This window comes from Polyodon spathula, chromosome 4 (genome assembly GCF_017654505.1).
Source record: "Polyodon spathula isolate WHYD16114869_AA chromosome 4, ASM1765450v1, whole genome shotgun sequence".
Lineage (NCBI taxonomy): Eukaryota > Metazoa > Chordata > Actinopteri > Acipenseriformes > Polyodontidae > Polyodon > Polyodon spathula.
The window spans coordinates 72,220,618-72,345,617 of NC_054537.1; the positions used below are offsets into that span (position 1 = coordinate 72,220,618).

The 125,000-nt window shown below is 36.9% G+C and overlaps 4 protein-coding genes and 1 long non-coding RNA gene across 6 annotated transcripts; 1 reads left to right on the top strand and 4 right to left on the bottom strand.

Annotated features, from left to right (window-relative positions):
• Positions 1-1,915: 1,915 nt before the first annotated feature.
• On the bottom strand, positions 1,916-12,522 carry LOC121314821 (protein FAM8A1-like). The gene is made up of 5 exons (XM_041248521.1): positions 11,984-12,522; positions 11,184-11,304; positions 9,218-9,341; positions 8,628-8,767; positions 1,916-5,641 (listed from the first exon to the last, which is right to left on the bottom strand). Exons 1-5 carry the CDS (start codon positions 12,495-12,497, stop codon positions 5,494-5,496), a joined length of 1,047 nt encoding a protein of 348 aa, XP_041104455.1. The 5' UTR covers positions 12,498-12,522; the 3' UTR covers positions 1,916-5,493.
• A 3,684-nt stretch (positions 12,523-16,206) lies between these two features.
• Positions 16,207-82,506, bottom strand: cap2 (cyclase associated actin cytoskeleton regulatory protein 2). 2 transcript variants are annotated; one of them, XM_041248523.1, is made up of 13 exons: positions 82,276-82,506; positions 75,773-75,876; positions 70,781-70,881; positions 53,970-54,047; positions 33,995-34,138; positions 33,758-33,843; positions 31,339-31,444; positions 22,875-23,049; positions 21,468-21,643; positions 20,367-20,490; positions 19,882-19,964; positions 19,292-19,432; positions 16,207-18,009 (listed from the first exon to the last, which is right to left on the bottom strand). In XM_041248523.1, exons 2-13 carry the CDS (start codon positions 75,864-75,866, stop codon positions 17,926-17,928), a joined length of 1,392 nt encoding a protein of 463 aa, XP_041104457.1. In that variant the 5' UTR covers positions 75,867-75,876; positions 82,276-82,506; the 3' UTR covers positions 16,207-17,925. The 2 variants fall into 2 exon arrangements, with proteins under 2 accessions (XP_041104457.1, XP_041104456.1); XM_041248522.1 differs by having other exon boundaries at positions 75,743-75,876; positions 82,276-82,505.
• A 10,066-nt stretch (positions 82,507-92,572) lies between these two features.
• Positions 92,573-100,482, bottom strand: LOC121314823 (RNA-binding protein 24). The gene is made up of 4 exons (XM_041248524.1): positions 100,080-100,482; positions 99,385-99,508; positions 98,960-99,014; positions 92,573-94,907 (listed from the first exon to the last, which is right to left on the bottom strand). Exons 1-4 carry the CDS (start codon positions 100,245-100,247, stop codon positions 94,562-94,564), a joined length of 693 nt encoding a protein of 230 aa, XP_041104458.1. The 5' UTR covers positions 100,248-100,482; the 3' UTR covers positions 92,573-94,561.
• A 14,796-nt stretch (positions 100,483-115,278) lies between these two features.
• Positions 115,279-119,384, bottom strand: stmnd1 (stathmin domain containing 1). The gene is made up of 5 exons (XM_041248526.1): positions 119,203-119,384; positions 118,523-118,664; positions 117,562-117,695; positions 116,874-117,005; positions 115,279-116,221 (listed from the first exon to the last, which is right to left on the bottom strand). Exons 1-5 carry the CDS (start codon positions 119,281-119,283, stop codon positions 115,862-115,864), a joined length of 849 nt encoding a protein of 282 aa, XP_041104460.1. The 5' UTR covers positions 119,284-119,384; the 3' UTR covers positions 115,279-115,861.
• On the top strand, positions 116,964-122,888 carry LOC121314825. Its single transcript, XR_005950162.1, has 3 exons — positions 116,964-117,049; positions 120,122-120,170; positions 121,784-122,888. It is a non-coding gene; the product is annotated as an uncharacterized LOC121314825 (long non-coding RNA).
• Positions 122,889-125,000: the final 2,112 nt, after the last annotated feature.

Consider the following 125,000-nt stretch of genomic DNA (forward strand, 5'->3'; position numbering starts at 1 on the left):
ACTGACAGTATATGCTACCTTCCAGAAAACATTTTCTGCAAAGGAAATACCCAAGATGTATAATGCACTACAAGAAGCTGAAAGTCACTTTTCCCATGCAACTAATCTGTGGACCAGCAATGGAGAACCCTGTATGCGCCTGACAGTTCATTACATAACAAAATAGAAATTACAAACACCGTCTGGAAACAATTTGCATCCCCCAGGCCCACACTGCTGACACTATTCAAGCTTTTTTTTCCAAGAGCTCCTTTCTGAATGGAACCTGAACATCTGCAATCTTGCTGGCATAACCGCTGACAATGGGGCAAACATGAGCTGACACAGCTGCTTGCATTGTCTGCAGTGGGATTTAATTGATTTGGCCACAATCTGAAACTGGCCATTGGAAAGGCCTTAAAAATAAACTGAGTAGAAACTGAGCTTGTCGACATCGTGTTCAAGACCTTATCTGCAGCTGGAAAAGGAGAAGGGAGCTAGTCAAAAAGCAGGCTGATTTAAATGTCCCTCAAGCACCCTAATCCATGATGTAGTTACCAGCTTATTGTGTGGTGTCTTGGTTCATTGAACAACAGGCTGTGTATGTGCTGCTCTGGCATGTGATAGAAGTACATGGCATTTAATGTCTACAGACACAGATATTGCCACCCTAGAAGTTGTCTATAAAGTTACTACTGTTAAACACATTTACAGATCCTCTAGCTGCTGAAAGCTATGTCACTGCATCAGCACTGCAGCCAGTCCATCATGTTACAAATGACAGCGAGTTGGCCATGCACATGACGGCTTCCATAAAGGATGGCTTGATTGCAAGGTACTCAAGAGACAACATCAAAAAAACTGATTGACACTGCTTGTTTCCTACACCCCAGATTCAAGGACAGCTTCTTTAAAAATATAGAGACCATAACTGTCATTACAGCAAATGAAACAGTAGGCACTGCTGCTACTGTTAAACTGCCCCAGCAAGAAATACAAACAGGAACAGAGAATCCTGCTGAAGATAGCACCTGCCTGTCACTCAGCAGCGAATGCACGCACCCACACAGCAGACGGCTACTCTGTCACAAGCATTCATGCCCTGTATCTTTCTAAACAAGGGATTTAAGGGAGCTCTCTAATAAAAGCTGAATTTTGAAACAATAATTGTGTGAATATATTAATTACTATAGCTGTGTATAATGGTATTTAAAACAGATTTCATTTATCTGACTTTTTACATATCTACCCTTACTCTGGTCCCACCGCAGTCAGATACGCAACGGATTACTGTCTATAGTTTTTTCTTTACATGACAAATAATAAGCTCCACAATGTTAACACGGGTTAACATAATACATTATTTATTTGCATTCTCTAAAAAAAATAGCATCGTGAATTAAGACTTAAGAATTTCTTGGTTTGGGAGGGTTCTATGTTGAAAAAAAAAAAAAAATCAAAAATCAAACACAAACTGCAAACCATGAATACAATCCACGTTTAATGCAACTGTGTTGTATTTGCGTCCTTTTATAACTTGCATGAATCAAACTGTGATATAGGGTTACCGTGGTATTTATTTTTAAGGTTATCAAACCGTGGAAATGTTATACCGTCCCATCCCTAGTTGTTGCTTCAATGGTTTCTTCAAACGTATTTTCTCCAAATATGAAAGTTTGTTTGTGGTATGGGCATTTAGCATGACATTTCTTTTATAATATCTTGGTTTAATTATACTTCACATTCTGTTCCGGGGACCCGATGTGTTAGCAGATGTTCCTGTATAGCATATTGTTCCATGTAAGGTTCCCCAAATAGAATTGTACCTACAAGAAGCTACCCTTCTCAGGTGAGTTCAGAATCACATACACAAACAAAAGTTAAACTTTGAACGGCTAGCACTTTTTAACTGAAACACAGAAAAGCTGAGTAAGGGTTGTGGATTTAAATTCAACTTTAATTGCAATAAATATTAACATAAGTTTCAAACTTTTAATTGTTGTAATCTCCAACTAATTGAGTGCCAGTAAATAAAAAAAGGCAGTCACAGTGTTAACATATGCTTTAATATTTCATAAAATACCACAAATTGAATTTAAATTTAAAACATAGTAATACTGTAAGTAATACTGTATTTTCTGACAGGATTCAAAAACACATTTGTTAATTTTTCATGATACAGATTATTGCAATGCATGCAGTTTGAATATCATCATACTGTATTAGGCTGTCCAATATAAACATTGTGCTGCTGGTCTGAGTTTTTATTCCTGAAAAAAAATATATATATATATATACATAGATATATAGATACAACATGTCCAGCTCAAATCCAGAACTTAGTTTACTTCTACAATTGAATACAAAATACATGAAAGCTAGGTAGCTGATGTACTCTGTATTTGAAGCAGTTCTTGTATAAACCTCTCCCATGCTTTAGCTTTATGCTGTTTTGAAATAATAAAAAGAAAAGTCAATATGCTCTGTTAAAATAAACTACTTAACAAAGATGACCAGGTTTTTTGTTTTTAGACTACATATTGGAGTTTATTAAATTGATCTGAATGGTGATGAATCTAAATACTGCAGTTGTTTAATTCATTAAAACAATGAGTTTTGATAAAACCAACACCTGTAATAGTGTGCATGAACCTCTTAAGTGTATGTTTGTTTTTAAAAGTCAGTCAAATTACTGGTTTGATCCTAATTTAGCACTTAAATCTCCCACTGCAGATGCATTGAATATACCTCACTGTGTTAACTGTGAATGTTTGGTCATATTATGTTTACTACAGGACTGCCGCTTTTCCACTTTGTTAAATTAACAGAAGCAAATCAAGCTTCATCTTTTAAATGTATTATGACAAAGCCATAATGACATTTGATCAATGTTCAGATCTAAAGCTTCAGTTTAGTTCATTTCTAATAAGCTTCAGAAAAAAAATTGAAATTCTAACATTGAATGGCTGAGTTTTATTTAAAGCTTGACAAGTTATCCCGACTGGTGTTCAATCCTGTTATGCTTCAAAAGCTAAATGTACGTCTAATGGTTTGCATATACTGTACAGTACAATGCTGAAACTAACCTAGCCCTGTAGCTCTACCATGTCTCTGTGACAAATCACTGCTGCAATTATCAAAAGGTTTGTAGAAAGCTATTTTACACGTTTGTAAAACAGGTCATTTTTGCATATCTTAAGGTTTTGTTTTTTTTACCCCAGATTTGTAAGTTTTGCAGTCTTTCTGCTGTGTGGACATTCTTTAGTCTGTTACAGTAACAGCAGCACTGTGTCTGCTTAACTCCAGAGTAAAGCACATAGCTAATATAAACACGATGCTCTCTGCATTGCACCGAAAGCACATGCAGGACATTTACTTTTAATTACACTGAGTTTCACATTACTTGCTTATAAATGGAAAGTTGTGTACTGCTAAACTTTAAAGAGAAAATAATCATTTTTTGTGGCTCTTTAGTGAACAGGCCATCACAAGCAATGAATACAAATTATATATACAAGATTAATAAAAGCAATGTAGTAGCTGATGCCTCTTGGGTAATGGCAAAAATAATAAGCGTCAATTGTTCAAAAACATGATTTGGGTATTTGCTGTTACTGAAATCAAAAGACCATCGAAAAATATAACATGATCAGTACTGAAACAAATGCAACAGCTTATTTACTATAATTAAATTCTGTAAAACATCATCATTAAAATAATGTTTTAGGAAATCACTATCACAAAGACAATTGTTTCACCAAAATACTTTAGGTGTCTGGAAATAGAACTGTTCTATATTGTAGGATATAACTTTGTTATAATTAATTTAAGTCAGATTAGATTTATTTACTTAGAACAATTCTTTAAAAATCGACAATGAATACATCACACAAGCAATTTCTATTCAAATACCAACTTGTAATCAAAACTGAGTTTTGTTTTAGACAGACCCAAAATATTGCAAACGCAATCTAAAATTAAACAAGCTGCCTTGTCATTAAAGATATCCTAATATTTAAAAATATACAACACTCAAACTGGTATCTAAAGAATAACAATTCTGTGCAATTCTATTCTTACGCTACATTTCCTCTGCCTTGGATTGTCATGTTCTGATCATATGCGTTCTGTTTGCACATCTCCAGCAACAGCAATCACAGACATGCATTTCATTAAAAGCCTGTTCCAAAAATGGAAGACTACATGCAACACCGATGGCTCAGAATTTGAAGATCTCTGAAACCAACTTCAGTCTTATGGCTGGTTTAAACGTTTTCTTTCTAACTGCTTGCATTTTGATTTGCCCTATTTCGGTTACAGGCTGAAACTGTTTTTCACTGAAGAATCAAAATAACTAACTCAAATTACTAATAGTTAGAATGGGGATGCAGATTTAAATTAAACACTGCTCCCCTGTATCAACACCTGCAAGTACCACAATCCCATACAACAGTAAATCTTACCAAGTGTGTGTAGCACTCAAAGCGAATGGCTTGTAAATTACAAGACACTTTATAACAGAGAAAAATTATCAAGAGACCAAATTAGGATATCACTGATTTTTTTCTTTCTTTCTTTAAACCAAAACATTATAAAACTATTGTATCAGGAAATAAACAACTACTCTGTCCCAAGTTGTACCTGCACCGTTTCTTAGTTGATTTAACACTTTAAACCGCTGCATGTTAGAGCACACTTTACAAAATCTGAAATGCTGCTCTTTAAGCTTCTTTAAAGCCTTCTTAGGCATCACTAGCGTACCACAGGGCCTCTTTCACAATGGTTTTGCTACTGTGACGTAGAACTTGGCAATTCTATAACAGTTTGATCCACTTCAGGTATTACTGCGTGCTGTAGACAAACAAGCTTTGAACAATAAGCTAGAAACCAGACATACAACTGCCCCAAGGACTGCAAGTCAGTGACTAACTCAGTGTGTCAAGTCTGCTAGGGGTTTCATTCGTTCTGGATGTATTCATGACCATCTGTCACTGAGCACAACATCAAGTCTCTCAAAAGGGAAGTTAGGGATGTAAAACTGCAGCAAAGCAAGTTCTTGAGAATGTTCTTTGGAAAATATGAATTTGTGTTGTATTGGATACAAAAGAACCTGACAACTGCCTGTTTTGCCCATCACAAATTAAACTGATGGTGACAGGGAAGTGCAGATTATATATCTTGTATGCAATTCAATCATATTAAAGGCAGTAAAGATTAAAATGTGAAATACAATTTCTTGGAAAAAAAAAAAAGAGAATGAGCAGATTCTGAAGGAGCAGCAGCAACATTATTCCATTTAGGCACTGCATCTAAATTAGCATCAAATCATCTCTTCAGTCTCAAAAGGATGTCATCTCTGTTACTCTAAATTATTTTCTTTCTTTTTTTTGTTACTTTTTCAGCATTTTTTTTCAGGGCCTTCCTCTTCTCCTCCTACAGGTTGCTGTCCATATTGAATTACAGAACTGGTGGGGGTACCATAAACCTCACTAGCTTAACAGACGGATCCATATCTCATCGTCTGGTCCCATTTCGTTTCACCACGATCGTCCCAGCCACAATGTCGTAGACAGTTCGGTTGTGCTGGAAAAACAGTAGCGTGATGAAAGCAGGAAAGAAGAAGGCAATGGAGAAGTTTTTGTTCAGCGCTCGCACCGTAGACCTATGATCAAAAGAAAGCAAGAGTGAGCATGTTGGTACAAGGAAAGCAAAATGTCAAATATTAAAATGATCACAATACTCATCTGAGCTACAAGTTCAACAGACTACTGGTTAAATCTATAATAGGTTTTACTTAAGACTGTTTATTTGTGGGTTGTCCTTGATGGAGTGCTTACTATGATACAAACGTATATCCTGTCTCCATCTTTTGCAGTTAATTAAGGGCTGCTAACTAAGGATTTCAAACCAATTTTGCAACACTTTATTAGCACGATCAACATTATCACTCAGTATGGTTACATGAGATCAAGTTTTCAGAAAACTGAATCAATTTTTTTTTCTGAAAACACTGTGTTTCCATGACTTGGATAGATAATCCAATTACAATTCTGATAAACTGAACAGCATACACATGAATTACATTTTCGGAAAAGCATTTGCGCATATGCAGTATGGAGCAGGACGGGAACAGCAAGACTGAGCCGTACATGAATTATCAGGTATTTTAGACTTGGCAAAATTGTTAATTCTCATACTGTATTTAACAGATTATTATGCTATACACCTCTCGTTTTAATTCCCCAGCGTGTGCAAACTGTCCACTCCTTGCAAAAGCTCATCCTTTTCTTCATATAAACTACTGTACCTTACATACGGGACTGTAAATTCTCAATGCATTTACCTAGCTAGAATTCAGTTGCTGCTCCAACCGAACAGGCAATTTCTGTGTGAACAGCTATAGCTGTAATAATGGAGTTTTACTTTTGATCAAATACTATTACTAAATTTAAATGAATAATATAACTTTATGCGTAACTAGACAAATTGATCTGTATAAACTGATTGGCGACTGAAATCATTTATTCATTTACAATTCTTTTATCATTTTTTATTTTTTTAAAAATATAAATTGAAAACAAAAAAAAAGCAAAAGCATTCCTTGGACAACATATTATATAATCCAAAATCATGAAGCGGTTCCCATGCATCACTAGCCTGTTTTTTATTCCAACCCTTACATGATGCCGTTTGATAACTTGCCAAGCAAAACAGACAAAAAAAAAAAAAAGTTACCATACTTTTATTTTTCTCCTTATGTATTGCTGCTTTTTGCATCTTGTTTTGTTATTCTTTTTACGATCAAAAAGTAAGTTGTTGGGTTATAATATTTACAAAAAGTACCAGTGTAATCTGCCACAGCATTAGCCAACTGGGATGAGAGCATCAATCTAGCAAGGTTTTAATAAATATGTACTGCCATGTATATACCAAGTCCCCAACATTTCGATCTATGGAGATACATTGAATTGGAAATGTGACAAGACAAAACAAAACTGTTGCAGTTAGACCTAAAGGTCAGGCCTCCAGCAAGGGTACCAGAATGCAGCCGTGTATCTATAAGCCTTGCATTGGAAATGTTTGCATATCCTTAAGGGTGGCCTATTAAGCATCACTGCTTTAAGGTTATAAAAAATACATTTTCCAATTTAATTACCTTCTTTATTGTGCAGCTGAAATATTACTATAACATTTTCTTCCACCAAACTATAAAGCAGAAGCAGCCCTCTCCTCCTCCTCCTTATTCCACACACTCACACAGTTTGTATTTCTTAAAACTATTTTTGACAACAGGGCACAGGCATCAGTCCGAGCTGAATTCGACAAACAACGTGGACAACAATGGAAGAGATCACACCGCTACGCATTAAATGGGTCTTATGTCCATGGCTGAATTAGGACAGATTGTACTTTAAGAAACTTTGGCATGTATTCAGGTCAGTTGAACCCAAATTCCTAACTGGTATAAATAGCAACAAATAAACAGGAATACATTTCCAATAAACCTCTCAATTTTGATAGAGCTAAGAATGAAGGATAATTATATAAAAATGCAAATTAATGATCTCACCTAAACAAAACACACACTGTGACAATTCAATACAGGCTTGTTAATCCTTCTCGGGAATAATTGGACCTTAGTAATGTAAAAGTGAATATCACCCGTAAAATAAACAACACACATGATAACACAAGTAGCAAACTGCTATAAAACAAATGGTGTGTAATATATAAATGTATACAATAACAACAATTAAAAAAACAGTTCAACAACAGAAAGACTGACTGACTGGACAGAGTCCTGCCAAAAAAAAAAAAAAAAAAAAAAACAGATGCCAGATAAATACTATACATTAACTGAGTAACAATACATCAGTGTGAAGTAAAACTACAAGAAACTAAACAAAACATACTGCAATTGTATAAAACAAGCATGACAGAACTTACTTGCAATATGTGCCATTCAAGTACTGCTACGAGTAGAGTAGAAGCTGTATGCGCAACATGCTTTTTGTGTTTTACAACTTTTGAAAACCTTGTTGAATTAATCTGAAAATGTGTATGCTGCTTTATACTGGACTGGGTACAAAACGGGCACAATCATAGATTTTAATAACATGCCACTACCACAGAACACCCCAAAAAAAAAAAAAACACCCGCTGGCTTTTAAAAGATGTAGTAGTTAGGCAAACACCTTTACATGTCTTGCTGATACTGTTAAAATAATGTTAATCTTTGTACACTTTTAAAACAGGGCATTTCGTAATCAAGCATTTTCACAAATATATTTTTCAATAAAAAATATTTTCTTGAAGGAGCTTAAAAAGAAATGTTGTATCTTAAATTGTTCTTACAGTTTTACCTCAGAATTTAATACTGTTTTGAGGGTTTAATATTATGAAAGCATAATATTACATATTCATAAGAAAAAAAGCAATGAGAAAACTGAAATCTTTTGAAGAAATGTGGATACTTATTTCTTATAGTTGCAACTCAGATTGAATGACTCTGTGTCTAAAGCTACAGATTAACTAATATTTCAACAAGGAAGACAATAAGTCTACAAGATTATGCACATTGGTTATTGGCTATTGTGGCCCACCTTGTTAGTGTATATTACTATGCAGCACCATCTCCTTATACTTACGCCGACAGGCTGACATTTGATGCAGGCATTACAAGCACCCGGTCTGGCCGGACAAGCACCGACGTGTCACAAGTGACAACCCGAAGGCCAAGCAGAAACTTGCCTGGAGTAGCCCCGCCTGCTCCCCAGATGCAAATTATCTACAGGTAAAAATATTTTCATGAATTATACTGCACCAGAATGCACAATCTCATTTTATATGTGAAATCGGGTTTTTTATGGGGAAAAAAACTTTGTAATTGGTGATATATTCAAAAAAGATATATATTTGGGATACACTGAGACCAACAGGGAAATCAGGTTAATGCATGGGACAAGCTAATGGTATGAGTGAAAATAAATCTGGCTTAACAGCAGGCTTTGTTTTATTATAGAGCTCTTTTATTCGACTTAGCAACTTTTCCTCTGATAATTATGACATATGAATGATGCTCTAAATCTCATAATCTGTACTATTCTTCCAACAAGTTCTTATGGACTGACAAGCTGGCCATGTAGGGCTGTTATTTTTTTTAAATCAGCTTGCACTGCAAAGTTTTTAACTCTTGAAAAATGGTATTTGGTCAGTCTCACTTCCAATATAATTTCACCTCATAACAGCAAACTAACACCCTGTAGACCAGAGCTACTATCATCATTTTCTGCAACTCTTCCATGGAAGTGTCTTCATCGATTTCTTCAACAATGTAATTCATGGCAAACTTGGAAATGTCCCTACAAAGAGAAAAAAACACACAAGACATGTGAGCACCAAAGGAGGCAATGTTTGTAGGTAAGCACACTAAGTTTACCAACTTTTTTTGTTTTATACATGCAGATATTAAGTTTCTACCATGTGAATTACATTTTTTAATTAGGTTTTAACCTAATTTCACCCAGAAAATTGTGTCAAAAATGTTATTAATCTGACCGATCAGATTTTATTATGGTTGTTTAGCTAATCAAGGATCTTTTTTTTTTTTTTTTAGGGTTTATATTAACCAATTCCATGTCTTTTGAAACAAAAGGATGTATGAATTAGACAAACAATGAGTAAACCCCTGGTTTTATCAACATAATTAAATTAAGGGGATAATGAGACCCAGGTGTTTAAATAATTAGGTAGCTCTTCAGGGGTGAGTTTGGGAGGCCCCACCCGATATAAAGATCAGAAACTTTAGAGTTTGGTTTTCATCATGCTGGTGTATGGAAACACGTCATGCCACAATCAAAAGAAATCTCTGAGGACCTCAGAAAAGCAGTTATTGATGCTCGTCAGTCTAGAAATGGTTACAAAACCATTTCTAAGGATTTGGGGCTCCACCAATCCACTGTCAGACAGATAGTCTACAAATGGAGAAAGTTCAAGATCAGAGTCACTCTACCCAGGAGCGGTCGTTCTACCAGAATTTCTCCAAGAACAGTTCGGAAAATCATCAAAGAAGTCACAAAGAACCCCAGAGTAACATCCAAGGATGTGCAGGCCACTCTCGCCTTGGGTAATGTGAGTGTTCATGACTCAACTCTCAGAAAAAGACTGAACAAGAATGGTGTTCATGGAAAGTTGGCCAGGAGGAAACCACTTCTCTCTAAAAAGAACATTGCTGCCAGTCAGAAGTTCGCCAAAGAGCACACAGATGATCCAGAAGACTTCTGGAACAATGTTTTCTGGACAGATGAGTCAAAGGTAGAACTTTTTGGCCTCAATGAGGAACGTTATGTTTGGCGAAAACCAAACAGTGCGTTCGAACAGAAGAACCTCATCCCAAGTGTTAAGCATGTTGGTGGGAGTGTGATGGTTTGGGGCTGCTTTTGCTGCCTCAGGTCCATCATTGACACAACAATGAACTCTGTATCAGAAGATTCTAGAGGAGAATGTCAGGCCATCCGTCCGTGAGCTGAAGCTGAACTGAAAGTGGATCATGCAGCAAGACAATGATCCTAAACATACAAGCAGATCTCCAAAAGAATGGCTGCAGAAGAAATTCCGCTTTTTAGAATGGCCTAGCCAAAGTCCGGACCTAAACCCCATCGAAATGTTGTAACAGGACCTGAAGCGAGCTGTCCATGCAAGGAAGCCCTCCAATATCACCAAGTTGAAGCAGTTCTGTAAGGAGGAATGGGCCAAAATTCCTCAAAACCGATGTGAGAGACTGACCAACAGTTACAGGAAATGCTTAGTTGAAGTCATTGCTGCTCAAGGGGGTGCCACCAGTTACTGAATCTAAAGGTTCACATACTTTTTCACACATGGATATTGAATGTTGAATCATTTGTGGATAAATAAATGTTGAAAAAGTATCATGTTTATGTGTCATTTGTTTAATCAGGCTATCTATTATCTTTATCTATTATTAAGACTTAGATTAAGATCTAATAATTGTAGGTTTGAAATATGTGAAAATCCTAAGGGGTTCACAAACTTTCTCGGCACTGCGCGTGCGTGCGTGCGTGTGCGTGTGTGTGTATATATATATATATATATATATATATATATATATATATATATATATATATATTCTCTAAATTGTTATGCATACAATATGTAAACTGTACATTTTTTTTTGGTTCACTTACTTCATTCCACTGAAGTGCATGATGCTTAAAACAATGGATGCCTTTATGAAGAAAAGGATGAAGAAGTCTACTATTTCAGCTATGAATCTGTGTAAAGGTGAGGGAATTGTATATTCGCGACCTGAAACAAAAACAAATAAGTGTCAGATTGGCAACTGAAGGATTCTGGATTTAAGTTATTACTTCTGGACTCAGACTTTTTTGTGCATCTGTGAGGTCAGAACTTGGACAAGATGGTGAATTATACAGTACTGTGAGGCTTTGCTTATTTGCTTTGTGTTATGGATAAACAAACATCAAATGGATTATCCAATACATGGACAATTTGCCCACACTGGAAAATCGGGCCCAGAGACAACAATGACTCAAAATATTTTCTCATCATGACACGTTGTTATATGACTGTATATAAATGGTTGTTCCCTTTTGTAGTAAGATTCAGACACTTGTTTGTAAGATGCGGTGCAGTGAATGCCCATACACCTGCTGAAGCAAGAGTGTGAATTCACCATAACCACCTCTACCAATACAGCTGAAAACCAGCAATGCGTTGACATCTTGTACAACTGACTTTTACAAGAATGTGTTGAAAACTAGCCTCTTAAATTTTAAAAGTTTAAGTACATTGCCATATGTATATAACGTAGCTTGTTTAAACATTTTAATGGCAGAAAACTCGCTGTTGTTCTTGTTGAAACTACCGGTAGTTATATAAAGAAAAAAAAATGGTGGACGTGATAAGTGAAAACACATTTTCCATTTTGACAATACAATTGTGCAAGTCTTTTTTGATACGATACCTGCTTGCTGTACATTGCCATGTAGCTGCTGCACTGGTCTTGCAGACCCGGGAGTTGTTCCAGCAGCTACCTGTCCCTGAGCACCAGCGTCTGCAACCGGGAGAGGCACAAAATAAGGTGGGACAGGAAAGGGGAACTGATTGATATTATTATTATACCAAACCCGAACATCCTGGACAGATTGACCAACTTGCCCAGCTGGCGTGGCCCCGTTCTGGGTTGCTGCTGGGTACGAAGAATAACAAGGAGGAAAGGGGGAAATAGACATCGCCATCCAGTTTTGCCAGTTCATATACCAGTAGTACTGCCACATCCACTCCTGCACCTTCCCGCAGTATTCCGAGGCGGTCGTCTGACTGTCCGGGCCTTCTTTACTTTCCGAATCATGACCGCTGTTCCTTGTTTTTGTGACGGTCATGTCTGTCCCAGTCCTGTGTTTTGGAGCAGTTATATTGGTTTTATCCATAGCGTTTGACGCAGATAACTCATCTATACCTCCTCCCAAGTCGGCCATGATGAGACTGGAGCAAGTATTACACAACAACAACACACACAGGCAATTCAGGGGTGGCGTTTCCAAGTTTTGAAAAATGATACATTTGTGTAATCTTTAATTATAAAATTATACTATAACTTTCCTATGTACATCTATATTATAACTGTTTAATAACCTACAAGTAAGTACCATAGTCACCCAGTACTTTACAAAATTACCATATGCCATTACAAACACCCCCGCTTTCCTAATAAATTATGGTACAGTCCACAACTCCGTGACGTTTTTAGGCCATCGTAAATACGTCAAAACGCTTTGATTCAATTACAACAAACATTCAGAGTTAGTATATAGCAAGCGTACTAACTTTGGGAGAGCTAGTATGTTGCTCATGTTTAGTACGTAGCAGAGGATTCGAGACCCCAAACCTCAAGTGCGGGGTGCGCTCACAAACAAATTGATTCCAGATTGCTATAGTTCAAATGATTGATGTGATTAATCATTTGCATTTTTTTTTTCTGCAAAATAATAATAATAAAGAAATAATAATAATAAAAAAAATGTAAAACATGAAGATAATACATTTTAATTTGCCTTATAATTCTGCGTGGTATATATACAATGTATTTATCTGCATACTTTAATAAACGAACAAAATGCTTCAAAGGGTTAACTTTTCACTTCACTAGTTTTTAGACGTCATTTCAGAGAACAATGGCGCTGTCTTCATGTTAGAATGTGCTGTACAAATGTAGGACGAGCAAGCGTACTAAATTATTCTTACACTTCATAGTACTATGTTAGTCCACGAACAGGCTCACCTCACGTCCGATTTGGTACTCTGCAATCAGGATCTTGTTTAGTCTTGATTTAGCGAATGATCCAGCTGTGGTGATTGTCTTCTGGTGCAGTGCAATCGGGATTAACAAGAGTACTAAATTTAGTCTAAACAGTGAACTAAACCTGCTTAATCCGCTAGTTAGACGCATCAAGTGGACTAACTTTGGTACGCTACAACTGACCCTTTGATTTTAAGATTTTTTTGTTTGTTTGTTTTTTGGTGATAATTGTATCAATATGTATCAAAAGTATGTACACTAGCTTTGGAGACCACACAAATCGCTTCATCACTGACGATATGGGTTGCGGGTTTAGATTTACTGTGTGAAGGGTACAGTTATGTAATTGCGTATGAAGGTTAAAGTTATGTAATATGTTTGTATTATTAATCACATGTATGGTCGTGATGTATTGAAGTGCTGAACGTTTGGATAGTTACATCACTAAAGACGCACCTGAGGCATACATAGATAGGTGCCTCATGATATACGGTTATATACATGTGCTCAGTTCCAATTCTCCCTGTTCCTTGTTATTAAACGAGTTAAGACTGTACACCTTTCCTGTCTGATAATTAGTATTATTGTTTTTAAAGTGTTAATTTTCACACACAGTCTACAGATCTTTCTTATCAATTTCACAAAAGTGTATCATATAGTGATCCCCAAACTGTAAAAGCTTTCCTGGGCTGTCCTGACTCTGCTCTAGCCTGTATCTCAAACCCTGTGGGCTCCAACTCTAGGTTGACAATGCCTGTAAAGACTCCCTCAGTACAGCCAGACCCTCTCCTGACAGGGCAGCATGCAGCTGCATTAAAAATATGAATTGCACGGACCTCACTCCCAACTGATCTGACAGGAACTCAAGGCTTTTCCAAACTCACCTGTCCAAATGTAATAGATGGGACATCTTAAGGACTCCTCTAGACATTACATTTTTTTAAATAAAATGATCAGATTCTAGAATTGAACAGGTTGAAGCCTGATTATATACCAATGGTTCCTTCAACAACCTGTACAATTCCAATTTGCTTATATTTTGCTGGACCCTAAACAACATCCACACAATCAGCATCCCCTTATAAAATCCAGGTAGAATAGACAGGTTGAGCTTTTCAGTATTTATGAAAAGCATCTGTCTATCAAAGTTGAGATTCCCCACTTTGTGAAGGAAACTAAATGTTAGTGCTCTCCAATGGAGAGACTCAGGGGCAAACAGCAGCCTCTGCAGAGACTGGAGTCTAAACGTTGAAACACACATCCATCAAGCCCTGCCCACCCTCCTCTACAGGCAGGTACACCACACTCTGTTTAACCCAGTGAATACTGTCCCAGGAAAACGACGTGGAAATTGAAAGCACTCTAATGAAACACCGAATAAATATGCACTACGTTTAATAAAAAAATATGAATGCTAACTTTTTCAAATTTGCTGACTTCATAACTGGGGAAATAGTTAGCCAATAATCTAAATTAGTCATTACAATCCATAACACAAACACTTATATTAACACAGAATATAACAAGTAAAGATTAAAGTGGTCAATTTCTAGTACAATTTTATTATCCTGTCCCATTATTGTCTCCCGCTAATGGATCTAATCAGCATGTAGTGGAGGTTATTATTTAAGCAATAATGACCGACACGCAGGGCATTTCCTAGCATTAATAACACAGCCGGGGCATTAACGGACAGGAAATGTCCTGCCTGGAGGTCATTATTGCTATTATAAACCGTCTTTATGGTTTTAACAGCAGTAACATTAAGATTTATAACTGGAAGACCAGTGTCCCATTTATTTTTAAGTGTTGGTTAACATCAGGGCAATGGCCATGTAACCTTGAGCGGACATGAGGAGATGGTGAAAGGATGAATCTAGTCATTTTTATGATGTGTTAAAGTAGTAGTTGATTCATTTCGATCCTTTCATCGAAAAGGTCTTGTAGTTTCAAAAATAAACTTTGACAGTTGAAAATGAAGGTGTCCTTTTCCAAGTTTAGGCAAAGTAGTATATTAGTGTTTATGCAGAAAATACATTAAATATTTAGTTTTCATGATATTAAATATGAATATCAATGAAAATCTGTGTCGTAGGTTTTAATTCACAATAAATAGTTTTACAGTAGTTAATAACATTGATGATAACATTGCGCAGCCATTTTGGTTTTCAAATGGAGAAAGTAAAGCTCATGTGGACCTCACAGTAAATTCTGGAATGGCTCAGTGCTATGTAGTGGGAGTCTTACTTCCATCCCGGTAACTCAAGTTGCTTTATAAAACTGAAATTAATAAAATGGATGATGTTTGTGGACAACCCATGTTCTGTGTTGTACTGCGTGTTGCAAAAGATACGTTTTTTTCATATCTCAGAAAAGCTACTGTACAAATGAACTGCTACATATGACTTCTCTTGTTATAGTTTCAGAATGGCCCATGTAGTCTTTCATAAAAAAAAAAGAGTAAAAAATGGACAATACTGCCATCTGTTGGTCAAAAGAAATGCAAGCCTGCTGTACCTTGTATTTCATCGGTCTGAAGCCCTTGGCTCGATTCTTTGCTTTATTAATGTCTTCTAAGGCTTGTGTTTATATTGTTTGCCACAAGTACCTTCTAAACAATGTATCACCCCCAGTAGGCATAAGAAACTTTAACATGAACTGCATTGGAAGAAAACCAGAGTGTCCATTACCTATAATGCACATTTAAAGGCTTTCCAATTAATTGATTCTCACATGAATAATAAATTGCAAAACCTATCCTCTCCTTTATTTTTTTCTATCTATTTTTCTAGCTATTACTGATTGGGGAATGACATGATCAAAAGGCTAACTGGTTTCATATTGCAATTGTATGTTGGTTACAGTTTACATTGTACTTGCATGATTGAGAGAATTGTGAAAACAAATCTTTATTCTTTAAAAGCAAAAATACATTTGACACACAAACACATTGATTATTTAATCATGACTTGGTTTTATTTGAAAATCTGGTGACAATATTTTAGTCAGAACAGCTTCATATGCTGTCAGTCTATACTGGAGTATGCAGTGCTTTTATATTATCAGATACACTTGACCTGTTACAATGCATGGTCGATTAATGCTACACTATGCAACACTATGCTAGCAAAAGTTTGCAATCACTAGATAAGAGCTGCGATTTAAAGCATATTGCAGTTTGTATGTACAATGTGCTTAAGACATACAATAGAAATCTTATATAACTATAGACCTAACTATAGTAAATATGGTAACCAGTGATTCAACAGATTGAAAGAAAAAATGAATTATTATTAATATATATTTTTCAGCAAAGGTTACCAACTGTAACTTGCAGTATATGACACGTCTGCCTTTCTGTAACATTAGACCAAATACACGAGAAGCATCTGACACAAGCTGGAGGATTTATTAAAGTATACTGAAACTACACTGCAATGTAGCAGTTTAAACACTGGCAAGGCAATGTGCTGGAAACCAGATTTCACACTGTGTGTGTGCATGTGTAGTGTAAGTTATTACTGGAATATAAACAATGCTATAGAGGTGGTGGTAAAATGCTCAATACAACACAATGGTAAATATGGCACGTTATCTACACAAAACTAATATTAAAATTATTTTCATTGGAGAAGTATTGTAAATGAAATAATGTGTTAACCATTATTTCCTCCATAATGACACAGTACACAAAACTAATCTTTAAAAATGCAGGTAAAGGTGGAGCCAGGTTGTTGTGCATGCACATTTTATACTGTGAGCTCCCTAAAGGTTTATCCAAACTTATAAAACCAAAACGAGTGACTACCTTTCTGTTGTTCAAGGGTACCATTTTACTGGACTGGTCACCAGAGGTCTTTTCAAAGAGCATTCTCATAATATGGAACAGGCTCCCTTCCTCAGGAAGACCTGCAAACTGTTTCTGCTGTTCCAAGACAACTTGCTTTACACAAGGCATCATATCCATATTGGACACATTGCTCGCATATAACCCTATCGGGACACAGTTGCCCTACTTTCTTTCAACAGAAAACATTTCCTCGATCTTTCCCTTTCAGTTGCAAAACAGGGTGATTAGTTTTAGTCTTGATTTAGATTTTCTGGGCCCCAATATGTAACTACTATGCATAGGTGCTAGGCTTTTTAACGGCCTCCTCAACTAATTAATTGTCATGTGTAATACACTTTGTTGGAATGCTCTTTTTAATTTATTTAATGCTGAATTACAACATAAATCAGCCTTACTTATTAGTCCTCTACAACATCTTGAAATGACTTATTAAATTGCATCTACTGAGCCTTAGGTGTGATTATTTTGCCAAACTATCTTTTAAAATGTACCGTATCTTCATTTAAAGAGTCTTAAAACACATCAGATACACTTGAGTGTATCCTGTGTCTCTTAATGATTACTGTGACATCCATGACTAAGCCATAAATGCAATAGTTTGTTCATATATGATAAAAATACATTTAAATGATAGGAAACCGAGGAATCATTGAAACCAGACTTATAATACACAGAACTACTTAGCTACGGTATCCTTACCGTTTAGATTTTCGTATGAACATTTAAAACATTTGTGTTGCAATAATACATTGTGAATTTAGCCAGCCATCTCGGTAGGTTCTGTGACCAATTTTGACCCATCCCATACTGTCTTGTACTGTTCAGGAACAGGGAATTCTTTCTGTTAAAAAAAGAGACAGAGAAATTAGATATACAGTAAAATGGACTTCGGGAATTAGATACTCAGGGAATTAGAAACTAGCAAAAACGTATTAACAGATCCCAGCACTGATAAGTGATGGTTTATACCATGGCACTGTGATAGATTCTAATTCTGTATTGGTTCATATGCTTGTGTGTTATTCATATTATTACTATTATTAACAAAAGTAATATAAAAGTAATAAGTAATCAGTAATATATTGCTTCTATAAGAAAGTGATCAGTAATATGTAAAATATTAGTCTTTGGATCAAGTAATCAGCAGTAGAGTAGTCTCGGATTAGGAACACCTCCTAAGAGAACACTTCGTTTATGGGAACACCCTTGTGGTGAGACACTGTAAATGCTACACCTAAAGTAACAGGAACTTTGCTTAAAAGAACACATTTGTTGCTACCGCTAGAGATTTGTTCACAACTGATACGGCACTGTTTTGTAACCTGATAACTCATCATCATCGAAATTAATTAAATCTTTTCAAATGTGACTTGTCATCGAGAAATTGACTTTCCAGAACCAGTGTCATCATATCATTGCCACAAGTGCACTTCATCGCTACAGAATGGCATGTAAACAAACGGAAAAATGCGCCACTGTTTCTCTTGCTATAAAAAGTTGGAAATTGTTCGAGCTCCTGAAAAAAAACCCTGAAATCAGACACAATTCGCCAAGCAATTTGGTGTTTTCTGTTCTGTTGAGCTGCTTCACCATTCTGTTAAATAATTGTGTGCATTTCTTGAATATTGCTCCTGTATAGGTATTCATAATTAATCTAGAGCTGCTGCTGCAAATGTTTGCAGGGGTGCTGTGTTACTTTAGTTTGACAGTTAGCTTATTAACGTTAGTTTGTCAGTAAGTTTATTAACATAGTTTATTAACATACACTTGCATCTTGCTTTTCTCTTATTCTGTTCATTTCATATGTTGATGCGCATGCGTCATGACAAGCAATACGTATGTATTTATTTATCGATTGTGTCTGAAAGAACACATCGGCTAAGACTGAGAACACTTTGCTTGCTTCCCGAGGGATGTTCTCTTAGCCGTAGACTACTGTATATTACTTTTTCAAAATAATATTCACATCCCTGATAATCTGGTAAGGGTTCACAGAGCATGTGTGTATTTAATTAAAATTAATACTGATGTAATCACAAATGAATAAATCCAGGGCATAATAAAATAAAATATAATGAAGTTTTACCCCCCAACCACCAAAAGATAAATACAAATTAACTTACATAATCACCGTCCTGTGGAACCAAAATGTTAACTTCTGAAGTCTTGGCACTCACAATTTCACAGTGTAAAGACTCTTCACTGAGGTATATGTGACAGCCTTCAGTTTTGTTGACTGAAATGGTTGGCACTTTCCCCATTACCTGAAACAGAACATTGCACATCAGTGTAAAAAGGATCAGCTTGATGAAAGCGTTGTATTTGATTCTAATTGCTACTGGGGAGGTTTTACTAAAATCCTAAATAAGGTTAGGGTTAGGGCTCTTTTATAACCTATGAGCAAGTTATTTGGTCTTTTTTGATAAACCACAAAATGGACAAAATGGACAAATTGAATCAACATATTGCAGCTCGTCAGCTTGGGCTTTTATTTGTATATTTTTAAATGTTCATTGGATCATTAGACCCTGCTTAAAAGAATAAAGTATTCATGTAAAACTGTAGTACTGCCCTAAAATAGAAGTGTTTAAAGTTTCTTACAAATGACTGAGTAAATAGCATTTTTTTTCCTGTTGAAACTGCACAGTTCTCAATGCTTTTGTTTTAATGAGTTAAAAGAAAACAGGGGTAAATATTTTGAATTTTTTTTTACCTGGATTTGAATGTCTCTGGAATTGATGACTTCCACAATGCCAACCACATTGTCAAACACCAGGCCAAGCTTTTTACAATTGTCTGAAAAATAAAAATAAATGTACTATAAATAATGTACTGTATATAGAGTAGGTATATATAATATATATATATATATAATATATATATATATATATATATATATATATATATATATATATATATATGTCATATGTAGTTTGCCTTTCATATGAAAATATCTTGAGACATATTCACTGAATTTTAATTTTGGTGCGTTTCTTTTGATCAATAAATCAAAACTTGTGAAAAGTTGATTAATCATATTCAACGCTAGCCTTAAAAGTTCACAGTTTTTGATAGAACCATGTTGCTTAGTCATGTTTCAGGTATATTTTTGTTATTTTTGTACACTGCAGTTATACAGTTTTATATATATATATATATATATCAACAGGAGAAGTGTACAATAAAAACCACACTCACCAACTATAATGGAATTGATTTTGCCTTTTATCTGCAATGTTGAGTTACTGCACTTGAAGGCGTAGACCACATGTTTCAGCTCGGTTTCAGAGATCACAAGGCTGTTAGCATGGTCCTGGTATTCCTTTATATATAAAAAGAGAGAACTCCACATGATTCTAAACAATCTTGTTCTTTAACGGAACTCAAAAAAAGAGCTGGAGAGTTCTAACAAGGTGTTTGCACTGAATTCTGGTTAAAATGTATTTATTCAGGATAAAGTTAATTTATCTTTGCAATTTCAAAGTGCTTTCTGCACTAGCTATTATAAACATATTATGTACTAATTCTTAACATGCAAACAAGTTTCACAAGGGAAGGCCTCGGACAAGGAAGAATGATATGTAGCTTTGCTGTATTCTATTACTGCTCTCAATTATAATTATACTTTCTGAATCTTGTACTTGATTTTACTCCTAAAGGTAACCGTAACCAGTTCTTATCCATTTATTGTACTTCCTACTTGCTCTTAATAGAATTTACTCTTACAAGCAAATATTTTACTAGAAGTTTAACTGCACTTAGTCGAAATCGCTCTCAAACGTAATTATTTACTGTATTTATATTCTCTAATTTTATTTTGTTCTTATTTACTACTGACTCGATTGTATTTCATAACTTATCTCTAATTTGATATTTTGTAATGTAATATTTGAACAACTAAGTTGCCTTGGATAAGGTCGTCTGCTAAGAAATAAATAATAATAACAATATTCAAAATCTTGCACCTATTCAGTAGATGCTTCAAAATTCACATTTTACACATTTGCTTTAATTGGATAGGGAACCAAAGGACTAAATGCAACAATAAAGAAAGATATAGGTAACATATTATGTACATCTTTCTTGGGTATAAATAAGCTTTCTTGGGTTTAAACTAAATTGATGCATTTTGGCAATTTTTCTTTTTTGGATTCATGCCATACAACACAGAGCAAGTCCAACTTGCTTGATACATCTGTATCATGCATCTAGAATTGCGTGACAGGGAGATATTAAGCGTGACAGGGAGATATTAAGGTTGAAAGCGAATTTGTTATCACTGCTAACACACACACGTACCACTCTCCACTTCTTGCCCTCCAGCTCCAGCACTGGGAAGTGATTCTGTGGAGGTGCTTTGGGGGAGGTGGGGCTGGGAGTGTGGCTCTTTGTGGGAGACTGGCGGGCCACACCGCCCTGAGATCGCAGCTCAGGGTTCTTGTGAGTCTTTTGACCATCCAAGACGTGTCTGAGCCCTAAGGAACAAACAAAAATTATCACTATTACACTGTGTAACAATTATTTTTTTTTTGTTCCTGGGTAGTAAGTGTTATTTCCTAATTGCTTATGCCTCAAAAGTATAGAAAATGGTTATTATTCCCCACAAACTTTGCTTTTGTAACCAGGACAGTGATATTTCAAAATATCAGCATTTCCAATGGAAAAACGGGCAAATGTGTGTCTTTTCGTTCACATAAAGTCAGAAAAAAACAACATATGAATCCAAATTAACATGTATTTATACTAAGTTGGGTATTTATACAGAGTTGGGGAACATTGTCAGAGCAGAAGGAAGCAAGTTTTCTTCCAGGACAACCTTGTACTTGGCTTGATTCATGCCAAAGCTGCCCAATTCCAGCCTTGCTGAAGCACCCCCAGATCATCACCGATCCTCCACCACATGGGTTCACAGTGGGTGCGAGACACTGTGGCTTGTAGGCCTCTCCAGGTCTCCGTCTGACCATTAGACGACCAGGTGTTGGGCAAAGCTGAAAATTGGACTCATCTGGGGGTGCTTCAGTAAGGCTGGAATCGGGCAGATTTGTCTTTGTGAAGGGCGCATGAATCAAGCCAAGTACAAGGTTGTCCTGGAAGAAAACTTGCTTCCTTCTGCTCTGACAATGTTCCCCAACTCTGAGGATTGGTTTTTCCAGCAGGACAATGCTCCATGCCACACAGCCAGGTCAATCAAGGTGTGGATGGAGGACCACCAGATCAAGACCCTGTCATGGCCAGTCCAATCTCCAGACCTGAACCCCACTGAAAATCTCTGGAATATGACCAAGAGGAAGATGGATGGTCACAAGCCATCAAACAAAGCCGAGCTGCTTGAATTTATTTTCTTTGCATTATTCGAGGTCTGACAACACTGCACCTTTTTTGTTGTTTTGGCCAGTTGTCATTTTCTGCAAATAAATGCTCTAAATGACAATATTTTAATTTGGAATTTGAGAGAAATGTTGTCAGTAGTTTATAGAATAAAACAAAAATGTTCATTTTACCCAAACACATACCTATAAATAGTAAAACCAGAGAAACTGATAATTTTGCAGTGGTCTCTTAATTTTTTCCAGAGCTGTATATATTTTTTATATCAACCTTCTGTGGAAAGTGACAAACAATATCAATACTAAATAATTTATTAGATTTTGTCTTTTCTCATGTGGAATCACACATTTATCTTGACACAGTATTTTCCATCCTTGCCTCTGGTAATGGCTTCCCCTTGGTTGAGCTCTGCAAACAGAGCCGAGTGCATCGTTGATGAGCTGTTTTTGGGGGGGTCGGCATCAAAGATGGGAGGTGGTCCTGGAGGGGGAGGGGGAGGGGGACAGGGACCATCAGCAGGGGGAGCCACCAGTGATACTGAAGCAAACGGGCCCTGAAATGGAAACAAAATATCTTGATAGGATGCATTAAGGTTTGTATCATTCCCAAAACAAGAAGCATCTTTGGCCTACACAACAGCTGAAGTAGCAATCTGAAGCACGATTTTGTGATTTTAGTCATTGAAAAGTGTGAAACTAATGTAACATATCTGGGGACTAAAGGTGATCGATCACCCATCGGCCTGGAAGTGGCATCCTAATTAAATTTTTTTTGGATTGATTGAGGTTTTATTTATAAATATTCCTCTGAAATATGGACAATATATGATTAAACTGAAATGTTGTAACAATAGGATTTTTATGGACACTACAGTGCCTTATTATTTTCATGACTTTTTCTATTTATACATTAAATAACACTGCAGTTGAAAATACAGTATATGGAAAGGGTGGTGGTGCTGGTGCTGGTGGGAGGTGGGGTTGTTTGTAATATGTTCAACAAAACAAATACTTTTATAATTGATGTGAAATGACCTTAAAAACTTGTTAAAACAAGAATGTTGATGTGAAGTAAATGTTACAGCTCTGTCACTAGGGGGAGCGTGAGTCTTCACACAATCCTTTGTACAGTACTTCCATTCTTAAAAGTTTTATCAACTGAGACCTAAGCATGCAAAACACTGAATATACTCAGCAAATGCCCAGGTTTCTGCATTGTCACATATTACTCTGGTAATACAATGCATAATCCTAAAGGACGAGGTAAAGTTATACAGTAATAGTTACATATAGAATTATTTTACAAACGTTTTGACTAGAAATACATTTTTTTTCAAGTATTACTACAGTACACATACTAGCTCTTCATATGTACTACACTAATGGATGCAAGGTAAAGTTAACACAATGAATAGTTAAAATCCTGCACTTAGGGTGTGGTTATCAGTGGGACCTGTGGACTGAGAATCCCTGAGAACCTACTGGGTTCTAGCCAGGCCTTCTGAAATTGTATTGCAGACATGAGTTAGATAGAAGTGGAATTAATACATCTGTCCAGCACAGTACTAAATGACATGCATACAGCTTCAAAAAGTACTATTTGATTGCTATTATAATACCATTATCAGAAACAATGCAATGAATCCAGAACGCATATTTCACAGCTGCCCTGATTTAGTCAGTGTGTACCAGAATATGTGCAAACTAATGTTCCAGTTCCAGTGTTCCAAAATAGATGATTCCAGATTTCAAGGAGGTTTAAAAATGATGAAGAATGCAACAAAGATGTGACTGACTGCAGTAAGAGAAGTGATGAAGGCTGTATTGTAAGATGAATGGGATTTTTCTGGTTGACGGCCAGAGTAAGTGCAGAGTGCAGAGTGCAGAGTGCAGTGTCGTCTCAAGCGAGGCGAAAAGAGCCAACGCTGCTGCCGTCTTTATAATGGGTTGCTATTCATGATTACTTCAGCTGCTTTGTGGCTCCTGTTACAGCTGCTGCTCATAATTCCCCAGCCTTTTATACCTTTCTCCCCTGATTTGTAGGGCATTTAGTGTGTCAGCTGCAGCTAAAAGTTAAACAAAAGCTTTCAATACATACCGACTCTTTCATTGTTAATGGACCACACTACATCGCTTGCTGGTCCTTTATTCTTAACGTTAAGCAAACCTCCGTAAAACACTTAAGTTGGATTAATGTTTTTTTTTTTCTCTCAAAAGTAGTTTGTGTGCATCAAACTGAATTTAAAGTATATTTATGCCTGCTGTTTCAGATATAATAATATGGGTTCTGGAGTTTGATTTAACCAAAAATAATAAACCTAAATGGTTGGTTTCATAACCAAAAGTAGCGCTAAACTTGGACTACTCAACACTAATTTAATCAGAGCCTGTAAAAAACAGCTGTAAAATACGTTTGAACTTTGTTGCTGCTCAGTGTCCAAAATATTTGACATTGAGAAAACAGGCAGGAGTGGGAACATACATGTACACAGGGCAGCAAAGGGTTAAAATCAAATAAATAAAACATTATTAGATAAAGCACCACTGAGCTTTAGTTTGCTTCTGACACTTTCATAAATTAATTTGAATATCGATGAACATGGGCTATTTCATTAACCTACATTGTTTTAGAGACTATTACAATACTGTATATAATTAGGACTACATCCATAATAAACCTTTTTTTTAAATAATATGTTCAAGCAGCTGACTGACAGTGCGTCTCCCAGTGAGCGTCCTTGCTGCTCCTGCGGTGGCACAAATGTCCTGAGAAGCCAAAGACAGCCCACCCCCGTCACATACCATTTAACTATTAACAGACACCTGTGGCAGAAACTGTAGAAAAAACCATTGAATAGACAACTCCACCAAAATAGTCTTTGAACATGTTTGAAAAAACTAAAAATTAAAACTTAAACCACTAATTGACTTGTACACTGAAAAACATTGGGCCTATTTTGAAGCAAATTTTCTTACAAGCCAATTCTAACTGTATTAAAATAATGAGTAACCAATTGGTTGCAGAAAGGCGTGGGTCAGAGCAATATAGTTGACCTTTTTTTTGTCTTTGCACCTGCTTCAAAATAGAGGATATTAAGTATGCTAATACATTTACTTAGTAATTTGTACAATTTATTGTTTTTAAATTATTGTTTTAAACTCACCATACTTGGCAAAACATTAAACCTCATGCCTACATCCTTTTTAAATAATCACAATAAAAAGGAAACCCATCTAGATAAGTCCCTCTTATTTCTGAGCAGGTGGGTGATGTAGTGATAAACACCTTTTATTCAGGTATTTCTGTAAAAAGTATCATTGACTGGAGTATCTCAAAACCACCTGTCTTTACCACACCAGTTTAATGATGACATATATCTTCTGCTAAGGAACAGATCTCACTGCTTTTTGGAGGTAAGGCTCTATAACCACGCTCTTCTCAGCAGGGAATATTTCTTCACAACGTCAGTTGGAGCAGAAGCCCTATCAATTATACAGCACAAGGTATCACATTGCATTGGACTCCAATCCTGTATTAACCTTGTTACCTAATACACCATTTTTTACAGAAATGATTCCCAAGCATTGTGAAATTGTTATACAGCATACCAAATAAAAATATACAGTATGTAAAAAGAAAACTACATTGATTCTCAAGAGATATTTAGAACTGTACCGTGTCAAGGCTTTTTGTCCCTCGATGCAAACTATAGACAGTAATCCGTTGCGTATCCGACTGCAGTGGGACCAGAGTAAGGTCGGATATGTAAAAAGTCGGATAAATTAATGGGCGTCAAAGCAACCAATAATTAACACAACACCAGAATCACACAGACTTCGGGCTCTATGTACTATTAGGCCTTACGTGTTCCTATGTTGTGAATTTGTAGCATCACTCTATCGTAGAATTGATGTGTGCGATGTATTCTGCTGCAGCAAACCAGCTCAACTCACGCTATTTATCTGAACGATGTTGCACAAGTCTCGCAATTCTAGAGATCTCACTAAGAAGACGCAACAAATATTTAAATTAGTATATTGCAGCTCTTTTCATCAACATATTTTCTCTTAGTACATATGACACGATGCATACTTTGCTAAGTGTCACAACGAAAATGCAAACTGTGGTATGTTTGTGCTGCGACTGGCACATCTTAGTACACCTACCCCATAGTGTTTAAATTACTGTTAAAATAAAATAAAAAAAATCACAGGAGCTTGTCATGTGCTGTTTTTTAAAAGTTAAGGACCACCCTGGGATTGAATCTAGTGAACATAAGGTTGCTGAAGGGCTGCTTACTAGTGGCAGGGAGACAAACAGATGAAACTGACATATTATTCTGTTTTAAGTGCTGCGTTTTTATTGTACAGGCAGAATCTGGTAAACTGGTGCCTGCGTAATATATCCTGTGCATGGTTTATTGAAATAATGATTTGTATGACTTTCATTTGTATACTTTGTTAATTTATCAAAAGCTGTGGTTAAAGTTCACAAAGCTAAGAGATTGATTCCATTAATCATGCTTTCTAGTGCATCTCGGATTCTAGGGTTTGTGGGAACACACAGGGACAGCTAGTTCAGAACTTTAAATGACTTCTTTCTGGGAATCTCTGCCTGTGCTTCAACTGCATTATCAGGTGTTTCAGGGTCCAAAACAAGATGGGTCACTCTCAGCATACAAGGCCTCAGTTGCTGACGTGGGTTGGATCACGCTGATGCACTATGACATCAGGAAGAACATGTTGAAGTAATTAAATCTTGAAATAGCTGCCCTTGTTTTTATTCCAAATATATTTGGATCAAAATACATTTCTGCATAATGTGTTTTGCTTTCAAGACGATAGTATCTGAGATCTATAAATGTGACTAATGTGTTTATTTATATACTTTAGCTATGGTCCGTGAGACGTTGCTTGGTTGTCATGTAACAGTGATGGGAAACTGTATGTCTCTCAGGCAGTTTATGGCATCTCTGACTTTTCTGGGTAGTACTACTGTAGCTTATTCTAAAGAAAAAAAGTTAAACACAGTTATTGATGTACATTACAGTATAACCTCCCGTGATCTCCTCAAACTGTAGTAATTTATTTAAAGATTGTGGCAACAGTTCTCTTAGGGAAAATACAGTATATTGATCAAGTTATTTTACATTATGTGGTCTATTTAATTGTAGAAGATCTTAATAATGCCATCCTTGAAATAGCCAAAGCCAACTCTCCCTGCTGCTTTTAATGTTTGTTTAAAACAGCAATTCACTAAAGAGGCAGACATGCACTATTAGATGTTTAATTTATTCATAGCCATGGTTCAAATATACATTCCGGCACACAGATCAGTTTCTCAGTTTAGATCAACTGAATAGACCCCAAGGTGAGACTTTGACAGTGGTAAAAGGTCAACCAATGCCTGATTTACAGAAACCTCCTCTTTAAGGAAGATACAGCTAAAATCAAATTCGTAGGGTCGGGGGAGAAAAAACTTCAGGGCAAATTCTAGCTCTGAATTTGAATAATTTGTTCAAACCAATGGATAGGTAGTGGTGGGGTTGGAGCTGTATTGGCAAGCCTCCAAAAAAAACATTTTGAAAATCACAATTTTCTTTAAAATCCAAAAGTTAGCCTTTCCTTCCATATATGACTTGTTAAAGCATGGTAAGGACTCTAGCCTTCTGCAACACATTGAATGGTGGCCAGCTGTTCACAGACTGTTTAACACAAGCAGTGCAGTTTAGTGACACCAGAGACCCTCCTGAACATATGTCAAATGTTTTTTTGGCAAAAACAGCTGTACCCATGCAGCTGCCATTACAATGTTAAAACACATAAGAATGAAGAGCTCCTGCTGAGCTCTGTTCAACCAGATGAAATGCAAACAGCTTTTTGGCAGAGACAGCAACTTGTTGACAACTGATAACAGTGCTATTTTGTAACTCATCATCAAACTTAAATTAAAATAGTTTATTCAATCTTTTCGAACTGGACATGTCACTGTGAGAGTGTCTTGAGAAACACTGATTGGTTTATTTAATCTTTTAATTTATCATTGCCTCGTTGTCTATTCTGATTTCAATGAATGCACCCCACTGCTACAAAATGGCATGTAAACAAACGGTGAAACACGCCACTGTCACTCCTGCTACAAAAAGCTGGAAATTGTTTGAACTCTTGAAAAAAAACCTGAATCAGCCACGCAAGTCACCTAGCAATTTGGTGTTTCCCATTCTGGTGAGTTGCTTCACCATTCTGTTAAAGAATTTGGTGCGTGTCTTGAATATTGCTCCTGTACATGTATTCATAATTAATTTAGAGCTGCTGTTGCTTTTTTTTTTTAACGTGTGTAGGGGTGCTGTGTTAATTTAGTTTATTATAGGTTATCAATATACACTAGCCTATTGCTTTTCTGTTATGTATTCTGATAATTTCATGTTGATGTTTGTGCATTATTTATTGATTCATATTGTGTCTGTGGTTAACTCCGTCTTAGAGAACACTTCGCTTGCTTCCCAAGGGGTGTTCTCTTAGCCGGAGACTACTGTACCAGTATATAATGCAACAGAGACATTATCGAAAACATTTACCTGTGGCAAAAATTGATAACACACCATTCCCTGAGCAATACATGCAGCTTTGTGGCTTAACCGCCCCCCCCGCCCCCCCTCTGTTTGGTTCCTGAAACACCACTGCTTGATGGTGACTGCTGGCTAGGGCAGGATAGGGCTTGAGCAGCTGTCTGCATCTTTATCGGTTACTGCCAGCCACTGAATACGTCTGGTTTAGCAGCTTGTGTTGGTACTTGAGATGCAAGTATCTCATATCAAGCACTGACAAATAATATACACAACATAATCTCATAATTGAGTTATTTTAAAGATGCATACATTCTCACTAAAGGACAATGGTCTGTAAGATGGTAATTTTGCTTGTAAGTGACGTCCAAAAATTAAACATTTACTACGGAACTCATTTCACCTTTAATGGAACCATTATAGGAGATTTTTGCAGAAATGAACTTGTCTATTGCCATATTTTTTTCCTTTTATTGAATCCTGGCGAATCTTTTTTTTTTTTTTAATGTAAGTGCTACCTTTACCTTTGAAAACCAGACTTAGACTGGACTGCTTGAGTAGAGAATGTTGGTCTGATGGCAAAGGGGTCGATGGCTTGTTTTACATTAGCAACATGAGAGAACACCATTCTCAAGCACATGTTTGTGACTGTACTTGCCTTTTCTCAGATAGCAAACACGTGACTTGCCTTAGGCATAATAGCTGTTTGCTGTTTAGAAATACCAACAATGGCCCCAATCATTTACACAAAGCTACAAAAAAATAATTATAACAGATAAATCTAATTCAGTGACTTCTATGATAAATATAGAAATGAGAACAAAACTGTATCAGGGTGCTCAGTAAGTTACCAGCAGAGTAATTTATTAGATTTGCATTAGTGACATTCAAAAATAAAATACATAATCGTATGGATTGTTTGTTTAATAATTCAGATTATGTGTATATCACATGTTTAAATGGTAATAGCTGACCTATTTTTTCTAATCTGGCTTTTTGTACATTTAACGTGTTTTGATTAGATGACAATAGAAAGAAACAATTACTTTTTATAATCTGCAATAAATACACGCGATGTTTAGTTTTTAAATTATGATTCTGTTATTATATAGTGTTATTTTAACAGCTTCCGAGTCGAGTTGAAAAGTTGAAGAAAGCTCTGGAAATCTGATAACTCTAAACTACATGAACAGTGTAATAAACTGAAGCACAGATAGAACAATAAAACTTAAGCCGAACTAGTCAAAACTCACATTCTAATGAACTTTAAATATGTTGCAAAGGGAACTTAGACCTACTACTACTGCTGCCACCCCCGCGCTGACTTGGGAGGGACGAAGATGGACATGTGTCCTCTGTAACGTGTGCCGTCAGCTGTCTGCTTCTTTTCACTCTGCCACCTCAGAGCTACAGTGTCGGGGGACCATGCAACTCTGGGCAACTTACAGGCAGGCATGCAGGCGCCCAGCCAGTCTACAGGGGTCGCTGGTGCATGGTGAGCCCAGTAAACCCTGGCCGACCTAAGCTCTCCCACCCTGGGTGGCACTTGGCCAATTGTCAGCTGCTCCTTGGGAACTCCCGTCCATGGTCGGAAGTGGAATAGCCTTGACTTGAACTGGCGTCCTCCAGGCTATAGGGCACATCCTGCACTCCACGCAGAGTGCCTTTACCGGATGCACCACTCGGGAGCCCCCGGCCTACTACTATTTTTAGTAATTTTAACAACTTCCAGATTGTTGCAGTTAAACATCTTGGGACATTTATCCCAACATTTGTTTATAAGTACGTTCCCAGAGCGTCCATTTTGGAGTGTGGCCATAGCACAATCTTCTATAATCGTCAAGCTACAGTAACACAGCTAATTCACGTGAGACTGCTAGTGAGGCTGGGAAGCTACAGCAACACAGCCAATTCATAGGAGAGTGCTAGTGAGGCTGGGAAGCTACAGCAACACAGCCAATTCATAGGAGAGTGCTAGTGAGGCTGGGAAGCTACAGCAACACAGTCAATTCATAGGAGAGTGCTAGTGAGGCTGGGAAGCTACAGCAACACAGCCAATTCATAGGAGAGTGCTAGTGAGGCTGGGAAGCTACAGCAACACAGCCAATTCATAGGAGAGTGCTAGTGAGGCTGGGAAGCTACAGCAACACAGCCAATTCATAGGAGAGTGCTAGTGAGGCTGGGAAGCTACAGCAACACAGCCAATTCATAGGAGAGTGCTAGTGAGGCTGGGAAGCTCAAATGTTCAAGTGAAGCTGCTTAAAGAGAAGTACTCACGCTCTTACTCCAGACGAGTCCAGTGGTGTGGTGCTCTTTGATGTAGGCCTGCAATTCTGTCCAGATTTGCAGGTATGATCTCACCCAGTCTACATGCCGCTTGTCGCTGTATCAAGATAAAAATGTATATTCAGCTCAGCAAATTCAATCCATTTTTGAGTAATGCAAGCAGGAATATAAACTCAAATCTCATAATCCAGTTTTCAGTGTTTTTTTATTTTTTTTATTACTGTACTGGTGATAATATGTTTACATTTACATTTAGAACATTTTTTACAAGAAAATACAATGAACACTTGCCCCAATGAACGTCTATGCACAAGGCTATGTAGAGAGAGGGGTATATAGGACAACACCAAGAGACCTCTGGGTCACAGAGGATGGACTCAAAACAATTGATGCTTGGTATTGTAAACTGCATAATTATAACATGGTTACTGTAGCTATACAATGCTGCGAGAAACTGGTGCAAATTTGAGACTGCGTGGTGAGGCTTGATGTTAATTAACCTGAATACGATCTGCTTTTAGAAAAAAAAAAAAAACTTTTAAATGCCGGAAAAGCACTAATTCCAGCTTTTTGCACACTGAATTGATTTAGCAGGTGGGCCTGCATGATGAAGCTAAACTCTATGATAATCCTTCTGTCAGAATCCCTAACAAGCATACCAGAAGCCTCTTGTAAAATAATATGGTCCTGCAATGTTGGGCTGAACAATTGAGTTTGCTTTCCCCTTTGGTAAGTCTGTAGTATATACTTCATTACATGCTTGTGATCTACCTATTATTCGACCTCTTATTAAACCAAGTTAATTTCCACTGCATAATTATCTCTTCACTAAATGACTTCAGTGATCAATGCAATGCCTCCAAGATAAGTAGCACAGCAAACCAAACCCTTTTACTCAGATCACATTGGGGGTGGTGAAGCTTTTTCTCACAGAGTAGTACACTTTACTAAACCAGCAAGAAACTAGGTACAATATGCATGTGCATGTAGGACTTCTTGAAGCAACACTGATTATAAATGGTCAATATTTAACTAGAAAAGTTCAAGCACTATCATCGGGATGCTGCTATTATAACAGTGTAGTGTATGAACCTGAAGATACCCTGACAAAACCTTAAACAGGCCACAGCATTACTAACAAATACACCACAACTGAGACCACAGCATTACTAACAATTACACCACAACTGAGACCACAGCATTACTAACAATTACACCACAACTGAGACCACAGCATTACTAACAAGAGCAACACAACTGAGACCACAGCATTACTAACAAGAGCAACACAACTGAGACCACAGCATTACTAACAATTACACCACAACTGAGACCACAGCATTACTAACAATTACACCACAACTGAGACCACAGCATTACTAACAATTACACCACAACTGAGACCACAGCATTACTAACAATTACACCACAACTGAGACCACAGCATTACTAACAATTACACCACAACTGAGACCACAGCATTACTAACAAGAGCAACACAACTGAGACCACAGCATTACTAACAATTACACCACAACTGAGACCACAGCATTACTAACAATTACACCACAACTGAGACCACAGCATTACTAACAAGAGCAACACAACTGAGACCACAGCATTACTAACAAGAGCAACACAACTGAGACCACAGCATTACTAACAATTACACCACAACTGAGACCACAGCATTACTAACAAGAGCAACACAACTGAGACCACAGCATTACTAACAAGAGCAACACAACTGAGACCACAGCATTACTAACAAGAGCAACACAACTGAGACCACAGCATTACTAACAAGAGCATTGCTAACAATAGCAACACAACTGATTTGTGGTACAATGTTACTGATATCCTCGGATGGTACGGCAATGGATTATTGTACCACTGTGTATTGGTTCATACCACGATAATATTGGTTTTTTATAATCGTATTACTGTGGAACCATTCCAGCAATGATCCACACCCTTGTGTAAAATGTACCCTTCGTCCAGAACCATTTCATTGCCTTTGAAGATCCTTTGGTAAGGGTTGCATGTAAATCATGTTTGGCCTGTAATTAATTACTTAATTCATGTATTAACAGATTTTTGTCTTGTTGTGTACACATATTAAGACAATATAGTCAATATTCCTGAATGCATTAACATATATATATATATATATATATATATATATATATATATATATATATATATATATATATATATATATATACACAACACACAATCCCCACCACCCTCATTAATTTTTGTAAATTAGTTACTCAATTGAATTCTAAGTCAGGATTGAATTGTAAATTTTATCAGGTTTTCAATCAGGTTTTCTGTCTCATCTCATCTGGCAAGCCAAAGATTTCATTCTTAAGTTTTAATAAAAAAAAAAAAAAAAAGACAGACTTACTTGTCTTTGTAATCCTTTAAGACCCTGTTAGTATAAAAGGTGGCCGCGTCGTTCATCTCCTTGACATAAGGACCTGGCTTGGGTGCCTGAGGCAATTAGGGAACCGAATAGGGGGAACAAGAGGGGAGCCAAAAAAAAAACAAACATATTGGTTAAATGTAAAATAAACCAAAATGCGCTTGCAAACACACACACACACACACACACACATATATTTAAATAAGCGATGACTCCTACCACGGCTATCCATCCGAGGGCAGGAATACTCTCGCTAACGGCTGACAGATGGTTGAACATCTTACTTCCACGGTTTTTCTCCCTGAAGTTCTGGATTTCCTGGATCTTCACTGAAATTGGTCTTAGGAGTGTTGCCAGATCTGCCTGCAAGTTTAAAGTTAAAAAAAAAAATTAAATTGCATGGCAAGATTGCTTTAAACGCTATATATGAGATTGGTTTAAACGCTATATATGCGATTGCTTTAAACGCTATACAGTGGCTCTCAAAAGTATTCACCCCCGTTGGACATTTTATTGTGTTACAACATGAAATCAAAATGGATTTAATTAGGAGTTTTTGACACTGATCAACACAAAAAAGTACATAATGTCAAAGTGAAAAATAAAATCTACAAATTTTAATCTTGAAAAACAATGAAAACTTTATTTTATTTTTATCCTAATTTTAAGTTTACCCTTTCAAGGCACCGCCTAGTACCAAATAAATTTCTTTCCTCATGGGAAAAAAGCCTTGCATTTCTTGGAAAGGTTTCAAACTATCCAGCAATGGCCATTTTCCATCCAGGTTTCCAAATCCCACCCCAAGCCCTTTGAAAAAACTGATACTTCTACAGTATGTACCAGCATGTTACAAAGCAATCTGCATTAGCCTTATAAGGAAAATCAAAGCACACTTCTCTCTTAGTTTGTAAGCCTCATGGATATGAATGGTATGAAAATACATTCTCAGCTTAAATATTGACTGCAGCTTTGTATACATCACCACAGAGAAAAAAGACCAGAAAGAAATCTATGAATGAAATATACTCCTATGACTAGTTCGGTATCATAAAGCCATATAGCTTGACAGATCCAAATAATTATAACCAAGTAGATGCACATTTCCCAAAGTATTGTATTACAAAATACTGTAAATTTCACAAGTCATTTAAATGTGTAATTGGTCATAAATAGGACCCTATGCAAGTCACAGGAGAATTAGAATGACATGACTAACCTGCAATTCAGTCCTAAACCTCAAGATCTCCATGTAACCACTCCAGCTAAAGTGATCAAAAGAATAATTAAGTAATCAACCACCCATTACAATCTAGCTAATTAGAAAACACCCCCTAATTACGAGGGACAATTATTGCCATTTTAGAAACTGATGCATTTAAAGAAAAAGCTTAAGTCATGACTTGCTGTTTTAGAACAAAAAGATGCACCAACAAACTCAAAAAGCATGTCTTCGAGAGATTGCATGCAGCAGTATCCACCTGGTGTGCTGAACACTGATGGCTATAACTTATTTTGAAAGCTATAATGTTAGAATTCATTAAACATACAATAAAGTTGCAGAATTAATAAATACATGCCGAACACTGGCATAACAGTGGCAGTGACAGCACAGATGGCAGAATAAACAAATAATGTGTTGTTAAAACCTTCCATTTTTGAAAAATTGATGAGTTACCACAACCCTAATCAATGCAGAATAAAACCACATTTTATTTAACCAGCTCACAAGTTTCTGAAAGCAGTGAGGATTTTAGACCCACAACATGTTTGTAGTTTGGATAAAGAAACCCTCCCGTTAGACTGTATTCCAGGGTTTGATGCTTACTATAAATCAGAAATGGAGGGATAGCAACTATGTGCAGAAGAACTATTTCTCAATTTAGCAAGAAAGGCTAACTTGTCAGTTAGGTCAGATCCATTACTCTTAAATAAGATTGCGTACAGTCATTGTTAGGACTAACAAATTATTATATACGACTCATTTCGGACTTTGCCTCTACAGCATTTCCCCTCACTGACCTAACCAAGAAAAATGTCCCAGAAAAGGTATGCCTTTGATATGCCAAAAAAGTGTCTGAGATGGTCCCTTGCACTAATTAAGTCCAGTGTTTCCTGAGCCTTTTATCTTAAAGACGAACGCTTCGGAAATCGGCCTGGGGGTGGTGCTGTCCCAGGAAATAGAGGGAATAGAACATCCTGTTATATACATCAGCAGGAAACTGCTACACTGGGAGTAGAACTATTAGGTGATTGAAAAAGAGTGCCTGGCGATTAAGTGGGCAATGCATGTCCTTCGCTACTATCTTCTGGGATGAACCTTCACCCTGGTGACAGATCACACCCACTCAAGTGGTTAAACACAATGAAGGACATCAATGCCCAATTGACTCGTTGGTACCTCTCTATGCAACCTTACTCATTCAGGATGAACATTGGCTAGGTGATTTCTTCTAGAGGGGGGCAGGGAGAGGAACGTATGTGTCACTATGGTGCCACTGGGGGGGGGGGGGGGGGGGGGTGTGTACCAGGGTGAAGGAAGATGGAGGGTGGAGAAACTAGCCTCTCAACAGACGGACGCGCCAGACTGACCAACAGGTGTGACCTCACCAAGACGGCGCATACAATAGGCATAGAGTGAGGTCGGGTATACACATATACTGAGTTTCATGCTAGTTAATAGGTTTTAGCAGCTGAGTGGGTTGTTCAGTCGGGAGAGTTCGGTGCGGGAGCAAGGTGGAGCAGAGCCAAAAGTAAACAAACCACAGGTGCCTTACAATTGCCACTTGCCTTCCCAGGGGGATTAAAAGTTGCTAGGAGTGGAGAACCAAGAGAGTTCGGAGTGCTGCCGGGGCATGATTCTGGGACCTGGAAGGGAAAACTGAGCAGACAAGATGGGTCACGTGGCAGTGTAAATAGGGTTCTGAACTTTGTAAATACGAGTGTGTCACCAATAAAACAAACTGTGTTGCACTTAAATCCAGGACTTTGTGTAGACTTATTGCACCTACTACATCCCACCACTGGTGGTCTTTAAGTTTATAATTTGTTTTATGTGTTTCTGAATCCAAGCTGGTAAAGCATTTTGTCTTTGTAGCAAGGACAAATAAATCTTGAAAAAAATCTAAACAAGTGTGTAGCAGGGAGAGATCTTTGCTGACTCTGCTGTCGTGTTCACGGGTTGCAGGAAGAGGGCGGCAGTCGCCCAACAACCACCTGTGAGTCATGGCAGTGACACGGGGAGGTGGGAAAGTGGGTGTGTGGACTTTCCCCCTCTCTGAATGGCTGAGAGGTGAGTCTTGGGAGATTGTTGGTCCTATAAAATAACGCTCTGCTGTTTCCTCAGGTCTGCCCTGTTAAACGCGCCGAGAGTGCGGAAGCGCTGGTCCATGACCGAGAACCAGTGGGAGAAAAAGAAACGGAGGTTCAGAGCGAGACATTGAGGGCGGGGAACCCTTGGGCAGACCCCTGAGTAGTATATCAGTGCAGGCTAGTTAGCCGTCAGCGTAGGACGGTGATCTGGGTCGCACGGGCAGCAGCGACCGGGATATCGCTGCAAAGTGCAGCACCTTTTCTTTGTAGTTTTGCTACTGTTTTATTTTCCCTGTTTCTTTGTGCCTTCTGTTTTGAACTATTGTTTTGAAGCACCTGCAAGGGCGCCGGTATTGTGTACCATCGCTTGGTATGCCCGTGGTTCTGTTTACCATCGCTGGTAAATCAGACCATGGACCCACAGCGCCATCTGCGGGATTAAAAAGAAAATAGCACCCTGAAATAAAACTGGGCACCTGTGCGGTGTTGCCAAATTCACCTCCTGTGTCAGTGAATTACCCACCACCCTTCCACAAAGTGCCACTGTTTAAGATCAGTTTGACTGAACTTGAGCACTCTAGTTTTAGTTCAACTCTGCTTTTACCAACTTTAAGAATTACAATTTTAAAGCAAGTGCAAAGGCTAATTTCTAAGAATAAAACTATTTAATAAACCACAGAAACATCATAGAAAAGCATACATAAGCATCATAAAGCCCAGACAGGCTTGGTGGTCCGCTGGTTAAAGAAAAGGGCATGGTACCAGGAGTTACCCGGTTCAGATCCCCGCTCAGCCACTGACTCACTGCGTGTGACCCTGTGCAAGTCACTTAACCTCCTTGTGCTCCATCCTTTGGATGAGACGTAAAACTGAGGTCCTATTGTCAGCGACTCTGCAGCAGTTGTTGATGCATAGTTCAGCCCTTAGTCTCTGTAAGTCAGTTAGGATAGAAGTGTCTGCTAAATTACTTAATAATAACATAGAACACCTTATAATAATATAATAACAAAAACACCTTGAATCATATGGTAAACTATGGTTATTGCATATTATGGAAATTAGGAAAAGCTAAATTACTATGCAAATATACTGTGGTAAACTCTTATAAGGGTATTGCTGGTTTCATACTGATTCAACCACTATTGCTGGTTTTATACTGATTTAACTCTTTAGTTTAAGTCAGAGAAACTGAACCAATGCATTGTCAAAAGGCACTCCATTGCCCTTCAAAAATGTCCTGTCATTTAAGAAGGTGCACAGTTGATACGAGTCGTGTAAAAAAATGCTCACAGATGTGCCCAAAGATCTTACTAATCAGTTGAAATGCAAATGTATTTTCAGTTGGAGAAAATAAAAAAAGGTTTTATTACTTTCTGACACCAAGGTAACTTACCAAAAACAGATGCCTGGCAGAATGGTGTATTGGCTCTTAATTGTACACTTCAGCTTGTTGTTACTATATTCTGTGCATAAACTTTGTAAACTGTATAATGTATAACGAATATTAGAAACACATGCAGTCCAACAATGGGGCGATGCATCTTTTACTGCTTTTTCAAGTATTTTAAATGGGTTGCAAATTGTTCCTATTTGTGATAATTAAGTGCAATTTGTTAAAGCAATATTATTACACCTTAATGTCCAACACAGTGTTTATTACTTGCAAGATAATAGAGCATGGGGAGGGCACTTAACAAAATATCAGGTCAATTATAGACAGTTCTAAAATGGCAAGAATAAAGGGAGCAATCTCATTGGTTAACAAGTGTTCCAACCTTTGCAGAGATGTCACCAGAACAACACAGCTTGGAACTTTAAAACCATTCTATGATTAACTTGCCAACCAATTTTTTAAGCACAGTAATATTAGATTAGATTATTATATTTGTAATTATTTACTTTCTCTTAAAATGTAATAAATATATAACTACTGGTTAGATCTTGCTGTACTCTTTCTCAAAACATCTTATTATTAGTTAAGGAGTTGCACTTCCAATACAAATATCTTAAAATAATCCTTAACTTGGTTATGTATAAATGTAACATTTGTGTAGAGCTGTGGTTTCTAAAACACATGTATTTCACAAGCCCACCCCCCCCCCCCCCCCCCCCCAAAAAAAAAAGTTCTAATGACGTTTCTGGCTTCATTATAATTCATGTCTTGCCTACAATTCACTGGATAATGACTTAAACTCATACAGATATCCTTGGTTAAATCAGCATAATAAGCTAGTCCTACAGAACCCGAAGGATATGCAAAGTAATAGGCAACAGATAAATTAGATCTGTTCCCACCCAGCACATGGCTATAAGTGACAGATAATTACCACGAAAAAGCAGCATTTTTCAGGGAAATGTGCGCAGCAATTAGGCACCACACTGTACCGCTAACTGAATGTTAGGAGAATAAGCAGAGAATGAAATTAAGCAGGCCTATTCCTATGGCCAGCAGCTGTTGCCGTTGTAACCACATAAACACCAGTCCTGGTTTATGTGACTGTGCCATTGCACACACATATATATAGAACATGACCTAAAAAGTAAGAGACATTCTCTGTGATCCGCTGGGGGGGGGGGGGGGGGGGGGGGGGGGATAATTTATTTTAGTTGTTGACCTGACCGTACGGTTCGCCAAGCGGATTTTCAGGGAGTAACAACGAGTTGCTCATTCAAATACGTGACTGTGACTGAATACATGTTGACTTATGTACAGAATGGTAGTAAGAGCTTCTTCTGCCTAAAATAAGAAATAATTATTTAGGATGCACAGTACATCAACGTAGGAGTTATTAGGAATATATATATATATATATATATATAGCCGTATATATATATATATATATACATACATACATACATACACACAATTAAAATAATAGTTGTGCACAATTTTTCTGATTATTTAATTAAATTACATGTTTTTTTATTTGACAGATTAACTCATTATCCCATAGTTTTCAATCTGTGTCACAGAGTATAGTTAGGGTTGTCAATTAAAGATTCTAACAACTTTATTATTTGCAGCAGAATAATTATACATATACTGAGCAATGTATTAAGCTTCAAATACTGTCCTTGAGAGCAAGTGGGTTCTGGAGAATCTAATTTCTGAATGGGTCTGTTTAGTGTGCACCAACAATGGACTGCCATGATGTAATTCAGCAGTATTGTCATTTGAACCAATTGGTGATACAAAACTTAGTGTAGTAGAAAAAGCTCAATTTAGACTTCCATCCATAACTATTTAACACACAGTGGTAGAATATGTAGTACATCTACCAATACATTATTTGACAAATGTTTCCACTGAACGTCGTTCTCAATGTGCCTATTTAGAGAGACTCCTATAATTGACTTTTGTTGCACAAGGTCAAAGTGAGTCTTAGCACATACTGTCAAGCTATATGCCTTATATGTATGGGCTGTTATCTGTTCTACTGCATTCTGGTGACTATCTTGGACAAACAGTTGGCAATAGTGTATGTGAAAGGGAGGGCTTTTGAGATGTAATCCCCCCACACTCGAAAGCCTCAAGTTCAAGTGCCAGTGTCAGTGGAAAGCACTAGAACTACTCATTCTGCACATCCTTGCTTCTCCACTCTTTCAAGAAATGTCTGCTTGTTTAAAAACTGAACATCACACAATAGAAAGCCTAATTGTCAGCACACCAGCGCTTTACAAAACAAAACTAACAAAAAGATCCCTTGGAGACATGGCCATAGATTTACGCTTCCTGGTACCGTTAATCCATTTTAAATCACATATGAGAAATCAACCAATCACTGTTAAGGATTTGTCAAAATGTCAGTACATCTTATGGATAGATGTCATTGTATTACTGTACTGTGTAATAGTAGTTCCTGAGTACAAGCTTCACTTTTTGTTATTGATAATAAGTTTATAGGTTATGTGTAGGGTGTCTCTTATTACAACTGAAATTATTTTGCAGTTTGAGTAGACAGAACCTCTCGCCCAAAACTGCAATAGATGACATATATCTTATAAAAGAGACACCCTACAGATGATGTATTAACTTATAGCAGAAACTCATGTCTTTAATGAGGTGGCAGTTAATCCCATACTTATGCCATTCTATTTTTATATATACTACTACAAAAAAAACCCCAAAACTTGAAAACCATTTTCATGCAAATACTCCCTTTCTGAAAGACACATTTCCATACTAAACTATTTCATAAAATGCAAATCACTGTGTGATCCAATTTTCCGTTTCTGTAGACTGATAAAAAAAGATCTCATTAACCAACAAAATGACAGTACGTGTCGCTTTAGATGAGGAGCGCAGGGGGAACAGGAACCTGATAAATCCTCCCAGTCTCTAAGCCTCTGTCACGGCAGTCTATAAAGCTACCCTGTGTTAACAGAAACTCGCTCAGTGCTCACTCATTCACAGCTTTGTATTAGCAAAGCAAACAGTCTAGACAGACACTTTTTCCCCCCTTTCACTGAGAGATAATCTGTCATCTTCATTTGCCTTTCTCCTGCTGCATGCATTTGGATAAGCTAATCATTGCTTTCCTGTTTGGATTCTACCATGACCCCAGAGCTCTAAGCTGCATTCATGAGCAGACAAAGATGACATCACACTAACTTTTACTTAAATTTTTTCAGTGTACTCGTGTTGCATAGTCTTTTAATGAGTGCCCTTTGTTTGGCATGTACTGAACTCACTTTATTACCTGAGAAATCTGATATTCCTGTACTGTGTTTTTGTATTAATAGGGTTCACAATATCATGATTAGTGACAAAATGAGGTCCACTTGAGTTTTTGTTAATGTTAAATATATGAAATGCCAGGCCCTTCTTTAGCAATCAGTTCAGGGACAAAGGTACGTTTTCTGAAAGCAATAAAACAGTTTTAATTGTATTAAAATAACAAACAACTGCTAGGAGCAGGAAAATTATTATTCTGAGCGATTCCTTGCTAATTTTACACTGTTCAATTTGTTTTATTTTTTTTCACAAAATTTGCATTTGGCCATGCACTTGTTGATAAATGGAACAGACCGGGTATAAAAACCTGTGTTTTAAAAGTACAAAGCCAATTATTTTCCAAACACTGTGCGCTTCCTTTGGTCTCAATCACTTAACTGTGGTCTCTCTTTTTTTTTTTATTTAGTCGTCACTAATTTTATTTTTATTATTTTCTCCACAATTTAGTAATGTCCAATTATTTTTGGGCTCAGCTCACCGCTACCACCCTTGCGCTGACTCGGGAGGGGCGAAGATGAACACATGCTGTCCTCTGAAGCGTGTGCCGTCAGCCGCCCGCATCTTCACACACTGCAGACTCACCATGCAGCCACCCAAGAACTACAGCGTCGGAGGACAATGCAGCTCTGGGCAACTTACAGCGAAGCCCGCAGGCACCCGGGCAGACCACAGGGGTCGCTGGTGCGCGGTAAGCCGATGACACCCTGGCCGACCTGGCCGACCTAGCCCTCCCTTCCCCCAGGCGGCGATCGGCCAATTGAGCGCCACCCCCTAGGAACTCCCGGTCACGGTTGGCAGTGACATAGCCTGGATTTGAACTTGCGATCTCGAGGTTATATGGCACATCTGTGCAGAGTGCCTGTACTTGATGTGCCACTCGGGAGCCCTTCACTATAGTCTTAAGGACACAGTCCCTCCACAACAGCCTGTTCGCTTCTCTTATCACGCTCCATGTGACCTAAATGTGTCTTGGCGACCTCTTCTGTGACCTAGTGGCTAATCTTTCCCCCAGACATTAAGTTAGAAACTGAGCAATGTGAGCAGAAAGGTTTGAGTCACAACACTCATGCCTCAGCTCTAGCTTTATAATACGGCTCTTCAGTGGTTATGTGCTCAGGAGTAATGTTAGAATGAACCTGAATGGTACCACTGCTGTAACAATTGTATCATAAAGCAACACACATTGCATAACCGCGGTGCCTGTACTAGTGTATTATATGTTCCAGTTCATTATGTTGCCATTGGCGATCATGGTGTGGTCTGCTGATGGCTATGCTATGGTTTCACATGTATTATAATCAAATCACAACTACATTTTCTGTTTCCTTGTATAGTTTCTTACCACAAAAACCAAATTGTAACAACATACGGTTTCCAGCAACTACTGTATTCCATTTGTTTAAAAAGTTTTTTTTTGTTTTTTTTTGTAATATTTTGAGTTGTTTCTCAATAAAGTCTTAATGATACTTAAATAGTTTGGCTTGTCACCATAAGTTTGACAAAATTCAGACTGTCTTTTGTTTAACAAATGAACAAAAAAATGAAACACTTGTTAAAACAATGATGACAGACAATGGGCACTCACAAATCTGCCTGCTAGGTATTTTACATTTCCTTTGTCATAGTTACAGCTTTGGTCTAAGCAACTTTCAGAATTATTAATGTTACAGGCCTCCCATACTGAATCTTGGACCGATCCAAACTGTTGTACACCCAGACCACACATTCCACTGTAGCTTTTGGCAAACTGAGTGTGTTGGCTGAGCTACAAAGGGGATTACCCTTTTCCTTCATCCTGGCCGGATAAATACAAGAATCTTGGTTGCGGGTTTTAGATTGGGTCATTTTGTTCTCTGAACTCTGAATATATTGAACCTTTCTGAACCATACTCCCAATCTAACAGACAGATAAAGCAGGGAACATTAAAACTGCAATGTAAACACAAACATAAAGGGGTCTGTTTTTTTTTGTGTAGTTGTTTTTTGTGGTTGTTGTTTACAAGCTCTCAAGAGGTTATTGCTGGTTGACTTTTTTTCCAAATGGTGTTTTTGTTATATTGATAATAAACTATCATCCAAGTAACAAATATGGTGATGAACCTCAACCCCATGCTAGAGATAATTTCTTCTGTGTTTTTGGAACAGGCAAGGTCCTAATACATCCTTCTGAGGTGTAAAATAAAAACAGAGTTTTACAAATTGGATTAACACAGCAGTGGTATCATTGCATTCAGTCTCAAACCCTTGCAAGTTATACATCTATGGAAAGCTTTTGTGCCTCCTCTTTTATATTACACAACATGTTTTTCAATATATTTATAGGTAGAAGATATATTAGAATAACAATTTACACTGAGTGTACAAAACATTGGGAACACCTTCCTAATATTGAGTTGCACCCCCTTTTGTCTTCAGAAAAACCTCAATTTGTCGGGGCATCGACTCTACATGTGTTGAAAATCTTCCACAGGGATGCTGGCCCATGCTGACTCCAATGCTTCCCACAGTTGTGTCAAGTTGGCTGGTAGTGGATCTCTACTCTGAATAGCTTGTTCCATCTCATCCCACAGATGCTCAATTGGATTGAGATCTGGTGACTGGGCAGGCCACTGCAGTAAGCTGAATTCACTGTCATGTTCGTGGAACCATTCCTGGACAATCCTAGCCTTGTGGCATGGGGCATTATCCTGCTGAAAAAATCCATTAGCAGATGGATACACTGTTGCCATGACGAGATGCACCTGATTGACAATGATGTTCAGATATCCTGTGGCATTCAAACATTGCACCACTTTTATCAAGGGGCCCAATGTGTGCCATGAAAACACATCGCACACCATCACACCACCACCTCCAACCTGCAATGTTGACACGCGGCATGATGGATGCACGTACTCATCTCCTTACTCTAGTCCTCCCATCAGTGTGAAACAGCAGGAACCGGGATTCATCAGACCAAGCACTGTTTTTCCAATCCTCCAGTGTCCAGTGTTTTCATTCCTTAGCCCACTGCAACTGCAGTTTCTTGTGTTTTGCTGAAAGAAGTGGAACTCTGTTAGGTCATCGGCTGCCACACCCCATTCGTGTCAAGGTACGATGAGTTGTGCATTCTTTTATGGGTCTTTCGGCATCAATGTTGTACAGGACTGTCAGTTGACTAACTGTTGCCCGTCTGTTGCTCTGCACAATTCCTTTGGCCTCTTTCATCAATGAGCCATTTTTGACCACTGGCCTGCTGTTGGCTGGATGTCCTTTGGGTGGTGGACCATCCTTGATACACACAGGAAACTGTTGAACTGTTGAACAGCGTTGCAGTTCTGAAACACTCAAACCGACGTGCCTGGCACCTACTACCATACCCCGTTCAAAGGCACTTAAATCTTTGTCTTGCCCATTTACCCACTGAATGGCACACATATACAATCCATGTCTCAATTGTGTCAAGGTCTAAAAATCCTTCTTTAACCTGTCTCCCCTTCACCTACACTGATTGAAGTGGATTTAACAGGTTACATCAATAAGGGAATCATAGCTTTGACCTGGATTCACCTCACCAGTCTATTTCATGTAAAGTGCAGGTGTTCCTAATGTTTTGTACACTCAGTGTATATCTGTGTTCTAACAGAAATTCTTGTATCCTTCAAATATAACTTGTGCCAAATCTTAACTTCAACTCAAATTGCAAAATTTTACCATTAAAAACATTGGTTATTGCTATTCAATATGTCACACTAGAAAATACATGTAAACTGCGGGAAAATGACATGCTGTATATGAGCAGTGGCACAGAATTCTATAGAACTCTGGAAGCATCAAATAAAATTTCAAAAGTTCTGAAGACAAGACTGAGTCAGCCACACAACATTGGGATCTCTGTTTTTTTTTACCATTAGTAAGTTTGTTTGAAATCAAAATGTAAAATGTACTTTGTGTAAAATTGTAATATATAATATATTATATATATATATATCTATATATATAATATATATATTCGATAATATTACATCATCGCACAAAACGCCAGCGGGTCGACCAAAAAGAAAACAAACATATATTTATTTACAATCCAGCATCGTTGTGAAATTGTTTGAACCAACTGCTAAATCACAATGGAGTCAGTTTATTACTCATCTTACTGCATTTAAAATGATAATTTTCAGTTTATACAATTTTGTGCAGTGTGAAAAAAGACGATGAAGCTTCTAAGTCAGAAGAACAAAGTGCTGACACTGGATGATGAAATGTACTGCAAGGCCACAAGAAGGCATGTACATAACCTACACATTCGTATGTGTCACAGGCAAGATGTTAGAGTTTTCTTGGTTGGGAAGATCTTCTGGTTGAATCAGGTGTTTATGAAGAAAACACTGCTGCCAGTCTTCTAAAAGGAAATGTATAAAACCGAGGCATGGAGTGGTTGTCCTCGCAGTCATTCTGCAAATGCTGTGATTAACAAGATGTCCAGGAAGCTGTTAAGGATCAGGTCACTGGTCATTAGTATGATGAAGCATTTACAGCATATAGAAACGGCACATTTTGCTTTCCAACGTGTTGCAGTCAACAATTTTACAAGCTAGCAAAATCCAGTTATGCGGCTGTTGCAGATGTTCAAGAAGCAGTGTAGCAGTAAGTCAAAGTTGTTTTAGTTCTGGGAAGAGTACAAAACTATGGTACACCTCCTCTGAGATCATACCTGATAGCAACTGCAGCCTCCGTCTGATGTGGACCTGCTGCCATGCTTCCCTACATCTTTGCTTTTGATCAGCAAAACTATTTCCAGTGGCTCACTGTCTACATTAGTGATATGCAACTCCTTACAACATTTTACAGGAATCTACTATAGAACTAATATTTTCAGTATATCCTGATGAGGTAGGAGGCTGTGTGGTCCAGTGGTTAAAGAAAAGGGCTTGTAACCATGAGGTCCCGGTTCAAATCTCAGCTCACTCACTGACTAACTGTGTGACCCTGAGCAAGTCACTTAAACTCTTTGTGCTCTGCCTTTCGTAAGTGACTCTGCAGCTGATGCACAGTTCACACACTGTAGTCTCTGCAAGTCGTCTTGGATAAAGGCGTCTGCTAAATAAACTAAAATAATAATTATAATAATAATAATAAAAGGTAATTATGCTCTGTCACTGGTTCCTGTGCAAATGTGTGCAACTAGGACACAGCATAGGAGACATGTTGCTAGGAAACCAATTGAGCAGTTAGGCTCGCCCGGTGCTGAGCTCATGGGGAGGTCCGGATTGGCTGGGGGGGCGTGCTCAGAGAAGGCTGCGTGCAGCTCAAAAAGTGTCTACACCAAAACTTGAGGCGACTGCACTGTCATGCTACACAAAGCTTGCTGTGTTGACACTGAGGAGTTGAGTGTCCGCTCCATGGAGAAAACTACTACGCAAAACCATTCCACTCCAAGATGGTGCTCGTGAAGGCATTGACCAACCAAGGCCGTTTGAAGAGGCAGGAGTCACCGTGAGAATACTGGACTTCAGGAGCCCAGAAGTAAGTCAGTTTAAGGGATGTTGATCCCAAACAGTGTATAGTGCGTGCGTAGTATAGTAGGTTCCTGGAGGGAGATGTTCCTTTTAGTGGGACAAGCATTCGTCTTGTGTGACAAACGTTTATTTTTAGCTTTGTTTTGTTTTCTTTATTAAATGTGACACTAGGAATACCATTGTTGGTACCCTAGTGGCAGCAATCTGCGTGCCTGTGTCAACACCCAATGTTCTGTGTGCCTCAGTATTATTCAGTCACAACCCACATATGTAACAACACCCTGTTAAATGATCCTAAATGTGTAAACCCTTTCTTTTAAAAAACACATGCAGCTCTGCTCCTTTAAGTAAAAGTTCTTGTGAATACATACCACCTGTCACTGAACTGCTCAGATTAATCCTCTTAAATGGCCATAATCTTGATTAATGACTGTACCAGCTATCAGAATACAAACTAATGCCCTTTCAGAAGTCAAAAGGTACACTTTAACAGTCTGTATTAAAGTTTTGTCTTTCTCTTTGAAATGTAGTAGTTGAGAAAATACAAATACGATGACTGAACAAAACCTGGGAGGCATTTCTAACTACTTTGGTGGACACCTCTAGTTATTATAAGATTGTTTTTACAGCTTGTTGTGTGCAACCTATTGCTTCAAATTTATTTTTAAATCAAATCACAATTGTTTACATAAGTCACTGGGTAGTTTCTATTACTCTTGTCTATAACCCATACCCATCCAATTTAAAAAATGAACAGAATTGAAGTTCACTGACAAATGCCACATTCACAATGCTGCATTTGAGCAGTTATCATATGACATGAACCTTTAAGCTTTGTACACAGTAATTTTAGTAAAAAAATAAGAATTGTTAACATCTGTTGGTTCGGATGACGTTACAGACCATGAGAGCGAAGCTCAAATTTTACAAAAAATTTGTATTAAATATTTCTGTACTACAAATCCATTCATGTCAATGAAGTTGAATGTTCAGATTTTTGACTGTGAAGTTACTGACTCTGCTCTGCTTATAACTGACTAGATACAAGCACTAGATAGAACCTTGTCCTTAAGGTGGAATTTTGCTTTACTAAATTCTAAAAATCTGTTTATGCATTATAACAGCAGATGCAATGTGTAAACAAGCCTTGGTCTTGGTCTTCTCCACCATACACACATATTCACTGTCCTAAAACAGATAGTACACCTTACAATAAAAATGTCTTATGTTCATTTGCTTTCTGAAGCAGTAACCTCTGTTAACAATTGCTTTGAGGACGTACAAAAAAGACCCGACAATCCTTTTCTATTATCGTGTAAAGGGCAGTCCAAAGAAAACGTTTGATGAAAGAAGCTTGTAACACATTCAATGAAGGCTTTACATTCTCATTATTTCCAATTCAACCATAAAGGGGGATAAACTGGGATTTTTCATTGCTACAGGCTATTTTTGTTTCCAAGGCAGTAAATACGTTTTTTTTTTTTTTTTTTATCAAATACTTATAGCTGTCATTTGCCTCGTATGCCATGAGGTCACGCTGTATGCTTGGCACACACAAAAGAGGTCACCTTCTCCTCTGATCACACGAGTGCTGCAGACCTCAAAGCTAAACAGAGTGATGCACTCAGAGCTGGTTCTAATACTGTGTACTGTAATACTACAGATGTTCAATTTACGACCACTGATCTCCACATGCTCTATGGATTAGTAAACAGCAAGAGGATTTGGCACACAAGATTTCTTTGAAATCATGAAGCACAGTCAAACGACCAAACAAGGCCTTCGCAAAGCAAGCGCAAGAGGTCTGATCCTTAAAAGGTTCATATGAAATCTGTGAGCATGTGAAGACATCTAAGTCAAAGTGCTTTTAGTTGTGCTTGTTTCTCTTTACACATGGGGGCAGCTTAGCTTTGCCCTGTATATTGCACTGTAGCTCTTTAGCGACTACTTTGTCACCTTCATAAGCTTTTTTGTCATTACTCTATTTGCAAGCCTAACTCTCTGCTGTGGCATGGTAAAAAAAATACCACACATTTTACAGCTTTTGTTCTAATCAAATCCTACGGGTAAGGATTTCACAAACCAATTGCATGAACATACTGATATGTAGAAATATTTGTGTACAATGAAGACATTTCAGACCAAATATCTCAAAAGTGGCTGCTAGACAGCGTTTGTCTGCATTGTATCCGAGTCTCAGACGCTGCTCTGTCAAATGTTGGCTGCTAACAAAATTAGTATAGAACAAATCATACTGAAATAAAATGTTTTTGTTTTTGACACATATAAGGGTTATACTTCCTGTCCACCAACCTCACAAATCACATATGTATTTTAAACCTGCTTCCTTTTTAACATTTGCTTGGACATCTTACAAGATTATACCTTACCTGAAAGAGCCAATGCTGTATGAGCTGTTTTCTTTTGGTCATAAGTTAAAGATACAAAACACGTTAAATAAAATGATCACTTTAATACTGTTAAGTTGTTCACATACACTTACTGAAGTTTAACACGCATATTAAAAAACACACAGAGTAATTATCACTGCATCCTTGCACTTTGCCATTTAGATTCCAGTCTCCGCATTTCTGGCATGGGTAAGAAAAGAGGCATTCACTGGAGCAAGATAATCATTGTGTTTAGTCCTGTTGATCAGGATTTCCTTTGCCAGAAATAATCCTTTTAAGACTAGTCTAAACAAAACCCACTTCTTGCTATATCTTAGAATCTTTAGGTGAACTGCAATATCAAAGTGACTTTCTCATCAGCAATTCTTCCTTGTAAAGTCTTTTTATGAGCTCTCGCTTCATAAACTAGTCTGTTCTGTTAAATCTTAGAGAGGAATTATTGCTTTATTTTTTAATAAACTGTGGGAAACTATTACAGCATTGCACATTGTGTGAAATATTTAATGTTAAAGAGAAAATAACGACAAAATCCAAGACATGGTACAATAAGAGGGGACAATGTGCCATTACTGGCAGATGTTACTTATGTTTTCTGTTTACGAGGGATACTGAGTGATTTCAAACAAGACAGATCCCCTAATATAAAAAAGGATTTTGGGGGGACTGATCACTTCTGAACAGCATCATTGTTGACATGAACAGGAACTTGTCCAGGATACTAGCCACAGCTTTTTCAAACTGTACAATTGGGATATTAAAAAGTTTTATAGCTTAAAATGTTAAATCCACCTTATATAGATACAATATATAGAGTGTTATTTCTAAACAACACACCTTAGGAAAAAAAAAAAAACATTACAGAACATGTCTTTTTCGTATTGTTTCTGTTTATCACCAGTTATGGTGGACAGAATTCTTGTTGCAGGAACTCATAGTAACTTGTGGATTTACCTTAACATAAAATTGGAAGCTATCCTTATAATATAACAAATAACAAAAATACATATTTATTGCAAATATTTAATGCTAATGCTGCATACAATGCCAAAACATTTGCTGTTTAGTTCTACTGATGATTAACAAAAACATATTTAACAAAATCACCATTTGTAAAACAAGTACACTTTTATTTTAGTTTTGCTTCTTAAACCATAACAGTTCTTTGGATGTGTTTGTACTATCCACTTATTTCTGCAGGTTTGTAGCAGATGTATGTCTGATTGGCCTGTAAATTGGTAGTATCAGGCAGAGTTCAAGGATGGAGGAAACTTATGTTACCACATCAAAATCTTTATGTAAGCCAACTATCGGGATCTATAATGTGCACAGGACGCTTTTGAAGAAATAAACAGATAGCTTTGTTACATTTGTGAGCAAGCTGTCACATATGTGAGCGTGTGTAACTTGCAATGCCTTGTTGCTGTAATTGTGTCTGTACGCATGTAGGTTGTCTGTCAGGATAACATGATTACTACATAAATGTACTATACTGACACATGGTGGTCAATACCTAATCTGAAAACCCTCCGATATAAACTTGTATCACCTCTCAAATATTCAGTTTCAGCTGCCCGAAGTTTGTTGATGAGGCTGGTGACATGCGACTAGATCCAGGGCCTCAACAGGAAACTGCCTGCAAGGGTTGTTTTGCAGGCAGCTTTTATAACAAAGCCTGCAGTTGTTGTTGTGCTGGAAGCAGTGACATCAGTGTACTCACAGTTAAACAGCATCATGTGCAGTTTGTGGAAAGATACCCCAACTAAAAGCTCCCCCTATGTGTACATAAAATAATCTGAAAAGATCAGTTTAAACTCATTCTTTTACAGGGGCTGCTGTAGCCAGTATTGGACAAGAAAACCGCAGCACACTAAAGCACTGGTTTGCAACCTTTTTTTCAAACTGTACCCTTTCTGTCTGGAGGTTTCACTTCAAGTACCCCTTAGCAATTTTTGCTCCCCTGAATGATACCATGGTTACAATAACACTGTGATCTAAACCAAAGGTCTACGGCTGTAACAGAAAACAAATAACTGTCACATAAGTGAAGTCAGCAAAACTCACTACACAATTTTCTGGCTTGTAAGCATTTTAATGGCTTAAAACAACAACTTTAAAGGAGAGTAGTGTGTAATTTAAGGACTGTTTTCTGTATTTGTTTATTCTGTTTTTTTTCTGTGTTTATTTTGTTTTTAAATTTTCAGGCTTTTTGTAGGATATTGCCCAAAACTACTCTAGTTTGATGTATTGAGTCATCCCGAGAAGGGTCAAATAACAGCACAGACGGGAACTGCAGTGAACACAAAACACAGTAAGTGTAGTCTCTGGTTTTCTTTCAATGTTTATAAGGTAAACAATTTCATTTGTTTTTGTTTGGGGGTGGGGGAGTTTATCTGTGTTGGTTAAAACCTAAAAGAAGAACAATAAATCACTACAACATCATCAAAACATTTCCCATCACTCTAGGCTTGTTTCTATCTTCCACAATAACCTACGTGTCTTCACTAAAAACAAAACCCATGCTAGGGTCAGTAAAAATCCATGCAGATGGCTTCACCATACAAATGTAGTTTTACTTTTTTTTTTTTATAACTGCCACACGTCAGAAAATGTACAGTGTACGCAATGATGTTCCCACCAAACACTTAGTGTCCCACGATACATGACTGAAACGAATGGTTATAGTCTGACTGTTGGGCATTGTATTTAATTTAAACTTCGACAAACATTTAATTTAAACACATTAGGCGTGATGCGTGTATCTTCTCTTTCCCAAATTTGCAATCCTATCATTGGCTTGTTGTTAGCTACAATATGCCTCTTCATGACTTCAAACTCTCTGATGGGTAGGTAACTCGTAGCTTGTGCAGTGTTCTATTTATTCATACTTGTTGTTGTCACTGTATTTCTTTGACACTTCATTTTTTTTAAAATAAAGAAGTCCCTCATAGAGCACACAGATTACATTACAGGGTCTAGTGACTGCTGGCTTGTGCGTCAGTCATGTGCTCAAGAACCCCAGATGAAACGTTACACCAAACGTTTTCACTGCATCGTTGATGCAATAGTATATTTAAGGAATGCAGTATTTGCAAGCGGCAGTGTCTGTCAATGGAGGCTCTACCGTGTGGTATTTGATCAAGACAGGAGTTACGTGTCCCAAGCCGAAGTGGAGCCTTTATTGAGAGGGCAAATGAGAAAACCATTTTTCTCATTTTATTTAAATCAACACTAGACCTAGACTTACCTTGAATTTGTAGTGATTCGTCGAGACATTTATAACTTAAAAAAATAATGATGGCATACATATTGAGAGAAAAAAATGAATAATATTTTACTTGTCAGAGTTGCTTATAGTTTATCTGCCAGATTGGCGCAATACTTCTGATTATTCCGTGTCTCAGTTTGTTGTTGAAAAATGCTGCGCTCTAGTCCAGCTGACTGTGGATTAGCTGATGTGGCAGTGCCAGGTACAACATTGATTGGCTGGTTTTGAGGCACAGCACTGATTGGATAATCCAGTGGACAGAGAAATACATGTGGTTATTAGATTTTGTAATGTGAACGGAGTTTTCATTATGGAAATTCTTGTGTACTTGTGTGGTGTAGCAGTGGGCATCTATCGTCTGATAGAAACCTGCTAAAGCTGGAAGCTGATTGGCTTATGGCACCGAATTGTTTTCTAATAAAGTGCAAATCAAGGGTTTAAAATGTTCTCATCAATATTAACATTAGCAACATTGGACCCTATTCACAACACTAGGTGTTGCCCTAAATGGTGTACCAGAGTGAAGCCTGACACAGCAACTTAAATGGTTCACAGGTGGTGATAAGGTACCAGGAAGTAAAATGAACCACAATTAAAGTAAAAACAAAAAGTGCTAAAAAGTGGTGACTGATTTTATAGCATTGGTTGCACCTTCAATCTAGACATTATCATCCTTCCTTTTTATAGCCTGCACACTGGCAATTTATAAAACATACAGGGGGGTTGAATTCTAAGCCAGGGATCCTTGTTTTACCCTATACAAATTCAGAAGCAGTATTTTGTAATGGAGCCAGCTCTCTTTGTTGACCTTGATGTAAATGAGAACCCCAAGGATTAATTAGAAAGACATTCAGAGGCCCTGTACTCTCAACACACTGCAATTTGCATACTAACTCTTGGAAGGGTAACCAAAAGGAAGGTCTAATCTGCAGCTTCAGCTCTGCTATTTAAATGATGTAAATGAACAATCACTCACCTCAGGTGGCTGCTGGTGTGTAGATGCTAACTTCACAAAACCCCTCTGTTCCTGGAAAGCAGCGTTGACCATTTCAGCCTGAAATAAGAGAATCCCATACAATATGAATCTGAAATCAATTTAATTCTATCACCCAGCACACACTGTCAATATGTTCCTTTATTTATTTATTTATTTAATCAAATAATACATAAGTAGAAAACAGCATTACAGAATACCAAGTTGAATGCAATTAATAATGTAATTGATTAAATATAATAAATATATAAAACTGATTGTTATTGTTAAATAAAAGTTCAACATTACCTCAGACTGCCCACACCCTATTTGATTTGACCTCCTACTATATTTATTTAAATAAATATTTTTTACTATATCTCCTATCAATCCCAGGGATGGTCACAAGATATAGGCCCATGTTAGTTTAAATGTATCACTTGCCACAATTGTCATTTAGTTTCTTCCCAGCTGATTAGAGATACATTATGTCTGTACCTTAAAGAACTACAAGAGGAATAAACACAGTTCTCAGAAAATTGAATAATTTAAAATAAAGAAAGAAAATATCACAAAATCATGCATTTTGCACAGTAACATAAACAATACATCTTATATTCATCACAGGGTCCTGCAAATTAACGTTTGATGCTTATCTGAGAATGACAACATAAAAAACACCACCACAAATAACCGAAACCGGTTCACCGAGGTGCACACTTGTACGCTTGACCATGTTTTCCCATACTTACACTATGCACATAACCTGTTAAAGAAGTGTTAACTAAAGGCCTGGTCACACAAGCAACTGTTTCTGATGATAACAAGAGGGAGACTTGTGTTGCCCACGTGTTGCCTTGTGTGACTAGGCTGGTCATCATACTGGTGACAAGCCGACAATGTTTTGACTAGTTTAGGAATCTGTTCTATTTTGCTGGCGATATGAGGGCAACAAACTCAATAGTACTGTCACATGGTAAACAAATGCTTTTACAGTATATTCAGAATACAGTCAGTAACTCAATCACAGTATGCTGAATATGACTGCATAACGTGATGTGATGTGAAGGCTTATTTGAAATGAAATGTTGTGTTATGACTGATTCTGGTAAATAAAACAATTACATACCAATAAGAAAAACAAATTGTTGCACTGACTTTACGTATATAATGCATTAATTTGTAATACTGCATAGACTGTCACTCCCCCTCCTTTCTTCTGTAGAATGTGGCTCTTTTCTTGTTTTTCTCCAGTTCAATTTGGAATGTGCAGCTATTTCAAAGACAAAGCTGTAGATGAAAACTAGCTGTGCTTCCTGTGTTTGCAGTTCAAACTCAATCCAATGGTCTGCAATCTGACCATGTGACTTACAGCAAAGGTAAGATGATGCAGCAGTTTATCGATAACATTGTATCTGAAACATTTGCACATTCAGAATTATGCAGAAAAACCATACACCTCTAAACTCCTGCAGCACAGCAGGGAGCAGACTGACAGTGATGTAGTGCCTTAGTGAGTAAAGGTAATGCTAAAAGTGAAAGAGCTCTTGTGGAAATCCAAAGTTAGACGGGAAGAAGTTATTGCTGCACTCCCTCACCCCTCAACCCTACACCAGCTACCTATGAGCTTATGTATATAATAAACCAGCATTGCACACATTAAAAAAAAAAGCTTTGCAGAAGCCTTAATTTTTTTTTTTTTTTTGCAATAACATTTATGCTGATCTTGATGGATGTCAGTCCTATAACACTAAATTGACTGCCTGGGTACCAAAGCAGACTAATAATCTAATTTGAAAACCAGTAGAGAGCTGTTATTTAAAAGAAGTCAAATGCTGCTATCTTGAGATTTACAGTATCAACAAATCCTTGAAATTGTTACTTAATTGTCAGGTTAAAGTTTTAATGAACAGGTTATGGGGTTTACAACGAAACACAATGCTTAATGTAGCTGCTGTCTATGTTGTACTGATTCTTGTAAAAATCTTTTTCAACATAGTCACGCTTGTTTTGATATTTTTAGTCACATACCCTTGGTCAGTTATTTTTGTTTCACGTCAAGCTGAGCATCAGATCATTCACTGAGAGCCTCACAGCATCTGCTGCTTGCATCTATTCAGAAACATGCCATTCTCTCCCAACTCCTCTCGCAGTTTAAAAAAGGACATGACCAAGGATATATGAATAAACTTTTTGAAAAACAATTAAAAAATGACAAAAATGAAACTGTTACAACGCACCTGTTTGGCCAAAAATACATACTCAGTTATTGCCCTTTTTGAACTATACAACAGGATAACCATGACCACACTCGATTTCCAGCAATGCTTTTTTGGTTAGGCACTTATAACATGCCTTAGTATTTATGCCCCTTAAAATGGGAAGACCAACCAAAGCACGAAGGCAAATTATAATCTTTCAGAAGCCTACTGATCTACACTTGACAAGGATTTACCATGCTGTTACAATATTGGTTAATAAAACTCACCCTTACTGTAAACTTACCATGAACCTTTAAAGTATCCCTGATCCTATCTACAGTATTAACACTATCTCAACAATATAATAAGACATGTTGAAAAATATTCCCAGAACCACTTATACTATGGAACAAACTCATGAATTCCTTGGAACAATAATTTATTGAGTCAAATTCTCATTGCTTGTATGATAATAAACAGCTCAATGCAATGTCCGGTCCTTTTATGGGAAAATAAAGCCTTGTTGAGAAAATCCAAGAGTATGCTTGTCCTTATAAGGAACTGCATTGAACTGATTTTTTTTTCAGATGTGTGTTTCCCTATGACAATGCTAAAGTCAGCTCAGTCTGTTAGTCGCCAGTGTTGGTTGAGGTAAGTAAGTTCATATGATAGTGGTAGTGGATGCATCAGTGACTATGAGATGCTTTTTCTTTTTCTGGTTTTACAGACTCCTACGACTAAAGTACCTTTGGAAATGCTTCTCTTGGACAGCAGCCCTACACTAGTACAGGATGCACTAGGGCTAAGCCTGAACCTACATTTGTATTCAGGTTTGTAACAAACACTATTGTCTTATGTGCATAAATATCCACATTGAATCAGATTTAGTTTCTGATTTGTGGATGTAAAATGTAGAAAACCATAATTAATGACGGACTAACTGGGGCAGCCCAATGGCACATTGATTTACAAGCAAAAGCAGCACAACAAGATATAATACATACAATCCTTTTTGTATTATTGATTGAATACAATTGTCTTCTAATTCCTTATCATTTGTAATACAAAATAATGTAATGGAGTGTAAATGAGTGAACTAGACTGGCTTCACACACTCCAGTTCCATTATGGTTTACTTCTGGTTACCTGAACCAAACAGACAATTAAATGGTCCCAAAGGGCAGAAGTATATTCACATAAACCTGCAGTATTTACCTATCAGTTTATCCCTAACTCTAAAAACACCCAGTCATAAAACTGAGCTAAAACTGCCTTCAGTATCAATTTAAATTTGACCTAAAATCAATGTCTGTACCTTTTTAGTGTTGTGCCTAAGTTATTGAATACTTCATGTACATTGAATACATTAATAACTGTCCAAATACTTTGTGAGTTACAGTGCTTTTCAATGACTCCTGTAAGCCTTAATCCTATTTAAAATGCTTATAGAGTGATTTATAAAATTGGTATTTTAAATACTATATCCTGGTTGGTCAAAACAGCATATCACCATGGGTTGGCACTTCTTTTCAAAAAGGGGCAAATCACTGGTAAATATCCCCATACACCACTAGAACTTTGAAAAAAACTAAACAAAAACGGAAGCCATTTTATTGCAATAAAAATAATTAACCAGATTTATGTAAATGTTGACCTTTCGGGAAACTGAAGAGCAGGTGAGATTTTGAATGAGTCTGAATCGGGCATCATTACCTCTAATTCAATTAGTGAAAAAAAAAGCAAAAGTATTTAAATCAATTAAAAACTCGCCATTCTGATCACTCAGCCCCTTAGCTCGGAACTCTGCCAGAACTATAGCTTTTCCCTATCCCATTCTGAAAATGCATAGTTTAAAAAAAAAAAAAAATTAAATTAAAACGTTCAGCTTTGTCAAAAAAAAAAGATTTGGGTGTCTCTTAAAAGAGCCTTCTGTGGTTAAATGGATGTTTTGTTACCACTGCCCCAGTCTATCGTATGTCTGTACTCCTCCTTTGGTCGCTTGTGATCAGTGATGCGAGTATTTAGAAAAGCATCTCAACAATTCCTGCAGGTATCTTTCTCTCCACAGAAATCATTCCAGGTACGATGGTTACATCTCTTCTGCTGTGCCCTGCATTTTTTAATTGTTTAACACAGGCTCAGTAGTTTTCCACTTTGTCCAGCCATAAACCACAGTCAGTTTGATAAGTGACCGGGTATTTCATAATGCAAATAGCATCTTTCTTACCACTGTGAAGCTGTATTGCTAATCTGCTATGGATATGGACCCTCTGTCACTTTCGTGGAAAACAAAGGACGATTTAAAAAATAAATAAATAAAAAAACAGCACTGTCACCTGATACTGTCGCAAATCTTGTGAAGCAGGGTCTGAGTGACTAAAGGCAGAATAATTTTGTGCTGTGTCATGATGAAAGTGGGCAGTAATATTTTACTTCAAAATCTAATGAACAAACCAATAATTACAAGAAATATAACTAATCAAATAAAGTAAAACTGCAGTTTCAATGGCAATGTTCAATTCAACATCTACAAATTGCTTAGATTTTCTGTTTTTAATTAATGCATTTTTGGTTTTATTTTTAAAGTTACTGTATATTGAACTATTTTTTCTTTAGGTGGAAGGATATTTAATAAAAAATACTTTTTACAATTTAGTTAACCCATTTTTTAACCCTGAAGTGCAATAAGGCACTTCAGGGTGTGTGATATACTTTAATATCACCAAGCTCTGGGCAGCTGAAGCCACACATCTCACACCCCCTGTTGTGCCTTACTGCTTTGTATGTCAACATGGGATACATAAATACCTTTCATTATATTTGCAAGATGTACACATGAATATGGAACATCTGCTGGAAAAAGTATATGCAAATCTCTCAATATACTGTACTATTAATTAATCCATACAGTATTAAAAAAGAGGGATCTTTCATTTCACCTGTAAATTCTACCTGACAAGCAGTAGTGAATAGGAAGAATTCAATTAACTGTCTTTCTTCTTCCAGAAGACAACAATGTTAACTAAAAGCCTGCCCTTCATTAGTGAAATGTGTACCTTCACCTTTAAATAAGTTTGGGTTCTTCATTGAAGCATCATGAAACCTGTTGAATGGTGTGGCGCGGTACACCCCGCCCCTGTGCGTGTTGTTTATTTCGTGTTTGTGTTGTTATTATTTAAAATTAATGTTTGTTGTGCACGGGTGTTTAAGGTTGACAGGGAAGAGTTAATGGTCTTCCCTGCCAAATCACTTGACATGCAGAGTGAGCCTGGACTTGACTGCATAATTAAGAAACAATTGAGCCCCGGCACAGCTGTATAAAAGAGCAGATCAACCGCTCATTATGGTTGGGTGATCAGAGGTGGGTTTACAGCGAAATATAACAATTGCTACTCATGCTGCCTTCTTTTATCTGTCTGTTTTGGCCACCGTGCCATTTACTTTGGAAAAGTGTTTTGTTTTATGTTCAAACTGTTTATTTTACGGATTGGATAGTTTGACAGTTTATTCCAGGATTAGCTGGAAGTCAGTCATGCAGGAAGGTGGCGGATCCACAATACCAGAGGTCATCGCCTTAATGCGGTAGGCGATGTGTCAGTCACGGATTGGAGGATACTTGACTGGACTGGCCACTGAAGGGGCGTGACTGAGGGTATTTCAGGGGATCTGTTCCTTTGTTATGGGTACAGACCGACCTGTAAAAGGAGTAGGGAAATAACCATGAGTGCTATATTTTGTTTATGTTTACAACTGTTTATTTGTTATTATTAGACGGCTAAACACCTAGGAGCTGTCGCCTTCAAGCCAGCATTAAAACCTGTACTACAACTTCTGCACCAAATCACTAATCACTGTGTATTCACCACCAGCATAGGAGCACTGCGAAAGGACACAGCCATGCCTGGGCACTGCCTTTGTTTATTATTGTTTTGGGACAAATCCAGTATTAGATTGCTGTGTAGTTGCCAGCGCTATTATTGAATGGTGCAAAACCATGAAAAAGAAGAAGAAAATAACTGTTTTCACCATGTTAACTGTTAACACACAACTCTGTCTGTATGTTATTGTTGGAGCACTGCACCACCTCCACACCTGTGCACTACAAACCACTTTGTCACAATCATCTTAAACTAATTTTTTTAAGTTCAGCGTTACAAATGCCTTGTTTTCCTAATTAGAATCTTGGTGGCTTCATGCTTGGTCATGGCAATCACAAACAAAGCAAGATTTCAAGAGTTTATTCTGATTTGTATGGAAAAGAGTCACACAAGAGGAGTGTGAGATAGGACTGACATCCTTTTGCATAATTAATAGGTTTTAATGAAGTTTCAATGAAGTACAAGTCAGCTAAAAATACATACATTGATCTTTAAAGGTGAGCGATATTGTGTGTCCTTCAATTAACAAATGCTAAAAAAAAACAAAAAAAACCTAAATTAACAAATGTGTCAGTAATCAACATGCCCTGCCATGGCTATAAATTCAAACTTACAGCTATCAGTATAATGAGTTGAAGACCATGACCTGATTCTATACCAACAGTATGTACAGGATGGTATAGAATAAAAGTGAGCAATTAAATGTTTATTCACAATTTGATAAGCGGCTCTCCAGATACATGCATACATAATTGTGACATACAGATAGATGGATGTACAGACAGACAGACATCCCCTATATTCCCAGAATTGGATAACTTCAGCTAAATAAGGTTTATACAGTTTCATGTTTGAGTAAGCAGTCCTACAGATATATAGAAAAGTGTAAGTGTGACATACATCTGGACAAGTGTAGGGACAGACAGAAATTCTTTATTTCCCAGAATCTGCTTTTCTCAATAACTTGTGATAAATAATGTTAGTAGCATATGGAACAGTGATGGGTTGACGAGGGTCCGATCTGAAATTCAGCCTCCCGCCATGAGGAGGTGCTGAACCAGCAGTGAGTTCTCCTTCTCCGGGATCTGCAGGGCCGTGATGCCTGTCACTTTTATAGGCCGCCACCTTGGTGAACGAAGGCAGCATAAGTGCTCAGGTCTCTGCAACTCTCGTCAGCTGTCATTAAAAACACCTGTCCTCCAAGGGTATGGCTGATTAGCTCTGGGTACAAAGGGGTGTGTGTTGTCTTGCAGCTGCTGTTAGAAAAGTTGAGACGTAAAGAGACAACAGGTGGAGGGTGAAAAAGGGTGATGCGATGATCGTGTACTGTGTGTGCCTTTTTCACAAAAGTATCAGCACCAGCCTTCAACGTGTTTATCACCTCACTGTTTATACTGCACTGTGTGTCCTCAAATAAGTAAGACAGTTTATTTTACTTGAATTTAAAAACTCTGACACACTTGTGTTTTGTTTCTGAAGCCCCACACCCGGTAACAGGAATATATATGGTAAAATGTGAAGAGTGACATACGTACATACATACCCATGGGGGTAACAAATGAGCAAAATACCATGTCATTGTGAACACTGTGGTGCTGTGCACATGATGGAATGAACACAGAAGAAGAAAAGAATAGCTATGACCTGTGAATCACCAATTATTTTACACTTTACAAAGGGCATTGTTCAAACAAACAGCAAGAAGAGGAGTTTTATCTGAAACTGCAAAACATGGTGACAAAAAAGTAAATGACCACTGTTATAGGGGTGGCTGTGAGAGATTGGAGACACACATAGGTTGTATTTGACCATGCCACTCAAGCGCTCAGGTTTAATTAAAAACAGCTAAAAATAAACGTTTGCCAAAAACTTACATTTCAACAAACTTTATTTACTAACTTAAAAAGAAACAAAAATACTTTTTACATGTGCAAGGCCTCAGCCCTACCACAACCATATTAAGCATCTCCTTGAAACACAGACGGTAAGCAAATAAGCAATAATTCAATTAGATGATGAACTTACTAAGAAAGCATCATAACTATGAAAAACAAGATGTAAATAATGTAGTTTCACTGTGCAATGTTTGCAAATGAGTTAGGATCATTTAACACTACTCAGCATTCTGCAGACTATAGTAATGTCCTTTATAACAGAAATCTGATCTCAAATAAGACTGTTATCTACTACTGAAAAGACAAAGGGCTTGATTGTGGTCTTAATTTTCGGGTGTAAAAACGTATAAGAAAATACAAGTTAACAAATGTCCAAAATGTGTTCATTCTTACCCGGACAACTGTTATAAAGAATATTGTTATGAACCTTTCCCTTTATAAAAATGTGTATGTGTATGGGAAGGAGGGCTCTGCTTCGCCTGGGGCCGCTACTAGTCCTGCAGGACCGCAGGAAGCACCTGGGCCGGCGCCTTAGAAAAGGGGGCTGCCGGCTAAAAAAAAAAGGGGGGGTGGGGGGGGGGGGGGGGGGGGGTCAGGAGACCAGCTCCCCCAGCCGCACTTTCGCAGCAGGAGAAACTGTGGCTGAAGCCCCGGAAGAGGGAGTTGCCAGCCACGAAGGAGTGGGGGGTGAAGGACCTCCCACCATGGCCGCCACCATCGACACCTTGCTCCCCCTCTTCCGGGACTTTGAGACTAAGGGGGGAGGTGGCCGTTGGGGCCATGTGTGCTTTGCACAAGGGGGGGGGGGGATATGTAGCAGGCCCGTAGGAAAGCCCTGCTATTTAAAGTTATTTGTTTATTTTAGAACAGGGTTTCCCCCTCCGCCCGTCTTAGTTTGTGTTTGTATTATGATTTATTTATTTGTTTATATTTATTTGGCGAAAGTCGTGTGGTTTTGTTTATTATGATTTATGTACGTGTTTGTATATATGACGTTGTGGCCGTGCGTTTTGTTTTGTTGTTTTGTATATGTTTTGCAGCGTGGATGGGAAGCCCCATCCACATTAAAAACCTGTGCAGAAGGTGGCCATCTCCCGAATTAATTAAGCAATTAATTTATTGCTAATTGGGAGATGGTCACCTGTATAAATACCTGCAGCTCTCTGCACTCCGGGGTGAGTGTTCAGAAGTGGTGAATGGGAGAGTGTGAGAGGAACGATTTAATTTAAAAGATATAGGAACAGTGAAGGCAATTGCCCAGCCTGACCTATACTTGTGTTTGTGAGTTTGTGATTTTGTTTTCATTTAAATATTTTATTTGTGCTCTGTGAGCAAATGTTTATTTTTGTTTGACTATTTTACTTATTTTTGTATTTAATAAACAGCGCGCGTTGCACGTCTTTGAACTGCAGTACCTACCTCTGTTTTTGTTCCGCCTTCTGGTCTGACGTCACCGCAGCGCCATTTCCTGCCACAAAGTGTCTAACCATATTAATGCTGATTAATTAAGCAAAGATACAGGGATAATTTTAATCTTAAAACTGGTGAAACACGGTAAATATATAAATAAAGACAAATACTGACCCAGCTCAGTGAATACAGCCACAGGTTTTACTTCATATTGAAAAACAAGTCATAGCATTTGATTTCAAAGGAACTGGAAATGACGCTGTGTGTAACAGCCTCTGGGCTTTGGGTGTAACCTTGAGCTGCTCATTTGCTGGCGAATTGCCTCTAATGAACATTTAAATAAAACTGGTTTTGGGTCCTCCTCAAATTTTACTATAAAGCTCTTTTTATACAGTATCTTTACACTGTTTTTTACACCCACAGTAAATTTAGAGACAAAAAAAAAAAAAAAAAAAAAATAGGTCAGTGAATTTTCCATAATGCATTTGATAATGTCAAATCCTCTAGTTATAGTGTATCTGGAACCTAATCACTGCACCTGTTGGAGTTCAATCTCACTCCAGTGGTCTAACTGCAGCCAGACCACGTGCTTTACAGCAAAAGGTACCAGGACACAGCTTCTCTGTAGCATTGTAAAGAACCAAAGGATTATCAGCACAATAAATAGGGGACCAGTTGATACTGTTAACAAATATGTCAGCAACATACACTCCTCGCCAAGGCTGTAAATTAAAAATAAGCGCTAGCAGTATGATAAAAACAGTGATGACCATGACATATCAACAGTATGTACAGAATAAGAATTAGCAATTAAATGTTAATTCAATTTGATAAGCAATTCTCTGGATGCAGAAATGTAAGTGGGACAGAGACAGATGGATAAACAGATACATACAGTATATCCCCACAATCTGATACTCTCAATAACTTATGTTACATTTGACCACCTCTACTATTTCCCCCTCCGAAGCTAAAAAGGAGGCAAGAACATGGCTTTAAAGCATTTGTTAGCATTCCTTTAATCAGTCCAAAAACGAAAGTATTGTACTGAAAAAAAGCTCTTTGTTGTGACTTACAAAAAAGATACACTGATTAAAAGAAAAAGGGGTACATTTCAATGATCCAAAACCACAGCTAATCTAAAAAGCAGCAAAGTTGTTTTTTTTTTTTTTTTTTCTGGCAAAATGTATTATAATCCCCTTATACTAAATATATTAACTATACAGTGGAAAGGGAGATTTTCTAGTTTTAGGGCCGGGTTACCTAATACTGTATTAACAGAAGTCAGTCATACCCAAAATTAGGTGCATTAAATACACAATATACACATTATTTTGGTATTCTGTTCGAATTAAAATAAAAACAGTGACAGATGAAAACCATTTTTTTTTTTTTTTTTAACAGTTACAGAACAACTAGCTTGAGTTGAGGGATTACTGTGATCACGTCCTCAGCACAAAGTGAGGTTCAGCTTCACTTTGTGCTTGACTACGGTTTTTGTTTTATGCCGTTTTCTAAGCTAATCAGTTTGGCCTGCTTTCATCAAGCCCCCAGCTGAATAGTCAGCTCCTGAGCTCATTGTTTGCTTTTGTGCTGACTGCAATTAGAAAACTGCTGGATTTAAAAAACAGCTATTCTTGAATTTCGATCTCTATAGCAACTTAGAGGGGCATGTGGTTTGTGGGAGCCACGCTGTTACAAACAGATGAAACAAGCCAATTAATAGTTTGTAAAAACAAATGACCACACCTATAAAACATGAAGGCCTTTGTAGCAGTGCATGCAAAGTAAAGAAACAGTTGGAATGGGAAATACATGGCTTATAAAAACTAACCTGTCACAGTTGAAGCCATCAAGACCTCCTTTTTTTGAAAAAAAAAATGACTAAAGCAGAAATAGCAATAGAGAATTGTATAGAATACACGTTTTAGGATATTCAATTGGAAAACCCTGAAAATGTAGATGGCATTTCCACTTACTGTACTAGCAAGACTTGGGTAACTTGAGATAACACATTCTCACACTAAACGCTTGAATCTGCAGTGTCTCACTATCTGTTCAGTTTTACACTAAAATAGTATTCATTGGTGTTTGTTACTTCATTATTTAGTTTAGTTTCTGTGCACTCCACTTTTTTTTTTTTTTTTTAGAAAGTAGATTTGTTGACCAGTTGGTTTACACTCCCCAGAAAATAGGTCAGGATAACAATTGGATTTCTTTTTTCTTTTTTTTTTTTTTTTGGCTGACCTTGTTGGCGCCGTTCAAAATACACCCCTTGGTAAATCTCCACTCGCTATACTGCAGATTCAGATATAACACAGTGCTGGAGTTGGCTCCCCATTTTTACAGTCTGACTGCGCCTGCCTTAGCTGCAATATACATAGGCAAATTCACCTAAAATTACTGCTTGTTTTATTTTGTACTCCACATCACAAACTAAAATATACAGAACAATTAAAAACATTAATATTGTACTGTTATCATATACCCAAGCATTGCATAATAACACAAAGCAAATGAAATATCTACTTGCTGAAGCGGTTTTTATTTTAGCCAACGAGGTGTTCACTTGTGGCAGCAATGCACTAGCAGAAGTCACAGGGTAGTGATGTCAACTCCATAGCAACAAGCCTCCTATGTTGTTGTTGGCAATGGATTCTTTCAATGCAGCGGGTTTGTGCGTTTGAGAAAGGAGAGGAAGACTTGTGGAATTAACTGGAGACTAAAGTTGATGAGAAAAAATTACCCATCCGCATTACGAATTAAAATGGTGTGCAGCTTTTTACACGAAAAATTAGAAAAAGCAGGTTGTGTAGAGGGTTTATACTGGACCCTGACGCACCCAATAAAACAAGGTAGAGGATGTACAGTATTTGTTAGCCTATTTGTTTTTCTATGGGTCTCTCTCTATATCGTGGCCCTCGATATAGAGCAGATTTATATTGGACCCCCACACCCGCGATAGATCGAGTGGGTCGTTTTGACAGAAATACAACGAATCTTGGTTGTAAATCTCCCTCCCGACCTGTGAGTGTACTAAGCGAGGACAGAGTTCTTTGGACGGGCTGGCTTGACAGTTCTTTCCCCGGTCGAGAAGTTGGTCAGGCTGGAAAAAGGCGAGATTCTGTTGCAAGACCGTATTGACCTGGAAGGGAAACAATGTAGCAGCCGCAGATTGTGAAGGCAGCTGCATTCGTTTACCAAGGGATCATGTGTGACAGCATATAAGGGGGATGGAGAATTGTAATCTGTTCCTTCACATTGGTTTGGAGCAAGAGCCAGAAGGACAGTAAACAGTGTATTTAAACTGAAATCGTGAGGGTTGTGTTTCTGTTTGTTTGTAATTGTCTCGTCTTGTCTTGTACGTTACCAGACAGTTACCACAGTTCCGCAGCTGTAGCCAGGGGCCAGCATGAAACTGGACAACACTGCACCTTTTGTCACGACTATAAACTATATCACCCACCACGAGACTACTGCACACACCCAGGACTGGTGACCGTGTTTGTATTATTGGGGATGTACTAACTGTGTTTATTATTTGGGACTGCAACCCATTATTATTAAACAGTGTAATACACATTGCTGCGTACTGCCTGGGATTATTGTATGGTCATCAGACCTGGAAATATAATAAAACATTTCTAAACTGGATTATAATTATTTCTGTCTGCTTCTTTCACGCACTGCATCACCCCTGCACCTGTCTACTATAAACCACTTTGCCACAGTAGTGTATTGTGGGAAAAAAAAAACAAAAAAAAAACAACCTTTCTTTCCTTAAATTGAGTTTACATTATGTGTCTGCATATACTTCATCTTACTTTTGATGTTACTGCAAATAAGCCCTATGTTAACGGCAACAGATTAGGAGAACAGAAACCCTTTAAAACTTGACATATTTATAAATTGTAAATAAAAGTTCTGCATGCTGAGATTTAGAATCTCATTTAAGTAGCCAGACTTCTAAATGCAGAAGTAAGCCTACAATACAATAATATAATTCCTATTTAGAAGAAGTAGAATGTATAAAACTAGAAGAACAGTTTATGTATAAAGGCTAGTTCTGGAAAGGGGACAGTGCCTTATTGTATGTCAAACGGGCAAGTCTCAGCAGATACAACTGACATATCCAATTTTTTTATGTTTTTTGCTTCTTGGTTTAATCCAGTTGGTACTCAGTTTGATTCTGGACTACCCATGCCAAAATGTCTTAGGGGATATACATTGCTCCCCAGTCCAGGTTGTGGACATACTATTTAAACGTAACAGTCACTCAGCTACTGGCCCAGATGGCATCTCTGCTACAATGCGTAGGTGTACTTCTCAAACCATTGCTCCACTTCTTTCTTTGCTGTTCAATCTGTCCCCAAGTCAGGGAGTGGTTCCTATCACAATGGAAACGCTCACGAGTCACTTCAAACCACAAAGGAGGCAATTCAGGATTGGTTTATAATTATAGGCCAATTCCCATTTTACCTATTATATTTATGGTTCTGTAGAGGACTGAGTTATTGTGAAAATTACCTTTCCTTTAACCAGATTTTAACAAAATCTCAATTTGGCTTTCAAACTAATTCAGGAACAAGGGATGCACTTGTAACATTTGGTCCATGCTACAAAAACTTGGATTTCAGTTACGGTACAGTTGCTGCATTTTTTGAGTTCTCCAGAGCCTTTGACTCAGTTCCACATAATACCCTTTTATCAAAACTGTCTAAATACGGGTTTGGTGAAGGCACAGTGGGCTGGTTTTCTTCTTACCTCACGGGGCGTTGGCAAGGTATTGCTGTCCAGGGACAACTTTTTTCTACGTTAACAGTGATATCTAATGTTCCTCAAGGGTCTGTTTTGGGCCCTTTGTTGTTTAATTTGTATAATTTGAACATTTCCAAAACTAAAGGTATGATTATCTCTCCATTCAGAAAACCAGCTCCATTAATGCCTTTGTCTCTGGTGGGAGAGGAGTGGTCCCCAATTGAGAAAGTCTCTCATTATAAGCTCCTGGGGGTTCAGGTATCTGATAACTTGATCTGGTCACACCAAGCCAATTACATTTGCAGCAAAGCGAGAATGAATGTTGGGGGTTATTTTTCATTCCTTTAGAAAGGCCCCTCCAAATGCTGTTTTGCATCTTTGCGAGTTTGGTAAGACCTATTTTAGAGTACCACTGTTTTGTCTGGGAGCCATTTCAAACAATACAATACAATACTAAGATGCTTGAGTCAGTGCTAAAATGTGCTTGTAGGGTTGTACTGAATGACTGGAATTGTGTTCTACTTATGATAACCTTCTTAGTCTATGTCAGTCTGTGCTTGTAAAAGACCTGGGCTGAAAGTCTCCACAGAGCTGCTCTGACCATCAGTCCTTTTCACCTTCATTTGTGTCATTATTCTTTCTTTGGCACAGCCTTGGGGTTCTGGAATGCCCTTCCGGATTTCATTTAGTCATTGTCAAACATCTCTGGGTTTAAAACTGCTGTTCAGCTTTATCTGCATTTCAGGTGAACTTGTTTTATTTGTAATGAAATATATATTTTTAATATATTCATGTATTGTACGTTATTGATATTACTTGGATGTATAATAATTGTTTTAGTGTTCATTATTGAGTATGGTCTACTTAGGTCTCTCTTTGTGTTAGTGCTGCACTATTGAGATGTACCTGTGCTGGACCTGTGAGCACAAAGTAAATACAATTACTATTTGTAATAAGAAGAATGTATTAAACTAGAAGAGTTATTTATGTAAACAAAAATGATGCCCTAGACTAGTCTAGCCTTTCCATTCAGCCTCCTGTTTTGCCACACAAAGTCCAGTCGTTTCCTTTGGTGTATCACCATCAAAACTAATAGGTGTGCACAGGTCTTAGTGGGGTCTAAAAAAACCATTAATTCTTATTTCAGTTTCTGATTGTCATGACACAAGTTTGTTTATAATTCATATGAACTGTGCCTGTGCTCATAAACTCACATAAGAATAAGTCATTTTGACCATTCCAGCTAAAGTGCACTAAAGGTGGTTAGAAACCCCCTTGCATATCTCCAGTTTCAGTTGATCCACCCAAAATAATAATGACCTCTTTACAACAGGTGTTTACTGTTTATACAAGAACTAAATTTAGTTGCTTTGCATGTGAACGGGACAGCAGCTGCAGACAGTTCACCCTCTAAAACAAATGGGGCTCATGTGCGCAGATGAAAAGCGTCAGTGTTGCTTTTGTTGGACGACTCACCAGTTGCTGTCCACGGAACACCTGACAATCTCCACAAATTAACTGTTACATGCCCCTAAAACAGCCTTACTGGTTTTGTACCACTATTCTGAAGTGTTGTTGCCCCTGGTTCTGGTTTTGCCATTTTACACCAGATGTGTTAGCATCCTTGTCTCACCAAAATTACTGCTTTAAACAACTATACTATTTCATGGTCAAGTGTGTGCCTACAGTAAATATCATTGGTTGCTGCTGCATGTATAGTAACAACAGAATTGAATGATTTTGACTCTTAATCAATGCATCAATCTTGTATGACAATATGACAAACATCCTTGTACTCCTAGTCAGTACCCTGTCATATTAAAATGAGCAGTCTTGAAACAGAGGTAACATTTATCATACCAAATTGCAACATAACATCGGTCTTTCCACTGAACCAAATCGCACCCCAGACCGTGACGTTGCAGCCACCATGTTTTGCCATTGCCATTAAGCAATCGTTCCACAATTCCTCTCTAGCCCTGCTTCCCAAATGCGACTATTTCAATTGAATTGTTGGAAGTGGGACTCATCTGAGATCAGGACGGTCTTCTAAAACTGTAGAACTCTGTCCATCATCTGCCACGCCTAGTGCTTTCTGCGCTGGACATCTACATAAGTGAGCAGGGCGTGCAGTTTGTGACTGCTGATGGGTGGTCAGGCTGATGTCATGCAGCAGTCAGACTCTCCCTGATGAGATGCCCAAGATTTCTGGCAATTAGCCTCTCACTTCGCCAACAGTCAGAATGCCCAATTACACAACCTCATGTAAAAGGTGAAATATCACAAACACCTGCTCTCCTTGTGAGCGCCACAATGCAGACGGCTGATATTTATACCATGACTGTGGATGTATTGTGAGTGGATGATACCACTATTTAATATGGAAGGACACTGTGCAATGCTCTCGTAAAAACAGAATTTATCAGGATAATCTATGAAATATAACCCTAAATATAACCCTTCCTTTCAAAATTACCAACTACACCTTGCAAAGCTTTTTCAATACGTATGGCAAGGGGAAAGATATTGAAGGAATAAATATACTTCACATTAGTCTGCATTGTTCATGCTCTAGACACAGGGAAAACAAAGGCATTAAGCAAGAACATCCTGTTTTTCTCTTAAAATCTCTCTTACCGAGAGAAGACAGCGCTATCCAGCAGAGTACTCACATGTTTCTCCACATCTTCACCGATAGCCTTGCTGTTCTTCAGATACTCAACCACAGCAGCGCTCAGCAACGCATCATAGGCGTCCACACATGGAGCCAGATCTGTGAACAGACAGGGTTTTTTAAATGTACTCAACACAATGTCACTGATAGTGATAGTGATAGTGATATTATATCTTCTCTATATTTCTTCTTTCAGGTTTTGATTTCTTTTCAATTCAAGTATCAATTTAATTCAATTCAATACTTTTTTTTTTCAATAATGAATCTTTTTATGTGTAATTATGAGGATATAACACAGGGTGACATTTAACTTTCTATGAATTGGGCATTGTATCATTCTTATTGTTCTTATCACACAGTTTTCTGACATTCACTTTCGAAAATGTAATTATTTTACAGAAATTGACAAACAAATGGCCTTTGGATTTACTTTTTTGTCTTAGGAAAAATATATTGTAAGTACAGACATAAAAAAAATATCTAAAAATGATTTGAGTTAAAAAATAATTCTGTCCCTTACTACAGCATTGTTTTATGTATAGTTGGGAGTACATTACTTCCTATATAACTGATTGACCCATCTATTGTGTATATACAACTATAACAACAATTAGTAGTGTTAGGGGCATTATGCAAGGAGAATTACATATCTATTGAATGAGGTTAAAATAACATGGCACTGAAATGGTTAATTCTTAGCAGACACCACCTGTAATGGAACTTTATTGAGAGAATCGTAGAATACAACAGTGTACCAACTGCAATTGAACTATATGAAAGTGCCTGGCCAATACCATTGATCTGGACAGAAGTTCAAACAATGTGTCAGTGAATTTAAACTTGAGTAATGTGACTTGAATGAGAAAATTGCACAGAATATATAGTAGCCAATAGTTTTCACTCTCTAGCCATGAAACCTAAATCTCAATCTTAAGTTAAATCAACATGTTTAATAATATGAAGTCTAAGGTATGAGGCTTTGACACTGCTGATGGCATGTTTGTAAAATTACTGACATGAAAGAGTTGAGTTTACTTGTAAGATACCCATAATTAGGGCTGTATTATTTTCACTGCACAAAAACGCTTATTTCACGGTCTAAAAAGAGGTACTTCAAGACATTTCAAAATTTAAACATAATATTTATTAATGCAGAAAAAACAGCAGCCACATTCAAAATTCAATGTCTCTAGAGTTATTATACATATTTAAATGCTTACCTGAAAAGCAGTAAATGCTAACTATTGTAGAGTATTTAATTTCTGCCCACCTTTTAGAGACAATCTATTTTCATCATCAGTGAACACACACACACACACACACACATATATATATATATATATATATATATATATATATATATATATATATATATATTATATGTTAAAAAAAAAAAAAAAAAAACTGCTTGTACTGAACAGATCGATCTTTAGCAGCTATATTTCTGATCTTTGATGCACCTGGTGTCTTTTTCTTGAAGGCATTTTAAATAAATCATGCAACTGTATACAGTGTGTTCAATCATTTACCAGGTGGAAGCAAACTAAACCAGCTGCCAGGTTCTTAAATCAATGCAGTGTTTAACAGTTAGGGTGTCAATAAGGCAAACGTTTGCTCCACTTATTTTTAAGTGATAAAAAAAAAAATATGTTTACACTAATCTTTCAGCAATGGGAATTTTCACGGGGAATTATATACCTTATTCCTTCGAATTTAAGGATACCCTTTTTTTACCCTTTTTTTTTTTTTTTTTTTTAAATTGCCTGTGTCTTAAATTGGAGTTCAGTACAGTGATGTGTGTATTAAAAGACATGACTATCCGAGCACACAAACAGCAACATAACTGACTGGCAGTTGAAGGTTTCCATAGTAGTTATCCTGTGGAGCGGACACTTACTCCACCTGTATAGCTATGGCTGTGGTGCAGTAGCCTCGATCTGGCGGTGCTGCATTATGACGGTTTAGGCTCCCTGGACACGCCCCCTGGCCAATCACGACCTCCCAATCAGCTCAACTCCAGGCAAGCCTTCCTGTTTACCACAGCAGCAGTGTTTCATTATCAGGCTCAGTTCTAATCAGACCCCCGTATTTTTCTACTTGCCAAGCAATACCAGTTCACAAAAATGGATAAAAACACTTGTGAGTAATCGCAACTGAAAATTAGACGCCGCGCATAACTGCAATGTGACAGCAGATGGCTGCAAACTGCCTCCATGTGTTGTTTTCTTATATGGGTTAATGCATCTTTGTAAATCCATCTTTATTTGATTTTGGATTTTTTTCTCAAGTTGAGGGTGGGAAATTTGGGCTACATCTTAAATTCGAGGGCATCTTAAATTCGAAGAAATACAGTATTTCACGGTCATGGGTACATTTCACATAAATTGTGAAATCTGTGATAGGTGTGAAAAAATACAGCCTTATTCATGACCGAACTTGACCAGAAGAATCTTAGAATACAGAAAGGTGGCTTTTGATTGTTCCGGGAAAATCAGTTTGTTACAAATGCATGTTAAAATCTTGAAGGTAAAAGTCATGTTAGTTGTGTAAGATGTTTTTTTTTTTTTTTCTGTTTTCAGTTAATTTTTTGTATTGAAAAGTTATTGCGGTCTAAAGGGTAAATGTCCTTTCATAGCTTGCTGTTTTATTTAACTATATAAAACTCAGATTAGCATACAATACATACAGAAAGGCCCTAGTACTGTAGATCTAATTTCTTAAGGATTAACAGAAGAGCTGAAGTGCTGGCTGTATAAACACTGCATCAATGCATGTTAAATATTTTTGGTTTACTGCCAGCTGTTCAGATGCAGAAAAGACAGAGCATTCAGATTGAGAGGAGTGGAGCTGTGTGACATCTGGCTTTGGCACTCAATGACTTCTCTGGGGGCAGATGGGAACAACAGAGGCTTCTGAGTACTGCTTATCGTTTTACGAAACCAGCTGCTTAAAGATGCAAGGAATCAAATTCAATGCAATATTTGGCCAATCAACCCTTTGTCAGTAAAGGCTACCCAACTTAACAGATTCTGTGTGTGTGTGTGGGCAGGTATTACTATCAATGTGGGGACAAAATTTGAGAAAATGTCCCCACAAAGATAGTAACTCCTGAAAAAATAACGTTGTGGGGATGTCCACCTTTTTAAGAACTAAATATGCCTTTAAAAAATAAATAAATAAAAGTGCCAAAATATTTCGTTTGTTGTCGACTTTCACCCTGTGTGGAGGTTTGTCTGACTGGAGTTAGAAATAGTAAATAAAAACATAGTGAGAGTCAATGAGAAGTCCCCACAAGTATATGAATACAAACGTGTGTGTGTTAGTAGAGTGTGGTTCTAATAATAAACAAAATATTCTGTCAAAATACTGCTAATAGTGGACATGGATATTAGTATCTCAGTCTGTAAATTAAGAAACACATTTTCTCTGTGTCACAGGATGCATTAAGACGCTAAACATCTTTTATGGTCTTTAAACTGAACAGTCAAAATGTCAGAGATAGTAATATCCATGTTCTTGCTGGCAAATTCAGTGCTAAATTATCCTTTTTAATGTATCAGTTATTTGAATTCCATAAACTGCCACAAAGTACAGTTCAAAGTATATACATAGGGCTTCTGATTTTTGGTTTTAACTGATAAAAACAAATAAAACACCAGGATGCAAAAAAAACCTGAAATTGGTGTATAGCCAATAAACACCAGATAAACACTGGAAAAGGTTACTCAATTCACGCTGACTTCACCACTTTCCCCTGGAAAGAAATAAATAAAATACCTACTAAAACAAATGCTTTTCCAGTGCAGTGGGCAATATCCCTCCTTCCTGACTTGTATCTCGCATTGATTCGTTCTGAATTCTTAAAACCACCCTAATTGCTGAGTGGCAGCAAATTCCTATATTTCTATTGGAGGACTGTAACACAATTGCGAGATTTAAAACAAGATTACAAGAAACTGAGGACAGTTCGATAGGGAGTATTTACACGCTCGTGACATCCGAAACAGAATTGCAAATTGTGGAGAAATATTTAAAAAAAAAAAACTTGAACACACAAAAAAACAGAAGAATATGCCTGTGACCATAATTTACTTGTAGAAGACAGCAAAGGAAAAAACTGAAGCTACAAATGAAGTGTGCAAGTACTGTCAAGTTACTATACATAGTGTGACAAAAAAAAAACAATGTAAAGTAACTGAAAACAATAACTTACAGTATAGAAAAAAACGATTTACATATAACTCGAAAACAGTTCAAAATACACAGATAAATGAAATTAATAAAAAGAGCGTTCACTTCGCACTTTCCTAGAGCTTGGTGTTCTAGCATGGAGCAGAGCATGCATAGTTTGTGATACTGAATAAGCAGGTTAGTTAATTTAGGGAATTCAGTAGAAAAAATATTGTGAGACCAAAAAATTTATTATGCTTTGCATACGTAGAAATGTCTCTATTAAGATTGCTGATTTGTAAAAACTTTATCCAAAAGTCCATAATACTATCAATACTGTAAGTTAAGTCCGGCACATACTACAATATGTAGTGTGCTTTCATCTTTCCAACATTGTACTTCTACTATTTTTGCAGTTAGTAAAAAGGACAATACAACACAAATCACCATATTTTAAATATTTAAACAGTGGCAGTATTTCAATTTGCCACAGTTAAGATCAATAGTACAGACACCAGTATCTCAAAACATTTTGTCACTATCGCACACCAAAAAGCCACATGATTCCAATTTGGCATCCACAATCCAGGTCAGAGGTCAAGGTGTCAAAGGTGTTGTGACAGAATTACTTCCACTTACCTGTATAATATCTTGTCTATAGGGACTGCTTAATGAATTAGGGTTCAGGGTCAGCACAGTGAAAGGTTCAAATGCAAGCATGGTCTAACCAAACAATGCCTAAAGCAAGCAACACGCCAAAGAGAACAAACACATTTACTTTATATGGTACCTTCATTAACCCCATTCACTATATCACCACCTGGCAGTGCTGGCTCATGGAATTTAGAAGATACGCTCTCAAGTCGCACTACAGCCATTTCGAGGCGTTCCACCAAGCTCTCAATCTCTGCCATGCTGGTTACACTGCAACAAAGAGTGGAGACAAAATTCAGTACATTTTCCATCAAAGTGAAACATCAAATTGTAACTCTCTCACACACAAACAGCAGCATGAAACAGAACAAAATGCACTACAGTAAAAAAAAAATTAAAAATGTTTTTTAAAAAAAAAACATTGTAACCCTATTTTAACATACAGTTAACTCCCAGTATGTAGGCCTGCAATGACTCAGAAACCACCATTTTCACCCCACCCTGCCTATTGAGGAAGTACATAATGATGATGCTGAAACAATGGATGGACATTACTGGCCTCACTGCAGTTGTCATTTCCATTGCAACATCTAAGTGGGAGTGATCCACAGCTACAAGCTGTGTCCAAGCACATTTGAATGTGTTGGGTGTTTGGACTAAATGCTGTGATGCAGGCTGGCTTAGAGATGCTACAATGTTTATTTTTGGATATTCTATTTTCTTTAAAAAATAAGCACCTCCACCCACAATAACTTATTGAAACCAAAATATGCAGATCCATGAAGCTGTTATCTTGGTATTGATGCAGCATCAAACCAGTTTACTTACATGTGCAACACAGACCTTTATTCAATACCTATTACAATACAAGGTGTTATGGTTCTGGTGGGATCATTTGTATGATGTGTAATACATTTACGATTAATTATGGAATACTGTGTTAAACTAAAGCTTTTTTGATATACACATCTATATAATAAAAGATGTACAGGATTGTACAGGAAGTATCACAACTCAATGATACATGTCCCTGATGCAATCTTAAATCAGACTTCACAGTGACATAAACTTTACATAACCTTAAAAGAAGACTTCTGTTTCAATCAGCCAAGGCACAACCTCGCAATTTAGATTCTATAAAAATGTTCTTCTAGTATAGTCTGTTCAGGCCTTATTAACTTCACTGGCAACTCATGGTGTTGAGTGAAAAAAAAAGCAAATGGAAAAAACAGACTGGACACTAAAAGGTGACCTTGCTCAAACACTAATTTTACTTTTTGCATTCCCAGTGGTCGCCTAGTTTTGTTCATGCCGGCCTATTTCAGTTTCACAATTGCTGTTGTCTTATTGTGATCCATCTAAGTTTGTTATTCCAACGAACGACTATTTTTAAACAGAAATATTTCTCTACCACAACATTCAGGGGTTGGACAAAGAATTAGAAACTCCTGCCACAGCACTGTCTTTATGCCTTCCATTGTGATGTAACACAGGAGGCGTGGGTTCAACTGGGTTAGTCCTGGTTTTCAGGTATATTACTGAAAAGACTTGGTGTCAGGGGCAACTGGAGCCACAGAGCAGGGTAGGAACAATAATCGATAATATTGATGATCACGATAATTTTTTTGCAGCGATAATGTTATCACGTTGAAAAATTATTATCGATAATCAGAATTATCATCTTTGACCCAATGAAGCAGGAAGCGGCTCTGCACTGAGCAGTAAGCAGCAGTGAACTGTCTGTGTGAGGCGGAAAACATGACCATGAGCACTGCCTACATTGAAGCATTCATTTTAAACAATATGCTTTTAACTTTACGTCATGGTTTCATTTTGATAATAATTTGTACACTGGCAAAGCATGACTGGTTTTATAATATAAAAACTAAACTATTGTTTGGAAAATAAAAAACTGCTGTCTCACTGTAAAATTCCTGTAGAAAAGGGGAACTTTTGACTATTAAACATTGACACAGGATTTTTCTTTTGCACGTAAAATTAAATGTAATTGCAACCAAAAAAAAAAAAAAAACACAACCATATGGCACACGTGTAATATAGCCTACACAACTCTGTTGCTTCTTTATTTTAAACTACAGTAAGACATGAGTACTGTACTGCAGCCTATGAATTGCATGGGGAAAAATAAGCGGGTGCTCTGCAATACATCTGTTCCCATGGAGCTGCTATTGTAAAAAAAAGGGTAGTTGCCTAAAGAATTAACTTTTAAAGGAAGGATAGGCGGTTTATTATCTTAAACTGTCTGCATACTATGTTTTTTAAACATAGTTTGATTCTCTTAATGGAAGATTCGCCACACAAATAAAGAAAAGGAAAGCTTCCAGGTAACGTTCGCAGTTTTGTTTCATTACATTTATCGGCACTTTCTTTTATGAAAGTAAACATTCTCGAATTAACAAACTTTTAAATAAGAAAAAACATACATGTATTATTTTACAGGAAAACTACATAATTTATTAATATACAAATTACAATAGGTGTATTTCTATACTCACATTTTTTCTGGGTACCCACCAGAAATTAATAAAGTTGTCATGCTGCTCAAGTATAAATTTGATAAATTACAAGAATTTTTAAAATATAATTTATTTGGCCAACAATCACGATTATCGTGATAATTCACAGATGATAATTCCTGGCTCCTGACCTGGTGCTTGGCTAGTGTGACTTTCTAACAGTTACGAAAACATTATGTAATTGAGCTCAGAAGTTATTTTCCACGCAACCAGCAATAAACAAAACCTGCCCCCACCAGCAAGCTAATGTATTCGTATTTGTCAAGCAGACAAACACTATCTGCTGCTTTCAATTTAGTTGGCATAATTTTTCAACTCTGGTTTAAAGTCAAGTGCTAATACGGCTGTCAATCAATACACATCTCTAACAATGTCTGAACAACACTCCTCTTATTGAAAGGCAGGCATTCTACTTAAGAGATGATAACTCTCTTCTAAAGCATTCCCCAGTGGGTCCTGATCATTTCACCTCAGCAATGTTGTTGGAGTTAAAGCATGGTAATGCAGGAAGCAGCTACTTTGTTATTGACAGGAGAGAAGGTCATTGAGGGATGTAATGACCTAGGCAGTACAACAGAATGAAAGTAAGGCATGGAAATGATGAGCTTGTAAGACCTGACAGTACAATACAGGTATGATTTAATGGACTTATTTTATAAGCTATAACCTCTGTAAATATGTGCAATACAGTGGTACAGTTATTTTAACTAGCTGGGCATCCATTACAATTTTAAAGAAATACATTTATTAATTTTTTCCTATATTACAGTCTGACATATACACGTCACATGGTTCATCTTCTTTGGACTGTATATCAAGCCTCATTATGGGACAATTGCTAGTAGTTCTTAAGTGGCCACGCCCTGTATATGGCCATCAGCTGGGCTAATTCACACAGTGAGGCTGATATAAATCATTACCATATTCCTACATTGGTGCATCTCACAAGCACACTCAAAGCATAAAGGAAAAACTTTGGTGCTAGCATAAAGTAGGGTTCCCTGAAGCTTACATCATCCCAACTCCTCTGCTGGCTTCTTAACAAGTGTCAAGGGTAATCTGCCCCCACATAAAACATGAATCATCATGTTATTTTTACAACATATTCAGAAAACAAAATGCTTGCAACGTAACACAGTGTTAACTAATTATATATGCCTATTTAGTCTTGAGACATATTAAATACTTGAACATACGTTGTTTGTTGGCAGGAGTCGGGAGCATCTCAGAGGTCCATTTGATCACACTTGATCCCAAAAAACTAGGCACTCAATTTTTATTTTTTTTTTACTTAATGCTCACTCATCCCTGTTATACAAACATTAGTAAACAACAAGTTGATTATTTATCACAAATGGTATGTAAAGTATATTATGACACATACAGAATTTAGGACTAGTTTGCTTGCATTCCAATCCAGTGGTCTGTTCCTGAAATTAAGGTTCTATCTCAAAAGACATTTGAGGAGGCTATAAACAGGGTTCAAAATGAGTCTGCTTCGAAGCAGAGTCTGTTGAAAAGTAAAGACCAGGCAGGTAAAGTAATTAAATTTTTTTTTTTTTTTTTTTTTAAATATACTTGAGGTATAAACAGAATATTGAATGATTCGTCTTAGGAGGATGTCCACTGTATATAACTCTTGAGATAAGTTTTAATCGCCTATTATTTATAGCCTTTATAATAATTGTTTAAAATAAAATTGTATTGTTTTGAAATTCAGTTTCATACAGAAAGTTCATTAATTAGTTAATTTCATTTGCATCATTTTTTTTTTTTCAAGCATGTATCACTTACTATCTCTTATTACTATGGCCTTATACAATTGAATTATCCCTTTATCACAATGGCATAAACACAAATAAGTATTTACAAAGTATTACATGAGAAATCAGGATAGTATTGATCCCCTACTCCACTGAACCGAAGTTGCCGACCCCTTATAAAAATGTCCCATAGTAAAAGCACAACAGAGTGTAATAAAGCATAGTAAAAGTATGATAAAACATAGGTAAGCATTGCAAAGAATAACGAGGTATGGCATAGCACATTAATAAACTTGGCAAACTCAAATGTGTCTTTGCTTCCATTGTATGTGTGCTGCTGAAATTGGCAGGCTGATCTCAAGGTTCTATCTAAATGAAAAAAATTCTTATTGATTTTATACAAGAAAGCATAATCTATTGAAAACAAAAGTAAAGCTCTACCAGGTAAAATAATCCCTGAATTACATGACTTAATATTAAAAAAAAAATGTACAAATTTTATTTCTGTTTATTTAAAAAATGTGTGGTATAAACAGAATATAGCCCTAGGAGGATATCCTTATATAAACTTGAGATTACATTTGAAATGTGTCAGCCAGTACAAACAATAACCCAAAAAATGACACAGGAAAAAACTGGACTAGTACTGGAGCTGTGTCCACCCTTTTAGGAACCATCTTTCTAAAAATGTGGCCACGCCCTGTAGTTCTTGTCAATGTTCACAATGATAAATATGTGTACTATGATGTGGAATTCTCAGACCCCTCATAACCTTACCTCATATGTAAATGTCATAAACAATTAGCATGTTCTTGTTGCCAGGGGGATTATATTGCACATTGACTGCTTTTCATGAATACATCTATCATTAAAGACAAGACAAGGGCTATCATAATCTGGCTAGAAAATTCTATATGAAGTGCAAAATACCAGAGGGGCTAAATCGCAGGCTATTTCTGCTAGCAAGAAAACCCCTACAGCACTCAGTAAGAGCACTTCCACATAACTAATCAAAGGATGGAATTTAAAACATGCCAGGCATTATACACAAGTATGGCAAACCTTACCTGGAAGCCAATGCCCTTCGATCTAATTTTTAAACAACTACATCGATCTGAATGGTCCTGCTGAACTAACCATACGATTCATGGATAGTGAACACAGAGCTCAGTTAACTAAGGAACAGCTGAACCTGATATGTCTTTTGCCCTCCAAGTACCTGACATATTCCAGACACAACTGTTGCAGACTGGTATCAATGCCTTAACAGGCCTGTCTTCATATCTATTGTCCTCAGGTGTGACTAAGAGGGCAGCGTCAAGTTTATCTGAATCAAATAATTCAACAATTAATCACTTAAAAGCACCCTTTTAATACTATCAGGTGCTTTATTAATTTGTCAGGAGACTTAGACCATATGTATATTCAATGAATTATTTTCATGTACATATACCTGCCATCAATAACAAAATGACTCGCTTGATAAAACTGATTTCCAATAAGGTGGAACCTGTACTTTCAAATGCTAAAATGTAAGTGGAAATAAATACTATCCTACACATCATTCTATGTTGGAATGTATGGAACCTCCTAAAGGAGACAATGGATAACTACGATAGGCCAATGAAAGGGTAAAAATGATTTACTTGAATAACCGTTGCCCATTTATGAAGCACAAAAAAAAAAAAAAAAAAAAAAAAAAACATGAGGAACTAGAGACATTCTGTTCACCGTTTCTTTTTCTGCACAGCGTTTATGCACCAGATACTGTTTTCTACACGACAGTACTGCACCAGTTCAGCCCATGTTCTTGTTGCAGCAACATAATCGTATTAATAATGCATTGCTTTGTGTTGAAATAAGTGACAAACAGCATCTTATAACAAAAGAAGTACAAGTGTTCAATATGTCGTTGCTCCTGATTACAAATTCAAACTGTTTATATTTACAGTATGTTTTATATCCATACATCCTTGAAAGCATTTTAGCTATGCACCTGATTTTTCTTTAATTATCTCACCATTTGGAAGAGTATTAAACTCAGTTTTATTTATAAGTATACACAATTAAATGTCTACAATAACATGCGCATACCATAAACACTTAAGGACGTTTAATGTCGCAGCGGATGAAATACCGTTACAAAACAAATCACAATGAGAACATATTTCTCCCACTTCCGTGCGCTACTCCAGTGTTTCCTGCTAAACAGCAAGATGTCCTCTTATAAATAAACCTGCATTATTATTATTATTATTTTTTTTTTTTTTTTATTGCTACCTTTCACAAACACGCCTCATTTTAAATCATTAATGTGCGCGCCCGTTACCGTAGTGCAATGCATTACAAAGTAATTAAAAAAGAATTACCTGGGTTTGTTCCTCTATTGTTTGCCCTGTTTTTTTTTCTCCCAGTACACTGGTCCCAGCCTTGGTAAAGAAGTGCTGCAGCTTGCTCGCTACTCCTGTCAGTCAATGAAACAGAAGACCCGCAGCTTCCGGGATTTCCAAATAAAGCAACATTGGAGAACCTGAGAAAGCGACAGAAAAGTCCGATGGACAGCTCCCTGCTCGCTTACTTGCACCACTGTGCTGCTTCCGCAAGCGGCACCAAATTAGGAAAGCGAGTGCGCATGCAGGCTAATGTGGAGCAAAGATGACTTAAGAAGTCAAGATTCTATTAAGAGCAGTTGCTTGGTTACTTCTTAGTAAAATCAGAAGCTCTATACATAATCAATCTAATGTAATTGTGACCGAGCAGAGCCCTGCTTGTAAATAATGTTTTGTTTGTGTGTTGGTGGTGGTTGGCAGAGATTAGGGTTAATTTCTATACCTGCCAAAGACATTTTTTATTTGTGAGTGTGAGGTGTCAGTGAGTCTTGCTGGGTGGTGTATAATTTTGTTTTTGGCTGGTGAAGGTGAATGCCCAGCTGGTCATAAGTATTGTTTTGTGTTTAAGACTTATTTTTGTTTAACCTTTTTATTTTGCTCTGTGAGTAGTGTTTTTGATTTTATTTTGTTTAATAACTGCGTGCCCCAGCGCTTAAATCCACAGCTACAGTCTCTAAAGAACATAAGAAAGTTTACAAATGAGAGGAGGCTATTCGGCCCATCTTGCTCGTTTGGTTGTTAGTAGTTTATTGACCCCAGAATCTCATCAAGTAGCTTCTTGAAGGATCCCAGGGTGTCAGCTTCAACAACATTACTGGGGAGTTGATTCCAGACCCTCACGATTCTCTGTGTAAAAAAGTGCCTCCTATTTTCTGTTCTGAATGCCCCTTTCTAATCTCCATTTGTGACCCATGGTCCTTGTTTCTTTTTTCAGTTTGAAAAAGTCCTTTGGGTTGACCCTTTAAAATTTTGAATGCTTGAATTAGGTCGCTGCGTAGTCTTCTTTGTTCAAGACTAAATAGAGTCAATAGAAATCAATCTCTCTAACCCTTTGCCATCCTGTTGCAGTCTTAAATGTGAAAGTAAATAAAGTAGATGTGAAATATACAGTTTTACATTTGTTGTTGTTGTTGTTTAGATATTTTGAATGTTTGTTTCTATGAACGCTTGTTAGGCTTGTAACATCTGAACATCTTTTGCCTTTTTGCTTATAACTAACAGCTAAAAATTAACTATGTACTGTAGAAGTTGTTTCACCTTTAATGGAACAAGTTCATTTCTGAAAATATGGCCTATGGTAAAAAGATGAAAAATCCATATGAATATTTAATTTTTGCACTGAGGTTAAAGTTTTCGTCGTCTATATCCGTGTCATTTGTATACTGCTTTGTATTGCTGGGTGATTGAAACGGTACAGATTTTCAACCAAAACACTCCTAAAACCTGGCTACCCGCTAAATAGATGTCTGAGCAAAATTATTTGAGAGCTCACAGTAAGATTTGCCATAGTAAGATTTTGTCAATATAGTTTGTGTATTTGTAAGTCTTGCTTATACTTCCTACCCTTCTGAAATGAATTATGAAATTATCCAGATATAAAAACATGCCATGGTTTATGCAAGACTGTTTGGGACGAACTGCCAGTTTGTTTGGTAATTTTAACCCGCAGTATTGTAAACTATGCTTCATAAAAAACATTTTTTCCCCCTTTGGTATTAACAATAGCACTAGCTACAGTCAGAGGTGACCTGAACCAGTTTGGAACCGAGGTTTCCAGAGTGAAAGGCTGGTGAAGTATCCTGCTGTGTTGTCGACCAACATACTTTAAGTTATCCCTACAGTGTTTCCAACATGTTTTGTTAAACAGCTACAAGGAGGCTAGTTGGCGCAGCAGGTTAAACTGTAGCTTTCCTCGAGAGGCCTGGGTTCCAGTTCAGTTTTACACAGTTTGGTTCTTTTATTTTTTTTAAATGTTAGACACCCAAAATGTTCTTGTTTCCTGAAACATGGGTTACATCAAATGTAAACACAGTAGACAATCATCACCAGTAAGTGAACTTTACCTGTTAATACCATATTTGCACGTAGCCAATATACTGGTCAGAATTATGTCTCATTTTAAAAGTGTGGTTACTTAAAAAAAATCTCTGACATTAAAACTCAGGACTAAAAAATAAACACACAATTTTACTTAAGAAAAAAAAAACTTCACAGAACAAAAAATAAAGACATTTATACTTTTCAGATTAATAAAAGTGAATAAATTGAGCAAGACCCTGCATATTGAGATTTAGCCACTGTATAGCATGCACAGCTAAAGGTAACTAACAAACCTGTCCTACTTGCTTGCAATAAGTACCAAGCAATGCTCTGAGTATGTCTTTTGAGTTTAAGGTAGTTTGCTACAGTTTTGATATCCATGGAAATGTCTACATTTTATTGTGAGGTTTTTTCATTTTTCATTACTGTAAAAAATAAGCAAACATATCATAGTTGTTTTCAAAATAAAACATTTTGTTTTCCTCCATTGCCTATAGGAAAATGAAAAAAAAATATGAAAAATGTATGAAAAGTATTAGTGGGCAGGGAAAAAAATACAAAATGCAGGTAGCCATGCACATTTTTTTAGATTTGTCATTTTATCTACCAAAACCATATTTTTTTTGTACACCTGCCTATGGAAATATGATTATTTAATCTTTAAATTTTGATCTTTCCTTTTTTTGATCATACTGCTTATATATTTTAATGTGTATTACATTTTCCATTCCTGCCTATGGGAAAGTGGCATCATTTATTTGTTCATGAAAAATGTAACATGTCCATCCCATCAAGGACCAAGGTAAAGCAATTCCTGTTGGACGGCATCAATATGGGTTGCTTAAGCCAGAGAGCTTGCCAAGCCAGAATACAAACTGTGGTCAGAAATTAGGGGAGAGAGGTCCTCTGAGTAACCTAAGAATATTCATAAAGTTGTCCTTTGTACTATGGTGAAAACTAGATATCCCCCATACAGAGTATACCTTTACAGGGTCATGTAGTAGTAATAGTATTAGAGCATCACGCTTACGTTAGAAATGTAGCAAAAATTAGACTGTGCTTGACTTTGGCTGATATTGAGAAGCTGGTTCATACTTGTGTTACTACAATGCTCTTTTCACTGGCCTGTCTAATGGGTTTATGAGTAGGCTGCAGCCTGTTCAGATGGGTTTGCATTTTAATTAAAACCAGTGCTGGACGGCACATGGTCCTGCTCCTGCCTATATTTCAAAGCTGCTCATTGCATGTGTTGTGTCCTGGTGAACTTCCCACAGGGGATGTACAATCTATTTAAATTTAAGACAGAAATGCTATGCAATATAATTAAAATAGTAACCTAGAATTTAACAGTCTTAACACATATGTTAAATGTACTGACCTGCCTTAAACAGATTTTAACCAGCCTCAAGACTTGTTTCTCAATAAATCAGCACCAGGGAAATATAACAATCCCAGTAAAAGCAAGTCTCTGGCAGAGCTAAGTAGAGCGCTGGGCCTGATAGATATATGGCGGTTAATGCATCCCACACAAAGGGATGATACTTTCTGTTCCTCAACCCACAGTGTCATCTAGAATGTGGGAAGGAAGTCAGAACAATCACAGAGTTAGTACATTAGTGTATGGCATGATTTAGCACTAACAGTCCAATTTAGAAGAGATTGAATACTTTTCTAATATAGATAAAGGTTCAACAGTGGTATGGGAAGCTTTTAATGTGTGTGTGTGTGTGTGTGTGTGTGTATATATATATAAGGTCATCACTATAAAACTCAATAAAAATGTTAGTTAAATAAGACCAAATAGGCTTTGTCATGGGATAATTGATTCAGACAATTTGTGAAAGCGAGCACATTTGGTATGGAGGGTGAGAGACTTAGATGTTTCAGTAACAGCAATGTCTTTGTTTGCAGAAAAGGCAATCGACAGGGTTGAGTGGAGATATCTCTATCACACTGGGTGGATTTGGCCCTCTTTTTAAAATTTTGATAAAGGGGTTTTACTGCTCCCTCCCACTTTCTCACATGGAAGGGGCAAAAAGGAGAGCTACCGTCTGTCCTCCCTTTTATTTATATTGGCCATACTGTCTTGTTAAACTATAAAGGACATTTCCACGGAGGCCCAGGAATACAAAATAATGCTACTGTATATGCGGATGATATACTGATGCTGGTCTCTGACCCCCAGAGGTAATTTACATCACTGCTGGGCCTGGTGGAATCATTCTCTGTGATAGCTAGGTAAGTCAAAAGTCCTACCATTATCCACATATTGCCCCTATTTCCTTTTTGCTAAATGGAAATTTAAATATTTAAAAGATAAACTAAAGTACTTGGGAATTCTGATTGACCTTCGGCTGGAAAAAACGGTAGACTCTTTCAATCTGGGGGATCATTCAATATTGGGGCCCTTAAAATGCCAAACTTGAAATATTATAATTTTGTCTTCTCCTTTACCCAAATAGCTTCTGAGACTGAAAGAGAATGAAAGACAAGACTGGGTAAATATGGAAGCAAAGATTTAAAAACCATATTATCAGTTTATTGCAGACAGAGCAGATGCTTTCTCATCCTGACCTACCTCATACAACCATAGTCTGGGCACAGACGCATGTGTTACTCAGAGAGTCAACAGGAATGCATTAAGATAGGAGGTCAAATTGTGAACTGGTGAAGTTGGCAAACAAGGGGTATACATTAAATTAAAGACGTATACCCCGAAGGAAGCTTTGACACATACAAAATGAGTATATCTTCCCAAAACTGCCAAAATTACCTAAAATATTTATTAGGAGTGGTGAGGAAAATACCACAGGTTTCATTAGTAGTAAGGGTTTGAACCACTGAATGTATAAAATCCCACCAATCTAATTAGCCCATATTGACAGTTGCAACAGCCACTGGAAAAATCAAATCCCAATCACATATGAAGAATCTTGTCTGAGACAGTTTCCAATGAAAGCCTTTTCAAGCTGTGCACCTAAACTAAAAACACATTAGGAATTCAGTCCTAACATTTCTCTGTGTAGGTTTTTGATTTTTTGATTTGGTCTTTGAAATTATTTGAGCCTTGTTGTTTATGAAAGTTGAAATAAAAAATATGACTCAGGCCTTTGCTCCTTACTCCTGAATTCCAGGCCAACTACTTGTGCCCCTGATCCTCTTTCTATTCGTTTCTTCCAATCCATTTCTCCCACTCTTCTTCCTTTTATCTCCTCCCTCATTAACACCTCTCTGCTTTCTGGTTCCTTTCCCCCATTCTTAAGAAACCTCATGACTCTTTCTCCACCCAGAACTATCACCCTGTCTCCTCCTGTTCCTCTCTAAAACTCTTGAGCGAGCTGTGCACCGCCAGCTGGCATCCTTCCTCCAAACACTATCTGCTTGACCCTCTTCAATCCAGGTTCTTGTCCTGCATACAGCCCTTTTCTCTGTAACTCTCTCTCCTCTCTGCTCAGGCTGCCTTTCTCTCCTCCATTCTAATTCTCCTTGACCTCTTCTCTGCATTTGACACTGTTGACCATCCTTTTCTCTGTCTTTGGCCAGGGGGTCTGAGGCACTGCTATTGTCTGGTTTTCCTCTTATCTCTCTAACCATTCCTTCTAGGTTTCCTGGCATGGGTGTCTTTCTTCTCCTCACCTTCAAGTGTACCTCAAAGTATCTGTCCTGGGACCCCTCCTCTTGTCACTCTACACTCTACACCCACTCACTAGGTCCTAGCATCTCCTCTTTTGGCTTCTCCTACCACCTTTACGCTGATGAGGTCCAGATTTTACTCTTCTTTCCCTCCTTTGACTCCCACATTTCCTCCTGCATTTCAGAATGCCTCTCGGCCATCTCAACTTGGATGCATTCTCACCGCCTCAAACCAAACCTCTCTAAATCTGACCTCTACTCTCCTTCTGCTTCCTCTCCCTCCTCTGACCTTTCCATATCAGTATCCCTTGACTCTATCACTCTCTCTCCATCTCCTTCTGTTAAAAGCCTAGGTGTTATTCTTGACCCCTCCCTCTCCTTCTCTCAACACATCTCTTCCCTGGCATACACTTCCTGCTACTTTCTTAACAACATCTACTGAATCCATGCTTCTCTCACTACTTACTCCACCCAACTCCTGGTCCAAGCTATTTTACTCTACAGATTGAACTACTATAACTCTCCTTGCTAGTCTCCCCCCCTTCAGCTCATTCAAAATTCTGCTGCTTGTCTTGCATTCTCCCAACCTCACTACTCTCATACTACCCCTCTGCTTTGCACACTCCACTGGCTACCTATCTCTGCTTGCATTCAATTCAAGACCATTGTTCTTGCCTACCGCTCTCTTCACTACACTGCCCCCTCCTGCCTCCAATCCTTCCTTTCTCTCTACACCCCCTCTCGCCCTCTCCGCTCCTCCTCTTCTGGCTGGCTAATTATGCCTTCCCTCCACTTTCCATCTTCCCATGCCTGCTCCTTCTCTTCCTTGGCCACTCTGTGGTGGAACCTGCTACCGGAGAACTTCAGGACTGCTCCGTCTCTCGTTGCTTTCAGCCACCTCCTCAAAACCCACCTGTTTAGACTGTACTTGTAGATCTCCTGATCTACCCCTCCTACTGTGCACTGGACTTTCCTGATCTACGCACCATGTTACTGGACCCTCAGCTAATGTAGTATTGCCCTACTAATATGTAACTGTAGATCTAACCTATTGTAATCCTTATTTGTTGCATCGTAGTTAATATTGTATTTTAGTAGTATTATTTGCACTGACTGTAAACTATACTGTATTTAAATATTAATCTTACATTACAACCTGGTACTGTCACACCTGTAAGTCTCCTTGGATAAAGGTGTCTGCCAATTAAATAAATAATAATAAATAATGACTATGCATTTTAAAAATATTTGTATTTATATGTTAAACGTAATTTGGCCTCTATGTTTTTATTCAAGGACATTTTATGCTTCATAATGGTTAACTATTATTTTATATAGTTAAAATAAACATTACAGACTTTTCACCACATGAAACTAATTGTATTGAGGATAATTAGCTGTTACAATTAATAACACAGAATAAATAAACAAGTAAACAAAACTTCCAGGTCCACCCCCCCCCGACCGCCCCCCCACCTTTCTAGAATATGGACACTTCACCCTGTGACATAATGCTATTTCAATACCCAGCAGGCCAGACCATTCTAACTTTCAGTAGTGTTTCCCTAATAGGGACATTTATCATTATCAATCTAATTTAATCTTAAAAGTCTGGGTCAATCCATATCATTATTTAGGCCACCCCTGAATCAATGAAAGAGGATACCCAGCTTTTCTTAGAAATATTTATTTCCTTGCATTGTTTAAAGAGAGATTATTGTGTTTTAGGAGATTAACCTGCTCAATAGGATATGTTTACACACCCTAGCCTTAACCACCCACATGTAATCTATTTAGCTTTCTATTAAAACCAAATTTAAAAACCTACTGCTGTACAACTAAGACAATATGTAACTAATTGTGCTTAAACTCTTAACCATGTGCTTGATGCTCATATCACTGCGACTTCAAAGCGCTGAACCTTGACAAAAACTTCTGCTTACTCAAACATCGTCTTCCATTCAATTCTAGCAGGAGAGATTAGAATTGTATTGCCCCTTTAATCAATTCTGACTGTCGAGCTGCTCCTGCTGCCACCACTTTGTTATATAGCAACCCAACTGGGATTCACAAAGAAGCAGTTTGATAGCTCTGCATATAAATGCTGTACTTGTCATGCAGTCAGTGATTTAAAAATATTCCTGGGTATTGGTAATCTGTCTGGTCACACTCAGTGTCTGATGTAATATGGAAAGTTTCTCATGGAGCAAGACAGATCATCTGAACGTATTCTGTTACACAAGCAGAAATAGGACAGCACATCTCAGTCACCTGCTGTTTGGCATTTCTTATTCATTAGAAGGCACTGGGTTATTAATATTCTCCCCTTGTTTTAGTTCTTAAAAACTCTAATAACCTTAACATACATGAAGTAGTCAATAGCCAAACAAGGCCAGTAAATAAGAGTTCAAGTCATTTTCTCAGAGGCTCGGCCACTTAACCCTTGGTTTACTCCAATCAGCAGGTTTCCTCTGCTAGGCTGGTACATATGACTAGGCTCGCCAGGATCATTGGTTTCATCGCTAATTAATGAATATGTTATTCATTCAGTTGCAGAATAACTGACTACTTAATTGGTCCATCTAAACATAATATAATGTGTTCATAATTTACACAATTATTTTTTTTTTTTTTACGTATTCATTTGACCTTCATATTGACCCCTTGCAGCCTTTGAATCCCACGTCAAATAACTATTTGCAATGTGAATCATCTCTGTCAAATTCCATAAGTGCTTTGAATGGAAAGACATGTTAAGAAAGCAACGACCTTCTAGCTGACTCTTAATTTATTGTATTCATACTTTCAGAAATTGACATTGAGATATTAAAAAATATTTTTTGGAACAGCATGGTTTTCCTATTCTGAGATAACATTTGAAAAAATACATTCTTGCACAATTTGGCAGCATTGTGTAAAGAAAAAAGGAAAGCTCACTATGAAGATTTTATAACAGTACTGTAATATCTAGAATCCTCATGAACTTCCCATGTCAGTCCTACTTTCCCACATACATCAGTATAAAAGTATTCTAGGTGCCTGCTCCTCATTCCAGCTGATTCTTACCTCAAAAACAGCATGTAACATGGGAAACTGAACAGTTCTGTTCAGGAAATGTTTTTGAAACCCAACCCGCTATCAACAGTTGGTTTTAGTAATGCATATGCTTTTTACACTCTTTTAGCTGGTTTTCAGGAAGTTATCAAGGATTGTGTGTGTGTGTGTGTGTTTGAGGGGGTCTGCTTTGTGTTTTGTGTGCTAACAATTGCAAGATGAAACATGCTGGAAAGACGACATTTACGTTGGCAGTGAGTGTTGTCTTCTGCCTGCAGAGCTAAAGAACCTTCAAACTAAATGCAAGTTACTTTATCCATCAAGGCAAATTAAAGAAATCATTTTTAATAGCGCATTTCAAGCACATTCCTTCATGCTTTTTGATTGCCTTACATACATACACATTCTGTCTTACTTAGGAAAGTAAGGATTGCTGATTTCAACCTCCCAACAAATGTATTTACTGCTAGTGATAACAGCTATAGGGTACAGGGTAAGTCTGTCTTGTTACGTTCAAACAAGGGTTCAGAGTGGAAAAACACAAATGGAATGATAAAGGCTTCTACAAGCAAAGTAAAAAAAAAAGGTAATTCTCATACAACTGGCAAAAGCCTGCTTGTTATCTGTCACTTGAATATAAACTGGCCATGTAGATACCTTCAAAGGACAATTTATTTATTTTTTAAACCTGATGCTTTTCAGTAGGAAATTAAAAAGCATAGTGCAATATTAGTTCATTTATCCAGAACAAATGCATGAGTGAAGCATACAAATATAGACAGATAATGCAGTTCATGTATGTATATGCAAAAACTGAAATCTCTATCAATTAATATGGTGAAATGTTATAGGTAATTTAAGACTCATAAAGGTTACATACACACATTTGTCCTGCTTTGGTTTATTTTCTTTTTTGCAGAAAAGTTTTACAGTAGATTTACGGTTTAATTTATATATAAAAAATTCAGAGATCAGCCGTTCTTCTTTGCATGGGGCAAGAATTCCAGAAATCTGAACTTCAGTGATTTTATTCTAAAAAGAAGGGAAGTAAATCACCATTAGGACTGTATGCAGGATACAAAGGTGAGGTTTTCAACTATCAAAACGACTTTGATAGTAATGCAGACTGTGCTGTACGGGTATGTAGCTGATAACTCTGCATTGAATCAGCTGTCTTGCAATGCACAGCAGATCAAAAGCTTACATTGTATGAAATGAATTAGCAGAAGGATCTAGAGAGGAACCACCCTTGATGCCATTAAAGAAATATAACACTTGGTTTTAGATTAGGGCAATTTTACTAACTGCGTAAGTTATTTTACATGTGCAGTCCAAGCATTTATCTGGGTCTACTTCATATGATTTAAGGACATACAGTTGTTGGCCTTGTACGGAAAAGCAAATGTTAGCTTTTATTTGGACACTGGGTTCAATTGACTCTTATCATCCTGTTAGTGTTTAAATGCTGTATTTTTTCACGTTGCATGCATTTCAGTGAAAGAAAATAGCTGTTATTTATGTCATTTCTTTCTGAATAAATACAACAATATTTGGATTTGTATTTTTTTTTTATTACATTTTGTAAGTAAGTGTAAATAGTATATAAGATCTGAAATCATAAATGTAATACCAACAGGACTGTTGCATTTAAATTGTATAACACTGGCTTTTCCCAAATACTTTACATAATCCAGTGATGCTGAAAAGTTTCCTTAAAAAGCTTCTTTCTTTTGTCATGTTTTCCCTTGTAAGAAATTGTTCAAGTAAAAAATTCCCAACAGTGTAAAATAGTCAATTTGATGAAGATCTCAACAATTAAAAGCACAAGTATTAAAGCTTTACAAGACAATACATTCTAATATATAAGCAGCTTTTGCCTTTTTTTTCCTTCCTAGCAAACGTAATTATCATAGCTTAACATTTCTAAGGAAAATAGATACATTTTCTAGGTAACAGGCCTGCATTTAAAATATCTTTCATAGAAAAGGCATTAAACTAGTAAATATTTAATGTCATATTCTAAAATATATCATTGTACAGTGCACATACAGATTTGTATCTTATCTTAAATAAACCCTAGTCAACATTTTTGGTTGAATATGTTCTATTCTACAACTAAAACCTACTTAATAACTTATATGCCATGAGATGAATACATAATATTAAATGTATACAATACCGCATCTAAAGTTCCCTTCTTTAGTGCGCAACAGTCAAACTTTCAAAATAAATATTTTCTTTTTCTTAAATAGCATTACAAATATTATAAGGCACAGTAAGAGCCACATATTAATATTAACCCCTTAAAACTACAGTGTTGCTTTTTTGATCAAAGAACGATTTGCATAAGAGATTTCATACTGGCGGGTAGACATTCATTTCAATCGCGCTGTTGTACCAATCAATACAAGAAAATATACAAAACATGCAAAAGGTGTTTGCTGTTCATGTTGACCAAAGTAGCAGATTTTAAAAGGGTTAAGTTTCACATTTTTGCCTGTATTTCATTCAGAGCCATGGACTGGTACAATAAATAGAAAGAGAAGGTCTGATGTTGTCAAGGGCTGATCCGATTTCAGAATCGGAATAGCTGACACCAGCAGTTAAAGTTTCCCAAAAGGCCGGGGAGAGGGATTAAAAATGTGACAGCTCAAACAAGCACAAGTGATGCGTTCTTTCCAGAGCTGTCTGTGCTACTGACTGTCCGGACAGCTGTTGCACTCATTTTTTCTGCATCACCGGCTCCAGAGTTGCACTCATGCAGAGGAAAGAAAATAACTTTGGTGCCTGTCCATTTAAAATAATAATAATAATAATAATAATAATAATAATAATAATAATAATAATAATAATAATGGCTGTGTGCCTTAAATTGTTCGATGCCCTTAAAAGATCAAAATCTTGTTTTCCCCCTCAAAGAAAATAATAATAATAATAATAATAATAATAATAATAATAATAATAATAATAATAATAATAATAATAATAATAATAATAATAATAATAATCCTTTTGCATATGTCAAAGTAAAGTCAGAAAGGATATTCAGCATTTGGAAGTTGAATGGTAGTTTTTACACATGGTATGAGCTGCAGGTTTTAGTTTTTTTTCCTTACTTCTATCATTCCCTGATTTGCACTTTTGAAAACAAAGTTGTTAAGTGCTGGAAAATACTGCATTTCCCTGATAACCAGAAAAGGTAGATGCAATTGTGTAGACTGAACTTAAAAGCCCTCATTTTCTTTAAAGACACAGGGCCTCTAGTCTCATTATGTATGCATGTATAACATGGCGAGACTTCTAACAGTCAATAACAATTCTAGATCATTACTGTATTTATAAAAGACAGTGGGATTAAGATATTTTGCTTTTAAACACCACTTTTTCTCTAAATAGTAATAAAATAAACAAAAAATAACAGTCAGCTGTTACTTCATACAGTTTTGCTTTATCATCACTGCAAGTTGTAAGGCCATGGAATATAATATTTGTAATTCTGCATCATTATTACTGCTTTCCTGTCTCATCCAATGTTCTGTTATTGCATGCGGTCTGTCTGAAGCTGCTGAGGCTGGTACTGGCTGAAGGCTGCAGCCGCTGCTGCAGCTGAGCCAGGGGCAGCAGCGGCAAGAGGCTGCTGGACCGCGTAGCCGTAGCCAGCAGCAGTGACATAGCCAGCTGCGGCCGGGGAAGCTGCATAGGGGTACTGTTCATAAGCTGCGGCGGCTGCAGCAGTGGCGGCCGCAGAATACTGTGCGTATGCAGCTCCGGTGTAGTCGAGGTACGGAGAGGTGGCTGCTGCTGTGGCTGCAGTTTGCTGCACATGTGGAATCATGACTCCTGGCTGCATAAATGCCTGAGGATAGACATAGTGAGCTGGGATCCTGTGGGACAGAACAACATGTGTTAGCAGTGAGGAAAAAAAACAAAAAAAACAGCAAAATGTTTGAAATGCTCCATTCAATAAAAAAACAAACAAACAAAAAAAACAAAAAAAAACACCAAGAAAACTCCATCTAGTTGTTATTAGAGACATAGGGTTGCCACAATAGGGGTGCAAATATTTCAGGTTGCATTTTTCTTGTTGCAGTGCATGCTGCATTAAAATAGAGGGATGAAAGAACATTGGTCCATCTATCAAAATGGCTAATGCCATTTTTCAGAAATTACTCACTCTCCTCTGCACTGTTATGAAGTCTCAAACAAGAAAAAATAAGCTTCTGGGAAATACTGTCATAAAAAGTATGGCTCCTCTTATTTGAATGATACTGTTTTTAAAAAACTGTACCTCTTCCGTACTGACATCATAAATAAATAATAATGCCACCGATTGCAAATACAAAAATAGACCATAACTAATACTGCAGATTCTTTCCAAGTTATTCAAAGTCTATTATGGCAACCCTATTTAGTTTGCTATGCAGACTCAGCACTCAATTATATAATCAAATCTCCACAACCCCAGTCACCCTTATTAAAAAAAATGATAATAAAAATAAAATAAAAAAGGCAGGCGACAAAAGGATTTCAAAACAAGGTCCACAAGTGTCATAAACACAGCAGAATCACTCTTCAAAAAAAAAAAAAAAAAAAAAAAAAAAAAAAGAAAGAACGAAGTGCAGCTCTCACTCATGTTTGTTTAAAGTGGTTCCTGTGACAGCTCCACAAATGCTATTAAAAACACAGCAGTGAATCTCAGTATGTGCGCATCACACCCCACTAAAAGGTCACAAGGACATTCCGGTCAAACCTAGGTTTATACTGCAGGCCCTCTGTGTCTCGATTGCTTGTCTGTCAGCTTACATGCAAAAGAGGGTTAAAGAGAGACTTCAGCAGACAAATAGGGGTAACAGGTCAAAGCATGCTAGATTCGAGGAAGCATACATACACCTGTGAACTGCATGATACACTTCTAACTGTTATTAAAGTGTAGGTATTTGTGGTGATCTTCAACTTCTTGTAATCAAGTTTATTTATTTATTTGTTTATTTTTACTTCAACTGGAAATCCTCCTAAAACATATTACAAATCCCAAGACAGCAACAGTACATGATCATGTTGATTTTTTTTTTTTAAATGTATAATTATTATTCTAATGTTCTATTCAATAAAGAAACAAAAAACCACGCATACACATTACTGTATTTGAGGTATACCATTACTGTATATATAAACATTAAAAAATACTACATTAAAGAGGACAAGAACAATGTACCTTGTTTGTATATTCTGTTATTTTGGTGGCGTTTTTCTTTTTTTTTTTTTTTTTTCTTTTAAATGTGATACATTGCTAATCGATAAAACAAAAAAGTTTTGTTAAAAACATTTTTGGGCTATGGAATACTACTTTGCAGCACCGATTGTTTTTATGATGAAACGTCGTAAAACAAAAATTTGTTTCATATATTACAACAATAATAATATATATATATATATATATATATATATATATATATATATATATATATATATATAATATACACACGATTTTGATTTATTGTATTCGCTGATCGGAGGAGTAAGATGGATGGATGCAGGTGTCCCGATTTAACCTGCCCTCTTTGGGGAGCTTGAGGAACAGGTGTTGGGTGTGAAACCTTATCTGCCACCCTAACTCACACTGGATCTCTGTGCACTCCCTGACGTCTTTTCTTTGCACAACCACTGACTGACAGCAAGGACTGCAGCAGGGCTATTTTTGTTGCCGTGTCATCCAATGGCTGTATAAGGTCAAAGGGAACAAGTTCCCCTCCACAAGATACGGTCTGTAAGTGTCAGAATTATGTCTGCCATTAACCTCTTCTGTGCCATCTTTTAAACCCCTCATGTGTTCACATCTTGTTCTTTGTCTGTTCCTTTGTTTTGGAACAGCTGTGGGCTTTCTTTCTAGTACCTTTAAAATATGGCATATTAAATACTGTCTCTTTGTGGACCAATAAGTAGAGAAGCAAGAGAAGGAAGTAGTATACAATCAGGCACCGGTATTTGTTTGTTAGATGCGATGATAAAATAGTCAGGAACGGCACTGAAGTAAATTACACTTCAACAGTCACAGTATATAAACCTGATTTTGTCTGAAGAGGAGTCTGCAAAACTAATTCAGACCAGGCTAGCCTAAACAGGTGCACAGTCTTTAGGGCTCAGTTCTAGATGCTTTTTTTGTTTGAGTTTTTTTTATTTTTTTTATTGGGTTGAATGGACTCCAGGGCACAATGAAACAATGATTCTGACATTTTAAAAAGGCTTTAGAGCCCACCTGTTATTTTCCACCTGGATTAAGTCTCATACATTATTTATCAAAGCTTTTGTCAAAAGCTATCATTTGCCAAAGGGAGCTTGAGGTGGAAGGCAAAAATGCATTTTTAAAACCTAAATTTGGTGTTAACAGCCTTCGCCCTGATAGTAGTTTGTTCCTGACTGTCTTGTTCAGTAATATTTGCAGGCTCACCCATTTCCTCAATTACAGTAATGCTGCTCCAAATCTAGACTTAACAGTTGTCAGATTGGTCAGTAGAGCAAAGCAGTTCAGCTTGACGGCGGTGGCATTGCTTCCATTATGGGACGTAAAAATGTGCTTAAGAAACACTAAGCCAAATACAACAAGACCAAGCTATTAATAAAAACAAATAGCTTCTCCGGAAAGCAGGGGTTTCTTTCTGTTGCATAAATTCACGGATTGATAGTAAAGTCTCCGTTCACTGCAGTATTCGGTACAGAAAAGTTGGTTGTATATTTAAGGCTAAGCATCAGTGTCAGACTGAACACAGCTGGGGTGCTGCAATTGCTGGCTTATCCTAGAGGTTTTACACCACATAACCCGTGCCTGATAAACAACAGAGCTACCTCTTCACTGCAGCATTGTGTTCTTAAGTCTACCATATAGGGATTTAAAAGAAGCATACCTAAGCAGTTATTTAAACAAAATAATACAGTGAGGCTTCTGAAGGGAAACAGCCCTTCTAAGGAGGTAGAGAGATGAAAGCATGTAGTTAATTGAAAGAAACAAAACCAACACCAACAAATGGAAAGAGAAAACCGCAACATGCAAGCAATGAGTTGATTTATGTCATAAAATTCACACAGAAACGTTGCACGCACTCACTCACTCAAACAAAAACGTATTTTGTTAACAAAACAAAACAAAAAAAAACATGAAAACCACAGGCTACAGCATGAAAGCATAAAAGACCCTTTGCTCCCCATGGCAAAGTCAACACTCCTCAACAAAAGAAAAAAAAAAACACCAAATCCTCACTACAGCTTTTTTCCCCATTAAATAAATGCACACAGTTTAGCTATCAACACCACTTCATTACGGTAAAAAAAAAAAAAAAAAAAAAGCACACACAGCTCTATTGACTATTTAAAACAAAAAAATAACATACATGCATCGTTAATCACCATTTTAGCTTGTTTGTGTGTGTTTGAGTCTACTGGTTACAGTTTAAGATCTGCTCAATTCAGAACAGAACTATTCCACCTCATATCATCATATCCTTCTCATGACACCAGTTAGCTTACTGTAAAGGACCCTGTCAGATCAGAAAGAAATAAATCAAATTGAGTCAAAGCTTGGGGGGGGAAAAAGAAGAAAAAAAATAAAGAAAAAAGGGGGCACAGTGGTCTTGTATACAATACACCTGGTTTCATAGACACTGACTAGGTTCTTATTTTTAGCAGACTGGTAGGTATTAAAAACACACTTGACTCAATCAAAACATGTATTTGCTTCTTTTGTAGCCTTTTTTAAACTCAAAATACAACATTGGAAAAAAATGAAGTTATCTGGAAGGAAAATAGAAAATATCCAATAGTTAATAGTAGTCCAGCAATATGTTTCCACAGACAGAACTACATGATATACTGTACAGAACTACATAATATTATTAATAAAGCTGCACACTGATTGTACTTAGTTTCAAGAAGAATGACATACCCATAAGGCCTCTGTATGAATGCTGGGTGGATTTGCTGAACTCCAAAGGCAAAACCTGATGATGAAAGGTACCAGATCCCAATTAAACTACAGTAGGCCATTTATGTAAACTAATTGCAATGGCATTTGTAAGCAATGTGAAAACAGTTTAATACCCAACCCATTCCCACTTACAGGATTAACGTCTGTGTGAAACATGCAAGTCAACTTTTGCATGCAATATAAAAATTCGAAAAGTTCACCTTGCTATGTACAGAAATCACAAACAGACGCTATACCTGCTTTAAAAATGACAGTATTTCCATACTCATTGCTAATGCACCTGTTAAAAAACATTATGCTATTGCAAAGCAAACCAAATAGTCAGCGTCATGGTAGTGTAATATTACTCCCCCCGGATCTCTAACATTTTTTTTCCTCCTCACCTGGTTGCATTACTCTCGGCTTTGCTCCCAGGTACGCAAGGTTTACATTGGCTTTCCTGCCATCTATGATGGGATTGGGATCCTTACAGGCCCTTTCTGCAGATGCCCTGTCAGCCATGGTGACCTCAAAAATACAAACATTTTATTAGAACCAAGTTCGCTAGAGCAATACATACACATTGGAATGGTTGAGGTTTACAGTGGAATAAAAAAAAGCGGCAATGTGGTTTTAGTTTGTCACTGTCAAGTATGTAAAAGCAGAGCACTCTTTGGTTTCGGTTGTGGGGAAAAACACTGTTGACAGCTGCGTTGCCATGCTTGAAACAGCGTATCTTTACCTTGTTACCGACTACCCCTATATGATGCACAGCCTTTCTTTGTATTTATTTGTGCTATTTTATTAAAATGAATGACCTTAATGCAGTTTTTTATTTATGTTTTCCAACCTAAATATTTTTCCATTTTACAAAGCCACTTCCTCGCTGCGTTTGTTCTGGCTTTCCTCCTGTCTTTAGCTTTTTACTTTTAACTTATCTAATAGTTTATATTAGCCTTAAATAATCAAAAACTTATTTTGCGATCTCCACAGATAAAATGACCATGCTTTCGTGTTTCAATCCATACAGCTTGTTTTGTTTTTGTATATGCGCTTGTATAAAAAAAAAAAATGCTACTCATTAATTGTAAATACTTACGAATCCATAGCCCCTGGATTTTCCAGTCTGTCTGTCAGTAATCACCACAGCTTCTTCTATTTCACCGAACACTTCAAAGTATTTCCTGAGACTCGAATCTGTGGTATGGTAGGGCAGACCCCCAACAAAAATCTTCGTGTAGGTGGTATCCTTCTGGGTAGTGTGCATCTTCACCAAATACTAGTGCAAAACAATTGACGGGGGGGAAAAATAATAGTGCAATTTTGTACTTAAGTTAAATTATAATTATTACAAAAAAAAAAATGAAGAAAGCAAGAGTTGCAAACACAGCTAAAGAAATCGAGGTAGATGTAGTTTCAACACTGGGGGAAAAAATGGATTGTCCAAACAAATAAAAGCCGTTCACCTTCTTGTTTCTTTTGCAACTAACTCAGTTCACAAAGCCACGCACTCTAATGTACTCTATACAAACTCCACCCCGCTAAGAACGGAGGAGGGACTACTGCCAAATTCCTCCCCACCCACAACACACTTTAAGCAGACAGCTGCTGTTGCAGGCAAATGCGAGATTGGTTCTTTATTTGGTAGGTCACCGAAAGATCCCACCGGCGACACTCCATGGCAACTTTTTAATAATTGGGCATGTAGTTTTTTTGTTGTTTTTTTTTCCCCCATCACACTACTCAGTGAAGTATTAAACGGCTGTATAGTGAGCTACTTTTGGGTCATAAAAAAAACTTGACACACATTGTTTCATAAACATTTTTTTTAAAACAAATATTTAAAACGGAATTCACTGGTATCAGCACCTTCTGCAACACACTATTATTTGTTATATACTTTCAATATACGTACAGCCACTTTGTGCTGACTTGTATAGACATTTTCCAAATTACATCACCAGGTCTCAGAAATACAGTAACTTTATACTGTACACAATGCAAGTTAAACTGGCACCTGTTAGGTCAGTGTGTCAGTTACAACTTCTAAGGTAACTTTCTATTTTGTTTTGCTTTATTTTAGTAAGCTTTTACTTTTAAACATTAGAGGGAATTATTAACATTGAAAATAAAATTATACAGTGACATTTTCTTTGATTAAAAAAGGAATCCCTGCATCTGTCGTGCTGAATTTGCACAATAAATAGATATCAACACTTATGATTTGCACAATGATATTATTCACTGATAGCCTAGAAGTTACACACTTGAGCAATTATGACTGAGTGAGACCTGCTTTAGAAAGGCATGACCACCAGGGATGCCAATGTCAGATCCAAAGAATGCATCTGATGCAGTTAATCGTGACATTCTTCTCTCTAAATGAAATGACACTGAAATGAGTTGAGTCGTACTTGTTGGATAGAAGGTGTTGGATGTTAGAGTTAGTAATATTAATCCCCCCTTTAGGAATTACACAGCAGGGATCCCCAGGGTTTTGTATTAGTATTATTATTCAGTCTGTATATCAATGAGCTACTGGGTGCTTGTCCTGGAGTTGACCTCCAGATGTACGCTGATGATACAGTTGTGAATGTCTCTGTCAAAACTAGTCAAGAGGCTGCTTGTAAGCTAAAACATGTTATGACATGTGATTGGCTGAATTACTCCTGCCTAACATTGAATGTGAAGAAAACTGAGAATGTGTTTTTCTATCAAACAAAATTCAACCAAAAATCATGTTTTGTATTTTAATTAAAGGGGGTAATATTGATATAGTTTCAGGTTTTAAATACTTAGGAATAATAATGGACATTCAAAAAAACACATTAAAAAGGTGATCAAAACTGTGAGATTTAATCTGTCAAATTGTAGGTATATTAGAAATAATCTATCCACTGATGCTGCTAAATTATAGTAGCATTCTATGGTTTATCCCACTTATCATGCTGTATAACCACTTGGTCACAAGCTGGGAAATCTGTCATTCAGCCAATTTACTACCTTTATAAACAAAGCGTAAAAATTCTAGATTAAAAAAAAAACAAAAAAAAAAAGAATTCACCATTCAGTATATCTTTGCTAAGTAAACGATTCATATATATATATATATAGTATGCTATATATAGTATATATTCTATATATATATATATATATATTTTTTATGGAGTTAGTTTCAGTTTTTTAAGGCTCTACATGATCTTGCCCCTCCCCTGTTGATGGAATTTATAAAACTCGGTTCAGATTATAATACCAGAATTACTAGGGCAACTGTTATGTGTAACTTTCTGGAATTCTTTACCAGACTACATTAAAGGTACTTGTGAATTTAAATATTTTACTTATAAACTAAAAGTAAGGTTAAAACAAAACCAGATCTGTGATCACTAGTTGTAAATATGCTATTTTATTGGATTGGCGCTTTAGTATGTTATTAACTGTGGTGCATTAGTAGATTTTGGCAAATTGTTGTACTGAGATTATTAAAATCAGGAGTGGGAGGGTAATTATTTTGGTATTATGATTTTTAGCTGTTTTTTTTTTTTCATTATTATAACTATGTATTTGTTTGGAGTGAATAATTCTGTTATGTTTAAGGAGATAACTTAAAGTTATTTAAACTGTCAATTGCAAATTGCTCCCTTCTATAAATGTTACTTCATTTGTATAATTTTCTTTTTTTTTCTGTTTTTCTGTTTGTTTGTTTATTTTCTTCCTTTCTGTACACCTTCCGAGGGACTGGCAATGAAAATTAGCTCATAGCTAAATCTGGGTGCAATACATATTATGACATGTCATAAATGTTAAGAATTGTACATTGTCCCCGTCAAATAAATACATAAATAAAACTGAGGCCAAAAGTTATTAAAATGATTCTCACTTACAGTGTGTCATGTCCAGACATGCCCAGTTCCAGACCAGCTGACCTCCAATTGATCTCTCCAAACTTCCAAATGACAGAGAATACTAATTAAATAGCCTGTATTCATGAAAAAGATTTTTGGACACATTAGCATGATACAGAAAATAAAAAAATGTTGGTCACATGCTGAGTTGTATAGTGGTGTTTTGCAGGTGCATATCCAATAACATGTTTGGTTCTCACAATCCCTTAGCCATACGTTTCGTGTTTATTGTGCGTTTAGAAAAATGATCTCAAGAATGAGGTATAGTGCTGTAACATGAATCTTTTAATTGAGTGTTGTCTTCAGGAGTTGTATGAATTGGCCCTATTCTATTTGAAACCATGAATGGGATCTAGATTAACACACACACACACACACACACACACACACACACACACACACACACACACATATATATATATATATATATATATATATATATATATATATATATATATATATATATATATATATATATATAAATACTAAACTACAATAAACAGTTGATTTTAGAATTACTAGAGGTATGTCGTTTGTAGCCAGTTTTATCGCATTGAGACTCTGTACGCTAAATGTTTTATCACTGAATAGATAATTGCACCCTCCTAAAATAGATACAAAAGACAAATAGTCCAGTGCAGTAGTATCCCAAACATTGGTATTTTACTAGTGCAGAACAACTGGTTAGGACATTTGTTCTTCATAATTGAGAATAGTATTATCAGACCTTTATCTGGCCTATAGCTCATAATTAAAAATGACATGCTTTTAGGCCAAGTAGAGTTCACTATCAATCATTTTCTTTAAACTGGACTATGTTTATCTAGCTTCATCAACTCTATTTCTAAACATGTGTTGAAACACATAATTGCTTCACTTCTTCTTATTGGATAATCATTACAACCACACTTTATTTATCAACATGAATTACTCTGTCATAAATCAAGCATGACATGCTCATTCTTATTTCTACGTTGTATACAGTTGTAGTTGCTTTTTTTATCTTTCATTTAGCTGTGCTGTATCCCAACAATTTGTTAAAGGGGCATAGCAAAATCACACAAACAACAGGTGAGTCAGAACTAAGAACAAATACATGTCCAATAATAGGGTCTCGCTTGATATGAGGGCCTGCACATTATTTATGCTATATATCTATAGAGAGGATCCCGCTTATATACAACCACCTTTCGCACTGGAAATGTGAGAACACATCCCTTTAAACTGGCTAGCCCTGGGGGCTGACATCCACAACCAGTCTTTATTCAGACAGCTTTCTGTTGTGCAAATAAAAGTAGAGGGGACAACATGCCAACTTACCAAATGCTACATGCTTCTGAATTAGGCAATTTGATCAGCACTGTATCATGTGCCTTTTTATTTATTTATAAAGCACCATATGTCTATCATGTTAAAGAGGAACAAATGTAATGAAGTCGTCATCAAATTGCTGCACACAACAAAGGAAGGCTGATTATGTTGCAGTGTGCTGATTGTCACATTTGCTCTGCTTTATTGAGTAGGCAGGGGCCAGGGGTACTTGATACAGGGTGTTTAACTGCAGTAACATTTCATTTGGATGTAAAACAGTAAAGTTTTATTGCACAGAGTTTTATATATAATACCAAAACATTGAAACAATAGTATTCCATCTCTCAAGTTGCAGCCTTCTTCACTAGATGTTAACCCTCTTGCCTTCATCACTACTAATACTGACACACCTAAAACACCTACATAGATTATTCAAATGTCTTAATTTATAAGCCATCTCAAGTCAATTCACATGTACATTTTATTTATTCATTTATTTTTATTTTCTTCAATACTGGTGAAATGATTTTAGGACTTAAATCATGTATTCCCTAGTAGAGGTATTTAAGAAATCCTGTAATGTATATTAAATACTACTTTTTTTTTTTTTTTTTTTTGCGAAACTCCAAAAATGATAATTTAAAAGTATTCATACCCTGACAAGGAAAATTAAATTAATAGCTAGCTGAGGCACATTTAGCAATGATTACCTATTTTAAATGATTCTTTCTTTCAGACCGAGGGAGCATTGTGGCAGTACCACTAGTTTTGTACTTCTTGTAATAGAGACAATGGTTGAAATTGGGATACTCAGATGCTTGTATCCTTTTCCAGCTTTATGACATTAAATAATTTTCTGCCTAAGGTTTTCAGATAGCTCTTTACTTTTTCCCATATTGACTTACTGGTAATGACAGCAATCATCCTATGCCTAACCCTTTTATATTCTTTAAGAACGTTAAGCTACAATCCAACATTTTCTAGACTTTTCTGGAATTAGGTTCTGCATTATCATATTGAAATGTCTTGCACCTTGTAGACAATACTATCATAGCTTCAAAGGGTATGAATACTTTTGAATTAGCATTTTTGGAGTTTGCAAAAAAATGTTTAAATAAATAATTGCAGACATCTATTTCTTGTAACTTTTTTTCCTCATCCACGAAGCAAAACTTTTGCTACAAAAGATTTTTCCTAAAATGTGTTGTTTTTGAGAAATTTCTAGAAATTATAAATTTCAATTGGGGTACATAAACTTTTGACTACAATTGTATACACACTGCTGTGCAAAAGTCTTGTACATGTTTCATTGCAAGTTGAGGTTGTTACTCAAAGCTTCCACTAGTGTTTTCTACGATTACAACAACCTTGACTTGCATAAAGAAGGAAAAACATTGAGTGAAATAGCTTGCATCACTCGATTTTCAAGGTGTGGTATCCAAAGCATAATCAACAAGTACAGAGAAGCATCATCTGTAATTGACAAACCCAGGACTGGAAGACCCAAAAAGCTGTCTAACAAGGAGAGCAATACTGGAAGATAATATCCTTAAGGAATAGAAAGAATACAAGCGTTGAATTGACAACAGAGCTGGCAGAAGGCACAGGTGTCACTGTCCATCCATCAATATTCCAAAGCACCTTTGACCATTGTTCCATAGTCCAAGTTCTGAGTTTAATTGCTCATTTAATTACAGTGTTTCGGCTGTGCAGATGTTTGATGTGCTTGAATAAAAGACTTTTGAGTTGTAACCGATAGTTTGTCATTCATTTTAATATTGATGATGTTTAAAATATAACTGTCGTAATGTCTACTGTCGGCAGTTGCAGGTATGAGTATAAGCACAGAGGTTCTAGTGTTGTAGTGCATAAATGTACATTTTATGTGTGTATGTGTGTGTTGGCGTGGGGTGTGTTCGTTTTGTACATCCTTTATGCTGGAGATTACGTGAGATTAAGTCAGAAGAACAGTATTTTGACTACTGAAATCTCGTGAGTCAAAAGCACGATTTCAACTCTGTTTACATGTTTTTTTACAGCTATTCTTATCATGAGAAAACGATTGACCCTGACCTTAAAGTCATGCTGCCAAAAGGAAGACCTTTTGCTGTTTCATGATGTATTCGTGTGATGTTTATGATTATTCGTATATTATTATATATATATATATATATATTAATATAAATATTATAACATATGTGTGTGTATACTGTATATATACATACATGTATGTATGTATATACATATACAAACACACATATACACAATGGTGTGATACATACATACACACACACACACACACACACACACACACACACACACACCATATATATATATATATATATATATATATATATATATATATATATATATATATATATAGTGTGACCAAGCTAGCTGTAGCTTTGGGTTCTTGCCCCTTTAAAAATGTGACCCAGAGATGAAAAACTTAGATTTTTAGCGCTTCTGCACACTTATTCAAAACACAAAAGAAACAAACAAAAAACCTAGCTCTCATTGAGCACTCACTACTCACATGCAGGTCCCTGTCTAACGTGCAGAACAGCTAAGCTATTTACCTAACATAACACCAAAACAAAACACTTTAACACAATTCTTTATAAAACCAAATGTAAGTTTTAAACCGACCTTTACAACTTTCCGTCGGGCGCTTCACTCAACAGAAGCAGCAGCAGCCTAGAGCAGACTGACTGCTTCCCTTTTATATCCTGCACCTTGCTTGAATTGTCAATAATTGCCAGGTGCAGGTGATAATTGAACAGCAATTACCTTGGCAGGGAGGCTGTTCGTGCTGTAAAACAAAACATATTTATATTGCAGGCTCCCCTGTCCTGCTACATGCGTTACATATCCTCCCCCTTGTGCAACGCACACCGACCATTCCAAGGCCACCTCCCCCCCTAAAACACAACCACACACCCTCAAGTCCACACATTTAAATTTTTGCCCCTTCGTGCGGGCGGGCTTGATGATAGGTCAGTCCCTCCGACGTCTTCTAGAAGGGACCGTGAACCAGTGAGAGGGAACCCGAACGGCTTGACCAGGGCGACTGGAGCACAGGCCGGCAACCGGGAGCAAGCATTTACAGGCAAAGGTGTGCGACTGCGGAACCACGCAGCAATGTCTGCAGCTTCAGGGGGAACAAAGTGAGGGAAAGGAGGAGCGCATGCAACGTCTGACCCTCACGTCTTGACGTCTGCAAGTCCAGGGGGAACGGAGTAGGGGACCAGGCAAGCAACTGTGCCTGGCAATGCTGTGACCTGGGAGTTAGGACCAGCGGAGGGAGGTTTGGGCATTCTGGTAGGGGAACCACGACGTCAGGGCAAGGGACCACACCATTTGGCGTTGGACTGGTTTTCAGGGGTGGTGGTTGGGGCTGTGGTGGAGGTATCTTCTTCACCTCTTCCCCCTTGTTTGTTGCTTCTCCCTCAAGTGGAGACAGCAGGGCTTCTCCCTCAAGTGCTGGTACTTCTGGTTCCGGTACTGACCTCACCCACCTCCAGAACATTAACTGCAGTGCTGTTGGTTCCGGCTCTGGAAGTCCCCATTCCACTCTCCACTGCCTGTTGCTCTCCTCCTGAGCAGCATTATTTATTTTTATTTCTTCCAGCAGTTCCTTCCACTCTGGATCTATTGTCTCTTTTTTCTTTCTGGGTCAACAGGGGCGTTCCAGGGTTCTGACACCATATGACCAAGCTGGCTGTAGCTTTGGGTTCATGCCCATTTGAAAACATGACCCAGAGTTGAAAACTTAGATTTTTAGTGCTTCTTTTCCGTCGGGCTCTTCACTCAACAGCAGCAGCCAAGAGCATCCTGACTGCTTTTATATCCTGCACCTGGCTCTAATTTTTTATAATTCCCAGGTGTAGGTGATAATTAATTAAACAAAACAATTAAACAAAACCAAACATATTTACGGTATATACTGAGCATTAAAAGAAACTTATCACTTATATTTGAGCATCAAAAGAAACTTATCACTTATATTATGCTGCAAAATGATCTGCTGATCTTGGGCAGGTGTTGTGACTCTTGGTCTCCCAGTTCGTGGCCTGTCATTGACAGAGTATGTCTGGTTATATCATCTTGCTAGGTTTGAAATTGCTGGCTGTGAGCACCCAAGAGGTACACTGCTGTAGTCCAGCCTCCAGCATGCCGATTGCACGAAGGTGCTGCTCTCTTGTCAGACGTGGCATATTGTTGTTTTCTTTCTGTGATTTTCTTTATTGCTTTGTCCAATCAACTGCCTCACTAATTAGGTGATACCTTTCTTTTGATGCTGTATGTATATTATATATATATATATATATATATATATATATATATATATATATATATATATATATATATATATGTGTATACACACACACACACACACACACACATATATATATATATATATATATATATATATATATATATATATATATATATATATATATATATATATATATCAGTATGGAGAGCAGGACAGAGGGGTCTGCAATATGCAGTGCCTATAGAAAGTCTACACCCCCTTGAACTTTTTTCACATTTTGTTGTCAGCGCCTCAGAGTTTCATGTCTTTGCTTTAAAATGCACGACCAGCAGAGGGAACCTACAGGAACTGCTGAATTTATCCTGAAATCATGTGAATCACTACAATTTAACACAGGTGGAGGCCACTTAACTTGGTGTGTGATTTTGAAGGTGATCGGTTACACCTGAACTAATTTAGGATTGCTATTACAAGGGGGGTGGACACTTATCCAACCAAGCTATTTCAGTTTTTAGTTTTAATTAATTTTCTACAAATTTCTTGAATATTTTTTTCACTTGGAAGTTGTGGGTAGGATTTGTTGATAAATGAAAAAAAAAAATTTTAATTCCAGGCTATAAGGCAAAAATGTGAACATTTTGAAATGGGGTGTAGACTTTCTATAGGCACTGTATGTTGAAACAAAATTTGATCATAATCATACAGAAAAAAAGCCTACTATTCTTTGAAATAAAACATAGGACAAAATAAAACTCTTCAATGTGTGACCATTCAGTTTGCTTACTACCTGCATTCAGTGGTTGTGTTCTTATACTGTAGGTGTTGATTGATGCTTTTCAATTTTAAATTCCAGTACATTTGGTTTATAACAAATACTATGACGACATGCTATGTATACATTTAATGTCAGCTTTGAAAATGGTATTGAAGAATTCTGCTCATAGTTATGTGTTATGCAGCTTTAATGAAGGTGTTATGAAGACCCAATTCAAATAAAGCATTACTGAACAATCCGTAGTTGTCTTCAAGTACTTCATAATTTGTAAAGTAGTGTGACACTGTAGTCCTTGACATCCTGGTGGCAGATGTTCTGCTATGTCAGTCATCCATTATGTCCCTCCCCTTTCAAACCCTCATAAATCTTATCTTTTACTATTGCCAGCAAATGTTCTAGGACTATTATATAGTGAACAGTCAATGAAGTGATATGTCATGTCCTTCAGCTTCTTTAGATTTATTTGTCTTTATTTGCTAATAATGTCTTATTCAATTGTGATTACGCTGTCTAGAATTACTTTAGCATATCCTGTCTATGCATGCATACAGTGGATATAGGTCATAGTGTTCTATATTAATATTTCTTATAGTTATGATTTGAATTCATAGCCCTGGCAGGGGATGAATGTCACTAACGTATTTGTTCTTCAACTAATCAGCTGTTTTAACTGACTAATGTTCTCTGAATACCTACACTAATGGCTGATTTCACAGACCCCGATTAGCACAAATCTTGGACTACCTAATGTTGCTTGAGAGAAGGTAGCCCAAGACTAGTGCAATCAGGATCTGTGAATTAGCGGTAAGTGTATTCATTTAAATTAAAAATTCAGTCTGCCATCATATTAACCTTATAAACTAATCAACATGTGGTTACCATTTTAGCCATTACCGCACACATGATAACGTATTGAAGTGGACAACCCAACCCCCTGGTCCCAGTAGAAAAAAACACAAACAATTACAGTTAGCAAAATAACTTACACCTACTTATCCCTCGTTTCCATGGACAGCCAACTTGAGTCGAATTGGCCTGAATTCTCCCGAGTGAAAAAGGTGACATTTCCATTTCTTTCCATTTCCAAAATACTTGCGAGTTAAATGTCAGGCCATAAAGTCGCTGCAGACGGTATTATAGTCATATTATCAACGATTTAAAAAAATAAATCCATCTAGATATTCTTTCAGTACATATACATAACTCTATCATTCACTACATATCATATATATATATATATATATATATATATATATATATATATATATATATATATATATATATATATATATAAACAAAGACGGCTATAGTGGGGATGTCAAACCAGAAGAAACACACAGTACTGAGAGAGGAAATGATAAATGGATACGCTGCTGCGCATTTTATTATTACAAAATAAAACAGGACAAAAACAGGACACGGCACTGGCAGCCAAAACAAAGAGACAAACAAAACGGATTAATACTAAACAAAAACACGGTGAGCAGATATTTTACTTCTATTATTAAGATCACAATTATTACCTCCGTCTCCTATCCCATTCTCCACTCACCGAACACCCAACCCCGAGTGGGTAAAAACATGTAGCTTTTATGCAGCTGTACCGAGACTCGATTGCTAATCAATCATTCAATTGGAGTCGCGGTACAACTGCACGTGAATTAATAAAGTGCAATTCCCCGTGCTCACATGGTATTACTTTTTACTTGCACGTGAAGTGCTGTGCAATCCTCGTGCCTAAATACACATATACATTTTTAAACACATGTGAGACACAGACCCGTTTATATCCCATGTAGTAATGACCATACACCAACATTTAACACAACACACGCAACATATACAGAAAATACACACAGGGGCAGGCACTTTGTCACAGTAAGATAAAGCAGCTGATAAAGAAAAGCCTTATACTTGTATTAATGTTTTCAAATCTTTTCATTACAAATGGTGTATAATTACCAATATGTCAGTTATAATATTATAATCAGTTTTAACTCTGTTGCTCCAGCACTCAGTTAAAAGGTCTCACATGCTTTTGTGGAGTGGTATTTATTTTTCTGTTTCAAGATGTCTAGTATATTCCTTTCCCTTTGGGAGATCTTGTCTTTATTTTATGTGTATGTTTTTTATGTTTGCCATCATTCTTAGTGATTCATATTGCGTCTGACCATTGGAAAAGAATTGACATAGAGGACAAAACTAATCAGATACCGGAAAGCAACCTTCATTTTTTATTCTGTTTGACTGTTTTAGAAATATCTGTACATCCCCAATTAAAGCACAGAAACACAAGCACAATAACCAAGAAGGGGGGGGGGGGGGGGGGGGGGGGGGGTTTCAGTGATAAATGGGGGGGGGGGGGGGGGGGGGGGGGGGGGGTAATGCTTCCATTACGACACCTTTTTAAGAAAAGCTATATGATCTGTAGTTTCATAATATTTATTACATTTCTATTAGTATTACAGTAAATGAAAAAATCCAACATTCTGACTCATTGGGCTCTTTAAGGATTGTTTTAAGGAATATTGTTTAAGATTAATTAAATCACATGATTATCTAAATCAGATTTTCATGATTCTTCTGTTTTATTGATTTATTGTTTTAATTGTGTTGTTCGTTTTTTATTGCTCATTGGTACTTTTTAATGTTTTTCAGTGTTTTTATCTATGTAAAAAGCTTTGCTTGATTTATTGGAAACTATGTTGTGTTTCTGATAGAAGACTCCACCCACCTGTCACATACGTAATCAAGCTGTTCCTTTAAATCAGGGGCCTCCTACCCTGGTCCTGGAGAGCACCTGTTCAGCAGATTTTATAGGTGTCTTTACATCATCAGTGGCTAATGATCTGAAACACCTGTTAATCTTGGATAATTAAGCCAATAATTGGTTCCATTAAGTAACTGAGAGATTGGTTGAAATGAAAACCAGAAGACCTAGTAGCTCTCCAGGATCAGGGTTGGAGACCCCTGCTTTAAACAGCCCTCTTGTCTATGCCTCCTGGTTGTTTCTTTGTTTGGTCCTCCTCCCCTGCCTCCATCTTGTAGCGCTCTTGTCAGGTGGCTCAGAGTGCCACTTCTCCTGCTCGCTGGCATCAGTTATCATTCAGTCAATATACATTTACATCATAGTTCGGTCAGCATATAGGGGCGGCTATCGATCGTCAATGGACAAGGTCATGGACCAAATTATATTACGTTTCATTATGGGCATAGTCATTTGTCAAATTCAATAAAGAATTGTTCATTTTAAATCTTTTGTGGATGTCTCCTTTCTGAATTGACGATTCCCTATGAACTGTTTGAGCATATTTGTTAGTTTTTCATTTGATTAAGCATTGATTAGCCTTAGTACAAGATTAGTGTAACACCATAGCACCTGCTGTATTTCATGGTACATGATACTGCTAGCTTTAATCTTGTATTTACAGCAGGGGCAGGGTGTTTGACGTGGTCTTTTACTGTATATATAAACTTACCTTGAAATACAGCAGGGCTATGGTGTTACACTAATCTTCAGCTTCATGCATATTTTAACAGAAAACTAACCCCAGATACATCAGGATCATATGACGTGTGGAGGTCCTGTTGAAACTGATCTAAATAGTTTACACATGGTACTGCAGTCTCATAGGACAGACAGCAAGTGCAGTATGCCAGTAAAATACAATCAAATCAGAAAAAGTGTAAAAACAGTATGTGCGTGTATCATGTTTACTACAGTATGTGTCCTGGGGCAATGCTTACAACATAATTTCATAGTTTTTTATTTTGTGCACTCTGCTGTTTACCAGTTTGGTTACATTACTTGAGTTGATTTTTTTATCTGCATGTGCACAAGTTTCCTCCCTCCTTGTTGAAGCTTTGACAAAACCTCAGTAAAGCTAATGTTTTAAATATGGGCTTCTAACATTAGTACATTTACCCAAGAAATATTAAAATCTTGTATTTTCTTCCCATGCCAGCACCAGTATCTGATTTAGTTAACCATGGCGATACAATTAAACAGTGTTTCTACAGTATATTATTTTTGTGTAAAAAAAACAAACAAAAAAAACCAACAAAGCTTCTTTTTTCAATATTTAGCCTTCTTCATTACATGTTACAAGCTCTTCTCTTATATATATTTGGCAATTACTACATCCCAACCTTGACAGGTTATGAAACTGACACAAATAAATGTAGCTCCAGTTAAGACGCGCCATCTGTCAGTATAATGTTTTAGTTTTAATGATAATTATACAAGTCTTGTAAAAACATAAAAAAGTTTATCTTTCAAGTTTTTAAAATTTATTGATATATATCTATATATATATATATATTATATATATATAAAACGTTAACGGACTATGTCAAAAATTTTTAAAACTAATTAGCTCATCTTTAACTTTAAATAATTATTGGTGCCACTGATGAGTTTAGTTCTGCTCCAAAAAGAACAAAACAGTGCCATCTAGTGTGAGAAGCTAATATTACAATTTTCTATGTTTGTTTTTGTCTACACTGGTCGTTAAATATCCTATTGTGCTCTTTGGAAGCAGAGCACTGGTGCCTTAAACTTGCGTTGGCAAACCTACCCTAGCATGACATTGCCGGATAAGATCTACGAACCACAGAGCTAATCTAGATTTAGAAACTGGCTGCCCAACCTTATCAGCACCATGGCACATGAAGAGCTGCTCTGATTTACACAACTTTCTTTGTGGTATGCTAGTGCTCTGACATGACAGAGGCAATGTAGCTCGTGAGACCTAGTTAATCCTAACCCTAACCCTATCCTCAAGCTCAATAGGCTGATTCAAATGTAATTTTCTAACCCCAGGGGTCCTGGGGTCCGAGCCCTCACCCCCTCACCACAAATGTCAAAATATTGTTTAACAGTATGTTTCGTATCACGTCTCCCCCCTTCATGACGGTCTTGATCCCCCCCCCCCCCAAAGATTATCAACAGTAATATGGAAATCGTTGCAAGCTTGCAAGTCTGTGATCCTCTAGGGTGTCAGACTGTTTCCTAAGGTGTATCCAGGATTAAGCCCAAAATATCAATAGTACGGACATAGGCTAACACGACCGTCGAGGCATTAGCCTTGATTTCTTCAAATTGACCTGAAGCCCACTTTGTAGATGAGGGAGAACAAGCCATATTCTTTGTGACACCTGTTTGGTTGAGTTGCCAACAAGTAGCCAATCGTCGAGATAAGGGTACAGCAAGTAGTCCTACCTAACATGCAAACCACATGGCTCCTTTATTATATTCGTAAAAATAACAAAAACACTATTAGACTTCCAAAGGTGCTAAAGTAGTAAGCAGACAGCACAATAAGAACACTTTTTTTTCTGGCATAAAAAAATAAGCAAAGTAAAGAAACAATCTCCCTGGAATAGCTGATTCTTTCTCAAGACTGTTTGTAAAGGAAAACTATTGGGCTTAGCTCTGTGGGTATTTCCTCTTGTAGAAGTGGCTTGTGCAGCCAATCCAGTTAAAGCTTTGGTATACACCTTTCAAGAAATTACTCATTCTTAAGTGGAATTGACAACTTTTACAGCGAACCATGGTAACAAGGTAAGGTAACCCAATGTTTTATTACGCCTTTATATACAATAATTACACAACGCGTAACCATGATATGAACATACCAGACTATTAGTAGTGAAGCTACATGTTTGTGTATCTAGTTGACATGCCATCTCTCATGGACACTCCATACCCCACTCATGTTACACTATTGTCTCCCTGTATGCAGCCCCATGGGTCTGGTTCAGGTTATTCTAGTTATAGATTTTTTTATTTGTATCTACCACATAGCGTTACATGCCATTTTCCATAGCAACTGGTTTAAGCTTCAAGTGGAGTTTTAGTGCTCTTACGGAGATATCCAAGCTCAATTTTTGTGTTTACTATCTGTAACCATTTGAAATGGATATTCAACATTACATATTCTACAGAATATTGTTGTTTTTTTCTGTGCATATATTGTACCCTATGGTACATACTGCTTGGATGTAAAGAGAACCACCCTGAGACAACATTCACTACAGGTTTGATTAAATAATATTTATGGTAAAAACAAGGCAAAGTCAAAAGATAGAAAAGGCATTGACAGATTTCATTTAATAAGGAAGGCTGTTATGTCCAAATGCTTAGGATTCTTACAAAGCTGAAAATCAGGTAAAGACAGGTTTTAGAGAAAAATCATAATAACTCAATACACAGTGATCGTTTACCTGCAGCAAAACAAAAGGAGAACAAAACTTGTCTACTTGAACAGTGCATAAATGCAAACTTTAACATGACAACCATTGTAAGTTTGTAAACAATGGGTGCATTAAGTAAGTGAGCCACTCAGAGCAGCTCAGTAAAAGAACCCACTTAACAGCAGGTTCAGTTCTGTTTCTCCTGAGCAGGTTCGATCAGTGATCCGAGTGAGCGGAAAAATCCTTGCCGTGAGAAGCTCAGTTACTTAACATACCCTCTGACTCCAGAGCTTTACTCACTGGAGAATTTGGCAAATCAGATATGGTCAGTACCAAAGTAATGTTGATACATTTTCATAAGTCACCTAGAATGACACCTTAATTTTAAAGTTTTTTTTTTCAAAATACATTGAGGATTAAAAGATGTCATCCAAATCATCAGCTTTACTGTCGTTTGGACTGTTGAAGGTTATATCTGCCTCTATAGCCATGCTGTCACACTCTGTGTCTGTGTTCCTTGAACTCACAGGAGCTTCATTTCTCTCCAAAGTCTTGTCTAATCCCCTGTCTACAATACTAGAAACTACTTCATGTGTACCCTCTTCACTGTTCTTCACCGACTTGTCCATGCCTAATACCTTGTCCTGCATACTAGATTGTGCTTCTTGTGTTCCCTTTTCAGTGGCTTCAGTAGGTTCTGTCTCATCACTGGATTGAGAAGTATTGTTAAGTGGCTTTTTGGTTCGCAGTCTTTTATTTAGCTCCTCTTCCCTTGTCTATAAAAAGAAACCAAAATCTAGGTTAAAAATATAGTTGTTCTTTTGATTCATTGTAGTGTATGAAATGGAACTAGTTGAAGCTGAAAAAAAGGCATTCCACCAGCAACCATAGAGACTACCACAGAAAAGGGCAAAGTAAAAAGCTAAATGTCTACATTTATTTAAATATCAGGGAATAAAAGAGACTAAAACACTTAACACTTATTTTAATTTGTTTCCAGCTAAAGTAATGGTGTATAATAGCAATGACCTGTTTTTAAGCGCAGTGAATTTGGAGGTTAACATTTTAAAATAAATGATAAAAGGCTTTACCATAATAAACATTTACATAGATGATTACACTTGATATGTCTAAGTTTGTTTGGGTATCTTCTGTGCTGCACCTATGGTAACATGTTTCCCATAAAGAGCAAACAGTATGTTAATCCTATGAAACCATTTGGCCATGCCACTGTTCTTCAAAGGAGTTTTTTTTTACCTAGATGAATACAACTTAATGACTAATAGATGGATGCTTTAGCAGAGTGTTGCCAAATACATGGTTAATCTTTTTTCATTTCAGCAAATAGTTGTTGAGCCTTTTGCAAGCAGGCAAACACGGAAGCAAACACGCAACTATATTTTACCACAGTGGGGGTTGTTACAGTACCTTCCGCCTTTCCTCTGCTGACTTCATTTTCTTCTCAATGTCCTCCATTGTTAAAGGGGTTCGTTTCTTCTTAGTTTTCAGTGTCTCCAAGCGGAGAGGTGGATTCTTCAACTGTTTTTCAGATGATTCTACCTACAAATTAAAACAAAACACAAGAAATATTCTCCCGTGATTCAGTAAGTAGTCTTTCTTATGGTTATTGTACACTTGCCATGGTCTATAATAGTTAGTCACATTTTTTTAATATTCTTTATTATACCTGTCTGTATGTTACAATGATTACCCATGCGTTACCATGCTTTCACTAATCTTTATTACAATGTATTATCATTTTACTATGCTAAACTTGTATAAGGTACCTCCATTTCAGGTTATCTGTTTAAATGAGCTTGTAATATTGCATAAGTGTCTCATCTTGCTGCTGCTCTCCCCCAGGACAATTATTATATTAAATATGTGAAGCCATTTCAGTGGCTAGGACCTCCCCCAGGGATTAACATGCTGAACAACATTTACTACTTTTCTGTAAAATTAAAAGTTAGTTTCTCACTGTACAAAAAATGGTGCAAACTTAGTGAGGTTGTAAATGCCAAGTGGTTGTTGCATTTGTCTCCAAATTAAACACATTTGAAAGGAATGCAGCCCTGCATGTATGATAGATACAAACTGTTAGTATTGTAGTACTTGCCATAATATCATAGGCTTCGCCATTTCTCACAAGTCGGGGGTGGCTTTGGATGATACCCTGCTTTACGAGCTCCTCCATGATGTCTGATGATTTTTGTCTTTCCTTGGAGTCTTTAGGAAGGCCAACAGGCCCACCTACATTAACCAACGAGACATTGTTTACTACTGCTCTACACATGAAAAATAGCAGAAAACATGCTTAATTCATATTAAAAACTTGTAACACTGTCTATATACATGTGATAGTCCATGCAGTAGTTCCTGTTTGCTCCAGGAACTGAAAGAGCTACATGTTATAGAGGAGCAGATTTTGCAAGAGTTTGAGATTTGGAAATCTGCAGGGCCTCTTCTGTTTTCCAGCATAAGCTTCAGTCACCTTTGAAATGATTCCTTTTGAAATATCAGTCATTTGTGTAATCTTGGATACATAAGCACCTGCCAACCTGCACTGTATGACAGTGAAGATATGAAATGTGCATTTTCATTTATGCTTAATATTTATTTGTAATGCATTTTTGCTGTTGATGTCTCAGGCAGGTTACCTGGGAAAATGGAGTGGTTTACTTTACCTTATATCAGCTTACAAGTCTTGCAGCAATTGTCATATAATTAGACTTTTTGAAAAAGATGATAAAGCAGACAGACAATCATTTGTAACTGTTTTCATGGCATAATCATCTGAATGAAAAGCAAGCATTGATAGGATAGCGTGTGTTGATAAACAGAGAAACTATCAGATTCCTAAACGGTATATGAGGGTTCAATTTCTAAAGGCAGAGTTGTTAAGGTATGCAGTATATTTTAAAAATCAGTGGCTATTGCTGCTTCAACATCAAAACGTGTTATTGGGGAAGCTCCAGCTTCATCATTTGCAATATCAGGGTCAACGGTCATCATCTATTACTGCCGCTCTGTATTAAGCTGGTGTTTCTCCCTGGGATTTAGTATGGTGCCATGCTTACCCCTGAGAGGTGATAGCTTATTTGGTACCGCTCCAGGTAAATGTACAGCTTCACCATCCAGCCCCAAGCCACTGTCAGTTGTGCGTTTTGATGCAGCTGACTCTTTCCTAACACCACAGTCTAATTTTGAGTAAACTTTGCCCTAAAAAAAAAAAAAAAAAAAAAAAAAATGACATTGCAAGGACATTGCACGGTGTCACTGGCTGCATTCATCATTTACCAACCCCGACCACTGAGCACTGTATTATATTTTACCATAGAAAAATAACTTACTATAAATAATTTTGATTGCAGATACACTGAAACATCGATACATTCGCTTATATTTCCTTTTTTGATTCCATAAAAATACAGTACTACCGTCAAAAACACAATATTGTATTATATTATACTTCAAAACGTACTATAGACTATTAAATGAAACTATACAGCATGGTTTTCATATGATAATAGTGTAAGGTAACACGCTATTTGTTAAAATGCAACTAGATATCGTACCCTGAAGATGTATTCCACGATGCTGTACAAACATTTTATCAACTGGATAGTTTACTGTATTTTAACCTAAGTACATGATGACATTCAGATTCACAATACACAGTTTATATACCTGTAACTATGCTGGTTTTACTATGAAGTGGTAGATAAAGTAAATAAACGATGTACTGTCTTTATTCTACCTGCGTTTTGTCATCACAGATATTTTTGTTTTCTTCGACTGCAGGTTGCACGGCCGTAGTTTTTGAATTCCCACAGCCCATTTTAACAGTCGAATTCCACGTTTTTCAACGAAGTCTGGGGGATTTTCTCTGCTGTGTATAAACTTTGCCTGCTGTCGCATTCTTATACACGATCCTCGTGGACAGAATTGGCGTTGCCAGGTACTCCTCGCGTTGCTATGGTCTGTTGCTACAATAAATCTGACCTGACACTGGCTCGTGAAATCCATTGTTGCAATTACTTACCGTTATTTACAGGTGGCAAATGCAATGTTAAATATTTACTTCGATACAAAGGGTGTGTTCCAGGTTGTTAAACGTAACTAACACCAAACATTTACCGTATTTATTTAACTTGTGTCGTTATTTGTTAAACAGATTGCTTAGTCCTTTATTCATTATTGATTTATTGAGCAGATCTATATCTTTTGACACTATATGATAACTAGTAAAACGGGTTCAGTGTCTTATAAACATGTGTATAATAAGCAAGATTTTTATTTTTATTTTTTGCCTTGACTGTTATGTAAGCTATAATGTCTGCAATGTCTGTCTCTGTATCAAATGGTAGAAGCTTTAAGAGAGTACGTGCTGCAGCTCAAATGGCTTGTTTACATTTCCCTTACTACAGTATGAATCTACATTTTTCATACATCTCGATGCAGTAATGTTTTAAGTCTTGTTCCATTGCTTAACTGCAAAAAAGGCAATATGTGTCACCACTTAGAGCCAGACTGCGCCACCTGGTGGAGGAGCTACGGGCACCAGGTCCCGGAAAAACATGTGAGGGAAGAATACTTTCCAAACAGCTCAGGTACTGTACACAGTGTTCTATTGTTCTCAACAATTACCTGTAACCTTTTGTTTCTTTCTTTTTCAGGTGCGTTGAACTAGGTCCACACCATAGCTTTGAAAAGTAGACAACACAGGTAAGCACTTGATAAAATTTATGTTTTTATTTTAAATAGTAAGAAAAGGAATTTCGAATTTAAAACAAGTAAAATGTTGCATGCAAGAAATTGGGGAGGTAGTAGCGAGAAGAGAGGAAGGTCAAAAAGCAGAGACGATTAAAAAAAAAGCAGCTCTCCAAAAAGCAAAGAGATTAAAAAAAAAAAACAGTTCTCAAAAAAAAAAAAAAAAATCACAATAGCTGCCGATATGCAACCAATTTTGATCTTTAAAATTAAAGAATGATAGAATAGGAAAGTTGCGTTGTCCTGTGTAGTCAGATGTTAGCAACACTCCTGTATAGCCAGCAGCACGTTTAAAAATAAAATAAAATAATAAAGAAAAAACCAAACAAAAAAACGTCCACAGCAAGCTCCCATATGTTTGTAACAATAAGTGTACACAGCAAAAATGTTCCCAAGAACTAGTCAGTGCACCACAATAAAAAGTTTTAAAAAAACTGCAAACGTGTAAAAATGTAGTCACACAGGTAAAAAAAAATAAAAAAAATAATAATTAAAAAAAACATACAATTAGGTAAACATTTTGATGAGTGATGACAGCTCTATGATTTGGTTATGACATGAGGAGAAGTCTCATTGGATGAAAATATTCAAACAATCACAATGGTGTTTTAAAAGACTTTTGCATCAGTGTAGTGTGAAGGAGGTGGAAGCAGCTCAGTAAAAAAAAAAAGAAAAGAAAAAACCCACAGCAGCTGCATTATTTCCCAGTTCAATGGAAACATTCAATCAAACTTTCTTAAGGCTTGTAATACTTTTTGTGTTTTATGTTAAACCCCTGTTGAATTCTGACATGTTTTAAAGGATAAAAAAAGTGTTGCAGGTTGTAATGTCTTTTGAGAATGTTCTGGAGGTTTAAAAATGCTTTAAGGGGATTACATTAATTCATAATGGACCCTACACTCTCACTGAACTAAACTTGAGTACCAATAGAACAAATACTGAACTACTGAAATACTCATGATGAAATGCTTTTATTTATTAAAGTTTTATTTATTAAAATAGCTTTTGAGAAAGTATATATATATATATATATTATATATATAATATATATATATCTATATTATATATATATATATAATATATCAGAAGGCATTGTAGCCACAGTGTTGAACTATCCAAACTGGTTTGACACTAAGTACCACAATTAATTGATGGCGTTTAATGCGCATGATGACTTGCAAAGTGAGATTTTAATAGACTTGCTGTTTTACAGGGTGGTTATTACCAAATAGCTTGAGCCAGTAATGTTTACAATGATGCTGTGTGTGTGTTTTTAGCTCACGCTGTGAAGAAAATCGTACTTACTCTGGCACAAAACATTTAGGATTGTATTTGTATCCAGCACTATCTGAACTGAGCTCAAGTGAAAGACACAGGCAGTTTAAAGCATCTGCTTTTTGCCTGATGTCTGAAGCAAGTTTTTGACGCACTTCTGTCAGAGACCTAGAGAGAATATGGGTACACAGGAATACGAATCTTGAGTTGGTGTAATAACCAAGCCTTATCAAAAAACTTTTCTTGCACCTTGATCATTTTGTTTTCCAGGCTTTATTTTATTTCTTTTTCAGGTTAAGCTGATTTCCTGCCACTTAATCTATGCTGCCAGTAGGAGACAATGGGTTCTGTTCACGAAGCTTTAACTCATGAGTTATTAACCTCTGCTCCACAGTTCATGTATTTTCAAAGTTTATTTTATGAATAATTTCAAGTTTGTTATTCCTGGAACTACATGGTTTAATTAAAAACAGTAAAGAACAGTGTCATAAATGTCAATTTATTTTATTAATAAAAAAAGACGTAATTTTTGGAATATCGGGTGTTACCAACAGTAACACTGGCTGTGGACGCTAACATAGGAAACATAAGTAACTATGGTTAATGCGGAACCATAATTTACCACACATACGCTGTATGTGTTTTAACATGCTTACCTGTGACTTACCATGCTTTCACTATCACTATGGTTTTCTATGTTTTTGCTGTGATATACCTCTATGAACTTTCATTATATAAGGGCCAATGGAGTCAAAGTGGACTTGAGTTTTGTTATGATAATGTGAGCTAAGAAAAGCCTTGTCTCATAATACCTTATGTACACCTGCCTGTTGTTGATAAAAAGCTTTTTTAAAAAAAAAAAAAGAAAACCTGTATAAAACCCCTGCACCTCCATTATCCATTTTATACAAAGCACTCCAGGAAAATGGAACATGCTGCATTAGGCAGTTTGGATAAAGAGCTTCTACTGTATCTGTAAGACATTTAACCTCAGTTGGTCCACAGCTTCAATAATGTTCTTCTGCAAGGGTTCTTTTAGATGCTTAGCAAGTTCCAGATCCCTTTTTAATTCCACTCCACACTCGTCATGAACCAGGTGAATCGCTTGGGACAGATAGCTCTTATCTTATGCAGTATCCCGAGTTAAAATGTAAACTGCCACAAAGGAGTAGGTGCAGAGTAGAGATTGTGCTGATTTAAAAGCAATACTACTCCACATTCTCTGTTAAGTGAGTGAATTTCAAATCTGAAATCTCCCTTTTCTAATTTCATTACCTTGGTTAAAGCTGCAATTTCAACATTGATTTTGGAAAGGCATTGTCCATCTTCTCCTTCCACCATTCTCTCTGACAGTTTCATCTGAGTGCATGTTTTATTCCTGCTTGTCTGAAATGCATTCCAGGCCCACAGTATTAGAGACACACAGTACATGTACTGTATGTTTTATACTTTCTGTTAAATCTGGTATTTTACCAACTGACTGTACACTTTGGAACTGTTTTTGCATATACTGTGTATGTCATGGTCATTCACTTTTGCATCACACAGATGGCTCTAGTTCAAAATTTACAGCTGTGGTGGCGGATGTATGCTACTGACGTACATATTAGTTTGGTTAAATGCCTGCCTTGGCACAGAATGACAAATATACAAGCTGATCAGAGATTATCATCAGTTCTCCACTCAAACAGTGTTATTTTCAAACGGGACAAATCAATCACTTATGTATTTTAAAGGGACCAAAAGTTATATGTAACCACATTTAGTGTAAATATTTCACTTTCGTAGTTGCTTTTACTGTAAACAATACATGTCACTGTAACTTTCCCTTTAAATAATTGCTCTAAAAATGCAAATCACTCAGAAGCAATAGTTTTGTAAGACCAAACAGACTAGACCAACCTCGGATGTCTGATTTGGCAAAACTGTTCAAATGAAAAGGTGAAAAAGCCTGTTCCTGTTCACATCGAACAAGCTGAACATGTCAGTGTCGGGGTGTCTCTTCCTATACCTTCCACCCGGTCACATAATATACTATTTCCATTTTCACCACTTGTATTTTAACCACTTTTGGAAAGCAATCAGATAATACCCATTTTATCAACCACATTGAAATTGGGTATTTTTAAAGAAATAAAATAGCAAACTTAAAAGGACACTTGCTGAATCACAGGCAAAACACAATTTGAAACCCAGTTGATGCATCTGTTATGCCAATGCCTCTTCTGAGATGTATGTTGTAACATAAATTATTAATCTTCTTGTCAGATTAGGTCACAGTGAGCATGACAGCTGACCTGATAGGTGCTTGGTTGGGGGTGGCTGCTTCGGTTTCACTTCACAAATGAAACTCTCAATTGTGATGATAACTCCATAGGCCATTCTTGGAAAAACTGAAAATATCCATTACTAACTGACTCTTTGGGTGGTCACACAATCCCATGAGCTAGCGTGTTGTGGCAGATGTTTGTCCAATTTTGCATTTCATAAATTTTTCCTTTATTAAAAAAATACAAAACATAAAAGAATCCCCCAATTTGTCTTTTAGAAGTTTTAGACCACCAGGAAGCCAAAAGCAAGAAAATAACTTGACAGTAATCTTTGCTGTACAGTTCACAAATGGAGATAAAATACAAAAACACACAGCTGTTGCAATGGAGGGTGATTTGTAAAATGTATACTGTACCATATTTTGGTTTAGTTAAGTAAAAAAAAAAAGAATGTAATGGGTTGCTGTGACAGAGATGCAATGATTCTTGGTTGTAAATCTCCCGACCTGTGAGGGCTCTAAGCAGTGAGAACAGAGTTCTTTGGACGAGCTGGTCTGACAGTTCTTTCCCAGGGTCAAGAAGTCGGTCAGTCTGGAAGGCGGCAAGACTCAGTTGCAAGAACGTATTGACCTGGAAGGGAAACGACGTGGCAGCCGCAGATTGGAGAGGTAGTTGTACTCATTTATCAAGGGGTTGTGTGTGACAGCAAAAAAAAAAAAAAAAAAAAAAAAAAAAATCGTAATCTGTTCCTTTGCATTGGTTTATTATTAATAATCGAGAAGGACAGTAAAAACCAAAACAGTACCTGTAATCGTGAGGGTTGTCTTTTGTTTGTTTGTAATTGTCTTGTATATTGCAAGACAGTTAACACAGTTCCGGAGCTGTCGCCAAGGGCCTGCACTGAATACTTCACCATTGTCACAAATAATAAACCTGCATGCACCCAGGACTGGTGACCCTGTTTGTATTATTGTGGGAGGGTATCGTTATAATTTGGGACTGTTTGTTCTTTTCTTATACATTGTTGTGTACTGCCGGGGAATTATTGTTTGGTCGCCAGACCTTTAATCTCAAAATACAAACATTTCCTGCATCACTCCTGACCTGTATACAATGAACCACTTTACCAATATATTTTATTTTCTAAATCATTTCAAATATGAAAATAAAATATTGTATAAATGCACAAGCATAATGTATTATGATTTGTACAAAAATCAGTTGTTAAAAGACCAATTTG

Bases quoted from the DNA above. Each gene is read 5' to 3' on its own strand.
- cap2 (XM_041248522.1), bottom strand. From the start codon at position 75,866: ATGGCAGAGATTGAGAGCTTGGTGGAACGCCTCGAAATGGCTGTAGTG. The intron at 33,844-33,994 runs GTAGGAGTCATC...TAATTGCCTCAG, and splicing joins CCCTCGGATGGATAGCCGTG to GCACCCAAGCCAGGTCCTTA. The intron at 18,010-19,291 runs GTAAGTTAATTT...TTTTTTTAACAG, and splicing joins TTCCACAGGACGGTGATTAT to AAAGAATTCCCTGTTCCTGA.
- stmnd1 (XM_041248526.1), bottom strand. From the start codon at position 119,283: ATGGGCTGTGGGAATTCAAAAACTACGGCCGTGCAACCTGCAGTCGAA. The intron at 117,696-118,522 runs GTAAGCATGGCA...TGGTTAATGTAG, and splicing joins TAAGCTATCACCTCTCAGGG to GTGGGCCTGTTGGCCTTCCT. The intron at 116,222-116,873 runs GTACTGTAACAA...TTCTTTTTATAG, and splicing joins CAGCAGAGGAAAGGCGGAAG to ACAAGGGAAGAGGAGCTAAA.
- LOC121314821 (XM_041248521.1), bottom strand. From the start codon at position 12,497: ATGGCCGACTTGGGAGGAGGTATAGATGAGTTATCTGCGTCAAACGCT. The intron at 11,305-11,983 runs GTATCGTATCAA...TTTTTGTTTCAG, and splicing joins TGGCAATGTACAGCAAGCAG to GTCGCGAATATACAATTCCC. The intron at 8,768-9,217 runs GTGAAATTATAT...TTTTACCTGTAG, and splicing joins TGTTAGTTTGCTGTTATGAG to ATAATTTGCATCTGGGGAGC.
- LOC121314823 (XM_041248524.1), bottom strand. From the start codon at position 100,247: ATGCACACTACCCAGAAGGATACCACCTACACGAAGATTTTTGTTGGG. The intron at 99,015-99,384 runs GTGAGGAGGAAA...TTTCATCATCAG, and splicing joins GCCGAGAGTAATGCAACCAG to GTTTTGCCTTTGGAGTTCAG. The intron at 94,908-98,959 runs GTATGTCATTCT...TCTGTCCCACAG, and splicing joins TTCATACAGAGGCCTTATGG to GATCCCAGCTCACTATGTCT.